The 109332-nt window shown below is 37.3% G+C and overlaps 8 protein-coding genes across 24 annotated transcripts; 5 read left to right on the plus strand and 3 right to left on the minus strand.

Annotated features, from left to right (window-relative positions):
• The first annotated feature begins 723 nt into the window (after positions 1-723).
• On the plus strand, positions 724-15179 carry LOC306887699 (voltage-dependent calcium channel gamma-7 subunit-like). The gene is made up of 6 exons (XM_079445659.1): positions 724-832; positions 5889-6084; positions 7789-7875; positions 7966-8106; positions 11683-11828; positions 13788-15179. The coding sequence occupies exons 2-6, from the start codon at positions 5889-5891 to the stop codon at positions 14256-14258; spliced, it is 1041 nt and encodes a 346-aa protein (XP_079301785.1). The 5' UTR covers positions 724-832; the 3' UTR covers positions 14259-15179.
• A 3120-nt stretch (positions 15180-18299) lies between these two features.
• Positions 18300-48817, plus strand: LOC306887319 (voltage-dependent calcium channel gamma-4 subunit-like). Its single transcript, XM_079444961.1, has 6 exons — positions 18300-18669; positions 37436-37704; positions 39782-40006; positions 44979-45062; positions 45720-45860; positions 46455-48817. Exons 3-6 carry the CDS (start codon positions 39784-39786, stop codon positions 47279-47281), a joined length of 1275 nt encoding a protein of 424 aa, XP_079301087.1. The 5' UTR covers positions 18300-18669; positions 37436-37704; positions 39782-39783; the 3' UTR covers positions 47282-48817.
• A 3001-nt stretch (positions 48818-51818) lies between these two features.
• LOC306887795 (voltage-dependent calcium channel gamma-6 subunit-like) lies at positions 51819-60466 on the minus strand (the record flags this gene model as incomplete). Its single annotated transcript, XM_079445808.1, has 4 exons — positions 51819-52042; positions 52610-52747; positions 54128-54202; positions 60109-60466. 4 exons carry the CDS (start codon positions 60464-60466, stop codon positions 51819-51821), a joined length of 795 nt encoding a protein of 264 aa, XP_079301934.1.
• Positions 60467-60660: 194 nt separating this feature from the next.
• Positions 60661-73092, minus strand: LOC306887533 (splicing factor U2AF 65 kDa subunit-like). Of its 4 annotated transcripts, none has more exons than XM_079445326.1 (13): positions 72585-73092; positions 71798-71957; positions 71594-71700; positions 70817-70968; positions 70499-70615; positions 70255-70393; positions 70054-70133; positions 67907-68029; positions 67562-67648; positions 67207-67458; positions 66942-67123; positions 66509-66612; positions 60661-60887 (listed from the first exon to the last, which is right to left on the minus strand). In XM_079445326.1, exons 1-11 carry the CDS (start codon positions 72631-72633, stop codon positions 66989-66991), a joined length of 1401 nt encoding a protein of 466 aa, XP_079301452.1. In that variant the 5' UTR covers positions 72634-73092; the 3' UTR covers positions 60661-60887; positions 66509-66612; positions 66942-66988. The 4 variants fall into 4 exon arrangements, with proteins under 4 accessions (XP_079301452.1, XP_079301451.1, XP_079301450.1 ...); XM_079445325.1 differs by having other exon boundaries at positions 60749-60887; positions 67562-67669; positions 72585-73084; XM_079445324.1 differs by having other exon boundaries at positions 60749-60887; positions 70225-70393; positions 72585-73084.
• A 482-nt stretch (positions 73093-73574) lies between these two features.
• LOC306887537 (isochorismatase domain-containing protein 2) lies at positions 73575-83562 on the plus strand. 2 transcript variants are annotated; one of them, XM_079445359.1, is made up of 7 exons: positions 73575-73984; positions 74788-74912; positions 75251-75463; positions 75567-75637; positions 75990-76107; positions 76809-78084; positions 78402-78492. In XM_079445359.1, coding segments are annotated over exons 1-6 (594 nt in total). In that variant the 5' UTR covers positions 73575-73983; the 3' UTR covers positions 76875-78084; positions 78402-78492. The 2 variants fall into 2 exon arrangements, with proteins under 2 accessions (XP_079301485.1, XP_079301484.1); XM_079445358.1 differs by lacking the exons at positions 73575-73984; positions 74788-74912; positions 75251-75463; positions 75567-75637; positions 75990-76107 and adding exons at positions 81443-81517; positions 81676-81756; positions 81833-81928; positions 82853-83006; positions 83152-83562 and having other exon boundaries at positions 78402-78721.
• On the plus strand, positions 83483-86313 carry LOC306887539 (forkhead box protein J2-like). The gene is made up of 3 exons (XM_079445362.1): positions 83483-83601; positions 84878-85246; positions 85408-86313. Exons 2-3 carry the CDS (start codon positions 84892-84894, stop codon positions 85509-85511), a joined length of 459 nt encoding a protein of 152 aa, XP_079301488.1. The 5' UTR covers positions 83483-83601; positions 84878-84891; the 3' UTR covers positions 85512-86313.
• Positions 86314-86390: 77 nt separating this feature from the next.
• Positions 86391-98248, minus strand: LOC306887534 (epsin-1-like). 13 transcript variants are annotated; one of them, XM_079445337.1, is made up of 14 exons: positions 97871-98239; positions 95924-96073; positions 95798-95872; positions 95454-95554; positions 94401-94559; positions 94186-94314; positions 93615-93735; positions 93251-93393; positions 91984-92055; positions 91373-91456; positions 90732-90984; positions 90454-90618; positions 88161-88415; positions 86391-88077 (listed from the first exon to the last, which is right to left on the minus strand). In XM_079445337.1, the coding sequence occupies exons 4-14, from the start codon at positions 95520-95522 to the stop codon at positions 87590-87592; spliced, it is 1938 nt and encodes a 645-aa protein (XP_079301463.1). In that variant the 5' UTR covers positions 95523-95554; positions 95798-95872; positions 95924-96073; positions 97871-98239; the 3' UTR covers positions 86391-87589. The 13 variants fall into 13 exon arrangements, with proteins under 13 accessions (XP_079301463.1, XP_079301465.1, XP_079301461.1 ...); XM_079445339.1 differs by having other exon boundaries at positions 93251-93363; positions 95782-95854; positions 97871-98209; XM_079445335.1 differs by having other exon boundaries at positions 95782-95854; positions 97871-98206.
• A 4401-nt stretch (positions 98249-102649) lies between these two features.
• LOC306887140 (serine/threonine-protein kinase SBK2-like) lies at positions 102650-107993 on the plus strand. Its single transcript, XM_079444682.1, has 4 exons — positions 102650-102886; positions 105228-105372; positions 105503-105705; positions 107076-107993. The coding sequence occupies exons 1-4, from the start codon at positions 102881-102883 to the stop codon at positions 107775-107777; spliced, it is 1056 nt and encodes a 351-aa protein (XP_079300808.1). The 5' UTR covers positions 102650-102880; the 3' UTR covers positions 107778-107993.
• The last annotated feature ends 1339 nt before the right edge of the window (positions 107994-109332 follow it).

The following is a 109332-nucleotide window of genomic DNA, read 5'->3' on the forward strand; positions in this document are numbered from 1 at the left end:
GTCTCTTTTACATGAGGGTGATTGTTAGAATTTGATAGGTCTACACTTTTAAAGACACAACTAAATATTTCACACACACATACAGCCATATAGGCATTACAATATAATGCACAGTATGAAAAAATGGTATTTGCTCAGAGATTTTCTAAAAATGAAATTTAGCGCTGTAAAAAATATTTGAAGTTGTAAATTAAAAAAATTATTCTATTACCAAATACAAATTCAGACTAATTTAAATTTCAAATTCAATGTTACATGCCGTTTCTGTGCATATATTTGTGAAACAATGTCTGAATAAACCAACTTTTTTTTCATTGCATTGTTATTCAATGAAAAAAATATGACTGCAAAGGTAATCTAAATGCAAAAACATGAAAATTAAAATCAACATGGATAGCCTATACTGGCTGTTATATTATCAAACTGATATTTGTAAGCCATAAATGTTTTGAAATATCAACCGTCTTTTCCCTGTCAAAAGCAGACACCAGACGTAAGCTTCATGCAATCTTTCCATCCATCCATCCAAAATTCAAAAGTACGTTTTCCATTGCGCACTACTAACCCAAGCCCTACAACATATTCATACGCACAACGTCTGCGTTGCTTTTTGCTCTCTTTCGGTTTGCTGGGATAAAAAGAATGACTGTAAGCATGAAGATGTGAGGGAGGAGAAGATAACGGTATCAGTGGGAAATACGCACGTAAGAGAGAGAAAGAAAGAGGGAGGGAGAGACGAGAGGGAGAGAGAGACAGAGCGCGGATATTTGCCAGGCACCCCTGGTGTGAGGCTTGTGCCTGCATACTTGTCAGCTCCACGCGCACGGGCAGGGTGAGTACACGCTTCTTCAGTCTGCTTTCATTGTTCTTTACTGTTCTCAACTAACGCGTGACTGAGCCAAAACACATTTCAACTTTTGTCAGCTGTTATAGACAGAAGTTAAAGAAAACGAACGGATATGCGTTTATGGCTGCATGTCGACCTATTACAGACGCGTTTCCATAATCCCAGCAGGAGTCGCATGTTGTGTAGATACGTGAGGGGAAGATTTATCGTTGTTTGTGGTCCATTGTGAATTGTAAACGTCCATGGTCATTCAGGAGACTGGCATGCGGTGATTCTACTAACATTTGCAGCTGTTGAGCATTTTTGTGTTGGGCAGAAGTGAGTGAATGGTAGCTGAGGTAGTTGAGACTGTAACTGGCTCAGTCAAGTGCCCCAGGAGGCGCGCGCTGGCATGTAGGTGGGAACTCCATCATTACTGGGCCAAGGTCTTTCCGTACATTAGCCTACATCTGCCTTGGCACTCTTTCTCTTCTCTCTGTCACAGTGAGATTCCTCACTGTACTGTATGTCTTTTGTTGACAATGTATTTATTGTAACACATTCAGATAGCTACTAAATGCCGTAGTGTTCCTTTAAACAAAAATATGCAAACATATTTAAAGAGATAGTTCACACAAAAATCAACATTCTATTTAATACTCACCCTTACGTCGTTTCAAATCTGGAGACTACTTGCTTCTGTTATGGAACAAACTGTATTTGTCCATACAATGAATGTCAGTGGGGTCCAAAAAACACTGGATCTCAGTGATTTAGATTTTATGGTTAAAAAAACATTTTTCAAGATATTTTCTTAACTGTTAACTGTTCCTTTAATATTTTGGATCAAGCGTACTTAGTGTAAGCCACACTGACATCATACTGCGTTTGAATAGTGCACACTTTAAAGGGATAGTTCACCCCAAAATGAAAATTCTGTCATAAAATACTATGGAAGTCATTGGCTACCAGCAACTGTTTGGTCACCAACATTCTTCAGAATCTTCTTTTGTGTTCAACAGAAGAAAGAAATCCATACAGGTTTGGAACAGCATGAGGGTGAGTAAATAAAAAAATAAATAATAATAATAATTTTTGGATGAACTATCCCTTTAAGTACACACTTTGTGTGGCACCAAGCTCAAGGGAGTTACCTCAAGTTGTACCAGTGCACAAAGATTTCCTTCAGCAAAGGTCAAGATCAGACCAAATCGGGTGTGCAGACCCCACAAAAATGTAAATCTGTGGGTGAATATGCAAGTTTGAGGTGGACTGATTTTGTCATGGAGAAGTAACCTCTCTTCTACATCAGCACACGCAGCCTTAAGGAGGCAGACGAGCTGCGGGCGAAAGTGAAAAAAAAACTCAGTGTAGACTGTCAAGCTGGAGTTTGACATTGTTGGTCTCTGCCTCTGTTGTGTTTGCTTCAGAGCACTCAGCACCAGCACTTTTCCTCCACAGTGTTCACGCTGTGCCTTTTTTGCTGCATTGCAAAATCTGTCCGTCATTTGCTGAGGTTCATCTTCTGTTGACTGCTGGTGTTAGGGCTTGTGTCATTCTTTGCGGCAGGATGAAAGGCAAAAGGTCGAACTCTCCGATATTCACACAGACGCAATAAAAAGTCTCGTCTAGACTTCTGAGATTAATTTTGGAAGCCAAGAGTCTCCGTCTCTTTTTTCTTTTTCTTACGCTTTCTTTTTCTCCCTCTCTTGTTGCTCAGGGTGCTGCTCTGAATCACCAGCTCAGAGAGACACACAGGAAATGACAGCATGGAAAAGCACACACACACACACACACACCACATTCTCTCACATATACTCTATACAACCTCTTCAAAAATATCCATCATAAAAGTCGCCATAGAGGCAGGAGCTGAGTGACTGCGGAGACAGGAAACTGAGTCTTTCAACCTCACACATGTAACCGAATGACAGCATTCATTTCATTAATCACATGTCAAATCGTAATCTTTAAGTATGTAGAATGACAGGATGAAAGCATTCCTGTATCAGCTCAGCACAGATGCAGAGACAATGACAGAGAGCAATATGCATATTTCGCTTTGAAAAGACCTTTCAAGTTGTCATCAGCGCTGTCATCCATTCACAACCGAGATAAAAAGCATCCCTCATTAATTAAGAATCGATCAGAGCTCTGCCCTGGAAGAATCAGAGAGGTGCACAGGGTCAGAAAGAGGATGTAATCTTAGTTTTACAACACATTTCACATAGAGAACACTAGTTCATAGTGTACACTCTGACATTTACATATTGCCATAGTTAGTTGCCCCATATGTGGCCTCTCCTCATTCCAGTGTCTTTTCTTGCCCTGACTCTGTTCTTTTACAGTCCGTTCCTTTCCTTCTCAGTTTTAAAGAAGTGTTATGTTAACTAAAACTACTAAAAATAATTTAAATGAAAGTCAAATAAATATATGTATTATATTCCATACATTCTAAAAAAATGCAGGGTTAAATACAACCCAGTGTTTGGTGAAATATGGACAAACCCAGCGTTGCTTTGACCCAACAGTTGGGTTAAATGTTTAACCCAGCCTTCTGGGTAGTTTTATTTAACTCTGCTAGCCTATTGTTTAAAATTACTATATGGCTGGCTTATAATGAACCTAAAATAAGTAAATTAAATTAATATCAGACAAATTAGCTACTAGAGGCATCAGCAATAATCAAAAGGTGAACATTTATTAATAAGCAATTAAATTTTTTTTACTTTAATTATTATTTATTCAACTTTTATTGATAAAAATATTAATAAATGTTCATTTAATTCCAACGTATTTTGGGTTCATTTAAAGCTGGAAATATAGTAATTTTATAAGCAATAGTTGAGTCAAATAAAACTACCAGAAGGTCAGGTTAAACATTTAAACCAACCGCTGGGTAAAAACAACTGAGTCGCTGGGTTTGTCCATATTTCACCCAGCATTTTTTAGATTTGATTAAAAATTACCTTTAGAAATGTTTTCTTGGCAACTAACTGGCATAAAATAAGTTTGTTATTTACTAAAATTAAAAACACTAAAATGACTAAAACTAAAATGATCAATTAATGAAAGCTAAATGGAAACATTATAAGACTAATAAAAATGAGAAAAGCACAAAACAAAATTACTAAAACTTCAACTAAAATGAAAACTAAAGCTAGTTAGCAAAATATTAATAAATACTCAAGAATAAAAAAAATACTAAAATAATACAGTTGTAAAGCATTTAATGAACTGTTAATTCAAATTCGCTTATTCACCTTCATTCCAAACTTGTGTGACAGTCTGTCTTCTACCTTTTTTTTGGTCCATGCAGCTACAGTTAATTGAAGACTCAAGCTTTCGGACTTCAAAAAGGATGCAAAAGCATCATAAACATGGTCTCATCGTGATCTATATTTGAAATTATAATTCTGAAAATAATCCGACTTGTGATCGTTTTCTAATGACAATCATTAATTTCACAAAACCAGTCTGAATGATTTGACTCATCTGTTTATTGAGTTCAACTCACTTTATTCAGTCCCTAACGGTTCACTGGACGGGAAGATTATCATTAAATAATGACTTAAATTTCTGTCACTTCTTCACAAATTCTGTTGTACGGCTCCAGAACACTCAGTCATATTTATCATTAGTATAATATTTTTATGGTGCCTCAGTCCATTTAATTGTAGAAAAGAATGATTTGTACACTGATAAAAATAATTTTGTGGCGAAGTAAATAATACAGAAAAACAAAAGTAATTTCTACATGAAATAATTTAGTTCAGGCAAGAATAGAAAAAAAGAGTAAATTCAATATTAGTACTCAATTTAAGTTTGAACTTATAAGTAAATTTTACTTGGAATTGTTTGTTATTTTTTACAAAGATTGTTTATGTAAATATCAAAGTTATGATCCCGTTGTTCCCATCATGCACTTGGGCATGAATAATTAATAAGGTTAATTTATTTGCTGTTTTTGAGATGTGTTTATACCGTTTTATGGTTACTTTTGTTGTTAGGTTAAGTAACTTGCTGTTTTGTGACTTTTTTTTACTCCAAATGACCCGTTCACACTCAAACACTATTCACTGATTGTCATTGTGTATCATGTGCCAAGTATTGAGGTCTCTGAGTTCACTTGGATAGTAACTACATTGAGTCAACATATTACCTTAAAAAGAATAAGGAGCAGTCTACCTGCTTGCAATAGCTTTTTTCAGTGCTATGTTATTTGAGTAAAGTTTACAAACCGTAGCTGAGTGAATTGAGTATTGCAGGGTAAACTAAAAGTAATTAAGTAGAAATTACTCATCAAACTCTAACTGGACATGTTAAATTTACTTATTTCCTTTGCTAATTTTACTTAACTTAGTTAAGTAAATTTTATGCTTAAATTTTACTAAAAAATATGCGTGCAAAAACTTGCAAAATAAAAATTAAGTAAATGTTATTTGTTTTTTACAATCCTTTAATTTCTTCCTTTGTCTTCAGCAGAAGAATGAAAGTCATAAAGGTTTGGAACGAGTAATTAATGAAAGAATTGTCATTTTTGGATGAACCAATCCAATAGCAGCTTTTATCAGATTCTGTTCTCCCACAGTGCATCACTCTGCAGGGCATGCCGATGTGAATTAGTGAGTAAGACCGGTGTGTGTTTACTCATGTCTACATCTGTTTCTTTCTCGGTACGGATGAGGTCTGTCTCACAGTAAAGCTATGACTCATGACTCTGTAGGCGCTTGTGTGTAATGTGTGTGTTGTGCCATCTGAATCACTGCCAATAATCTTTCACGTTCTGCTTCAGTGAATGCCACCCGTTAAGCCTGGTGAACTTTGACCTTTCGTGTGATTGGCTGATTACCGCCACAGTGGGACAGTAACTGTCTCTCGTGATCTTTTACACTCCTCTTATCTATTTTAGCTAGGCATTTGTACTGGTGAACTGAAGAGTAACAGCGACTGTGTAGAAGTGTCTAGATTTGTTAGTTTTTCTGCTGTGATTTGGAGTGCTGACGGTTGATGTGTGTGTGTGTGTGTGTGTGTGTGTGTGTGTGTGTGTGTGTGCGTGCAGATGAGCTCTTGCAGCAGCAGGGCTCTGACTCTGCTCTCCACAGTGTTTGGGGCGTGCGGACTGCTGTTGGTGGGGGTTGCCGTGGCGACGGATTATTGGCTGCTGATGGAGGAGGGAATCGTACTGCAGCAGAACCAAACTGTCGATGTCAAGATGGCATTACATTCAGGCCTCTGGAGAGTGTGTTTCATAGCAGGTGCGGACACACACATATTATACACTAAGGTCTTAAATAGTACTTTATGATACAACCGTTGGATGTCAAGGATGCCCAGACATGCTGATCTGCCTGCAAGGGACGCTCTATACACACACACACAAATATACACTATATTGCCAAAAGTATTGGGTGACCCCCTTCTAATGAACATGTTTGACTACTTTAGTAATTTCCATGAGTACAAATCTTAATGTTAAAGCATATAATGATATTCTACGGATTGTGTGCTTCTAGTTTTATAGCAACAGTTTGGACAGGACCCTTTTCTATTCTAACATGACAGTGCCTCTGTGTATAAGGCAAGGTTCAAAAAGACATGATTGATTCAGTCAGTGTGGAAGAACTTGACTGGTCTGCAGAAAGCCAAGTCCTAATCCCTGCTGAACACCTCTGGTGTGACTTTATATGCAGACCTTGAGCCAAAAACTCATCACCAAACACCAATGACTTGAATAGACACTATAAGGACAAAAGTGTTGGGACACCCCCTTCTTTAGAACAGAAAAAGACATTACCAAAACTGTGGCAACAAAGATGGAAACATAATTCATGTATTTAAAAACTGTATTTCCATCTCTGTTGCAACAGTTTTGGACGTGTCTAAATGACAGTACCCTTATGTACAAGTCATTGGTGTTTGGTGATGATTTTTTGCCTCATGGTCTGCATATAAAGTCACACCAGAGGTGTTCAGCTGGGATTAGGACTTGGCTTTCTGCAGACCACTTTTTAAAAAAAATTTAAACATATAATTTATTATTATTATTACATTCCTATATTACATTGGTCAAAATCAAGAGTAAAGGCATTTATAATGTTACAAAAAAAATTATATTTCAAATGAATCCTGTTCTTTTGAGCTTTCTATTCATTAATGAATCCTGAAAAAAAGTATCACATAAATGTTTTCAACTCTGATAATAATAAACATGTTTCTTTAGAAGCACATCAGAATATGAGGTTGATTTCTGAAGGATCATGTGACACTGAAGTCTGGAGTAATGGCTGCCGAAAATTCCATCAAAGTACCACCAAAGCAATTAATTACATTTATAATTAAAATAGAATAGAAAACAGTTATTTCAATTTGTAATAATATTTCACAGTATTACTGTTTTTACTATATTTTTGATGAGCATAGCACTTCTTTCAAAAACATGATATAAATTTTACCCACCCCATCTTGCCCAGCCCAAACTTTTGAATGGTAGTGTAAATATTAAAAATATATTGTATGTTTTCATGTATAAAGACCTATTCATAAGTTCTGGGAAAAGTGGAGTGAAAAAGACAATGTGTTGTGCAAAATTAAATAATTTTATAATTTAATAATTTATCATTCTACTGATGTCAAATTAAATAAAGTATTATTTTATTAATTATATATATATATATATTTACTTTGTATTAGAGTACAAGTGCACCTACCTACTTAGAATTATTACTTTTATTTTGTTATTTGTTTAATACTATTAAAATACTGCCTGTCGAATAAAATAATCATGAATATTTCCATGATTTCTGAACATTCCTTTAAACAAAAAATACATAAAACTGGCAATGATAATAATAATAATATAATATAATAATATTGAATGTGTGTTCATATATATTTGTGTAGTTCCTGTATTTTTTTATTTATATAAATATCTTTCATTATATCCTCTCTCACTGTTTTAGGTTCAGAGAAGGGTAGATGTGTGGCCTCTGAGTATTTCACAGAGCCAGAGATTGAAATCACCACAGAAAACACTGCAAATATCCTCAGTGAGTAAACATACTTCAAAATCAAAGTAACATTGTCCACATTTACACGCACGCATAGCTCTCACACACATGTATTTACTGTTCTGGCAGAGATGGTGCGGACAGCTACGCCCTTCCCTATGGTGTCCCTGCTCTTCGTTTTCATGGCCTTCATCATCAGTAACGTGGGCCACATCCGTCCGCAGCGCACCATCCTAGCCTTCGTTTCTGGAATCTTCTTCATCCTCTCAGGTAGTGGGAAACCTTTCCTTCTGTAAGGTGGAAACACCTGGTGCAATGTTTTGTGACCCTTTATGAGTTATATCTAACATTTTCTCTTTCTTAGACATTTTATATTTATATATAATACATTATATAACACTTTTAGGATAGATGTTGTGCCATCTATAATTATGTCATCACAAATGGGCCTGGAGGAACATTCTTTTGAATTAAGTCTCATTCTAAAATTCTCTCACCGTTAAAAATAGTTCATAACATATTTCATACAGATCCCTTTTTTTCAGGAAGATTAAATGTGTGAAGATTTTGTTCTGTACTCACCAGAATGCAGCAGTACCATCTGTATTACATTAATGATGTCTCCTCCAATCATAAACCTGTGTCTGAGCATGAAATCGCTCCATCTGTTTGTTATTTAGCAGTTTTTGGAACCAGTGATAAAGTTTCTTTGAAGGAAGTGCTGTATTTTTATTGCATTAGTTATTCTGTAAAATAACACATCTATCATACAAGTAGGATATCTTAACCCTCTGTCACATTATAGCTCTCATTACACGATTGCATATCTTTTGCACTTATTATTTTCTCATATAATGTTCTAACACAGAGCAAAAACACATTAATTTATTCATGTAGGCACAACTGCTTGATGTGTCCTATATCATGTAAATGTGAAGATTAAACTCATCAGTCAATGGTGCCAGATTTATTTTCCAATAGATACCTCAAATATCTGAGCATGCAGTTCAGTGCTGCACCAGCAGAGGTCAGCAAGATTATAAAATATAAAACATGTTCGATTAGACGGAATCAGACAGAGACCCTAGTAGCCATTGCAGCACAAATTTGTCTAAATATAAAGAGCGCATATGAAATGACATTTAATGATTGAATTATTATTGTTTATAAGCTTAAACTAACCATATAGTTACACCTTTCAAGAGTAGGATGTCTTATCTAATTTTTTTTAAATCCAGAAACCTAAAAATTTACGTAAAGATTTCGAATTTCCACAATAAAAATGTAGGATTTAGCTATATTTTAGGTATATTTTAAATATTTAATATTTAAAAATATGTTCATTTCTAGGTCCCTAAAAGCAGCACATTTGTGACATTGACGCACAAGATGGTCTTTGAATCATTGTCAAATCATGCTGGAGAAAATTATCTACTTGTGGACAAATTCGTGGGGTTCATGCACCTTAAGTGCTGCTGTCATTACATATAAAAAATATTATTAAAATGAGAGAATTTTAATAACATTATTAGAATTATAGAATGACATTTAAAAAGCACTAAATAAATGCATTTTCCCTCATGAACTGCGTTTGAACTCCTCTGTAAACATGCATGAAATTGCACTATAATATATATCAGTCTGCAGTGAGAGCCTAACCCTAACCTGAATGTAGAACTTATTTGTATGCAGATGCCACTGTTGTTTACTGCATCGCTGCCTCAACCTTGCACACGGCCAGAAAAGACCTTCGACTTTATCGAAAACACCTCTCTCCTCTTGCAGCACAAACTTCCTGACAGACCGCCCTTGAAAAACACCTTTTTACTTGTTCTTTTCTCTCTGTGTTCTCTATCGGCCTGCTGGTGAATATGTAATGGGCATTTCAGACTGCTCGGGTCTGATAAAAGTGCTTCAGTTGAAAGTAGCCATTAAAAAGTAAAGATAAAGTGCGCTGATAGTGCCGTTAGATGGAGCGGCTGTGAAATGTAGCTGATGTTTGCAGGAATGATGTGTTTTTGTTTTGTGCATGTGGGTGAGAGAATCGGACATTCGGCTGTTGCGATAAATATTACAGGCATTTCTCGGTTTGTGCATTTTGTGTGAGTTTTTCTCACCTTGTTCCTTTTACAGTTTTACTATCATCCTCTGTCCAAACTCGCACACATACTCACATTCCTCTGCTACGCACAATCTGCTTGCCTCTGCTTGTTAAAGGCATAGTTCACCTAAAAATTAAATTTGATGAAAATTTACTCTCTCTCAGGCCAGTTTGTTTCTTCATCTGAACAAGATGAGAAATTTAGCATTAAATCACTTGCTCAGTATGGATCCCCTGCAGTGAATGGGTGCCGTCAGAATGATAAAAACAGCTGATAAAACATCACAATAATCCACAAATAATACTCAAAACAAATCTATCAACTTCATATAAGTCCTCTATCCATAATATTTATTTTTCTAATGGAAAAAGTCATCTCGTCTGAATCAGAAGAGAAATATGCACAAATCAAGCACAAGTGAAAACAGTCCAATATAGTTCTTAACAAATATGTCAGTGGATTTTGATGTGAGATGACAACAGGGGAAGAAACATTATTATGGATTATGGACTCGTATTTTGGCTAGAAGCGATGGCTTAAAGTTAAAACACATTAATGAGGGTTTTGTTTATTATAAACATGCAGCTTTTGCCTTCATAAGGCATTAATTGCTGGACTGGAGTAGTGTTGATTACTTGTGGATTATTGTGATGTTTTTATCAGCTGTTTGGACTCTCATTCTGACGGCACCCATTCACTGCAGAGGATCCAGTGGTGAGCAAGTGATGCAATGCGGAATTTCTCCAAATACGTTCCAATGAAAAAAACAACTCTTTTACATCTCGGATGGCCTAAGGCTGATTAATTTTAAAGCAAGTTTTAATTTTTGGCTAAACTATTCTTTAAACTTGCAATGTAAGGTATAATGAAAACTGGTCCAAACCTCTACTCAATTCAGTTCAGTTCATACTATTTCAACAGCCGGTTATGAGCACTATTTATTACAAATATAAGCTAAGCAATTAAAAACTCTCTGTGTACAGTCTCTGGGCTTGCAGCGTCCTGGACACCAATATTTTAACGATTCATTAAAGTCTGAACATCAGTAATTTCAATATGGATATAAAAGTTAGGATCACACAGTAGGTGTACAGTATGTTTACATTTTACATTTACATTTATTCATTTAGCTGACGCTTTTATCCAAAGCGACTTACAATTGCTATACATGTCAGAGGTCGCACGCCTCTGGAGCAACTAGGGGTTAAGTGTCTTGCTCAGGGACACATTGGTGTCTCACAGTGGATTCGAACCCGGGTCTCTCACACCAAAGGCATGTGTCTTATCCACTGCGCCATCACCCCACCGTGTTAGCATCGTTGTATGCTTTTGGCATCTAAAAGAGCGTTTGGACTTGGTAACGGTCACGCGTGACGTCAAACTTACCAAGCAGATTTATCTCCTCTGTCCTCCATGCATCTCTGCTAGCCTACTGTGCCTGCAGTGGGGAGAGTTTGGGGTTGTGATAAATGGATCTGATATCCACTCATCAGTGGCCGGCCAGAGCCCTGGAGTGTGTACAGTACTTGTGTGTGTCTGTTGAGTTGGCTGAGGGTGAGCAGTAAGTCCTCAGGGGCCTGACAGGAAGCGCATCACAGTGCAGTTATTTAACTACATTGTTTAGTTCTGTTGTTTTAGTTTTTGTGCAGCTGCATTTAATATTTGTTATTCAGCAGGTGGCATCTTAGTGGTCTGTTGATTTTTCTTCACTTATTTGTTCTCTCTCGCTCTTTCTCTCTCTCAGGGTTGAGTCTGGTGGTGGGGTTGGTGCTGTATATCTCCAGTATCAATGATGAAGTAATGAACAGGCCGCGGGAGCCAGAGCAGTTCTTCAACTACCGCTACGGCTGGTCCTTTGCATTTGCTGCCAGCTCCTTCCTGCTCAAAGAGGTCAGAGGATGAAATTTATGTCCAAAATATCAGTGCCTTTTTTGGTTGTCATTTTTTGCTCAGAGTAAATTCAAGCCCCTTGGCCTTGAATAGCCAAGATGTAGTGATATTTCTTGTGAAAGCTTCAATGATTGAACGTATCCATTCTTCTAGGCCCGAGGGGCTTAATAAATGATGGTACTGTAATTATGTCACTTGATGCTGCTGAAGCAGATGCTTTTAACATGACCCTGCCCTGACATATACTTCAGTCGAAGGTAGGCGCTTCAAATGTGCTCTTTATGTATTATGAATGTGGAGCTTCAGATGTGCTCCATTTTATTTGCTACTCAGCGTCTGAATACTGTATTTAGAGCACTTAATCATATTGTTTCAAATTGACTGCAATAGGAAAACTTTAAGTAACCTGAGCTTAAGGAGGTCAGTTTAAGAGATTTTCAACATGTATTTATTTCTGTTTCTTCACATGATAACCACATAAGATTGGGATTTTAGGTTTTAAGATATTTCTAATTCATGTGTAGATGATATTGAGGTGATTATAAAAGTCAGAAGAAGATGAAGTGGATGATGGAGCAGTCAGAGCTTCTCTGTCAGTCGTTTCTTGTGTTTGTCCATAAAGTGAGGATTAAGCATAATTGAAGTTCAAGCTCTAACTCTTTTTTTCTGCTTGATACAGCAGGATCCTTTTACTATTATGGTCGCCAAAGGAAAAAAATAGTTTGTCAGTGAGAATATTAGAGCAAAGAGCAAAGAGGAATTTCTGTAAAATCACCTTGTATATTCACCTCAGGTTTTTCTTTGTTTAATGAAGAGTGTAGTCACATAATCACAAAACAGTATTTCTTATGCATGCTGCTTTTATTTCCAACCTGTCATAAATGCTTTATTGATTTGCCATATTTAGCCAAAGTAAATAAATATTTAAACACATTCATAATTAAACACACAAATCTGTCATTTCTTTTGTGCATAATTTAAAACTATATATAATAAATAAACATTTAAAAAGATGAGATTACTAATAAATGCAATTAAGAAATTATTAATCATTATAAATAATCCCACAGGTCTGCAGTATTATTCTAATAGGCTCACTTCTGATTTTATTAGGATAACCAAATCATCTTCCCATAACTTAACTGTTAATACTCTACAGTTTAAAAGTTGGTATTAGTATAACCTTTTTATTTTATGTAATAACTCTTATTATTCAACGTTGATTTAAATTGATCAAAAGTGAGGACATTTACACTGTTACAAAAAAAAAAAAATTACAAAAAATATATATAAATGCTGTTCCACATTTTCCGGACAAATATTAAGCAGCACAACTGTTTACAACATTGATAATAATAAAAAATGTTTCTCGAGCACCAAATCAGCATATTGGAGTGATTTATGAGGATCGTGTGACACTGAAGACTGGAGTAATGATGCTGAAAATATATTCAAATAGAAAACATGTATTTTAAAATATAATATTATCTCACAATATTACTGTTTACTGTATTTTTTTTACTTGGTGAGCTTAAGAGACTTCCTTTAGAAACATTAAAAAATCGTACCAATCTAATGTATTGTTGAGAAACACAAAGATGTTGGCCAGACAAATTAAAAGAAACTGTGGTAACACTTTAGTATAGGGACCAATTCTCACTATTAAGTAGTTGCATGCCTATTATTATTATTAACTACTATTACTATTATATATTGGCTGTTTATTAGTACTTATAAAGCACATATTCTGCGTGACAATATTCTACATCCCTAATCCTATCCAATACCTAAACTTACCAACTACCTTACTATTAATAAGCAGCAAATTAGCAATGTATTGAGGCAAAAGTCATAGTTAATGGTTAGTTAGTGGCAAGAATTGAACCCTCACAATAAAGTAAACATTTGGAATGTGTCAGTTATAACATCACATCTCTTCTCTCTCTCTCTCTCTCTCAGGGTGCTGGTGTGATGTCAGTGTATCTCTTTATGAAGCGTTATGCTGAAGAGGAGATGTATCGGCCTCACCCGGCTCTCTATCGCCCCCGCCTTTCTGAGGGCAGCGACTACAGCGGCCAGTACCTGCACCCAGAGACCTGGCCTCCCCCCCAGCGTGCTCGGAGTGCCTCCGAGATCTCCAGTGACATCTCCATCCAGCTCATGCAGAAACCCCAGCCCCCGCTAAAGATCAGCGGCCAACAAAGCACATCATCTCCAGGAATCACTGCTGCATCCAGCCCCACCTCTGGAGCTAGATACCAGCGACAATCACCAGGTTCCGCAGCTCCATTCTCCCACAACCATCCTCTCCACCCTGGGGCGCACGGGGCAGCTGCAGCATCCCAGACCCTGCCTCTGTCTGCGGCGCCCGCTGCAGTGCCGCCCCCGCACTATCACACACATATGCGCATGAGCGCCTCACCATGCTAAACGCAGACAGAAGAGAAAGTTTATAGAGTGTTTGTTTTTACTGAGATAATGCATAAACTATGAGAAATAGAAATATGATGTAAGGCAAGATGTAGTTTTTTATATGAGAAAAGGAAGTTTTTCTGTTTGTAACAAAAGGCCTCTTTTTAAGACTGAATGTTGTGAAATTGTAGCATCTTAAACTGCAATGGATGGAATGAGGGTTCATGCAGAACACTTGACAATCACACACAACAGAACTGACAATTCATGTATTTAGACACACATTAGAGCACATAAGAGAACTATTGCCTTCTATAGGTGATAGAAAAAATATATATATTACTGAATTTAAGTTATTTCTCATCATGGAATCTGTGAATTGTTAGTTTTAGTGTTAATATTATCAATAAATGCTAAAGTGGGAATTACTTGTTACTGAACAAAATTTAAATGATTAACATTGTTTGTTTGTTTTTGAGAAATATTGAATATTTCTTGTATAAATACTGTGTACTGTTGTGTTTTGGCTGTGATTTGGTTCACTGCCTTTCTGCAGAATGTTGACAAATTTAGTGGGAAAAACTAAAGTAAAATCATTTAAATGTTCTTAATTTGTAAGACTCTTTTGTAAATATCATATGTAGGTCCAAAGAATAAGCACTTGCCTGACAGCATATTTTAATTTGTCAGCGCTCACAGCGCCCTCTAGTGGTTAAGAGACTGCATTGAGCAGCTATAAGCGCTGTCCGTGGTGCTGAAATTGTTCAAGTCAACGCAGAGCATGCGGCAAAAAAAAATGTTTGTGTAAAAAAAGCAACAGTAACCATACAACATTATTGTGAATGAGTATAACAAATCACAGCTACAAATAGATGTTGACCAGATTAAAATTGTTAGACTATGAAACGACAATGCCTATTACACCAGAGATTAACTCTTAACCATGAAGTGTTCTTGTTTTTTTTGTTGTTTGTATCTGTCTCTTTGACTAGGGGTGTGAGATGAGGTGTAAATTTAAGCACTACCGTATGTATTGATCTATTGAAAGGGATAGATTTAAGGGTTAGACTTACAAAAACACATCGATTCGCTACAGGAGGCCTTTATTCACCCCCAGAGCCGTGTGAGGCACGTTTTATTATGGATGGATAAACTTTATTTGACTACTTTTGGACTGTTGGAAAAAAAACACCCACCTACTGCCATTCAAACGCTTGGAAGAGCAAGGAAAATTGTTAACATAACTCCGATTGGATTCGTCTGAAAGAAGAAAGTCATATACACCTAGGATGCTTTGAGGGTGAGTGAATCATGGGCTAATTTCCATTTTTGGGTGAACTAACCCTTTAAGTGCATAATGTCTATGCCACTAGCGGCAACAAACGGAATTGCAGGAATATTGACCGGTTTCCTGAACACACCCCTTATCTTCCATTGGTCGAACACACACATAGCCCCGCCCCAAACTGAGGCCTTTGGTTGATCTGAGTCGGGTCGTTTGACAATGTTTTATCCCACCACCAAGACAAAGAGTTAACATTTTCTGAAAATAACGGATGAATTGCTTCCTCATAGTTGTTCCTGCACTACACTTGATTACTAAATGTATTTCGACATCAAAAAGCACATACTTGAGGATTAAACGACAGGGCAATGTGAATGTGTTTATATTTGCGTGTGTATTTTCTGCACTGGGACTGTTAAGTGCTTCTCTGCGGTTCATCGTTCCATTGCCTCAGGGATGCATGCAGTCCAATTGATCAAAACTCTCTCTCTATTTCTATCTCTGCGTGTTTGTGTTTGAGTAGGATGTCATAACAGTCGCATTTCAGTAATTCCTCTCTCCAAGGAGTTGCACTTGCGTGTGCACCAATCCTGCTAATATAGTATCTCAAACAGCTAATATAGTGTGTGTGTGTGTGTACTTATATGAGGGGGTGGGGGAGTCTGCCCGTGTGTGTCAGTCAAGAGTTGGATATAGCTCTCTTTTCTCCAACATTACTGCATGAAAGAGCTGTCACCCAGCATTAGCCATTCCCTGCTCCGTGTGTGTGAGTGAGAGAGGAAATTAATATGAATATCGGTCGAGAAAACCTTTGAAGGTCGTAGTTCACTGTACTATGTGCAGATGTCCGAGTTTGGTCATTTGACAGTCTGCTTAATGAGGAGCATATCTTGGCAACGCCACACGCTTACACGAGCCCAGACCAATGACAGACCAAAAAAAAAAAGCCTCACTTGGTCCAAAACTGGGACTAGTCTTTTCACATGATTACCCATCATGCTTTCACGTTTTACTCGACCTCAGATTATTTTACCCACGCACTGGAGTCACACACACACTGAGTGTTTATTGATCTTTAAAACGTCTGAAAGCATAAGAAATAGACTCTCACCCGCTCTAAGCCAATTTTGAGGCATCTGTCGCATTCAACCTGCCATTTTTCACTTCCCTCCCTCCATACACCCCCCTCCCCCTTTCCGTCTCTCTCTCCCTCTGCGGAACTCAGGCTGGATAACATTGCATTTCATTAGCAGTGCGGTACTAACATAATCTCCTAGATGCCTGTTTCTCTCGTCTGCAAAAACCAGTGAGGACAATATGTAAAGCATATTGCTTTATGTTTCTATTTTGGTGGGGACTTTAAATTCTACACGCTAATGATATTTTCTATCCCATAAACCTAGACCTCAGACAAACCTTGCTGCATTTTAACGTTTTACATTTACAGGATGCTATTTGGTATGTTTATTAAACATTTTTGTACACACATTGTGAATAATATCAGCATCTAGGTCATATTATGATTATGTAAATGTCATTTAAATGCATTAACTCTTTTCACATAAACGGAAAACTAGAAATCTGAATAAACAGATGGCGTTTGCCTGAATAAATCAGAATATTTTGGTAATTATTGGTGATATTAGTGAAGTGACATGTGGCCAAGTATGGTGACCCATACTCGGAATTTGTGCTCTGCATTTAACCCATTCAGGTGCACACACACAGTAGTGTGCACACACAGTAGTGAGCACACACACACCATGGCATGAACGCACACCTGGGGTAGTGGGCAGCCATATTGCTGCGGTGCCCAGGGAGCAGTTGGGGGTTCGGTGCCTTGCTCAAGGGTCTCACCTCAGTCGTGGTATTGAAGGTGGAAGAGAGCGCTGGTTATTCACTCCCTCCATCCACAATCCCCGCCGGACCTGAGACTCGAACCCATGACCTTCAGGTTACAAATCCAAGTCGTGGGGGCACGACAGACACACAATAAAAGTTATATTTCTAAGCTGTAAATAAAACAAATATTGTTGAAGAACATTTTAGAAGAAAATGCTATTTCAGTCTTTCTACTAAAAAGTGCAGTGTTACTTGGTGTTTCTTTGTAATTTACTAGCAATTGCTAAGTGGAATTTTTTTCAAAGTAAATCCTACACCAGTTTTTTTTTTTTTTTAAGGGAGGAAGCTATTGAAGAAACATTTTAGGAGGAAACACACAGGGTATGTATGTATTAATTAACTAATTAATTCATTAATTTGAAGTATTACAAGAAGTGAGTATGAAATGAACATACAGACACATTAAAGTACCTCATCCCTTAAATTTTGCAGGTCATTGTATTCTTGTTTGCTGCAGTCAGACAATATATTGATTAAATCATTGTGCAAAATACGAATAATGGAATTAATTAATTAAAGCACCTGGCAAGACTTCCACAAGTTTTATGCTGTAAAGTTTGTAAAAATGTCCATGCAAACGTAGTCAGCATATTTCATATTGTGCTGTCATTGTGGGAACATTTGGTCCCCAAAATGCAGGCAAAACCTGACCCTCTCACATCGGCTCCAGCGTCCCTGGAGATGGAGTTTGTGTGTGAAGGGTGGTCTGGGAAAAAGCTTGATTTCAAAAGCACAATGGCGCGAATATTTCGTCTGGTCTGTCAGGATTTGGTATGCGACAAGTTGCTCTCTCTCTCTCTCTCTCTCTCTCTCTCTCTCTCTCTCTCTCTCTCTCTCTCTCTCTCTCTCACACACACACACACACACAAACACACGCTCAGGAAGTAAGGAAAGGGACGGATAGCGCGAGCGGAGCGAAGCGTTGCGGCGCGGGCGGGGGAGACGCAGTCGCACACACGCATTGGCTACACGCGCTCTAGACAATCCGTGCTCGAGTGAAGTGGGGACGTGTGCACGTTGAATATCTCCTATATACTATATCTGTCTTGGGAGAGATTCACATTTGTAACTTGTTTTTATTAGAATCTGACGACATTTTAAACGCTTTCTGAGATGCGCAGTCCCCTCCGTTCTTTTCTTTTCTAACTCGTTTCCAGTCCATTTCTCTTGATATGCAATTATCTCTCCTCGTCATCCTCTTTGAGAGTGCGACGATCTTCAAACACGAGACAAACTAATCTGGTAAGCAATAATCTCAGATTTTCTGTGGTCTGCGTGTGTGCTCGCGATTTTTGGGGGCTGTTTGGATGTTTCCGTTTGCATGTGTGTGTGTGTGTCCATGTGGAATGTAAAGAGCGGAATCAGTCGATGCCAAATTGAAAGCTTGCAAGCTCAGCTGTCGATTTTCTCAAAGCTCTTCGCCTGCGTTTAGTTTTTTCTGCAAATGTTTGTTAAGCGGGTGGAAATAGGATGAATGAAATCGTCTTCATTGTGCATCTGCAAGCGCATCTTCGCATTCATTATGTATGTGCAGCATAAACTCTCCTTATCTGGAGCCCGATGAAACAAACACCGCTGATATACTTCTAGAGCAAGTCTGTTGCGGTTCTTTGGATGCATCCTGTCCCTTCAGCTTTTTGAAGCGAGAATGGAGGGCTTTTTTTTCAGAGAAAGGCGTCCATTTTCGGTGTCGGTGGAGGGCTCCTCTAATGAATGCACTGCGGCTCGCATCAGCGCCCAGCCTCCCCCTGTCAACTCCCACACTTCACCCAGACCATTTATCTGATCTCACTGATCACGAGCGTGGACCTTTTCACAGCCTTGCTCGTGCATGTTTGATCCATGCTTTTCAGTCACATCATGTGACCTTAGGATCATGGCTTTTGCTGTCAAGAGGCCTCTATTTCAGCATTAGGCAATTTTCAAAGGAGAAGATGCACCTGTCACACTGATACGATGAAGGCCTGCATTGTAAAAAGGTTTTATAATCTAGGCTAATCATTAAAAAATATGTTTACTGTGATTTTAGCAGAAGGAATTATGTAAAAATGCAGTAAAATCCTATCAACTGGTTAATTGTAAGTTATCTTGCTATCCATTCAGTAGAAAAATGGTAAAACTTTAATATAAGGGACGAATTCTCACTATTAACTAGTTGCTTATTAGCATGCCTGTTATTAAGGTATTGGCTGTTTATCAGTGCTTACATAAACATATTCTGCATAATTCTACATCCTTTATCCTATACCTAATACCGAAACTTACCAACTACCTTACTAACTATTAATAAGCAGCAAATTAGGAGTTTACTGAGGCAAAAGTCATAGTTAATGGTTTGTTAATAGCGAGAATTGGACCTTAAAATGATTGAAAAAAATAATATATTATTATATATATATATATTTTAGAAAAAGCTTCTTGTTTTAATTATCAGTTAGAAACACCAGGGTGATGTGTTGCAAAAAATGAAATTATTAAGAGCTTAAACAGGTTGGCACATTAGCATATAATTTAATGATTTAACACAGTAGCAGAACTTCACTTAATTACAGAAGTGTAAAATATACTGTCACAAAAATGGCAACCTATAATGCCTGTAACATTGTCAATGTATGTTTACATCAACATTCTGGAAACTACAGGTGCCTCTGTTTACTGTAAATAAAATATCATATTTATGCATTTAGCAAAATTTTTTATCCAAAACGACTTTAAAATATTTTTCCAATATATAAAGCTAGATTTATTAGACAACTAATTATATTAGGAAGATATGAAGAGAAATGCAAAAAAGGAAATAGAAGCGTTTCTTTTTTTTTTTTTACAAAAAAAAAAGTGTAAATAAAATAAAACCCTGCACCAGATTTCTTGGTTACACCTTTCAAATCACTTTATGAACCTGCTGCAGTATTGTTTATCTGAACATTTATTTAACTTACTCAGTTGACAAGTAACAATATGTCTTATTATTCAAAAACAAAAAAATGAATGAGAGTTTAAAAATCACACTGTGCAAGCTAGTGATGGCAGTGTCTGGCTTTGGCACAGAGGTCAAGTCAAGTCACCTTTATTTATATAGCGCTTTTAACAATGTAAATTATGTCAAAGCAACTGCACAATATCAAAAAAGGAAAATAGTGTTTCAATAATGTAAAATGAAAAGATTAAAACAAGATTTTCAGTTAAAGGCATTTCATTATTGAATTTAGTGATGTCATCCTCCAGCTCAGTTCAGTTTAAATATTGTCTTTGCAATCAGGTCGACGATATCGCTGGAAATGAAGTGTCCCCAACTAAGCAAGCCAGAGGCGACAGCGGCAAGGAACCAAAACTCCATCGGTGACAGAATGGAAAAAAAAACCTTGGGAGAAACCAGGCTTAGTCGGGGGGCCAGTTCTCCTCTGGCCAAACGAACCAGCAGTTCAATTCCAACTGCAGCAAAGTCAGATTGTAAGGGCTCAACTGGTTCCAGTGGTCTTTTCCCGGTGGCTGTCTAAGTGGTGATGTCCTCACTGGGGATCTGTCTCTGGCGCTCATCTAGGTGTCCTGGTCTCCGCTGACGTTTAGGGCTGTAGAGGTTGTCTCTGGGTGCTGCTCCACCATCTGATCTGGATACGGATTGGATCTGGTGACTGCAGTGACCATCTGGGCTGGATACGGACCGGATCGGGTGGCTACAGTGACTGGGGATATGTCCCCGGAGCTCATCCAGGTGTCCGGCCTCCGCCGACGATCAGGGCCACATACATCATCTCCCGGCGCCGATCCACTATCTGATCCAGACACGGACTGAGGAACAGAATAGAAACAGAGAAATATTAGCCTAGATGCCATTCTTCTTATGATGTAATGAGTACATCATGTGTTATGGGGAGTGTTCCCGGTTCCGGTTGATCTAATTAATGCAGCCTAATAATCCTTTAACGGATTTGAATAATAGAAGTGTATTAGTGTGTTATGTGTAAGCCAGGTTAAAGAAATGTGTCTTTAATCTAGATTTAAACTGACAGAGTGTGTCTGCCTCCCGAACAGTATTAGGTAGATTGTTCAAGAGTTTGGGTGCTAAATAGGAAAAGGATCTGCCGCTCGCAGTCGATTTTGATATTCTAGGTATTATCAAATGGACAGAGTTTTGAGAACACAGCAGACGTGGAGGACTATAATGTGATAAGAGCTCGCTCAAGTACTGAGGAGCTAAGCCATTCAGGGCTTTATAAGTAATTAACAAGATTTTAAAATCTATACGATGTTTGATAGGGAGCCAATGCAGTGTTGACAGAACCGGGCTAATATGGTCATACTTCCTGGTTCTAGTAAGGACTCTAGCTGCTGCATTTTGGACCAACTGTAATTTGTTGATCAAGCGTGCAGAACAACCACCCAATAAAGCATTACAATAGTCTAACCTTGAGGTCATAAACGCATGAATTAGTATTTCTGCATTTGACTTTGAGAGCATAGGTCGCAATTTAGATGTTTTTGAGATGGGAAAACACAGTTTTACAGATACTAGAAACATGGCTTTCAAATGAAAAATTGCTATCAAACAACACACCTAGATTCCTAACTGATGAAGAAGAATTGACAGAGCAGCCGTCAAGTGTTAGATAGTGTTCTAGGTTATTACATGTGGGGTTTTTAGGTCTGATAATTAACACCTCTGTTTTTTTCAGAATTTAGCAGTAAGAAGTTACTCATCATCCAATTTTTTATATCGACTATGCATTCCGTTAGTTTCTCAATTTGGTGTGTTTCACTGGGCCGCGAAGAAATATAGAGCTGAGTATCATCAGCATAACAGTGAAAGCTAACACCATGTATCCTGATAATATCTCCCAAGGGTAACATGTAAAGCGTGAAAAGTAACGGCCCTAGTACTGAGCCTTGAGGTACTCCGTACTGCACTTGTGATCGATATGATACCTCTTCATTCACTGCTACGAACTGATGGCGTTCAGATAAGTACGATTTGAACCATGCTAATGCACTTCCACTAATGCCAACAAAGTGTTCTAGTCTATTTAAAAGAATGTTGTGGTCGATGGTGTTGAACTCAGTGCTAAGATCCAGTAGATAAAGAGATACAACCACGATCAGATGATAGAAGCAGGTCATTTGTAACTCTAATGAGAGCAGTCTCAGTACTATGATACGGTCTAAATCCTGACTGGAATTCCTCACAAATACAATTTTTTCTCAAAGAAGGAATATAATTGCGAGGATACTACCTTTTCTAGTATCTTTGACAGAAAAGGGAGATTTGAGATCGGTCTGTAATTAACTAGATCTTTGGGGTCAAGTTGTGTTTTTTTAATGAGAGGATTAATAACAGCCAATTTGAAGGTTTTGAGGACATATCCTAATGACAGTGATGAATTAATAATAGCCAAAAGAGGATCTATGACTTCTGGAAGCAGCTCTTTTAGTAGTTTAGATGGAATAGGTTCTAACATACATATTGTTGGTTTAGATAATTTAACAAATTTATACAATTCTTCCTCTCCTATAGTAGAGAATGAGTGGAATTGTTCCTCAGGGGATCTATACTGCACTATCTGATGCGATATTGTAGCTGACGGCTGCATGGTTACAATATTTTATACTTGGAAGTAAAGTAGTTCATAAAGTCCTTACTGCTGTGCTTTTGGGAAATGCTAACACCTGCTGATTGATTTATTTTTCGTTAATTTAGTGACTGTTGAATAAATACCGGGGTTATGTTTGTTTTCTTCTAGAAGAGATGAAAAGTAATCAGATCTAGCAGTTTTTAATGCTTTTCTGTAGGATAGGGTATTTTCCCGCCAGGCTATACGAAATACCTCTAGTTTTGTTTTCCTCCATCTGCGGTCCATTTTCCGGGCTGCTCTCTATAAGGTGCTCATTATACCACGGAGTCGGACTGTTTTCTTTGATCTTCCTTAAGCGTAAAGGAGCAACTGTATCTAAAGTGTTAGAAAAGAGAGAGTCCATAGTTTCTGTTACATCATAAAGTTTTTCTGCGCTGTAGGATATGCTGAGGAATTGAGATAAATCAGGAAGATTACTTACAAAGCAGTCTTTTGTGGTAGAGGTGATGGTTCTACCATACTTGTAATAAGGAGTAGGATTTACAGTTTTAGCTATATGGAGTTTACACAAGACTAGATAATGATCTGAGATATCATCGCTTTGCTGCAGAATTTCAACACCACTAACATCAATTCCATGTGACAGTATTAAATCTAGAGTATGATTTCGACAATGAGTAGGTCCGGAAGCGTGTTGTCTAACCCCAATAGAGTTCAGAATGTCTATGAATGCTGATCCTAATGCATATTTTTCATTATCGACATGGATATTAATATCGCCAACAATTAAGACTTTATCTGCAGCCAGTACTAACTCAGATAGAAAATCAGCAAATTCTTTAATAAAGTCTGTGTGGTGCCCTGGTGGCCTGTATACAGTAGCCAGTACAAACATCACAGGGGATTTATCACTAACGTGTGTTTCTCTAGATAATGTTATACGCAGCACCATAACTTCAAACGAGTTATACTTAAAGCCTGCCCTCTGAGAAATACTGAGAATATTGCTATAAATTGTAGCAACACCTCCCCCTTTACCTTTTGGACATGGCTCATTTTTATAGCAGTAATCTTGGGGGGTGGACTCATTTAAAGTAATGTATTCATCTGGTTTTAGCCATGTTTCTGTCAAACAGAGCAAATGTAGATTATTATCATTGATCAAATCATTTACAAAAAGTGCTTTTGTAGAAAGGGACCTGATATTCAGTAAGCCAAGCTTTATCAATTGTTTCTCTGTATTGTAAACATTTTTTATTTGTTGAACATCAATTAAATTGTTACTCTTACTTTGGTTTGGATGTTTTCTGTATTTTCTAGTTCGGGGAACAGACACTGTCTCTATAGTGTGATATACACTCACCTAAAGGATTATTAGGAACACCTGTTCAATTTCTCATTAATGCAATTATCTAATCAACCAATCACATGGCAGTTGCTTCAATGCATTTAGGGGTGTGGTCCTGGTCAAGACAATCTCCTGAACTCCAAACTGAATGTCAGAATGGGAAAGAAAGGTGATTTCAGCAATTTTGAGCGTGGCATGGTTGTTGGTGCCAGACGGGCCGGTTTGAGTATTTCACAATCTGCTCAGTTACTGGGATTTTCACGCACAACCATTTCTAGGGTTTACAAAGAATGGTGTGAAAAGGGAAAAACATCCAGTATGCGGCAGTCCTGTGGGCGAAAATGCATTGTTGATGCTAGAGGTCAGAGGAGAATGGGCCGACTGATTCAAGCTGATAGAAGAGCAACTTTGACTGAAATAACCACTCGTTACAACCGAGGTATGCAGCAAAGCATTTGTGAAGCCACAACACGCACAACCTTGAGGCGGATGGGCTACAACAGCAGAAGACCCCACCGGGTACCACTCATCTCCACTACAAATAGGAAAAAGAGGCTACAATTTGCACGAGCTCACCAAAATTGGACGGTTGAAGACTGGAAAAATGTTGCCTAGTCTGAGTCTCGATTTCTGTTGAGACATTCAGATGGTAGAGTCAGAATTTGGCGTAAACAGAATGAGAACATGGATCCATCATGCCTTGTTACCACTGTGCAGGCTGGTGGTGGTGGTGTAATGGTGTGGGGGATGTTTTCTTGGCACACTTTAGGCCCCTTAGTGCCAATTGGGCATCGTTTAAATGCCACGGCCTACCTGAGCATTGTTTCTGACCATGTCCATCCCTTTATGACCACCATGTACCCATCCTCTGATGGCTACTTCCAGCAGGATAATGCACCATGTCACAAAGCTCGAATCATTTCAAATTGGTTTCTTGAACATGACAATGAGTTCACTGTACAAAAATGGCCCCCACAGTCACCAGATCTCAACCCAATAGAGCATCTTTGGGATGTGGTGGAACGGGAGCTTCGTGCCCTGGATGTGCATCCCACAAATCTCCATCAACTGCAAGATGCTATCCTATCAATATGGGCCAACATTTCTAAAGAATGCTTTCAGCACCTTGTTGAATCAATGCCACGTAGAATTAAGGCAGTTCTGAAGGCGAAAGGGGGTCAAACACAGTATTAGTATGGTGTTCCTAATAATCCTTTAGGTGAGTGTAGGTGAAGGAGTCTCTATGTGCTGAGAATTAACTGACTTCTGTGACATGAGGCGGCTAGCAGACGGTCGGTTTAGCCAGTCTGTCTGCTTCCTGACCTGGGCCCCAGTTAGTCAAGTACGAACTCTAAGACTATGTGCCATATTTCTAGAGAGAAGAGTGGCACCACCCCAGGAGGGATGAACACCATCTCTTTTCAACAGGTCAGGTCTGCACCAAAAACTCGTCCAATTGTCTATAAAGTCTATGTTATTCTGCGGGCACCACTTAGACATCCAGCCATTGAGTGACGACAGTCTGCTATGAATCTCATCGCCATGGTAAGCCGGGAGCAGACCAGAGCATATTACAGTGTCTGACATCGTACTTGCAAGTTCCCACTCCTCTTTAACATTATTTTTAGTGATCTCAGACTGGCGAAGTCAAACATCATTAGCGCCGACGTGGATAACAATCTTACTGAATTTACGTTTAGCATTAGCCAGCACTTTTAAATTTGCCAAGATGTCAGGCGCTCTGGCTCCCAGTAAACATTGGACTATGGTGGCTGGTGTCTCTATTTTCACGTTCCGTACAATAGAATCACCAATTACTAGAGCACTTTCATCAGGTTTCTCAGTGGGTGTGTTACTGAGTGGAGAGAACCTGTTTGATGTTTTGATTGGAACGGAAGTGACTAGGCAGCCTCACAGTCACCCAGCTGCCCTGCTGCACGGGCTCAACCGGAACCGAACAATGTACAGGACTCCCTGAGCTAGTCGCATCCAAAGCAGTATCTACAGCCCTCACATTCTTACTGTCCTCAACTAAAGTTTGGATGCGTGTCTCTAATTCTGAAACCTTCTCTGTCAGCCTAACTATTTCCCTGCATTTATCACATGTGAATCCCTCATCACCGACAGAGACAGATAAACTATACATGTGACATGAAGTGCAAACAACAATAGCAGGAGAAGAAGCCATTACTCACCATGACTGTTGAATGATACCAACTTAACTTACCACTTACCACTGTTGTTTGATGAACTCGTGAAAAACTGAGCGAGAGGGAAATGAAAACGGAGCGAGAAAAAAGAAAACAATAATAGGCACGAATATAAACGCGAATGGAACCGCGAGTAACAAGCTAACCAGCTGATGCGCTGCTCTCATGGTTTTAAAAAGTGAACGATCAAATTAGATTAGTTTGATAGATAATACCAGAAATATGTTGGGAATTAAGTTATATATTATCGCTTTAAACAACAGAGAGTGAAAGTAAGGTAAAGATTCAATAAAAAAGCGGAGCTACAAATGCAAACCTCTCAGCAGCACAACAGACAGGGAAACCTTAATCAGCATGCTTGTGTGCTCGCAGAAAGCCTAAGATGCGCCTCCATCGTTTACATGGTCTATGACCACAGAAATGTTTTAATGAGACAAAGCACCTGGTCCGGACTCAGGTTGTATCGCTCTCCTTTAGAGGATTCTGTTTAAGCAGATTGTGTCTCCTGGGATCATAATTATGTAATACTCTGAAGAATCCTGTGTCAGCATTGCTGTACCAACACCATTTTCCCACGATCTATACAGGAACCGAGAGCGTTTCAGACTACAACAAAGGAAGAGAAACCCCAGCGGATGGCTTTTTTGCAATTATTAAAGAGCGGACCCCTGACTGAGATTATCTGCTTTATTCCATGTATAATTTAGAGGAGTGAACTGTAAAAAAAAAAAAAGGAACCCTGTATGCGGCTATAATGCTTCAGATGTAAATGACAAATTTTATCTTTGCTAGAAGAAGCCTCTGCATTATTTTGAAATTGATAAATATAATCGAGACATTGATTGTTTTTGCAATTGGCTTCTGCACGTTGTGTTAGTCGTGACACTTTTCCAAGCACACTTGTTCTTTCCCACTAGACCAATACAGCTTTTAAAACAGTCATACTGCAGCAGACAAACAGAGTGGAGTGAAGTGACCCCTCATACCCCCGATCAATGCTATCTATGGCAAAGCTGCATCCTAACGACGCCAGTAAAAGAGTTTTTGTACCTACATTAGTGATGGATGTTTACCCCATTAAAACAGAATTAGGAGTTGGTTTGTGTTTTGTTGATATGTAGATTGTTTATGGTCGGTGCGGTTAATGTCCTGTTCGTGGTTACATTGGCTTTTTAACAGACAGTGACATCAAATGAGTCAGGCAACATCTGTTTGTAGTGTGTTTACTTTCACCCTAGTGCAATGATGCAATAGTACTCATTTTAAACCATTTTGGCACAGATGACTGATGTCTTTTTGAAGCCATAGTGATACTTAATAAAGAAACAACAATTTTGGAGCAATTTACATTTAAATCCTACATAGAAATCTACCATCAACATGCAGTTAGATCTAGCACAGAAAGTAATCCAACTATTATAATATATAAGCTCTAAAGTTAAATAAAAAGATTAACACTTTTATTTATAGCTATACAAATGCTTTTTGAGTGTCAAATTAGCAAATTAGAATGATTTCTAACAGCTGTAGAAAATTCAGCTTTGCTATCATAGGAATAACTATATTAAAATAGAAAGCTAAAACATTTCACAATATTACTATATTTATTTTTGATCAAATAAATGCAGCCTTGGTGAGCATAAGAGACTTCTTTCAAAAACATTGTTAGATTCCATATTAATGTGGAATCAAACTGAACAACTTACACAGGCTTTTGGATTGTCCTTAGAGCTGTAATAATTAACTCTCCCTTTTATCGGTCCCATCTGGGACCGAAACTTTCATAGAAGGAGAATCCTCTACCTTAAATACAGACGAGAAATAGTGCAATAGACAGACTGTGATCATTTGTTCCCTTCATGCATAGTCATCAAACAGAACCTATAGCAAGCTGTAAGCAAGAGAAAATGATTCATTCAGTCAGTTTGTACATTTGTTGTCTGAATCTCAAAAGGAATTAAGAAACAAGGTAATGGCGCTTGTTTAGAGACTGTTAATTGCTTGTGGGAGGAGACATGGACATCCAGGTTAAGCAAATGAAATGAATATCCTCACTTGCTCTCTTCCTCCGAGCTTCCTACATGGGATACAGCAGCATAACTGCAACTATATTATTGTTCATCGTTTATTGAGCAACTGCCTCACGGCAAATGATCTTTATGTCTGAAGTTCATCTGAAAAGAACTTTACTAAAAATAAAAGAGCCATGGATTTATTATTGTATTATAAGGAATATCCTTGAGCATAAATGCTCATTCTTTCATACACTGCTACTGTATCATTTATTCAAAATCAGATGTTTGAGGATGTGAGTGCAGGAGTGATATATTTTTTGGTGGGGAATTAAGCCTAGCTGTGCTGAATGTGAGGAGACGTGATAAATTCAAGCATGTTTTGAAACACACTTTTGACCGAGTCCCACAGCGTCGGACCGAGTCCCAAAGCACTCTTGTAGCCAATCAGCAGTAAGGGGCCGTGTCTTGTAATGACAGGGAGAGAAGAGAGTGCTCAATTTGAGTGCACGGGATATTAGCAGATCGACTATAGATAGAGAAAGATGGCAGATAAAAACAGAGGAAAAAGATACAATACATTAAAAAGAAGGGTTACGATCATGCAGTAAGGTAGGACCTGCGTAAATATCGGAGCAGCTTTCCAGCGGTGGAAAGAACAAAGCGCGGGAAGACCAAGGTTGCGTTGTTTATTCTTGATAGGTGACTAATGTTGATTTTGTTTTGTTTCACACAACTTATCCATGTTGGCTTTTATTTGAATATGCTTGTGTGTCATCTTCACTTGTTTCCGTGATCGTCATTGCCATGGTTGTGTACGTTCATGTGGGCGAGGTCCTGTTGGGGTATGGGCATGTTTGTTTTGGTGCTTTCAAATCTTAAAAGTGTGAAAAAAGTGACGTGACATACGGCCAAGTATGGTGACCCATACTTACAATTCGTGCTCTGCATTTAACCCATCCAACGTGCACACACACAGCAGTGAACACACACACACCGTGAACACACACCCGGAGCAGTGGGCAGCCATTTATGCTGCGGCGCCCGGGGAGCAGTTGGGGGTTCGGTGCCTTGCTCAAGGGCACCTCAGTCGTGGTATTGAGGGTGGAGAGAGCGCTGGACATTCACTCCCCCCACCTACAATCCCTGCCGGCCCGAGACTCGAACCCACAACCTTTGGATTACGAGTCCGACTCTCTAACCATTAGGCCACATTTAACATTGTTTGGCAAAAATCGCTTAGTGCACCTTTAATGAGAACAAATTTTTCTTTTTTGGTGAAATTCACGTGGTGAATGTGCATTTATTTGATCAAAAATGCAGTAAAAACTATAATATTGTGAAACATGATTCAAATTTAAAGTAATTGTTTTCTGTATTTTAAAATCTGGTTTATATCTTTGATGGTAAAGCTGAATTTTCAGCATCATTACTCCAGTCTTCAGTGTCACATGATCCTTCAGAAATCATTCTAATATTTGTTGCTCAAGAAACATTTTTTTAAACATTTATTTCAATCATGACAACTGTCTAAATGAATTTTACCAGCATTTGTGACCCTGGACCTCAAAACCAGTCTTAAGACAACTGAATAATTTTTTGTAGTCTGATTATTAGTAGAACTAGGCATGAATTGGCTGTTAAATGTGTTCTAATGGGGCTTAAATGGATGTTATATTATTAAGTGATCCTGTGCTTTTCTGACTGTTGAATTTGAATCTTTAAGGTGACCTCCTCCTGAAAGCCTTAAATGTCTATGCATATTGATATTATGTAAATTGCCTCTCCTCTGACAGAGTATAAATGTAGTGCCTGCTGGTTCATCACTGCACTTCTAACAGAATTACACATTCTTTCCTTCATGATATTGGTCATGTCAGCTGATAATGTGTAGTGTAGAGCTTGGCCGGTAAGAGAAAGATTATGGAAGGGGTGATCTATGAACTATCACCACTATCACTTTTGTGCTCTTGAGCAAGCCACTTGACTCGAGGTTGCTCAAGGGGACGGTCCATGTAACAGAAACATCTACTGGAAGTTATTTATGAAATGTGTCAGCTAAATGGTTAATTAGTTATGATGAACACATTGACTTGAAGCACAATATAGGCAAGATTGCATTTACGTCTTTTAGGGGGAAACATGATCTGAACTAAACACAGCATTTCATTTTCAGACTCATTTCCTCGTTCTGGCAAGCTGTAATCTGATTGGCTGACTTTATGCTACTTCAACGAGTAAGGGCTATATTTCTTCAGTCATGAAACAAGGGCATGTTTACGTTCAAGGATGAAATATTCATTGGATTTGCAAATACTTTAAAAGATATTCAAGTGTTTTGAAGTTAAGTAGATATCCTGAAGTGAAACTGTATATTATGCTTTGTTTTCCGAGTTATGTCTGTAATAATAGTGTGTACTTTTCGCTTTTGAAGGGACAGAAAATATGATCACGAAGGCAGTCTATACACATTTTCCACAATTTTTCCAGTTTTTTCTTTTTGTTTGTTGCAGCAGCCATGCAATAATTTTTCTTACTCTTTTGTGTTATTGTTGTATAATCACCCTAGTGAAAAATAAATTTACTGAAATGTATTTGAAATACATTTATTTAATGCTAAATATACTGAAAATACATATACAGTACATATTTATGTGCTTAATAAAAATACCCTGCAATCATACTTTAAGTATGCAAAACTGGAACATCTAATTTTGTTCTTAATGCACTTAAGTAGTGCTGAAGTCCAACTAAACATATACTGAAGTATATTCGATTGTGCTAAAGTGGAACTATTGCAAATACAGTATAGGCCGCCTACTTTAGGTACACTTTAAATATCTTGCATTTAAAGACCGATATTATTCAAAAATCATGCAATCCTCATTAATAGTGACATTAAAACACATTTTAGGCTTAATATTGCTAATGTGTAGTACTCCAAGTAGTACTCCAAATAAAGTTTAATTCAAATTTTTATATCAGTAAGTCTGGAGGGATATGTCAGTAAATATGTTAATAGATTTGAACTATACTTATTATGAAATAAATGTAATTTAAATGTTACTTTTTTCCTAGGGCAGGTAAATATTTCAGGTAAACCTGCAAACTGGTTGGTTTCAATCTAAAGTCGTCTTTCAACTATCTTTGACTTAAAATGCAATTTTCACATTGCATGCAACTTTCAAAATTTTCATGTGATCTGCTTTTTTACCATGGTAAAATAAATAAATGTATGAATATATCCACACAAAACAAATGACCGCCAGCACATCTGAAAGAAAGGAATATTGCTTGTTAAGAAGACTGTAATAGTTAACTACACTTCATTGTAAATGAATGACTTCTTGTTTGTGCTGTTTAGTCAAAGGTCAGGGTATACGGGACTAGCTTAACCTTAGTTACCCCTTACTAATCAAACAAAATAATTTTCATGCTTAACTAAATACTATTACAATTTCAGAATGCCAAAGCAATCAATCATTCACAATTGGTAGTTGGTTTTATCCAAAGTGACGTTTGATACATTTAAGATACATTTTTTTCATTTTATGCATTCCCAGGGAATTGAACCCATGACCTTGTGCTATGCTCTACCGTTCAAACTACAGGAACATGATGTGTCAAAATGCAATCAGTAGACGTGTATTCATGAGGTATGTGAAAAGGCAACACATTTTGTGTGCATGACATTCAAAGTGTGAGTGGGACAGGCTCTATGTCAACAGCTTGGGCACATGGCAGATATGACTACAGTCAATGAGAGCAGTGGGAATGTGAGCGGTGCAATAAGGGGTATGTGGGAACAAGAGCTCAGGTGTTATACTCTAATCTTTCATTAGCAATGTCATCTCTGAGCTCAGTGCGGTCTCACACCCTCAGCATGACGATGATGCTGCAGCAGCAGCATCGAAACATTCATCCAAACAGAATGGTGAAGGTAGTCTTTCATTGCTTCATTTGATGTATAATGCTATTCACTTTTCAAAGTGAATCACTCAAGTGTTTCATTTCACAAAGGTATCCAACTTCAGTGCGCTTGCTTTTCTTTGATTTAATTCGGACTTTCCATTATTATATTGCGTCTGCTCTGTCCATTCTCTCTCCATCTGCTTGTGGCTCACATTCATTCTCCCTTTCTTCCGAACGGTGCAAAAGAGGTCATAATTGATGCTCTTTGTCATGATTGCAGCAGGGACTTATGTGCTAATTATTTTGATTCACGAGTCATAATAATTGGACGCGTTTCCCATAATTATGGCTTTGCCTTTCAAAGTAATGACATGATTTGTCTGAATGGTGAATTAATTGTCTGTTTTTTGATCGGTTACTTGACGTACACATATTGACGTGTCGTATGTATGGAGAGTAAGTAATGATCTGGGGGAAATTAGTTACTTTGTGTCTCCCCCCCCCCCAAGCCTTCAATCAATTCTCACACTGCAGCAATAACTAAAATTATGAATGGAAGCCACATTGTGGCTGATTACACGACAGTCTCATGAGAACACGATCTCAGCTGTTTTTTCTTGTGCCTGTGTGATTATAAATAGATGTAAATAAATATGTGATTATTGTGGTTTGCCAAGCCATGTGTTTGTATGTATTTATCGTAAATCGACGTGGCAGACTGTGGAAACGCAGAGGCGATCTGCTTCATATCATGTGTTGTGTATGTGGTTCTTGGTTTGCCTTTTTTTTTCTTTTTTTTTTGTCGACTTCAGTTTTAATTATGGCAGAGGCATCACATAGAAACAGACACTAAAAGCTGCCGATTGTGTTGTGAGAGACTCTCAGGCTGATTAGTTTGACATATAGAAGAACAGTGTATTTCATACTGCCTCAGTTAATGTTTCTGGGGCCTGCAGAGGTGGAGCTAAACCCCCCAGGGCTGTTCAGTTCTCGCTGGCTTTCTGTGGGCAGTCATGTGAACTGCAAAAAATGACGGCCTGTTATTAATCAGTAACACTTTTGGCAATGTTTTTGGGGGAGGAATATGATAATTCTTTGTTTAAGAAGAAGTAATGATGTTTTGTTCCCTCCAGGACCCAGATTTACCCAAAATGTCACTAAAACAAAGCATTTCAATTATATTATTATGAACTGCATATGAATATGCAGCATTAGTTAGTTTTTTCTTTCTAGATGTTTCATACTATGGGCAGCCAATAAATATTTGCACAAAACACAATGTAATTGGTAGAACACATTGTACAGTATATTAAATCATGTAGAGATTGACTAGATGCATGCAAGGTGATAAGTATGTATTTTTGCTACACTCTGCATAATTACATATACATTTATATTGCTAGGTGTAGCACTCAACGATTCTTGTTTTTATTTTTAACGAAAAAATACTTTTATTCAGCAAGAATGGATTAAACTGTTCAAAAATAACTTTTCAAATAAATGCTGTTCTTTAAACTTTCTATTCATCAAAGAATCCTTACAAATGTATCATGGTTTCCACAAAATAGTTAAGCAGCACAACTATTTTCAACATTTGATAATGTTTCTTGCACCAAATCAGCATATTAATATGATTTCTGAAGGGTCACGTGACTCTGAGGACTGGAGTAATGATGCTGAATATCCAGCTTTACCATTACAGACATAAATTACATTTTACAATATGTTCAAATAGAATTTTGATCAAATAAATGCAGCAGCAGCTGCCTTAATGAGCACAAGAGATTTCTTTCAAAAACAGAGCATCTTTCTGACACACAGCCTTTTATACTACATTTGCAGTGCTCTGTAGTGCATAATAGTGCATGCTACAAATGTACTGTACATTCGATACACATACTACATATTACATACAAAAAGCTGAAGTATAATATGTGTATTTATACCACACACTCTCAAAAAAAAAAAAGGACAAAAGCTTGGTACCTAAAGTGTGCATATTAGTACCTAAACGGTACATTTTAGTACCTTTTGAAAGAGTACCAACTCAGTGATACAGTTTAACTTAAAAGAGCTAACTGCTTATTTCTGCACATTTCTCAGGGCACAGGTTACTTGCTGCAACATTGAGAGGAATGAAATTTACAGAGCATTGAACATGGTAGTTAGTGTATTTTACTGTGTGGTAGTATCGTAGTAGTTTCTAGTTATTGCATACTAGATTTGTAATGCAATAGTAAATTTATCGTGCATATTAGGTTTATAGTACACCCGTAGTGTATACAGTACTAGATGTAGAGAATATTAACTATTATTGCAATTATTGTAAGTGTTCTCATGCAAGTTATTAGTACTAGTATAAGTTAGTAGTGCAGTAGTTAGTAGCATACAATATTGTTACAATGCAGTTAGCTACTTGGCAACCTACATTAATGAAATTTTAAAGCTTCCTTAATACTGCCAATGTGATAAAGCCCCATTAATCAGTGATTACATGGCTAGAAAAGAGGCGCTTGTGATCTGTGAATATGACTTTGTGACAAGGGCTGCTGGCAGAGACGGGAGCTGTAGTAATGAAGTCTTGGACCCAGTTTACACAGGTTAATGTCACATGATGCTTTATTCCCTGCTGAGACTCGACTGAGAGTGCGGAAACAGACTGTTGCCTCTCTGCCTCCATTTTTCAGTTTCAGTCCCAGATTATTGTATTGATCAAAATAAACTTCATTACTTCACTGTGTGAGAAGAGATTAAATGAGAGATTTTCATCTTCTCCATCTGCTTTTATAAAGTTATTATGGTTTTCTGATTAATACCTTTACCTGTGGCCATAGACATTTGACTAGTTTCCTTTTTGAAAGAAGATATGTGCTTCTTTTAATTGTATTAAATTTGCAATTATAGTGCACTTCAGATCTTAAATGTATATTTAAAAAATAATTACTTTCTGATAATATATTAATAAAATAAAGGCCGTGTTCTTAAAGAGAGAACACTTTCATAACTTGTTTCTTAATGCATTTTAATACACTTTGTGATGTCAAATGAAAATGTTTTAGTTTAAAGTACATTTTGAATCATGCTTTAATTATCATTTGTCGTGTATTAAAGCAGTGCACTTATTTTGATGTGTAGACTAACATACTGAAGTACAGGTACTTGATTTTAACTTTAACTGTGTGGTATTCATTAATAAATTTAAAGTTCATATATAAATGTACTAATTTGCAGCTTCTTTACTACGAATGTCTAATTACAAAATATTTATTATATCAAATAACGTTAAACATAATGTATAAGTTTCAATAGAAATGCATATTTTAGTTTACAGTAAGTCCTTGTCGGTCTATTTGGAAGGGTATAAAACCATCTTGCCTACCAATATTCAAGAAAATGCCACCAGATTCATTGGGAAGTGGCTCAAAAAATCATTGAATTGCATTTAATACATTTTACATTATTTGCAATTAAATTAAATTAAGTTTCTAAAAACATTACATTATTTGCACTTCACTTTATTATTAGTAGTATATTATAGCTGTGATAAGTACAAATGTATTCGTATACTGTATGAGTATTCAAAAATATAAATATACAAAGATTACCATCCCAAATAATTCTCATTAATGGCTGCTTGAAACTCATATTGTTATTTTTGTTAGTGGTTGTTAAATTGGTTTTATACAGGTTATATTTGATTTGTTTGTGCTATTTTTGTATTTACAGTCAATCAGCTTACCCCTGATAAACGTCTTTAGTTAGAATTGGTTGGATTGCCACAAAATTCCACATCTGCAATGTGTAAATGTGTAAAAAAAAATTAGTTCACTGTAACACATTAGAAAATGGTTGAGATTTTCCTTCCATGCTTTACTCGAAAGGGATTTTTCTATGAGGGCTACAAATCTGTACTGCAGAGGCTCACCATGCGAAAAGGGTTTAACCCATTTTGATGGCTGTGCCATATTGCATTATAAATTATTAACAGCCAAGGCAGCTCTGCATTATGTCTGCTAAATTATGTTTGTTAAATTATGCGTACTGCACGATTGTCCTCTGGTTTTATAGGTTTTTGCTGTGTGTGTGCGTTCATGAGCATCTTTGCCTCATGTAGGTGTGGTTAACATAAAGCATCCAGCGCTGTGAGGTAACGCTTCTCCTCCAGCTTGGTCAGGGAGTCTCTACAGGCTCATTGCAATGATCCAATTCATGTAATGTTGCTGAATTGCATGTTTGTCAGTTATTCCCTTATCTCATCCCGAGGGATGAAAGCACTGCCCCCCTCCCATCTCTCCATGCTTTTGCGATTCAGCGTTACTATGGTAACTGTGGAGACCTGCCTTTCCTCCTCTCTCCCCAAGTTCTTTAGAATCATTCCTTTGCCAAAGTTCCCTTAAAGGAACACTCCACTTTTTTTGGAAATAGGCTCATTTTACAACTCCCCTAGAGTTATGCAGCGCCTGAAAGTAGTCCCCAGCTAGGTAACTATGATATAGCTGTGGACTGCTTTCAGGTGCTGTGTAATATCATTGCGCCTGCTGCACCCATGGTACAGCAGCAAAGTTCCTTGATTATTACGCCAGAATGAGATTATAGTTCCTAGCCATATTGGTCTAGAAAATCGCAACTTTTTATTTTCGGTCGGCCTTAGTAGATGATGTAACTACAGGAAAGTCAACCTTTAAATAGGAAAATTATCGAAACTCTTTGGTCATTTTTGATGACCAAATGCTAATGGTCTAATCCGATTCAATGATCTATGCTAAGCTACGCTAAAAGTGCTACTGCCAGACCCGGAGATCGGCTGAATCAATTCAAAACCGGTAAAACACAACTGTTTAACTCTAGGGGAGTTGTAAAATGAGCCTATTTCCAAAAAAGTGGAGTTTTCCTTTAAACAGTTTTTTGTGGCAAAGAAGTTACGGCAGAATTAAATCTTTCTTTCTTCTCTATCTCCAGGTTTTTTTTTTTTTTTTTTTTATCAGCAATGACCAGAACTGACACAAAGTAAGACTATACACACACGAAAGCATCAACACAAGCTTCTCCATTGTGGTCGACCTGTGAGAGCAGCAGAAAAACGGGGAGTAAACGAGTGCAGGAAGGAGAAAAGGAGTTTGTGAGGACAGTCGATGGATGCTGCCCGGATTGAAGGGACAGCACATTCTCATCTGACGAGGAAAAGAAAGATTTCAAAATTGAGTCGAAGGACAGAAACTCGCCGTCAGGTAAGATCGTCCAATCAGGTAACAGTGTTAAAGGGATAGTTCACCCAAAAATTTAAATTCTGCCATTAATTACTCGCCCTCATGCCATTATAAACCCTTAAGACCTTCTTTCATCTTCAGAATACAAAATAAGATATTGTTGATGAAATCCAAGAGCTTTCTGACCCTCCATAAACAGCAATGTAACAGCAATGCAAGACTGTCCTGGTATGGGAGAGAAGAAATCGTTGAATAAAGTCTTCACAAAAAGTGTTCTGTAACCACTGATGTCACATGGACTATTTTAACAATGTCCTTACTACCTTTCTGGGCCTTGAACATGGTAGTTGTGTTGCTGTCTGGGTCAGAAAGCTCTTGGATTTCATCAAAATGATCTTTTTTGATACTCTTAAAAAAAAAAATTGTGTGTTCCGAAGATGAACAAAGGCCTTAAGCCGAGAACACACTACACAATTGTGAGGCCGATTATGAATGGAATCTATTACTTGGCAGCTGATCGTGCCCAGTCGGACCGGGTCTGTTCCAGTTGGGCTCAGTCGCTGTTTGCAGTCGGCAGAAAAATCACATAGTGTGTGGTGTCTAAAGATTATACTCTTAGAATTCAGGAACCAGTCGTTGCCAGTCATTTTCACAAAGATTTTTTTTAAACGTTTAATATTTGCGACTGATACCCGCGATTGTATGTGGTTATGCAGTGGAGATGTGTTCACTGTGATTACAAGAAAAAAATTTGATTGTTTCTTGTCTTTCTTTTAATTCATAAGTTAACACTGCAAATTAAATGGTTTCTTTGTTTGTTTGTTTTTTGCAGTCGATGAAAGTAGGCTAGCCTAGCCTAAATTATGTCAGTGATTTCTCACATTTTAAAGAATATCAAGAATTCTTTTATTTCGATCTGAAGTCCAATAAAAGTTTTTTTTTTTCTTAACTTTGAACTTCTTAAATTTTGTTATGAAGATTTAAAAAAAAAAAAAAAAAAAAAAAAAGAATATAAATATATATAAATCAACTTAATAACAAATATGCTAGGCTAATGAATTTTCTTCATAACCAATATAGGAACAACGAATAGCCTATTTCTTCTATTCTTTAAAACAAAGTTTTCATTAAAAAAAATCATTAAAAATTCATATGACGAAATTAAATTATTATATAGGCTATTAATTGTATATAATAGTTTTGTGTCAAATGGATGAGGAAATTACATGAATTTATTAGCCTAAGTAGCCTAATGTTTTATTTCATCCTAACCTCTGGAAAAGTAGCCTACTGTTTTTACTTGGAACCAATTCATTTTTAATCCCTGATTTTAGACATACTTTAAATAATTAACATGTTGTTGCTTGACTAAACATTTAAAAATAGCACTAGAGATGTTATAATTAAGGGAACTGAAAAGACAAATGCGTCTACTCAAGCAATAATTCCAAAAAGAAAGAGGCATCGGACTTATAATGCAAAACATATTCAAGACACATTACTATGGCGTTTATTTGGAAAACAACACAGCAGGAAAGCTAATGTTTTCTGTTATATTAAGCACAAACTTAGAAAAGTCAAACAAACCTTAACGTCTCAATAGGGAAAAGCACCGGTGTTTTCCGCAGTGTTGTCTGTGGCGGGCGGGGCGGGAAAGCGGGTAGATGCTGCTTTTTGTGAGTGCATTTTTTTGGTTCAGCAGAATTTGTCCAATTGTGCCCTGCAGTCGTTAAGTGTGTTGTGTAGCAGACTGACTCAGTCATTAGGTTTGTGCTCCTCTCTGACTGTCAAAGACTAGAATCTGCTCTGGTCGATGGTAACGGTCTTTAAGTGTTTTGAGGTCAGTCTTAGAATGTTTCCGCTAGTTGTGTAGTGTGTCCCCAGCTTTACAGGTTTGGAACGACACGAGGGTGAGTAATTAAAGAATTTTCATTTTTGAGTGAACTATCCCTTTAAATGATCTTCAGGCTGATGCCAAAAAAGCAAAGGAAGTCAGCCATTTCTCATACCTCTATACTATCAATATAAAAGAAATCAAATGGGAGGAAAGGTAGATGGGCAGGCAGTGATGTTTAACATCTCTCGTTCTCTCCCATAGGCATGGTGTGTGAGAAGGGCATTCAGATCCTTCTCACCATCGTGGGTGCTTTCGCATCCTTCGGCCTGATGACGGTGGCTATCGGCACTGATTATTGGCTGTACTCGCGGGCGCTCATCTGCAACAGCACTGCCAATAACACACAAGAGGATCCCCATAATAAGGAGAAGAAGGACCCCGGGGCCTTGACGCACTCTGGCCTGTGGAGGATCTGTTGTCTGGAGGGTCAGCCACTGTCTTGGCTCTTGGTTACATTGTGGGGGTGGCGTCTGTGTGCAGTTATTTGAAAAAAAAGGAGAGTTAAGATTTAATAACATTTGTCTTTGTCAGGGCAGCCCTATGATGAGACAGTGTTTATACAAAAAAAAAAAAAATACTAGGCCAAAGTTTGGAAAACTGAAAATAGTACATCAAAGATAATATCATATACTGTATGTATATGTATATATTTACATATACAGTATATGTGTGTGTGTGTGTGTTTCAATTATTTTAATGATTAATGCTTTTTAAAACATTTACAGAATTTGTTGATATTTCTGTAACATTTTTAATTCTACAGGCTCTATGGAAATGAGATTCATTATTTTATTCTATTGGCAGCCCTAGTTTTTAAGTAAGGAATGAAAAACATTTTTGTCTGTTCTCTCTTCAATAATATATACAATACTATTCAAAAGTTTGGGGTTGGTAAGATTTATTGATGTTTTTGAAAGAAATCTCTTCAGTACTCACCAAAGCTGTATTTATTTAATCAAAAATATAGTAAAAACAGCAATATTGTGAAAAAATATTTTAATATGTGTCATTTATTCCTGTGATGGCAAAGTGATCATTACTCCAGTCTTCAGTCACATTATGAAAATTCAGTCGCACAGAAATCATTCTAATATGCTGATTTGGTGCTCAAGAAACATTTCTTATTATCAGTGTTGAACATAATGTTGTACTTAATCTTTTTTAAAAACCTGTTGTAATTTTTTTTCAAATCAAATGCTGAATAAAATAACTTATTTAAAAAATAACAATAATGATGTTACTAACCCCAAACATTTGAATGGTGTGTGTGTATATATATATATATAGGGCATATTCTTATTTTAAGAGGATAAAAGTCTTAGATTATTTTACAGGCTGGTGATGATTCCAATTATAAAAATACTCTAATCATAAGATTTTTAATGTTTACTTTAATTATTCATCAAATTAATAGGATCTCTCAAGCTTTACATGATGCATATTATTCAAGTATTTTCATAATCAAGTAAATTATTCTGAAAATCATTTAAATTATTCTGAAAATGGCTAATATACCTGTATAAAGGATGAAACCATTTCAAAAGTGTTCAATTCTTTATTTAAATAGTATTTAAGTATAATTAACAGACACAGTATCATAAAACATATACACGTCCTGAACCCTGATATTGCCATTTACTGCTAAAGAGTTTTGAGTGTAGGAGCGAAGCCCAAAAAAGTCTGTAAAGGCCTAATTAAAAGGCTGAGCTGATTGCATTGAGAGGTCAACACAGAGGGACAGCAGTCGCAGTCTTAGGGGCTGTTGTAGCACCTCGTGCTCTTACTCATCCCCGTGTAATGCGCTCTCCGCTCCGCCTGCAGCCAGTCATTGTGCTCTGCTAATTTAGCCTTATGGCTAAGCTCGCTGATAACAAAGCATTCAATTAAAGATAAGCCTGGATTCTCAATCATCACAGCGGCGCGGCTTCTCTCTCAGTCGTCTTTCTTTGTTTCTTTCTCGATCTCATTAAAGCCTCGCTTTCCCCTCTTTCTTCGCTGTAGTGTTACAGGACTCTTGGCATAGTTTAGAGGTCAAGACATCCTTGCTTCCCCCAGGGATTAGAGCCAAGATGGAAGCTTAGTAGAAACACAATTAAGAGCAGGTGAAGTGGAAGGCGGACATTTTGGATCTGCATAATGAATGTCACAGCTAGACCGGCCCAAACAGCAAATACTGTTGGCTGTGTGATGATAGGTGCACTGATTGTCACATCACCCCGACTCGATTCTAGACACGCACGCACACACATGCTGGGCCTCTTCCTTGCCTTCATCTATGCTCCCCTGCTGCTGGAGCAATCGATAGCAGAAGCTAATGCTATTCTTAAAGCTAATGAGCTGCTTTCATGTTTTTGTAGCTTAGATCAGAGAAAGCAAGGTCATGGTAAGTAGGTAAATACCTGCTGGCCATACCTGTTGAAAAGTCCAGTTTAGACCAGCATGAGCATACATACTGGCTTGGTGCTGGTCTTAACCATAGAAATATAAACATAGATGCCTCATTAGCCTGTTTCTATGGGCTCCTATACATCTGCCATCCGCCATATTAGAACAGGCAAGGCTTGTCTGTGAACACTCGAGCAGTAGCCTTCAGCAGATGGTTTTGCTAAACTAACACAATACAACAAGACAAAAGCTTTAGATAACACAACATCAAAAATTACCATGGTTTAAAAACCTGTAATATTGGTTAATTCATATAAAGACACATTCTCACCTGAGAAAAAGGTTATGCCATTTCTTCAGAAATTTAAATCTAGGCAATGCAATCTTGAAAAGTGATTGATTTTTACTGAGTGATGACATGTTGACCGTTCCAAGATGGTGGGCACATTGATGGGAGCAGATGAATGCGGCATCTGCATACACCAAAAATGATATTTATTCAAGATGATTATAAAAGATGGTCTTTTCAGTTGGGGTAGATGATCAGTGCTTTGGACTGGATTTCTGTGGGTAATGCAGACCTGCGGCATAGCAGGTTCACAATTTGACCTCAAATTATGACTCTAAACTATACAAAAAGCTTGTGACACCTCTGTATTTAATTGTGCACATGCACTACTCAAATCAAGCAAGAGGCAGCAGCAAAAGAAGAATTGTTCCGACCAATCAGTTAATTCCCTCAAATATTAAGCAGGGATGAATGACAAAGACGTTAGGATGAAATGAGAACCATTGAACCATTGAAAGCAAAACAAAGTGAGGCATTACGTTCTTTAACACGTGAGCAGCGAATATGCAAACTTGAATTGAGAATCTTTTATAAATATTGTAAACAAAAGAGAAGTTTTATGATCTCCTGCAGTTTTCCACCAAAATAAAGGCTATGGTTTAACATTTGAAATGTGTAGAAATTAAACCTTTATATTACAATTTTACTGTAAAATTATTTTCACAATTGTATTAATACAATACATAAAATATTTTAATATTATTGTCATATTGAATGGCAACAGTGTGGATGTATCTAAAGTGAGTTTTACCTATATCCTCATGATAAAAGCCATATATTTATATGTGATTTTAATATATGCTGATATTAAAAATATATTTTCTTCATAGCCGATTTATATGTTGAATAACTAAATATGGCAGTGAGTGGGGAAATTACCTTGTTCAAAGCAAAGTAGTACAAAAGCACATGAATGGAAATTTGGACAATGTTCGTTCTCAAAATATTTCCAAAAGATGGAAAGTCTGGTGTTGTGCACTTGATAGCAGTAACTACTGTTTAGACAAGGCCATTGCTGAAAGATGCAGTATCTCTAACAAAGAACTCAAATGCTGATGCCAGATTCTCCTTAATGACACCTTTCCCCTTTCTGCCCTCATCTCTTTCTTACAGATTAATGTTCATCAGAGGAGGAATATAAAAAAGACATAAAAAGCTGTGAAAAGACCCCCCCCCCCCCCCCCCCACACACACACACCTGTCCACCTGTATCTCCCTGTGTCTGTCTCATCAATCCATCACATTCCCACTCCATCAATCAACACCAGTCATGATGTCATCATAGAGCGTCAGTCTGTCTGTCTGCACTGGAGCGGGTAGCTATTCACTTCCTGACTGACTCCAGGCATATCTGCATGTGTGTGTTTCCTGTTCCACATCTTAACAAATGAACATAACGAATTAAGAGAATTAGATCTCTATCAGGCACTACAATCCGAAAATTACTTCCCTATCTAATTTAAAGAGATTGGATTGCTGATTAAGCCATTAATTGGTATTTCAGAACTCTTGCAGTATTCCTAAATGAGATTACAGAAGGGTCTATCTATCTACCTACCTGTCTGTCTGTCTGTCTGTATATGTATGTCTGTCTGTCTGTCTATCTATCTATCTATCTGTCTGTCTATCTATCTATCTCTCTATCTGTCTATCTCTGTGTCTGTCTATCTCTCATCTATCTGTCTGTATGACTATGTCTATCTATCTATCCATCCATCCGTCTGTCTGTCTGTCTATCTGTGTGTCTGTCTCTGTCCATCTGTCTATCCGTATATCTATGTCTATCTGTCTCACATTAATGCCTGTTTTATTATGAGAATACTTTTTTTGTATCTCTATTTCTAAGTTATAATGTTCCTGTAATAGCAAAAACTATTTAAAAAACAAAACAAAAAGTGACTCGTATCATTTTAGTAGGAGAAAATTTATATTCATGCAGTTTTCCATATAAGACACTTGTTTTGTGTTTTGATTTTTTGTTTTTGTTAAGAAATTATTTTTATTCAGCAAGGACATTAATTCGGTCAAAAAAAATGACAGAAGACATTTATATTGTAACAAATCATTTGTTTCAAATGAATGCTGTTATTTCAAACTTTCGTTCATCAAACACTAAATGTATAACGGTTTCCACAGAAATATTAAATAGCACAACTGTTCAACATTGTTGATAATTCAACATTCATGATAATTTCTGAAGGGTCATGTGACACTGAAGACCAAAGTAATGATGCTGAAAATGTAGCTTTACATCACAGGAATAAATTGCATTTTAAAATATATTAGAATAGAAAATGGTTGTTTTGAAATCGTAATATATTTCACAGTATTACTGTTTTTACTTGGTTGAGCATAAGAGACTTCCTTCAAAAACACTTAATTTTGAACAGAAGTGTAATGAAACAGCAATGTCACTTAATTATGATCTAGATAAGTATTAAATATTAAAAGAATCCAACAACAATCTCTGCCAGAAAGTGCAGCGAGTGTTTGTACATCAGGGTGTGATCATATAGACACATTTGTGGGAAAGGGTGAGGGGTTTTGATAGAGGTACAGTGCAGCAGTTCATTCTCAGTTAAGCTCAGAAGTAACACATGCGCAGTATGTGAGGCTTGATGCAAGGATGTCTTACCTCTGATGTTCCTGTCTGTTTGCTTGTAGGGGTGAAGCGTGGTGTGTGCTCCCAGATCAACCACTTCCCAGAGGACGCTGACTTTGATCATGATGGAGCAGAATACGTCCTGCGTAAGCGGCCCTTTATTACAACTGACTATCATGAGAAAGCATTTCTGCAGCATGAATGAAATGCAGGCAGCTACAGCAAATGTCTTTGCCTTGTTAAAGAAACAGTTCACCCAAAAATAAAGCATTTCCACTATTTACTCATTCTTGTTTAGTTTTATATCCTTATGCTTTCTTCCCTGTATTTTTAAGTAACATATTGCAGATTCACAATAATTCTCCAAATCCAATCCTATGCTTCATATCCCCTGAAATGCTCCAAGAAATTTCTGTGCTACAGTTTCCTGTGTGCACGTGTGCATGTCACACGCATAAATGCATGCATGTACACAGGTTGGCATTTTGGTTGGTATTTAGATGGCATTTCCTTGCACTGTCCCAGCTTGACTGGTCCCAGATGGGATGCCGAACTGCCAGGGGAACATTTTTCCTCTGGGACTTTTTCATACACAGTGCACAACAGCATAATTTAATTACCCAGGTGACTCATTTTAGCTTAATATTTAGATCTAAAAGTGTGCCATGGAGATAAGAATGCACAGTGTTAAAGACCTGAACAGAATTGACTCGCCTGCACTCATGTCTCACGCTTCTAATGACCTCCGTCTCTCACCCTCTCCCATCTGTCTCCCTACTCTGCTATTCTCTCTTTCCCTGCAGGAGTGGTCCGGGCCTCCAACATCTTTCCCATTCTTAGTGCCATCCTGCTGCTAATGGGAGGAGTCTGTATCGCAGCCAGCCGTTTCTACAAGAGCAAAAGGAACATCGTGCTGGGGGCTGGCATTCTGTTTGTAGCGGCAGGTAAAGTGTGTGCATTTTGTGTGTGTACAGGCATTGGTCCAGTAGTAAATGTCAAATTACATCTAATATTTACCTGTACTAGAAAAATGTGTCATACACTGTGGTGTCCTAAAGTCTGAGAGTCTTAAATCTGGGATTTAAAAACAAAAAAAAAAACAAACAAAAAAACATGAATAAATCTATAAAAAAAATTGCAGTTTATATATATATATATATATATATATTTTTTTTTTTTTTTCATCTACAATTAATTTTTTTTTGTAACATTTTCAGTAAATTCCAATGATACAGTGATATATAAATGCATATTTTTATCCCCCCCAAAAAATGTGAAAAAATGATAAATAGAAGCTTTTGCGCTAATGGTCTAAGACATTTGGACCCCACTGTATGTCCAGTATATACTGACAATAGAAAACACCACAAAATGCCAAATACAATATTACAAAAAGTCTTTAATTGTTTGTCCGTACAGAATATTACTGAAATGTAAAACATTTTAACTGATAAACCTAATTGCCAGATTGGACTGTGAATGCTTGGGAAAAATGAGAGTTTTGATCAGTTGGCATGTTTTTGATCATTGATCTTTAGGCCTGAGTAACATCATTGGTGTGATAGTGTACATTTCTGCTGCTCTGGGCGATATTTCCCCAAAGAAGGACGAGGATAAGAAATGGCAGTACTCCTACGGCTGGTCCTTCTACTTTGGCGGGCTGTCCTTCATCCTGGCTGAGATGGTGGGCGTGTTGGCGGTAAACATCTACATTGAGAAGAACAAGGAGCTCCGCTGTCGCTCTCGCACCGATATCTTTAAGAGCACCACTCACGCCATGCTACGGCTCCCAAGCTACCGCTTCCGCCGCCGATCACGTTCCAGCTCTCGGTCCACAGACCCCTCGCGTTCACGAGACCCCTCTCCTGTGGGCGGCCCACCGGGGGGGAAGAACTTCGGAATGCCCCCGTCTGCTTTACTCTCCCAGGGACCCATCTCTGTGTCCACTCTACCCAACCCTCATTCCCGCTCCGCTCTGCCAGGGGGTGATATTTCCCTTTACACCCTCTCCCGAGACCCCAAACTGGGTGGTTTGGGAGGGCTGGGTGCCCCTCCGCTCTACGGCACAGTGGACCGTGCCACGCTGTACCAGCTGCACAACTGCTTCCCAAAAGAGAGCGGAGGGGGCGGAGGAGGCATGATGATGAGTGGGACGCTACCCTCACTCAAATCCCACAATCCCTCAGCCGTCCAGAATTCTTCCAACTCCAACACGCCACTCAGCAACTCCGTCCCATCCTCCCAGCCTCCACCTTTCTCCTCTACGGTGGAGCGGGAACGAGGGATGGGAACGCTGGATAGGCTAGGAAAAGGTGACAGAGAGAGTAACTCCAACACGCTAAATAGGAAGACTACACCAGTGTAGACCGATTGAGGGTTGGCGTAGTTGATAAAGTGCAAAAGCGAGAGATAACGTACATGGAAAGACTGGAAAACAACTAAAAAGGGGTCTCTCAGCATTGACAAATGTTTCACTTTATGAAAAAAATAAAGAGTAAAAGAATGACAAACATCTCATAATAACAACACCACCATGTTTTTTGTTTTTTTTCCTCTTCAGTACTGTTTTATAACATGTTTAATCTAAATGAATCAATTATCATGGGATACTGTGATATTATTTTGCTTGATTTTAGACGTGGAGTTTCAAGACGGAGAAGTGTTGTTGTTATTATGACTACGTTTGAACTGCTAGCTCTTAACATGTTGAATGACTCTAGTTTTTAAACTAGAAAGACTATTTTGCTTTTCAAAGATTTTTGACTGTGATTCCAAAACGTGATACTGAGCACTGCAGAAACATGAGTGTATTCAATGTGTGAGAAGATAATTACTACGACTAACTTTGTGAGAAGCATTTTATTTATTTTAAAGAAAGTTTTATTTTCTACCCTTTGATAACATGCAATTTAGTGTAATATCTGTATATCTGTCTTCCAGCTCAGTAAAGAGATCGGCACCATAATTGATGGACTGAAATGACAGAGTTAAAATGAAAAAGATTTTTATATAAACCTACCATCATATTATTTTTGTTAAAATCGCTATTAGCAGTAGAAGTAGCACTTGTTGAATTGAAAACCTTTGTTTTGGGGCATTAAAACATTCCCTCACTTGGTCAAAGAGGGACAGATGATATATTTGTATAGAGAAAATGAGGAATGATGACATTCAGAACTTCTATCCAAAACTGTGCTTTTCAAATCGGAGGGAGGGAGGATGAAAAAAAAAATACATTTTAAAATGCAAATGTATATTACACAACTGTATTTGAAAAAAAGGGATACTTTAAAAATCTAGAGTACAGATGTGAAGGTGGGGGGGTCTTTATGTATAGAAAAGGGCAGAATGGGTCGGGCTTTTTTGAATATGTATGAGGACACTGTCTTCCTTGAGCTCTGATTGGGCTACACTCGTATGTGGGGCATGCCCTGTGTCATTTGTGTTTTCCCTCCATTGTGTCATGTGATCATGACAGCATCCCAAAGGCGAACTCCCATCCAAAAAAAACTAAAATGTTCACTGTGCTGCACCTGACTCCCTTTGATCCGTCTGCTTCTCTAAATGAGAGATTATATATGTGGACATTCTGCTAACCTTTAACCTTTATTCCATGATCCCAGCCAACAAGAGGTCAACACAGGACATTACATAAAAGAGTGCAAATGGTCATTAAATCACAATCTCCTGCAGTCGGGGGTCTTTTTTAATTCATACAAAAAAAAATTTAAAAAAAATGAAAAACTACACACAGACAGCATTTATGTGGTCAGTTATAAATATTACGTAGTGGAGAATAGATATATCTAGAGAAAATATGGTTTATCTTAATGTGTGATAAACTAACACTGTATTGCACGAATTTTATATATATATATATAAAAGAAACAACAGACAATCTACGAGTGTTGTCATTTGTGTGTTTTTAACATCTTTATCCATAAAAGATAACTAAGATGATCTTTCATGGAAGGACGTTTCCATCTCACAGTAAAAAAATACAGATAGGTAACTGTGAGAAAGTTTAAAATACAAAAAAAGTGAAAGTTACAAAGTCAAAATTCAGTGAAAAAGCCACCATTGTGTTTTTGTTTTTTTACTCTGAGGACAAAACGGGCTTCCATAAACATCAAATTCAGTGGTTCTCAACCAGGGGCCGGGGCCCGCTAGGGGCCTCAGCTAATTTTCAAGGAGGCCTTAAGATGCCTTAAACAAATTTTTAAATAAGGCAAAATTAGTACTAAAATAAGCCAAAATCAAGATATTTCTTATTTTAATTCACCCAAGACTCTTAAGACTCTTTATAAGGTAAATGTCACATAAAATGAATAAAATCTTAAAACTCCATGAATGTTTTCAATACCAATGAATATAATTTTTTTCTAGTTACGTCAAACACTAAAATACTTCAAAATAGTCATGTAAACAACAGGGGGCCTTTGAGTCAAAAAGGTTAAGAACCACTGTTCTAATAACCAGCTTTAAAAAAAAACTATTACAAAACAAAATAAAAATAATAAAAAAAAGCAGATATAATCTGGATATTTTGCAGAATCGTATTTAAAATTTTCCATTTTCTGTGTATACTTTGGGTAAATTAATATTGACCTATTTTTTTTTCCTGATTTCCAGATGGGCAGGCCATCACTTTCTCACTATTGGAGGACTGTCTAGAGGGTTTTATTGTACCAACCCACAAACATGCACTCATTTCGGTCCCAACCAACAATCAATAAACCTGCACGAGCAGATCCTGTTTTATAACCCCCCCACCCCACCCCATGCACTCGTACACATAAAAAGTGAAAGAACAGCCCGCTAGTCTGACAGGCACTATTAAAAGGCTATATATACAAGCAGACCTCTGGCTTGAGTGTCAACCTACAGCTCCAATTTCCCTACTCCTGCACCCACCATACTCCCCCCATCTGATCAGCCCACATGTTCTTATGGTACAGATTCACCAAATTAAATGGGCCAGTAATAAGATCCCTGTAGGACATGTTGAGACGGTTGCTCCAGGAACATGGTCGCCACCTGTCATTTCTGCGGTTTGAGGAGATCCAGATTGTTACGCACAGGATGGAGGCTTTAGTTAGACTGGACGAAAGACACACAGATTACTGAGGCTCAGACCTTTCCTCACTTTCCAAATGTTCTGGCACTGCATTCACAAACACTCGGGTGGGAGGGGAGGAACGGGATGGCAGACACAGCTCCACCCAAACCCTCGGAGACACCCAAGAGCCATCAACATCGTCAACAACGTCGAGGGGGGGCATAGTTGACATTCTAGGATAATATTTCTCATCCACTTCTACATGATGTGCTTAGATGAGCAATGCGCTAATTTTAGACTGAGCGAATGGCAAAAGGAGTGAGATTAAGAAACAAGCGAGGGAAGAAGTACAGGAGACTGTCTTAGGTGAAAGAGATTTAATCCTCAAGCAAAACTAGTGAAGGAGAAAGAGCGTGACGAATACAGAGTGACACAAACAACAAAGTCTTCAGTATAGAGATAAGGGATGAGTCTAAAGAAAAGCTGGAGTACAATATAAACACACAGTATTTACATAGAAATGTGGCTCAACAGTGGGTCCATATCATGCAAATCAATCAATTTCGTACATAATTGTTATACACTCAATAGAAACACATATGTTTCATATGTATAGTATTAAGCATCGTTTTACATATACATAAATAAATAATAAACCATCCCATTAAATCTATGCACTGAAATCTATGATATCCAGTCTGATGATGACTTTGTTCACTGAAAACCAAGCGCAAAAGACCAATATAAAGTGATCCCAATTATAGCTAATTAACAAACCAAGTAGCATTTACTTTAAAGAAAGATGGTAGAAAGACTTTCCAAGTATATATAAAAAAAAAAAAACTTTCCTATTTTTAAATGTGTCCAAAAATGTTACTTTTTGGGATCACTGTAGCTGGTCACCAGCATTATGTTGTGATGCTAGTATGCTGATGTTTCCATTTGGGTTTACAACTAGCTAGACTAGCTAAGCTGGTCAACCAGCTTCACAATCAACAAAATTCTGGTCAATGAAGCTTACCTGCCAAGTTTAAGCCATCACTTGCTTGTATAAAACAACACTGAAAGCTGGTTTTCAGTTGAAATAATAATTCTAAAAACCTGTTTGCATCAAGGATGATAACTATAATGGTAACTACAACTGTAAAGTTTTAATAATAATTTTAATTATATGAGAAATGAGAAGTCCACACTACAGCTATAATGAAAATGACAGAGGAACAATATTGCTGGAATCATTTTCAGAATTATTTTTTTCTAGCTGATGAATGCTGAAAGCACCAATGGCCAATCAGAATCCATTCAACTTTAAAGACCACTAGCATTTAGGCAAAAATGGCAGGCAAAAAAAAAAATGCAATGTGCTCTTATAATAAACAGAATGTTATCTGACACTAATATAGTTATCTTTCTTGGTGTGAACAGGCCTTTAGCATTGATAGGATGGCCTATTAAAAAAAAAAAAAAAAAACATTTTCAACCCACAGATACCTGATAAATCAGTATTATACGCCTAGTAATCAAATAAGTTTTCTTATACAAATGCAGACAAAGGGACAACACATAATAGCACAGCATGTTGTGTAAATGAAGCCTTTCAAGACAGTAAACAGATCTGTTGGTCACTGATTTTATGTACATAACCATCATAGAAATATTTGTTCAAATTTCAGAGTCGGTGTATGAGCATTAAGGTCTATAATCTTATTGATGAGCAAAATAATGCAAGTTATTGCAAAACATTAGCTTTTGAGAGTCCTTTATAACATCAGTTAATCTACCCAAGCAGGATAAGAGTATAAAAGATCTTGTGCTACTTAACTCGCCGGCAGTCCTCCGACAGCTAGGCATCACTACTGCTCTGCTGATGAAAACATTTCTCCAGGGGGTTGTAGGGGAGGGAAAGCAACAGGAACATAAGCCCTCCAAAAATGAGAATGGCCCCAGCCGAGCCAAGACACGCCACTGACCAGGACAACTCGTGATGGAGAGGTATACTGTGATCGCTTGCCAATAACGCCAGCACAGACTGGTGGAAAACTATGATGGACAAGAGGACCAGGATACCTGGGGAAAGTGGAGATGAAAGGTCATTTTATTTAAAGGAACGGTTTGCCTATTTGAATTGAATGTGAAACACTCACTAGCAGAATTACATTTGTAGTTGGTAAATTACAAAATTGCTCAAAGATTTTTTCAGAAGAGCTTCACAGTATATAGCTTCCTACTTTGGCTTGTAACTGCAGTCACAATATGCTGAGACCCTGAGAGTTTAAGTTATATAGATACATTTAATGTAAATTAGTTCCAATTTGATACTGTATATATATAGATTAAATATGAGTGGTTACACATGATTAGTGAAGTGACCTGAAATACATTCATCTGTATTTTGTATTTGTATTTTTTGAGATGCCTGACATTGAGATGGTTGAGGTTTAGGCTCAGAATGTCAGCAATGGGACACAGTGCGCTTGGCCATTGCCAATCCCCCATTAAGCCCAGAACATTGACTCGTATGACGTGTCAATAAATTTGAGCCTCCTTCATAACTACTTCAGATTTAGTGCAGCTGAATGGTGCTGGTGTGTTTTTAAAGTCACCGAATGCAGGTATGAGGTGTTTAAGAGGTACCTGAGAAGACGAAGCAGATGGTAGCAGGCTTGAGGAAGAAGGGCACACTCTTACTGAGAGACATAGTGATACACACAGAGCCCATGATCATCAGAAACAAACTCAACAAAGCCAACATTGCACCTGCTATATGCAAACCTAAGAGAGAAACAAAGCAAGCAACAAGTCATATTTTTTCTAATACATAATTCTCCATTGTTAAACAATATAGGCAAACATATGTGGGCAACTAAACCCTGCTGTGTTGTGTATTTAATTATAAAACCATTGCCATTAATGGCACTCTTCTGGGAAGGCTTTCCACTTGATGCTGGAACATGGCTGAAGGGATTTGCTCCCATTCAGACCGGAGAGCATTACTGAGGTCAGGGACCAATTTTGTCCAATGGGATCTGGCACACATTCAGCATTCCAGTTTATCCCAAAGGTGTTCAATGAGGTTCAATCTGGATTTTAAGCAGTAAATCATTTTTATGTGCCTAGCATTATATTTTACCAGCGGAGATACAGGAACACTTTGTATCATAAAATGTGAGCTATATTCCAAGACATGAGCTTCATGTGAGCAACAGACTGAAAAGAGTCATTATTCACTAAAAATCTTGACATGTCTTGTAGGTCTCCGGCATGCTTGAAGAGAAGTAGCGATACCTGATTCATCAACCAATTGATCATTTGAGTCAGATCTTTTCAGCGAATCTGTTGAGCCAGTTCACAATACCAGTGTGAATTATGTAGTCAAGAATCTAAATGATCTGGATCTGTTTTATACAGAGATAATGTCGAGATTTTTAGAGAATATTAACTTATATTTCAGTCTGTTTCTTACACAAAGCTATGAATTCAGAGGACCAAAAAAAATTACCAGTACCTTCTTCACAATGTCTTCTTTTGGTTCCACAGGAGAAAAAGTCATACAGATTTGGAAAATGGTGAGTAAATGACGACAAGATTTTTTGTTTCAGCGCACACTCTTAAAAATAAAGGTTCTTTATTGGCATTGATGGTTCCATGAAGAAACTTGAACATTCATGGAACCTTTCCAAAAGGTTCTTTATAGTGGAAAAAGCATCTTTAGATTATTAAAATGTTTTTTAGACTAAGAAAAATGGTTCTTTTTAGAGCTGATCACCGAAAGGTTCTTTGGGAAAGCGAAAATAGTTCTTTTATGGCATCCCTGCGAAAACCTGCTTTTGGAACCTTTATTTTTAAGAGTGAATACCTTTGAACCTCTGACCGTCCAGTTACTTTTGGGCATATATTTTGTTGGGGTATTCAATAATCATGCCAATGCACTTAAATAAGTGAAACAAGAAAGAGAGCTCAATTACGATGCATCCTTGTGCATGTACACAGTATGAGATGTAGAGAGATGGAGAGACATGGAGCGGGGGAGGAGACAGAAACACATGACTGATTTTCCATGAGAGAAACAGCGTGGAAGAGAGACAATGAATAGACGAGAGAGCACGCAGACGGCAGAGAGAAAAGAGGGCAGAGTATACAGGAAGAACTTACTTTTTTCTGTCGTTTTCTTAAATATGACAGCATTCTCTCCAGAAGTGTAAAACTTAAAGTATGTGCAGTTTGATTCTGAGGGTGAAAAATGAGACAGTGTGAGAGAAGAATGAGACAGTGAAGGTGAAGAATAAAGATCACAGTCAGTAAAACAGAAAAAGGCACTTGAGCTTTCTGCTGTAAGCCCTGCGAGGGTCATTGTGTATTAATGTGACTAGGACACAGAGCAGCCCTCTCACATATGGCACTGAAAGAACAAGAAAGACAGAGAGAGCGAGGCAGATGGAGAGGGAGGGAACGAGAGTGAGGCAGATGGAAAGAGAGGATGAAGGGCAGAACAAGGAAGAGAGAACAGACTGCGGTTAATATATACAACATCAAATCCACATTCACTCTCTCTTGTCCTCTGCAGCTTGTCTGTTGTCTTCTTATATTTCCAGATTTTTCATGTCCTCTATATTTAGACTTGAAACCGGGTAGAAGTCAGATTGCAGTTTATCCATGCGCAATATGACTGACCTTTCTGCTTTAACTGTGACCCACGACACACACGTCTTTTTTTCCAGAACTTTCCCCTAATTAAAAACAATGTGTCCACTACAAATTTGTGTAGTCATATTACAGCTCCTAATTGATCAATAGATAAATACATTTAAAAATCTAATCATACAAATGTTCTTTTTTATTTTGGAGATATATGCTTTTATAATCTTTAATATTTTTTAAATCGATTATATTCTGATTGCTCAATTGATCTGGTCACAAATAATTTCATACACAAATATAAGCTTATATAAGCTTATTGTTGTAAGCTTTAACTAGACATACATAAAGTGTCTTTAGAAGTCAATATATTGTTTGTTTTATTTTCACATCAGTGAACATAAACCAATTACTGGCCTACAGTCCACAGTAATCCATATTTGATCAATTCTTTCAAAGTTGATTCAGGGTCACACAGAACACATTCTTGCATTGCCCAACTATGCTGATTTTTAAAAGTACACATGAATCACGGTCATGTTTTTAACCATTTTGTGTTTTTTCTAGTATATCTCCCTATGAAAGTCACATTTTAAAACACTTTATAAACAGTTAAAAGAAGTTAAAAGGCACCTTACAATATGGTATGAAAAATCATATATTATATATATTAGTGCTGTCAAACAATTAATTGGATCCAAAATAAAAGTTTTTGTTTACGTAATATGAGTGTGTACTGTGTATATTTATTATGTATATATAAATACAAACACATGCATTTAAGAAAAAAAATATTTTTATATATTAAATATATTTTTATATAATATGAAATATAATAATATAAATGTATATACAGGTAAATATTTTCAAACTATATACTGAATGTGTGTGTATTTATATATACATAAAAAATAAACAGTACACATACATATATTAGGTAAACACAAACTTATTTTGGATGCGATTAATCGTTTGACAGCACTAATATATTACACACACATACATACATGCGTACGTATTTCTTTTTTTATTTATTTTATAATTAGACAAATCAAATATAATAATAATGTGTTTGTATATTTACATTGATTTAAAAATACAAATGTATAAATAATAAATATAATAATAATTGTACTAAATTATTTTGACAGCCTACATACGTATGTATTCGCACATACACCCACAGTCAAATAAGGTCACTGCTGTGAGCTGCACTAGATATGATTAGCATAGAGCTGGTAATGTAATATTGAAAAGATCCCTTAAAAATGCAGGAAGTCATAGCTGAGAATGAAATCAAGGCATCTCTATATAAATGACAGGGTTCCAGCATCAAACTATTAAGAAATTTTAGTTATCATTATCAGCACGTAATATATCGATCGATGCAGAAACTAAAGTAATTGCATTTTCTCTGGATTGGGTAAATCTTGCCCACTTTGCCAGGAAAAAATTGGCCCAAAAGTAGCTGCTCTACAGTCTCAGCTAAAGGGGCGTCATGTAATGATCTGTTATGACAGGTTCAAGTAAAGAGGGGAACTGTTCCATAACAGAGCTGGCAGTCAGACCAGTGGCACTGTTACAAGAGACATCATCACAGTCCTCTGGGCCTTACAAACGAAACTCCCTGGCTCTCTGTTCATGCGTGTTGTTATATGAGAGGTAAGATGAATATCCCAAACCAGAACTCGGTAAACTAAGCAGCTATTGCTGCGTCTCAAAAAGTCAAGTCATTATTAACATCACGGTTTGACTGTATGTGAACTGAATGCTGCTTTGTGTCTTTAAAACAATTATGCATGATCTGCTCCTCCTGCTAACTCAGATACATACATATACGTATGCTCGGCAATATGCTATGCTGTATAATGTGCTCAGATTTCCAACAATACATGATAAACAAATAATAAATTAAATGGCTAAAGCCTAAAAACTCTTAATTTATTTTGTGGTAATTAATTTAGTAAATCTTATAATTTCTTTATTGTTCCTTATTACAGGCATGCGATTGGCTAAGGACAAAAAAGCAGGAAAATATACTAAGACAACCCCCCCCCCCCCCACGCCGATCAAACTGGTGGCGGATCTATATGGATAGTAAAGTAGGACCCATAACAACTTCTTTGAACAAAAAAATACATTTTAATTTATTTAACATGCAACTTTTTTTGTACAGTATGACATAACTTATTTGGTGGATGTGTAACAGTGGGAATCAAAAGCAAGTGTCTTGTCCACTGCTCCATCACCACCTCTCTCTATAACAACAACCATGAGGCACACACACGCGGTCTCTTGCTTTCTCTCACCTCTGTCATTCACGCGCTACGCGGTTTGGAGAACAGTCTCTGTCTCGCGGGCGCACACACTCCCTCGCTCTAGGGGGGAGTGAATGTCCAGCGCTCTCTCCACCCTCAATACCACGACTGAGGTGCCCTTGAGCAAGGCACCGAACCCCCAACTGCTCCCCGGGCGCCGCAGCATAAATGGCTGCCCACTGCTCCAGGTGTGTGTGTGTGTGTTCACTGCTGTGTGTGTGCATGTTGGATGGGTTAAATGCAGAGCACAAATTCCGAGTATGGGTCACCATACTTGGCAGTATGTCACTTCACTTCTCTATACTTCTAATTCTTAAAAAACAAAAACAAAACTAGCTTTTCTAATCTTTTTGCATTTCATCTGTTTTCTTTTTATTCATTATAAAATTAACAAAGGCAAAAAAGGCCTCTAACACTAGCTTGCTCTATTCTTTTTCTAAAAAAAAAACAAAAAAACAAAAAAAACCTTGCTACATGTACTGCGTTAAGCTAACTGAGACTTCTCATAGCACTTGCATATCATTGCTCTTTTGTTGATTTTGATTGCTTCCATTGTCCTCATTTGTAAGTCACTTTGGATAAATGACTAAATGTAAATCTATCAAAGCAAAATAAAAGAGCTATACAAACTGTTAATACGTTGTAGTGCTGGGTGGTAGGATGACCCCCACAAAGCCCCCACCCCCTGTATATTCTTCTTTACTTGACAGGGCTTAATATTATAAACATAAAATATAACCATTGCATAAAAACAAATGTACTATTTATAAAAATTTACTGATGAAACATTAACAATTTTCTTTTCATTGGCAATGTGGTGCACAACAGATGCTTAGGCTGGTTAAATTTTAAACATGGATGCAAAAATTGAGAAATTGTTTGATATTCCTTATTAATATTACTTTGAGAAGTTCATTCTACCACACAATATAGCAATATATTTCTGTCATAATTTCTGTCAAAGTTAAAACGAACTTTTATTTTGGCGGATTGTAGTGAAGAGCTTTGAGTTTGCGTGTGTATCTGACGATAGTTTTCTCAGTGAAATGGAGATATCTTGGTGCAGTGACTCGGAGATGAAGTTCATGTCCACATATAGTGAGACGGCCGAGCGTCATGCGTACTTGAGTATGTGTAGTAGTTGACACTGCGGCGCTCATTCACAGAGACGTGCAGAACACGCAGATGTCAGGATAAAGGTTTTTTTCGCTTTACAGACAGACAATCGTGACTTTATCGTGACTTGATACTTTGTTGGCCTTTGATTTTTTTTTTTTTCTCCATCTCTGCACCGCTATGTCACGGCATTTGAAAAATACACCACCCAGCACTAATACGTTCTCATTTAGGGTGTATTAAGATAAAACAGTTTTCCTAACTTTGCAACACAATAAGTAAATATTACTTTAAATAAAACTTAGCAACAGAACTTTGCTTTCGATTCTTGTGGCGAGCGGATTTGAGATGTTCCAGTGCCGTCTGTCGCCTCAAGTAATCGACGGAGTGCTGACAGGATTTACAGAACATCATTTATGAAACATCAATCCTCATAAAAGTCATTACCAAATTATTTTGCTCTGTCCCGTGCCGTAATTTTTGCAGACAGGTGATGTTTTTTTCAACTCTTACGCGGTTAGTTTTATTTTGGACATTTTATATGTGATATTGTTCATACGCTGCACTCTCACATACGTCACGTCAAACAGCGCAACTTCAAACGCGCACACGCGCATTTGTGTATACTTGACGGTTACCATGGTGACGGCTGTGAGATGCCCCCCCCCCCCCCCTTTTTTTTTTTTTTTTTTTACAGATCTGCATGATTCACATAGGTCACATTTTCAGGTCGGAAAATCCGGAATTCCGGATTAATCCGGAAAAATCACATCCCTGTTATTATTTTGTATTTTTATCTCATGATTTCAGCCTCCAGTTTCCCTGGGAACCAAACAAATGACACGCTGTAATATGGTGACTACGTTCAGAATAGAAAACTATCACACTGCCTACTGAATACTACACTGTGCGACTTTTTAAAAAATAGTAGGTGAAAATGCATTATGCAACAAGAAATGATTTAAACAGAATTATTCTACATTATTGTCTATGATCTCATTATGCTGCATGTTTAATTTAAAAAAAAAAATTTAAGTTATATTTTTAGGCTTTTTATGCCTTTACTAGATAGGACAGTAGTAGAGTGCAGACAGGAAAGCATTGGGTGGAGAGAGAGGGCGGGATCAGCAAAGGACCTCGAGACGGGAATTGAACTCGGGTCGCCGTGAGCAAAGTTGCGCTATATGTCGGCGCACTAACCACAAGGCTTTTGGCGCTGACGCTGCAAGTTTAATTTATCAAGTAGCGTACAATTATTATATCTTGGAAATAAAACGTTTTTGCATTTTAAAATCACATTTTTATATTAATAATTAATAATTAATAATAATTATATATTATATAAAAAAGACATTCATAAATCCAAAAAATATATCAAAAAAGATTCCTGTTTACTGGTAGCATGTATTACTTGTCAAAAATTCTAAATAAATAAACAAACAAACAAACATTTAAAATATTTAAAATAAATTTATTGTCGGTGCCAATAGCCTCGTGGTTAGTGCGTCGACATACAACGCAACCACGCTCAAGGCGGCCTGAGTTCGATTCCTGTTTCAAGGTCCTTTGCCGATCCTGCTCCCCTCTCTCCACCCAATGCTTTCCTGTCGCAACTCTACTGTCCTATCAAAAACAAAAAAGGCGTAAAAGCCCCCCCCAAAAAAACAATTTCTCAAGCTATTAATAAAAAAACAGTAACATTTTATAAATTATTATTAAAATAAAAAATTACTGTCGGCACCAATAGCCTTATGGTTAGTGCGACACAGCACAACTGCGCTTACGGCGACCCGAGTTCAATTCCCGTCTCGAGGTCCTTTGCCGATTTGATTAGCAAAAGAGACAACTATATATTTGAATACTGAGTCAAGTCAAGAAAGAGATGTTAAAATTCACAGCACAAAGTACAAAGAGCACAATGCATTGTGGGATACAGTAAGCAGCAGGGGTTCCAGATGTTGTGTGTACAGAAAATCTGCATAGTAAATACTACAGAAACAGTGAGAAGTATGGTAGTATTCTGTTGTGAATATAGACAGTGGGTGTGTGAGTGTGTACTCTCACCTCCAGGCAGTTCTGCAGGTCCACAGCTCTCTCTCTCTGGGTCAATATCTGACACCCATAACGTGCGAACGCATGATTTCCATAGACCGTAATGTGCCATCTCACACGTCTGGTTGTTCCTGAAGTGTTTTGGCTGGGATAGCTCCACCCAGAACTCTGTGCCCATGCCAAGTACCATCAGAGTCACGCCTATGAGAGCGACGAAAAATGCCAGCTTGATCTTGCCTTCCTGGCTGTCACTCATTCGAGGGGGCCTCAGCCGTTTACCTGAACGCCCGCTCTTGCTGCCAACTCCCCCCAAAGCTGCCGTACCCACTCTCCCGTCCTCATCCTGCTGCAAAAACAAGTTGGACCACATGGCACCCAAAATGCTTGGAGATGAGGGGGAAAACTCTCAGAGAAGTCAAGAAAGGGGACAAACAAATAACTAAAGCAAAAAAACAGGAGACTAGAGAGATTAGTCTGGAGTTAGGCGGACGGATGGATAATGAGAACGCAGAGAAGTGTATTAATAGAAAGCTCAAAAAAGAACAGGAAATGATAGTGAATTACAATGTTCTGTGATTTAAAAGGAACCCAGCGTGCAAGAAATTCAAGTGACAGGGGGTCGTTTCTGAAGAGCGCAGAGTGGGAATTAACTGACGGCTACAAACAAGAGAAGGTTTGATAAGAAACTAGACAGGAATAATGGGTAGATGAAAAGAACGACTTGATGAGAGATACTGGATTGAGGCCTTTTAGAGCCGTGAAAAGATGACGCATCCCTCTTTTTGATGAACCTGCAGAAAAAAAGAGAGAAAAAAAAAAAAAGAGTTCAAAACACAAAGTAGCAGAAAGACTGAAGTATAACAGTAATGGTAGAAGGTAATAGTAGAAATCTACAATTGATATTTTCCTTTAGTCACTAAATATAAAAAAAACAAAAAAAACAATTTGCCAATGGGGTAGGAAAAACTATTTAATGCTTGCGGCTACTAATTAATTGTAATTTAAATTCAATTCTAATACTACAATAAGGATCAATTTGTTAGCATTAGGCAATAAATTAGTTTTCATGAATTAACAAAAACAGCCACTTTAACAGCCATTATTCATTTTCAATGTAAATTCAAAAATATTATTTTGTTTATTGTAATTTCATGTTTATTCAAGACACAAGCCCAATTCAGAAGTACAATTAGAATTTAAATATTTTTTAAAAGGTCTAATTAAACTACAATTAAATTTTTATTATTTATTATTTATATATCTTGTTTGTAGAGGATATATATATCTTGAAATCTGTTTTTTTAATAACTGATATTTTTACTAGAACACAAGACGGTTTCAATACATTTTATTTTATTTCATTTGTCTTTAAAAGGAACACTCCACATTTTTTTGAAAATAGGCTCATTTTCCAACTCCCCAATAGTTAAACAATTGAAAGTAGCCTGAAAGTAGTCCCCAGCTAGGTAACTATGATATAGCTGTGGACTGCTTTCAGGTGCTGTGTAATATCATTGCGCCTGCTGCACCCATGGTACGGCAGCAAAGTTCCTTGATTATTACGCCAGAATGAGAGTATAGTTCCTAGCCATATCGGCCTAGAAAATCGCAACTTTTCATTTTCCGTCAGTCTTAGTACACGATGTAACTCAAGTAGTCAAGTTTTAAATAGGAAAAATATCGAAACTCTTTGGTCATTTTTGAGCGAGATGCTAATGGTCTAATCCGATTCAATGATCTATGCTAAGATACGCTAAAAGTGCTACTGCCAGACCCAGAGATCGGCTGAATCAATTCAAAAACAGTAAAACTCAACTGTTTAACTCTTGGGGAGTTGGAAAATGAGCCTATTTTCAACAAAAGTGGAGTTTTCCTTTAAAGGTTATAACTAATCCAGTTATTAGTGGGACAGAGAACAGGCTTAAAGGGATAGTCCACCCAAAAATGAAAAAAGTTGTCATTTATTCACCCTAAAGTTGTTTCAAGCAACGTTATCAGTTTATCTTATCAGAGATCTACAATCAGTTGACGGTGCCCATTGACTTCCATAGTATGAAAAAATACTATGGAAATCAATGGGGACCAGCAACTGTTTGGTTACCAACATTATTCAAAATATCTTTTTCAGAAGAAGAAAGAATTCATACAGGTTTGAAAAAGCTTGAGGAGTAAATAATGACATCTTTATAATTTTTTGGTGAATTACCCCTTTAATACTTTAAAAACAATATTATATCTTTGTCCTCTATTGAGTAAACAAACAGGCAGTAAGCTTACAGAGAAGGTTAATACGGGTCACGATTAGGTCACATTGTCTTAGAATTAGCTACGCCAGAAGCGACTCCAAGATATCAACACATACCCGCATAACTCGGCCCACTTTAGCCCAGCCTGTTTGATCTGTGCCATTTTAAGGTCTCATAAATAGCCAAGCATTACGTGTACAGAGAACTATTAGATCTGTGGACAGAGTTTCAAGGTGTGCGGCGTTCTGCTACTCTAAAAAAAGATGCGAGAGCAGGAAGAGTTTAGCGTGGACTGAACAGACTGAGAGATGAAACACAAGGTTGTTGAGAATGGAGGTGAAAAGAGCCAGGTGGAGCAGTAGGTGTTAATTCATGTGTGACAGGCAAACCGACAGAGGGTCTAAAGTCATTATCAATGTACCCATACAGGGAGGGAGTACTACAAGACAAGGCTCATTGAGGCCAATCACCCACACAGGAGCAATAAGAACACAAGCCTAGAAACAAGCATGTGGCCCATCGCTAAAATATCTATATATTTTTAGTAAAATATAGTACTAAGTATTATTGTTATTAAATACATTTGAATATTAAATAAAAATGTAATTACATTTTATTTTTGCCTTGAATATTCAAGGCACTATTTTATATATTTTGAAGTTTATTTTTGAATTAAGTTTGCCCCATTGGCAATTCAGAAGTTTGAGGTCAGTAAGTTTTTTGTTCTTTTTTTACTCAGGAAAGATGCATTAAATAGATCAAAAGTAACACTAAATACTTTTACATTGTCACAAAAATGTATGTCAGATAAATACAATTTTTAACTTTCAATTCAAAGAAAAAGTTTTTTTTGCATTAATAATAATAGGAAATAATTTTTAAGCACCAAATCTGGATACATTAAAAAATATAATAGATACAGAAAAGTTATTTAAAAGTGTATAAATTCACAATATTACTTTTTTTACAGATAAAATATATATATAATAAAATATAAAATATATCAAGCATCAAAGAGTACAAGCCGCCTTAGAAAGTTTTTAAAAATATCTTATTCTTAAAAAACATACATGAAATAAAATAAGGCAGGCTTTATGCTTAAAACTAAAATATTGTAAGAAAAATCATCTTAATTCAACTTTGTCAATGCACAAGTAAAAACAGATATGCAGTGTGACTAAACTGTTCTGCAGATATAAAACTAGATATCCACTAAAGGTTTTGGGGCCATATTATGTTGCGTAAGATATAACACACTATATCAAAACACTAAACGCGACCTGGAAATGTAACACACAGCCTATAATTAACCCAGCAAGATCATTTCCATCACAGCTCTTTATATTACCACAACTCTGTTAAACTTTCTTCAAAACCATTTCTTTCTTTCTTTCTTCAAAACCATTACGCTTCTATAATAACTACTATAATTTGCAAGTTGTTGCCTCAAAAGGAAAACATCTGCACCCATAGCGAAGTGGCTCACATCTCAGTCAAGAGAAAGGTTTGGCAGTCAGAATGGAAGAAACCAATTATCATTTTAAAGCAACTGGGCTTCAGCCCCACACTCGCACATTAGGTCTACTATAGGATCCAGAAACAATGTATAAACATTTCTCAGCAAAATAAATGACATGCACATAACTAAATGTTTGTAGAGTATCAAACAGCAAGGAAAAAGCAAACAAAGTCTGACACAAAGTCGTATGTTTAACTGGTATCTGCTGCAATAAAAACTGAATTATGATTTTTTTTTTTTTAAATTGGGTTAATCTTCAAAATCAATTACAAACACAGCAGTCTGTAGATAATACGGTTATACTTCTATCAATACATCCATGCACCCATATTTTAATAAGCTGCACAACATAATCTATTAAATAAAATTTAAGGCTTGTGTCACAGATTTTTATTAAACTATGACAGTATGCATGTGTGCAGCAAGTGTATTGAAAAGCCATCAAGCTTTAGCAACAGGGAGAGCAATCAAATCCTGACCTGTTCTGTGTGGGTGCAGATCTGATGACTAGATACATGAAACTCAGCTGAGAGAGGACGAGAAGGAGGGACGTAAAAAGAGCGAGAGGAAAAAAAAAAAAGAGACAGAAAAAAGGAGGGTGGAGAAAACTGGGACTAATGAAATCAAGTTGTAGAGACTATGTATGAGAGTATGAAATGAATGTATGACAGCTTAATCACCAAGTAGAAGGTTCAGGCAAGAGTATTTATCTGCACATGGACAGATTTGACATTTTCCAGTGTATGTCATTGTGAGTTTTGCATGTCTGTGGGAAAGTAAATCAAGTGTATGTCAGCTGATCCACGGATGTTTGTGTGTGTGTGTGTGTGTATATATGGGCAAGGCTTCTATTTTGGACAAGCACCCATTAATGACATTAAGAGCGTGGGAGTTACAGTTGCAAAGACAGAAAAGAGAGAGCGGACTGTTTATAAGGCGAGAGAAAGCAACTGATAAAGCGGCTTAGAAAGTTATAGATGGCATTGAATCAAAGAGGGGTGTGCAAGAAAGAAAAAGGGTGGAAAAAAGAGAGCTGGCTGTAAAATATAATATGGGGCATTATCGGTGGGTGAACAATAATGAGGCCAGAAAGATGCTCACTAATTAACCAACAGAACACGTGTCCCCATCCATTAGTAGAGGTTCATTTACAGTCGTTCCATAAATCAATAGAAAACATTTGTTGTCATTATGATTACCATTAACAACACATTCTACATTGTTGCAAACTGCTGATTCGTCACCATGATAATGTTACCCAGCTGGCTAATATAGACGAGGTGGTGTCAAATTTGCAAAAACGGAGAACTAGTCAGTATGTTTTGCACAATGCATCTTTACTTTCCAGCAAAAGTGTTTAATTTTTTTGGCTTACATTGTAGCGGATTAATTTCCAGATGAAAATGTTGGAAACAATTTAATAAAATAGTTGCATTAGGAAAACTTATATCTAATATAGTGCTAAAGATTAAAACTGATCATTCTTTGCAGCAGGGCACATAAAAATCTGAATTACTAGTCCGATTGGACCAGAAATTGGAAAAACCTTACTGTTGAGCTCTGCTTGTCAACAAATTTTCCTGGCACAAATATTGGTCAGTTTGGAATTCATTTTCAGACATTTTTTGCATAACATGCATCAGTTAATCTGTAGTTGTCTGTAGACTCTGAGACTATTTTTTTATCTAACCAGTCAGATCATTTGTTTTCTTCATAATAAAAATACATTTATATCTATGGACTCGTGCTAAACCGCTAGATGCAATTTTATTATATTCTATTAAAATTAACCACCCGATAAATGACTCTGTTCCCAGTCTTTGCAGAGGACTTTATTCAGTTTAATCTACTGGTTTTAAGCACATTAAACTCCTAGAAATCTCTATTTCTCAGCATTTCAAAATTTCCAGTCAACATAAACACATGAATTTCATCAATCAACATATTTCTGATATTTTTGTCCCGTTTCTTTTCTTTGACCGAAAAAAAACCCCCACCCTACCCCCCATCCCCCCCAGTCTAAAAACAGATGGACTACTGGCTGACCCATTGCTCATAATACTCAGACACGTATTGGAACTACACTACTTGAAGTGAGCAGTGCCTGTTAGCACTATCTGCTGGCAGAATACAGATGCAGTGTGTAGCAAGTCAATTCAAACGCATTGAGTTTATTTCACCAGAAGTTTCTCTGGTCTTCATACATAAACGCATTGTATTAAATCAACTCGGCTTATTACAGTTTAAAAAAACAGCAGTGGACAGTTAGATACAGAATGTATAAAAAGAAAAAAAAGAAAAAAACAAAAGAGACAAGTATCTTTTTCACTGTGTATAAATTTGGTTAGATCGGGCCAGGAAAATAGGGTTCACGAAATACAGTACAACGATTATAAAAGGAGGGAGAGATAGCAGGAAAAAGACAGGAGGAGGGGGAAAATAGAGGACAGTATAGATGTAATTGGTAATATTCATCCTCTACAAGAAAGATGCCTGTAGCGGCTTTACCTCATACATGTATGGTGTCAAAAGATGACCTGGAAACTCCTCTGGCTTTTTAACCTCTACACAGGAAACCTCATTCACAGCCTAAATAAAAACCATATCCAAATAACAAAGACTTCTCTCCTGAAATACCCCCTCTCACCTTCTTGTTTGAGTGTAACATTCATTTTTGTAGTTGTCATCATTTCTCTTTCCTCACTTGCTCCTTTACATCGTCCTCTGACTCCTATCTGACCAGTGTGTGAGCTGTACAGATGATAGAGCAGGAATTTAACATTGAGAAAAAGTGACATGTAAAATCACTATAGGCCAAAATAAAGCTGGAAGTTTAGTGGCATGTCTAACTGAATCCTTTTCTGTAGATAATGACACGGTACGGTCCATTTTCCCATCTTAAAGCTTTGCACATACTTCAGTGTTGTCATCAAAAAAAAAAAACATGACAAATGATTGGTTCGCTACAATCTGACCAATCACAAGTCATGCTTTTAGTCTGCCAGATTTTAAAAAGCTCACACTCTCCCAGACCTCATAAATCTACAAAATAAGGGGCTTCCGAGAGATTGAAATCACACCATCTGCATCTCTCAGAGTCTCTCTCGATCTGGATTCTGTCCTGTCTCTACCAGAAGTCGCGGCGGTGGTAGGCATCAGGGTCGCAGTATTTAGTCACCACCACTCTGTTGGCGAATTTCCTTCCTGTCAAGCCTTGCATTGCCTTCTGGGAGTCAAACACTGACATGAACTCCACGAAGATCTAAGGAAAAGAAAAAAAAGACCATAAATAACTGTTTCAAAAGGTCAAGTTGAAGTGTGAAAAGTTACAAGCAGTTATCAAACCTTTCCAGTGCCAGGAACTTCCACGCCATCGACGGGACGTGGGATCTCGATGCTCTTGACCTGGCCGTATTTGGAGCACTCCTCTCTGACGTCTTCCACGATCTCCTCATACTCATCATCATCCAGAAGCTCCTCTGGAGCCACCATGTTCATCAGACACAATACTTCTGTGGGAATGCCGCCCATCTGAGTCACCGAGCTGTTCACGAGACCTGGAACTTGAAGGGTAACTGGTGTTTGGTTTATACCCGTCTTCAGAGGAAAGAAAGAGGGGAAGAGGGTGAGAAACAGGAGATAAGGTCTACATGGCGTACATCCAGTAAATCAACTATACACTATTCACACTTTCCCTCACCAGTGTGGTGTTCTTAGAGCCGACGCTTGCTCTCTGGACCAGGAGTTTCTTGTCACCCAGCTGCATCCCGTTTAGCCCCGCGATGGCCTGTGATAGTAAAGAGTGTGCCTTGGAGAGGTTAGCATGGGTGTCAACCAACAGCTCTGACATTGCCTCTAGCTCATTTCATGATCAATTCTGGCTAAATATTTGTTTCTCATAGATTTACAGATAAAGCCAATATTAAACAGTATATGTAATAAATATAAAACAATGAAGCCAACAGTACATGCAGAGGACAAATGTGTTAATTGCTGAGTGTTCATAGGCTGATTATGTAGGTGCAATGCTTTGTGTTGTCATCACCTGGTCACTTATATTGATGTCAACATATTCACAGAAGGCATAGCCCTTAGAGAGGCCTGTTGCGCTGTCTTTCACCAAATTAAAGGCCTTCAGAGGGCCAAACGATGTCAGCAATTCCTTGACCTGTGGAACAGAGAAAAATCGCAATGTAAAACTTTACAAATATATAAACACACGCACCATTCAAAAAGGCATGCATTAAATTGATCCAAGGTCACAGTAAAGACTTAGAAAAAATATTTCAAACAACTTTTGAATGTTCTATTTATCAAACAGTTCTGAAGACCAATTTCTGAAAGATCATGTAATATTCAAGACTAAAAAATAGCTGCTGAAAATTCAGCTTCACTGTCACAGGAATAAATTACATTTTAAAATGATAGAACACAGTTCTTTTAAACTAATAATATTTCACAATATTACCGTTTTTACTGTATTTTGGTCAAATAAATATACATTTGTGATCATTTGTGAACAAGTGACTTGTTTTTTAATCATAAATACATACAGTGGTGCTTGAAAATTTGTGAACTCTTTAGAATTACCTATATTTCTGCATAAACATGACCCAAAAGATCATCAGATTTTCACGCAAAATTGACAAAAAGAACCCAATCAAACAATTGAGAAGAAAATGGATTTATTTTTTCCTGAAAATGATCCAATATAACATGTGAGAGGCAAAAATATGTGAATCTCTAGAATTAGCAGTTAATTTGAAGGCAGAATTAGAGTCCATCTGTTCAGAGGTGTTTTAATAGGATGACTGTCAGGTGTCAGTACTTGCCCTGTTTTACTTAAAGAACAGGGATCTATCAAAGTCTGATCATGTTTGTGGAAGTGAATCATGGCAGGAACAAAGGAGATCTCTGAGGACCTCAGAAAAAAAAAAAAGAAAAAAAAGTGTTGTTGCTCATCAGGCTGGAAAACCATCAAGATCATGTGGACAAACCAGAGGAGTATTGGAGAAAGGTTTAATGGACGGATGAGACAAAAATAGAAATATTGGGTTAAATGAGAAACATTGTTTGGTGAAAAGAAAAAGCTGCCTTCCAGCATTAGAAACTTGTTTCATCTGAGAAACACGGTGGAGGTAGTATCATGGTTTGGGCCTGTTTAGCTGTCTCTGGAAGACGACGGCTTGCCAACATTAATGGAACAATGAATTCTGAATTATACCAGCAAATTCTAAACGAAAATGTCAGGACATCTGTCTGACAACAGCGTCTCAAGAGAAAGTGGGCCATGCAGCAATACAACGACCCCAAGCACACAAGTCCTTCTACCAAAAAATGGTTAAAGAAGAGCAAAGTTAACGCTTTGGAAAGGCTGAGTCAAAGTCCGGACCCTAATCCAATTGAAATGTTGTGGAAGTTAATTTAATTTGAATTATTTTAGTACATCAACATACTACATGGAAATTAAATAATATATAAATGGGTGTTTGACTTGGTGTTATGTTAAAATAATTATTATACGCATACCCTTTATTGTTTTAACATTTTGAATTGTTTTTAGCTTTATTTTTTGTTTTCATCTAAATGTTTACCTTTGAAATGTTGTGTATGCATTTGTCATTTTTATTTAATTTCTTTATTTTTTTAAATGTGTATATATAGTATTCATAGAGTTGTAACAGTTGTAGGTACTTTTTCTTTTTTGTAAGTCGCTTTGGATAAAAGTGTCTGCTAAATGACTAAAAGTAAAAGTAAAGTAAAGGAAGTGTCTGAACCAAGCAGTTCACAGGACATTACAGAATTGAAGTTGCTCTGTACTGAGGAATGGCCTAAAACTCCATGCCATTGTGAAGGACTGATCAGCAATTACAAGAATTTGTCTGCTTGGATTATCTTGGTCTTCTTTCAGAATCTGAGGATTTTTTGGGTCATATTTATATAGAAATATAGAAAATCACAAACTTTCAAGCACCACTGTATATGCATTTTTCATATTGACAAGGGAGCTTAAAAGCTTCAAATTTCAAAATCATCAAAGCAACTGTTCTGTGGGGCATGAAAAGTTTATGTCATTTTGTAAAGCATAAAATGTAAAAAGATTAGCAGATCTGATTCTGAAAGCTCTGACCAATCAGGGGATAACTCAGCAACCCTTCAATGAATGGAACACAATGCCATTTTAACACAAACCTGGTCATCGTTGAGGTAATTTGGCAGACCGCCAATGAAAAGTTTATGGGCCGAATCAGGCACCACCGTGGAGACAACGCCTACAGAGAAAGAACCAGAGTGTGACCAACAATGATCCAAATTAAATCAATAACTACTAAACTTTTGAAAAGAACAAAACATTGCGCGTACAAGAATTGGGGGAGCAAAAGAGAGACGTGCCTGGGACATAGACACTGGGATTCTCACTCATGCCTGGCAGAGGCTGGTAATCGTGTGGTCGGCGAATCTTTAAACTCTGTCCCTGGAAAATTATGCCATCAAATGCCATGGCCTGTGTCGTTTCATCCACCGAACGAAACTGTATTGCCAAACAAAAAATAAAATTATTAAGCTCCCAGAATTTCCTGAAGCATTTATGTGAGGATCTATAAAATTAGCGCTTCCACTCTGAATGAAGACTGACCTCCAAAAAGGCAAAATTCTTGTCCTGGTTGATCTGAACAGCAAGGACTGGGTTGCCTGGGGCCTGAGTCAGGCCACCCAAACGCATCTGAGCATTGAAGAAGTCCATCATAGACTCCTATAAAAAGCAATGCTATTCATCAAATTTAGGCAAGAAAAAAAAAAGCAAAGCATTAAACAAAAAATTAATCAGTCGTACTCCAGTTTATGCATGACAGTCCAAATTATACTGAATTCATGATAACGTTAAAGGAAATATCATCACACCTTCTACAACACCAAAATACTACTGAGTGTCAAGGATAAAAATGAATCTTACCTCTGTGATGCCAAATGGGATGTTGCCGACATAAAGCCGCCGGGCCTGTCGAGTCATCTGACTGCCCACGACAGGAACAGGTGTTGGGGTCACAGCAAGACCCTCAGGGGTCATTGTGGGTAGCAGAGCAGTGGCCGGGATCTGACCAGCAGCTGTAGTCAATGAAAGATTCATGAGTATGTCAGACATATGGTGAGCATATGAACACAACCGTGTTCATAAGGAAACCACATTATGATGTATTTTTACAAATTTTAAAATTAAATTTTTCGTGATAAGGCAAAAATGACTTTTCAGCATCATTACTCTAGTCTTCAGTGTCACATGATACTTTAGTAATCATTCTAATGTGCAGATTTGGTGCTCAAGAAACATTCCTTATTCTCATCAAAAACAGTTGCTGCTTAATTTTTCTGGAAAATATGATATATTTTTTCAGGATTTTTGATGAATAGTAAAGTAAGGAAATCCCGTTTATATGTACTAGAATTCTTTTATAAAATTATAGATCTATTCACGGTCACTTTTTATCAATTTAATGCATTTCTTTTTTAAACAAGTAATAATTAAAAAAATAGGCTAAAACAGTTATTTCATATTGAGGTAGCACAACAAGAAATGTTTAAAACCTTTATTTTAGCCCAGTGATTAGTTGACAGGAGAGCAGGTGGCTGTCCATTGTTGTCTAGGGGGCATCAAGATGGATCACTAGAGATGTAGCTCAAGAGCAGATGTAAACAGGGTCAAAACAGGAATGAAAGGAAAACAGACTCTTACCCTGCATGGCTTTGTACTGCATTGGTGTGATGTGTTCAAATCCGGGAGGGGGAACATCCCAATATTTTTTTACTTTAATCTTTTTCTTCTCACGGTGTGGCGAGCGACTGCCAATGGAGACCGAGAGATTAACAATGACAGTCTTTGAAAATATACACGCTTTCAGTGAATGTCCCAAAGGATTAGAATTTTTCCAATTTTTACCTGCGTCTGTGTCTGCGGTCCTTGCTGTCTCCATGACGATCTCGGCTGCCTCCTCTCCTTTCTCTGTCTTGGTCCCGACTCCTCCTTTTCCTGTCCCGGTCTCTGCTGCGACTTCTCGAGCCACTGCGCCGGTGGTGCTTGTTTTCCTTGTCTCTGTCCGCTGCACCGCACAAAACATTCAACATGTTCATTCAAACTGCCATCTGCTTACTGATGCTCATATAGAGACCAGTGCCATAAATAAAACTTTTTTGAAAAACTAGCTGAACAACATTCTTCAAAATATCTATAATTGTGTTCTGCAGAATAAAGTTAGTCGTACAGGTATGGAAGAATATTAGGGTAAATTAATGATGACAGGATTTTCATTTGGGTGAACTGTCACTTTAAATAAACCTAGACCTGATTATGATGAATTTATCAAATACTTAATTACAGATAGGTAAACATGAATAGAGAGCATTTTATTCATCACATGCAAGTTTTAACACTGAACCCAGACAATATTTGTGCATGCATGCATGATATAAACATTATTTTTAAGCTGCGTGTCTTTGCAGAACCCCAAACACACATTGTGTAAATTAGATTTTCGATGCATTTAAGACATAACATCACTGCATTTGTCTGGTGTGCATCTGTGCAATGTGATGCAGACCCTCCTTCAGGCTGCAGAGGCACGTCCAGCTCCACCAGGAGAAGAGATTTACTTACTGACCACTACCACATCAGTTCTAACACTTGACCATGCTCTCTTTCTCATCACACTTACACGTTTATTCCTCACCTTGCTTGTTTTCGGTCAGCTGTCTCTCAAACTCGTCAAAATCTGACATTTTCCAGCAGCTCCAATACGCCGACTGAGAGTGAAGCGGGCTAGCTAGCAGCTAGCAATTCAGTGGCTGCTATTATCTCGCAAACAAAAAAAAAGTTCACACCAAGCGTGAAGCAATTAAGAAACTACAGTTTGTGTAAGGCAAAAAACGCGACCCTGCGGAAGCAAAGCGCAGTTTAATGAAAGCAGCTGGAGTCGAGCATGCAAGCGCTCAGCTCAGTGCATACAAAGACTAGCATGAGGAAAACGTGTTTTCAAAGACACCGAGAGTAAACACACATGCACCGGATGATGTACAGGAATAAACGACTGCTCTGCTCGTGGAAGAGCTCATGTATTCCTCAAAACTACCGAAATACGTAAAGCACAGCCTATATTTTCCACAAAATCTCTGTGAAACGCCAAGGCCGCGAGAGTGCGCCCACTAAGGTCAGTGGCCACTCCCAAACACTTCCGGGTCAACTTTACAATTTTAATTTATTAAAATATATAAGATTATAAAGGGTATATATTACTGCTGCTGATTTCAGGAATGTGTATATGCATTTAAAATCATAACATGTAAACACACATGTTCTTTACAAACAAAAACTGAATAAAATAGGCTATTGTTTTGTATCGGACTGCGCCCCCTAATGGCAGAGGATTTTGATTTCGAGTCTAGAGACTCGAATCTTTTGAATCCATTCATGAAAATGTTTTGGTCCTCTCTGTGGGGTTGCATTTTGTGGGTGAACTAGTGAATCATTTACTCAACCGATGCATCGTTCATTCGGTTCGTTCACAAACGAGATGACTCAGAACACTGACTCGTTCAGTAAAGGGGGCGTGTTCGATGAGCAGGTCCAACCAATGAAATGTTCCTTTGCATCCCGTACTCGAATACTATTGGCTCTTGCTATAATCAGTCTTTGAATGCAGCGAGTGAGAATGATTTGTTCATTTAAAAGATTCATTCAAAATCATGACCGAAACGCCACTAGTGGCCTCTTATCTGGAGGTTTGTGCGATGTTACAGGGAGAGAATTGCGCTGCCTTGTTGTAATAATCAAGGATATATATATTTCAAGAGCACACGTAGATATTAAGATATACATTTGTGCTGTAACGAGTCGTCTTTTCTGCATTTTATGTGCTGCTGTCACTCATGATTCTGTTGGAGTTATACTCCGCTTACTCTCTCTCCATACTCATTACCATATAAACTTCACTAGAGTTTAACAACAGTTCTACCAATAAGAGCAGTGGGTGGACACTTTAAAGCGCACACACACGGGTAACGCTGTCGCTGACCTGGTTAGTCTTCACTTGATCTTTGCGGTCTGCGACTCCCCCATATTGCTCTGCAAACAGTAAGTACTGCTCGTTGGCCTCTGAATACCATTGAACTCTTTTATCAACGCGGTATGATTGTTGCAATCTAGGTGTAAGTGGGAAAGATTCAACGCATTATTAATATTCAGGGCATTAGAGCACTGCCTACGTACTTTCACTATTGTTTTTACAGGACAGTGACTCAAAACCCAATGACAGCGTTTTTAGACATGATTGTAATACTTTCATTAAACATTTTCTTTTAATTTCATTTAGGTGGCACAATCAGACACTCATTACAGTTTAGTTACGAAATATGTGACCCTGGACCACAAAACTTAATGTATAAACTGAAATTTATGCATAATCTGAAAGCTGAATAAATAGGCTTTCCATTGATGTATGGGGTTGTTAGAATAGAACAATATTTGGTTTTTGGCATAAAAGAAAAATCAATAGTTTTGACCCATACAATGTATTGTTGGCTATTGCTACAAATATACCTTTGATACTTATGACTGGTTTTGTGGTCCAGGGTCACATATGTATTACTGCACAGTAGCTCTCAATCTTTTTTGCTTTCAGTGCTAATATGTACTGCTGGTACTTGTGTTGTGATAAAACAAAAATATGTTGTACATCTTTATTTTCAGTGTTTTATTATTTCATTTTAGATTGTCAATATAACTAAACTGAAATCATTTTAAAACTTTTTTGGGCCCCTATGGAAGATTTCCGAGGCCCTCTAATGGGCCCCGGCCCCGTGATAGAGAACCACTGCATTACAGTCTATGCACAAAGACACAGTGATTCACAAATGACATAATATTTGTTTCTGCAGTGGCAAGAATTGGCAGGCTGTCCACCAAAGGCTCAGTCCTGCTACTGTGTGACATACAGGAGAAGTTCAGACCCACTATTTTCCAGTTTACAAACGTCGTGAGCAATGCCGCAAGATTGCTACAGGTAAAATCAACACCTTCAAACTGCCATAGGAAATTAATAAGGCGTAAAAAAAATACAGAGCAATTTTTGGGGAACAATCTACCAATCTTCCCCAAATGCAAACTGTAATACAGTAAGTATTTATATACCGAGAAAATATTGTTGAAACAACACTGGACATTCGTTCAAGTAAAACAATTTTATTCTTATTGTCTTGAGTCTGTTTTGACCAATGGGGATCACACATGTTAAATGAGGAATATCAGAAGAATATTAATTTAAGTCTTGTTAATATGGCATTAATATAATATTATTATACTATTAATATGAACATAATATTAATTATTTTTCACTTCCAGGCATGTCGAATTTTAAGCATCCCTCAGATTTTAACCGAGCAGTACCCTAAAGGTTTGGGCCCCACTGTTCCTGAGCTGGGGGCCGAGGGCTTGACGCCTCATACAAAGACCAGTTTCTCCATGCTGACGGAGAGTGTAGAGAGCTCACTCAAAAGCCTTGGAGACCCTCAGCAGGTCATATTATGTGGCATCGAGGCTCAAGCATGCATTGCGGTAACGTCAAATGTTTGTTTAAACTGGTGCCATGGCACTTTTTCACTATCAGCCACTCCTTTATCTCCTGATCGTGATCTTTAAGGTTCTTGTTCTGCTGTAGTGCACAACCTATGATCTCCTGGACCGAGGTATAGAGGTTCATATCATAGCAGATGCCGTCTCTTCTCGAAGGTATAATAATAATTTGGTTTAAAATATACAAAATGGAAAACTGTTGTGATATTTTATAGTGATGTATCTTGGCGTTATGTGATGATAGTATGAAAAATTGTGTTTTAAATCATTGCAAATCCAAGACTTCTACATACCTTATTTTGACTCACACCCACATCTTTTCAAACACAAACTCAAGTCAGTTGATGGATGGCATCTATAAGCTTTTTTTCTAAAGGTCTATATTTACTGTTCCAATACTTATGGAGGGCACTGTATGTTTATTTGTTGATGTGGTTGTGTAGAATCTGCTGTGTCCTATGAGCAAGTGATTCTCAGGGTTTTCTACATATTTGTCTGTCATTTTCAGTCAGACAGATCGTCTTTTTGCACTGTCACGACTGAAGCAGAGTGGGGCGTTTCTCACCACTACAGAGGGAGTTTTATTACAACTAGTGCAGGATGCCAAGCACCCCAACTTTAAAGAGGTACCTGCTGATCTGTGTCAGACATTTTTGAATTATTTTAAACCTTAAAGGCATTCTGACATTATCTCATATTCACTCTAAAGCCATCAGATTTTTTTTTCTTGTTTGTACATTAAGATATACAATGCATGCATAATTATTAGGCACTTTGATACTCTGATCATAGTTTTTTTCCAAGCAAATTTTACCTATTCCAAACCACATCAATCTTAATAACTACTATTAATTTTGTATTTAATCATTTATAAGTGATATATAATTTTCCATGAAGGCTCGAATTGAAAAACTCATATTCAGGTGTGCATAATTATTAAGCAGGTTTTCTTTTACAGATAAAATTAGCCAAAAAATATGTATTTAACTCGGACTGAAAGTAAAAAAATTATTAAATGCCCATGAGAAGAATGCAATACTTATGCAATACTTGAATTTGCAAAGTTAAGGCATGACCTTTGGACAGCAAAATGCTCATTGGGTCAGCGGGGTCAGAAAAAACAGGTGGAGAAGAAAAGACATTGCTTATTATAAGACCTTGAGGAAATCATATGATGCAGCAAGTGTTTTCTTAGCCCTGGCTGAAGGGTTGTTTGTGTCTGTATGAGGAGCTGCTGAGCTGGTTGGGATTTTATAGTGGTTAAGTCTGCATTCGGCTATTGTTGTGTTCATGTTCTGACCTGTCCTCCTTAATTTTTTGCACACAGATCCAGAAGCTCTTGGCTCACCCCTCCCCTGATACAGGCCTGCTGGCTTTCTTCAGCCCTCTGTAGGGCCAGTCACACCACACCCTGCAGACATAATTGCATGAATTAAAAGAAATCGGCACAAACCTCTTTCTGAACCTGTTAGAGTCATGTGAGCTCTGAGCACTTGCATATTCAAATGAAATTACATCCAAAGAAACACAGATATTTGAAATTTCGAAAATGGTTCTACAATTCTGAGTTTATGGTTACGCTTCTGGTTCTGCATGGTAACATTAGTTAATGCATTATGAGCAATACATTTGTCACAGTATTTATTCTTCTTTCTTAATGTTAATTAATACAAAAACAACTTTCCTTTGCTAGTAATTGTTAGCTTAGGTCCATTACATAATGTTAACAGATACAACTTCAGATTTTTATATGTAAATGTAAAGATAAAATTAACATTAACTATGATTAATAAATGCTTTAGAAGTATTTTTCATTGTTAGTTCTTGTTAACTAATGAAAACTCACTTTAAAATGTTATCACATTTATTAATCAAGCTTATTTTATGTTTGATCATAAAGAGTTAACAATGTATATTTTAACATACAACTTTAATGTGTGTAAAATGAAAAATGTAAATGTGTCCTTTATTGTTAACTTACAAGTAAAGTGATATTAATGCATAAAACCTTACTGTAAAGCATTACATTCATCATTATGAAATAAGAATAAAACTTAAGCCTCTTGATTATGCATATGGTGTCGATATGTGTGTTCACCTACATAAAGTTTGTTTATTTCCTCACTGCGTTATTACTTGTGTACCAAGTGTGAAATCCACCAGGATGCAAATGTCACTGTGTCATAGGACCAAGAAAATCTGAATGGAAATTATTACGTCGGGTGCTCCACTCCTCTCCTATTTCAGCAGAGAAACAGGAACTTACTCACCAGTGAAACAGTACAAGTGCAGCCATGAGAGGAGGAGAAACACACCGACTTCTCAAATGCCAAACTTAGAGGAGGGTGGAGTGTGTGACGTTCAACACGGGCAGAACGGGAGGGGAAAGAGAAAGAAAGGGAAGAACTTTTTCCGACAGTTTTTTCTTCTTCTACCAAATAGAAATCTCATACAAAACGTGTTAACTTTTGCGCTTCAGGTAGCGAATGAATGCGGCGATAAACACAAGCGTTTGCGGAGATCCCTCAGATGCCTCGGTGCAACAGATGACAGCATTAAAAATTAACACCGCGTGAAGCCTGTGGCCTTTTGACAGAACAGAGGTATGACTTCACTCATCCTTTATACTTAAACACACATATTAATCTCTTATAGTTGGCTATTTTCGAAATAACAGACGTAAAATGTATCCAACATTTGATCCATACTGTGTGCAGTAACTCTAATGCTTTAAGTACATGTTTGTTTGTTTGTCAAAACATTACTTGATGACTTTTAAATTAAGATTGGGAGTACAACGTACTTTTAAATCATATTGTATCGCAACACCATATGGCATTGTTGATTTGGTTTCACAGCTTTGCTGGCCTGCATGGATTAACACAGTATTGCATAATGTTTTGTTTTCTCTGCACCTCAGATCTCCCCCTCAGCATGACTTCTGAACTGGACTCTAGTTTGACCAGTATTGACTGGCTTCCTCAGCTGGGAATCAGCACTTTGCGATCAGGGAAAGAAAGAGTGGAGCGAAAAAAAGAACGAGGAAGAGAGAAGGACATCCCTCCCATTCCTACACCTTCCCCTGGATCTAATTCCAAAGTTAAACCCCCTCACAGCTATGCCACTCTGATAGCCATGGCGATAAGTTCTGCTCCTGAAATGAAGCTGAGTTTGAATGATATTTACACATGGATCAGCAATACATTTCCTTATTACAGCAGAGCAGGAAGAGGATGGAAGGTAAAGGCCAGACCACTACATGACCACTTCCTTGTGCTAAATAGTGCATTGAGGCAGAGTTGTGTGTGCAGTTGTGCTCGAACTGGGCCTTTGGTTTGGATTTACACCTTTATTGAGTTAATAAATAAGTCTAGAAAGAAACTGTTGTGAAATATAAATGTAGCTGAAAGCAGTTCTTTTGTGTATTAGGGTCAATCACAGTTAAACATGTCAGGTTGATACAACCTTCCTGATGTCATAATACAGAGGGAGGAAAAAGCCTCATTAAAGGAAAGAAACGCTTGAAAAGAAAACGTTATGTCATAATATTTTCTTAAATTATTTCCTAGAAAAAAATGTATTTAAATTTTTAAAATTTTAAAATATTAAATAATTTGACCATCTTGTCTTTTTGGCAACTTTAGTTCAGGTTGTAAAATGTCATGTGGTGCGACCCCTCAAAAACGTCATGAATATTTTTGACTCCTCCAAAAATAATAATAATATTTATTAAATAATAATTTAATAAATCACAATATAGAAATGCTACACTAAAAACATTAAAATAATGATTAAGATGTATATTGAAGGTATGAGGAAAATGTGTTATTGAGTCATTTAGAGAACTGATAATTTTTATGTCATTGATGGATGCAATGTAGATTTTAGGCATTTGCATTTAACCGTTTAACTTTTTATAATTTTTCAGCATACAATGTTGTGTTATGTTTTAATGTTTTTGGGATCTTGGCCTTTTTGAAGGACTATTGACTTCAGAGCCGTGAATGAATCTCATCGAGCCCATGGAGAAAGTAAACATGCCTTTTCTTCTGTCCAGTGGCTCAATTTCTCTTTTGATAGATATAACACTGACTTGGATTTCTGGAGAGCTGGTTTTGCATCATATCCTACCGTCAAAAGGTGTCAAAGTGAACAGACTGCTTTTTATTATTGCGTACTTAACATTTTTTATATGATTCATCACAGATTTCTAACAGATTTTCTGTCAATGTGAAATGACAGTTTGTAGGTGTGTAGTCGTATTTTACAGGAAATGTGATGCAATCTCTTCTACTTCACGATTAAAGCTAAATGATATGTGATGCTCTTTAACTGGAAGTGGTGCTTATTATCTGAGGAATCTGAACATTTGTTTAAAAACAAATTTTAAGAAATGATTCATAAAATGTTATTTATTCTTGTGATGGCAAAGCTGAATTTTCAGCAGTCATTACTCCAGTCTTCAGTGTTCTTCAGAAATGATTCTAAAATGCTGATTTGCTGCTCAAGACACTTTCTTATTGTTACTAGTGTTGAAAACAGTTGTGCTGCTTAATATTTTTGTGGAAACCATAATGCATTTTTCAAGATTCTGACAAATAGCAAGTTCAAAACTACTTTACCTAAGTAAAGTACTAAGTACGTTACCTAAAGCCTTCATGTATAATGCATTATAAAAGTTGTTTTAATGCATTAATTATGTTCTGTAATGCACCTTACAATGCATTGTACAGTCTCGTGAATAATTGTAACCACAGTTAACACGTTATAACACTTATCAATTCATGGTTACACTGTGCATTTTAAATTTGGTTATAATTATTCACAACAATATATAATGCATTACAGTGCACATAATGAATAATTAGAATGCTTTATACCCATTAATAACCCTTTATGATGCATTATACATAAAGGCTTTAAGCAAAGTGTTACCAAAAATCTTACTGACCCTAAACTAGGGATGCACGATATTGGATTTTTGCCAATATCCGATATGCCGATATTTTTTTAATTAATTTTGACCGATACCGATATATTTCCTTTTGTTTGGTAACAACACCAAGTCTCTCCTGTGCAGAAATTATAAGCAAAATATTTTGAATTTTGGTTAGTTTTTAACAAGAACTTATTTGTTAGAATTAAACAATAATGAAGGTTTTTTGACAGTACATTGAAGCTTTGAAAATAACTATAAATAAACTATATATCAATCGCTGCCCCCCCCCCCCCCCCAGAAAGATGCAGTGTTAACATTTAATTTTATGATTTAACATTTGTAGATGGTCTAAAGCAAAAGAGTTGTAAAAATTCTGAAAATCTTTAAGAGCTTATGATTTGTTTCAAAAATAAAACATATTACACATTAATTAATAAATCAGTATATAAAAAATTATTTTATTAAGTGTTATGTTTGTGATTATTTTTTTAATGTAAGCTATAGCTTCTGACCTTTAAATCAAAACATACTCATTATTTTGTGACATCAATTACTGCTTATTTAATCAGAAACACTGTCTAAATGTTATTTGTGTTGTCTATTTTATTTTTAATTTTATTAGAAGTAGGCCACATGCTATTACTCCTGCTATTACCGTTTGCTCTATCACACACCGAACGCATCATTCTGTAGGTGCTTTCATAGATTAAATGCAGCAATCCAAAAGAGTGAGTTTACTCATCATTCAGACAAAACTTTGGTTCAAGAATGAGCCACACTGCTGACATGATCTAATCACTAGCATACCCTGAGCACGTGTGAGTTAATGTATTTCTCTTATCGGCAAGACATATTTGTGTAATTTTTCATATCGGGCAATGCCGATATTTGCATTAAAAGCCATTATCGGCCGATTCCGATATCTGTCCGATAATATTGTGCATCCCTACCCTAAACCTTTGTATAGTAATGCATGACAAATGCATATGCATGTATAGACACATTTCTGTTTTATCTCCTAGAACTCAATTCGACACAATTTGTCCCTCAATAAATGTTTCCGGAAAGTTCCTCGACCGCAAAGTGATCCTGGGAAGGTGATGTAGCCAAATTTGTTTTAATATATATCTAAGTTTTTTTCATTTTAAACAGGAAAGCTGATTTCTGTCATGCTACTAACTATTTAAACTGTAAACACTCTCAAATCCACTCTGTAGCTTACTAATACTGAAGCTAAAATAATCACCTGTTTTAGGGCTCATACTGGACGATGGATGTACCGCCTGATTCAACTCAACCTAGGGGAGTCAAACGTCCTTATCCTAAAGAGGAAGAGGTAAGAATATGTCACATGAAGTATATTCATCACATCTGTGAGATCAGTATTTCACTCACAGACATCTCTCTTTCAGGCTCCATTCTCAGAGGCCCAAGTGCCTGTCAGTCAAGCAGAGCCCCTCCCACCTCAGCCAGACACCAAAAGCATGTTCTCTCCCCCTCCTTGCAAGGTTCAAAGTCATTTCTTCTGCTTTTCTATTTCTATTAAGGATTAAGATCCTCTTATAGCAGAGCTATAATGAATGAGGAAATGAGAGTGTGTGGTAAACTAAAGAAAGCTAGTGACTGGTAGACTTCAGAATTACTTTCATTTATAGTGAATTTAAATGCATGCATCCCCTCAAAGGAATAGTTCAAATTAAAATTCTGTTATCATTTTCTCACCCTCATGTCATTCCAAACCTGTATGGTATTATTTTTATCTATGGTATTTAAGATCTATGCTATGCATTTACAAAATAGGTGCCAACTTTAAAGTTGTATGAACTTCAAAAATGGGGCTTTGATGCCATTAATGTCATTGTTTCTATATAACTTAACCAACACTGACATCAAATAGAGGTGCCATATTCTAAAGGTGTCAACTTACCAGTTTACTAATAGCTTGTGCAAGCTCAAACCCGCTTTTGAGATAAAAAAATATTACTGTCAAGATTTACTAAAGATGCACAGAAAAAAATGAGCAAACACAGACAGCTGACCTTATGCATTTGTAGGAATTTCCCTTTCAGATGCCACACAAAAATATCTCTTGACATGGCTGTGATAATTCCCTTTTTGATAGATTGTGTTTGTCATAATGGACATTAACTGGCTGCCTCTGTGTTCTTTTATTTGCGCATTGTCTTTTGTGTTCAACAGAAGAAAGAAACCTACACAGGTTTGAAATAACATGATGGTGAGAAAATAATGACAAAATTTTCATTTTTGGGTGAACTATCCCTTTGAATTCGAATTGAAAATTTGAATTGTGCTTCATGAAAGAAAATTAGTTAAATAATGTCAGAATTAAAATTTTTGGCTGAGCTATCCGTATATAACATTGTTTATTCAAATAACTCTCAAATGAATCTCTGCAAATTAAATTTCCACAGCAACGTCCAAGCATCCCAGTACCTACATCTCTTCCTTCGAACCCTCATGCTGATCCCCCTCTTCGATTCTCCTTTGCTGATTTGAATTTACCAGATCTGTACAATTCCTTCCAGTCCCTCTGTCGCTCTGTGAGAGGGAGAGTCACCTCACAATGTAAGTAAATCTATTATGCCACTCTTTTCCTTTTGGCTTATCATTTATTTAGATTCAGAATCAAGTCGGTGTAAGATGTGTGAGTTTAGTTGTGTTTAATGATTCACATTCTCTCTCACTCTCTCTCTCTCACTCTCTCTTATAGCGGACATTACCAGTTTACTTGGCCTAACCCATGACAGTACACCGCTCCACACGCCAACCCTGCCTCCTCTCTCCCCCTGGCCCTGTCCAAACCCTAATATGAACCAGTACACCAACCCCAACCCTACTCTTAACCCAAACCTCAATACCAACGGCAACTTCAACCCAAATACACCCAATACTAACTCTAGTTTTATCCACAACCTAAACCCAAACCAGAACTCTAACATTCATCCAAACTCCAACACTGAGCCTGACAAGCTGCTGCACAGTAATGGTGAGTATAACTGCTAGTGGCGTGTTGATGGGATACGAGTGTCCTGATCCTCTCTTTCTTTCTCTCTTTTAGCCGTTCCTGCAGCTTGGTTCAGTAACGCTGACTCTTTGAGAGAGAGTTTCAGAATTGCTAGTAGTCTGGACTGGGCTAACATTGATCTCACCAGTCACCCTGGTCAGTACTACATTTCTCTAGTCTACATGCTTTCACTTTCTGCTCTGGAGTTACTTTTTTAGTTTTTTTTTGTTACCATTTTGGAATTTGTGCATCCAGAAGCAGTATTTTCCACTTTTGGGAAGCTATTTTGAAACTGCAACTTGGCAAGTTGCAATCTTCTTATACTTCAAACTAAAAACAGTCAAGCTACCATTTGGTAGAAAATTGCTACACTACATGCAACAAACAAAACGCTAACTTCTGAAACCATTTCTTTTTAAACACATAATTATAAGGATGCATGATTCATTAAAGCTGCAGTCTGTAACTTTTTTTGTGTTCAAAATTTACAGAATGTATATAATAAGCGAGTACACCATGAATCCATTTTCCAAACCTTGTTTTTGTCTTGTCCTGAATCACTATGGCACACCTATAATAAGTGTTTATATTTGGACTATTTTAGATTAGTTTTGGTAGGTACCACTGTGGAGTACCCCGGTACCTGTGTGATTCACCATAGACATAAACAGAGATAAGTAGCTCCGGCTACAATGTTCTTCTGCAAGACGCACACAGTTCTGTTTATTGCTAGAGCACCAAAAGTTACAGACTGCAGCTTTAACTTATAATATTAATACTCATGCATTTACACTAAACACTGAACTGTTAAAACCACACTTTAATTAATCTACAGGCTTTGCACTGTCCTGGAAAACCTATTTTACATTATATATAAATTAAAATGTAATAAGCAAACAACAAACATTAAGCAGGACAACTGTCATAATAATAAATATTTCTTGAGCACTAAATCAGCATACTAGAATGACATTGAAGACTTGAGTAATGATGCTGAAAATTCAGCTTTGTCATCACTGGAATAAATTATATTCAAATACAAAACTGTTATTTTAATTTGAAATAACATGTCACAATATTACATTTTTGATTAAATAAATGTAGCCTTAGTGAATATAAGAGACTGTTGTCACAAACAACTTAAAAAAAGGCCTTGAAAATCTTGGAAATTCATTGGTCATAATGTGTGGGAATCCTGTTACTGCATTGAAAAAAAATTATCTATTTATTTTGCTGAAAAAAAGGATAATTAATGGTTGCATTTTTGAACCAGCTTATTAAAATCTAAATGAATAGACTTGCAAAAATTCGGTGCATAATCTGTGTGTAATGTTGCTTGAAGGTTTGTTAATTTTTTAATGCATTCAAAATACTACAAAACTACTGTACATCACTGTAATTAACTGTTTCTATCTATGTTGCTCTCATGCAGACCTGGTAGAGAGCATGCGGCAGGCCGAGCTCTGTGACTGGGCGTTGGATTCGACACTCTTCACCTCGCTCTGTGATTCACTCAACCGTTTCTTCACTCAGAAGGGTCTCATTAGTTCATCCTCTGGTGGCCCCTCCTCTTTCGGTCAAATGGCCCCACCTACCATGAATATGCCACCCACTAACCCTCCCAGCCTGGCTAGTTTAACTCAACCCTCTCCACTCATCTACTCCTCTCAGCTCCCTCCTGGCTCTGGCGAATCTCCCCTCCAGAGTTCCAGGAGAACCCTGACCCCTCACACCCAGAACCACACGGCACAGAGATCCCCGGGGCTGCAGCCAACCACGAGCCAGCCTCTGACTCCTAACGGTACATCCCAAAATAAAAAGTCTGACAAACCCAAAAATGTAAATTCTGTCACTTGATTAGTCACCCTCATGTAGTTTCAATCCATTCCATGACTTCTGTAGAACATAAAGATATTGTTTTGGAGAATGTTTTAACTGTTTTTACCCATTGTCCTATTACAGCACTTCAAACTCAACCACTGACCCCAACAGGACGTCCACACTTGAAGAAAGTCAACAGTGAGGAAATCCAGGATGATTTTGATTGGGATTCTTTGATTGAATAATTTTGTTTGCCGATAAATACACCGTAAAGAAAACATGAGCCAATTATTGAGAAAAGGCATGAGAATCTGTCAAAAAGGAGGTGAGGCTAACTCATTCATCTGGTTTCATTTATATGTGGAACAAAACCAGCACCATCGTAACAATGATCATCATTCAGCTGTTTGTTTCCTTTGATATGGCACAATGTTGCTGCTATAGTCAACTGACTTGCTGAACTGCATGTTGTCTGCTAGTCACTTGACTTGACTTGCATGTTGAAGAGCTGGAGAGTAATAATAGACAGCACCAAATTGTGAGGCTAACCAAAACTTGCAATGCAAAATATTTATCATGTTTGTTCCTGAACTGCTCCAGACCTTGAAGGTTGGGGTGGATCGATCCACGCCAGGCTGCCTTTTTTACGTCAGCGTGTTACAATGTAAATAACATTAGCACTTCCAAAGCCTTAGCCAACTGACAATAGCTCAGTTCTTGCTGAATGTTGATATAGGCTTTCCTGACAACTTTAGTCAATAGCTATTGAAAGAACTTTTTGACCAAAGAAAAAAATCTTACATTTTCAACAAATTGCATGTACACTAACAATTTGTGGGAGAATAAATGCCGTTTAACAGTACACTGAGGTATATTAGGGCAATACATATGGGTGTATTTTGACTGAAATCAATTATGACATTTATTGCTTTATATTAATACATTTCGTCACATAGCAAATCCGCTTGGGGAGCTAATGTTTTGTCTTCAATTAAAAACAAAATAAAAGGAAATGTCTAATGTGTCATTTTAAAAGCAAACCAATGCAAAAGAAAAAAAAAAAAAGCTTAGACAATTTTTTTGTGGATTTTATTTTATTTCTTTGATTTTTTTTTTTTCCCCCCTCCATTTTATTTTTAAATGTGAATGTTCACAGTCAACACCACACGATTTTTGACCATAGCCAATATTAGAGAAATATCTCTAAAATTTTCATATATATAAAAATCATTGAAAGTAAATAAAGAATAACAGCATGGATCATGTCATTCAGTCCCCAATTTTATGATTTCACATAATCATTGAACGAATTGTCTTTTTCAGTTTCAGAAGCGTTGACACTTTCCCACTTTCTGTGTAAATGTTCAAGGAAAAAATGTGCTGAAGTGAAATGCAAAGACAAGCTGATTCTCACGTGAACAGGTGTCGAATTAATGCTTTGATTCTTACAACTGCAAAAATAAATGTGTGAAAGGAAGGAAATTTATAACAAGTTAAGAGTGCTGAAAGTGAGAATATGCTGATAAAACCCCATCAGAAGCACAGTAGAGGACCGAGTGAAAACAATGGACACATCGTACAAGTTCTCTCTCTCTCACGCACACAGCATCTCTTCATGTGTACCACTTAACGTGGACTGAAATTTTGCAGGTGCTCGAAGGAGACCAAGCAGGCATTTGTTTCAATGGCAATTTCCAGTGCGATTTTCCTTGGTTTAATCAATCCCAGGAGTCAGAGACATACGATTAAAATAAATTACACAAGATTACACATTCAATTAAATTAAAAGTAATACATCTATCGAATGATTCTCTTTTTTTTTTTTTCTTTTTTTACTAGAGTTGTGAATAAAACCGCTGAATTCTTCTCAGTCTGTTCAGGGCGAGTCTGTCACAGTCATCCTTCATGCACTCTTTCATCAGAGGGTCACCGGCTCAATGAAAGGGGGAGAAAGGGGTGTATGATTGAGTTCATTAGTGGCTTGTTTTCCTCCTCCCTTATCTTCATGTTTCTTAACAATAACAATCATCCTAATAATATAACAATATTAACAGCCTGCATTCATTGAATGAACCCACCAATCATCCATGTCTGTCAAAGTAAAAAATTTAACTAATAGGGAAATAAATACTTCAAATACTGTCAAATAAAAAGAAAAAAAAATTAAATGCTGTTTTGTGAAAGAAAAGAACACATTTGTTTCATTAAATATAGAGATGTACAACACATTTCTTTTTCTTCAAACACAAACTGTTTGTGTTGGTAGGGCAGGTTTGGATTGGTTGGATTTAGTGGACAGGGCACGTGGGATTGGTGAAATCTCTCAAAGGAGGAAAGGATTGGTGCTTGTGCCTGTTGTTCCACCTCCCATAGATCCTCCTGTTCCCATCACTTCTCCCACCCCTGACGGCCCACCCAAAATCAGTGCAGGCTGCGCGGGTCCTCCAGGGCCCATCAGCAAAGGATTTCCTGCGGGACCCATGGGGGATATTCCACCAAAAGGCATGCCCATTGGGCTGGACTGTACCATTCCCATGCCCATACCAGGGGCCGCCATAGGGACCCCCATTCCTGGCATGCCCATCCCCGGCTGAACCATTCCCACTGCTGGTGGAGGCATGTGACCGAGCATAGGATTCTGGGGAATGGGGCTTGTACGGAGCTGGCTCAGACCGAGCGAAGAAGGTTGAGGGGAGATGGATGCCATCGGGGTCGCGCCAAAAGGATTAGAAGCAGAAGGTGGGGTCGGAGACACCCCTCTACTGGAAATGGTACTGCCTGGGGTAACTCCCATACCTGTCGAGGAGGGACCTAAAGTTAAAGGAGAAAACTAATGTTATAGGGATAAACAAAACATGATTTGTCTCTAAACGTGGGCTGTTTTAAATACACACCCTGTGTCTGTAGGAAGGGGTTGTGAGATGTGGAAGAGATGCTTGGCGGTGGTGGTTGTTTAGGTTTGGGTTTTGATGATAGTAGTGAGTCCAAATCCACGAGTGCAGCATTGGGACCCAAGAATGACTCTGGCGTTTTTCGAACAGGCAAGGAGGAACTGAGCGATGAAAGGTCAAAGGGCACTGGCGAGCCTGTGCTGCCTCCACCTCCAGCATCACCTCCTGTCACTGAAGAGCCTCTTCTTTCTGGATCTGCTGTGTGTGGAAAAGAATGAGGCAAAAAAAAAAATTACATGTAAATGGTTAATATGATTTTGTGAATAACTAACAAGGAAAAAAGACTGCTGTCCAACTGATCCTTTGCTAAGCCCCGCATTAAACACGTTACTGACCAATACTACAAATACCAAATTATTAGACAAGCATTTATTTATTCATTTTAGTTAAGGATGCACCTTACAGGCTAACAACCAATATCTGCAATCTGCTCTCCATTGGAAATGAATGACTTTTGGTCTGTTGTTTCTCATAGATAGTGAAAATGTACAGTTAATTAAATGTTTTTTTCCCCAAGGAAAAAACAGCAGATACATCATAGTTCCTTTCAGCCCACATAACGATAATATCCATTTTATTTCTGAAAATCTCCAGATCGCCCTGTGAAGCCTTCCGTAACACTTATCAAACAGAAACAAGAGTATCCAAGAGGGCGGGGCTTAGCAAAGAGTAAATAAACCAGTGCCAAGTACAAAACCTCTTCAGATGCAGAGTGGGCAGTGTAGAATAAAAATGTGTGAGAATTACCAGCAAACACACTGTTGTGTCTAATACAGTGTAGCTCTAGCCTTCACTTAAGCCGCTTTCCCACGGCAGGATCTTTCCCCAGGAACTAGGGACTTTGGGCCGGTACTCATTTCCACCGCAGGAACGGAGCGTGCTGATTGGTTGAGCTCATGCAGCATTGTATTTCAACCACCATTTATTCACATAATTTTTAAAAACAATATTACTGTTATGATGTCATGAAATGTAGTTCTACAAGTATTTCAGGCAAAAATGTAGTTGTTTAAAACTCAAATCTGCAGTTTATTTATAAATACAGGGCCTATTTGAAAATGTACTTCGCTGATTTCAGAGACGTGAGGTCCACGCGATCACCGGACGCGTGGATGTTTCCCGATGAGAGCAGCCTTACTGCAGCTAGTCCTTCTGACATTTGCCGCTGGCTCTGATGTCTCTGTAGTGGTTAAATATGAGATATAATTTGTTTTGAGTAAATCTAACAGGTAATCTTTGGTATTTATTATATATCTATTAATATGTTAAAATGAAAATAAAAAGAGGCAATGCTGTTTGATATAATATTTTGTTTCATTGTAACGCATGTACGTTCCCTGAACTACATTTCTGCGGCTATTAATATGATTAAATGAAAACGAAAAGAGGCAGTGGTGTTTGATTTTATTGTAGCTACAGTGAGGAAAATCGCATCATCCAAGGCGAGCTGACTGATGTTATCAAGATACACTGCTGTTCCATTTGCAGAATTACCGGACTTGCGTCGTCCCGTCCCCGGGAGTTCACAGTTCACACTCCCGAGTCGAACTTGCGAAGTCCAAACTACAGAGGACGCAAGTCCGAAATTTGCTTACTTGGTATTGAGAAACGCACGCAGACCTACATTACCAGACCATTCGCCTAATCTTCACGGAAGACCGCAATGGAATCACAGACAGCAATGGGTCTGCGGGGAAAAAAGTTTCTGGAACAAATTGTTCCAGGTAATTTTGGTGGAAAAGTGGGTTCAGAGAGATAGTTCACCCAAAAATGAAAACTACCCTACATGATTTACTCGCCCTCAAGCCAGACGAATACAATTATAATGAGAAAAGACAGAATTTTCATTTTTGGGTGAACTATCCCTTTAACCCCCTGGAGCTGTGTGGAGTACTTTTTATGATGGTTGGATGCTTTTTGGGCTTCAAAATCTCAACCACAGGACATTTTATAATATAACTCTGTATTAGTATGAAAGAGGAAAGTCATATACACCCAGGATGGCTCGAGGGTGAGTAAATCATGAGGTACATTTCATTTTTGAGAAATATCCCTTTAAACACACATTAATCTACAGATTAATCGAAGTCTTCAGGATTACCAGAAACTTCCAGGCATGTATGTCCAGACTAGTTGTGCAAAGTTGAGCAAAGTGATGCAGAACATTGCCCCTGCCGGACCAGGACTGGACAACCCTATGCTAAGTGCATCTATGCATTTACATGTGCAAGTATACCTGTGCCGTTAGTTTGTTTAACTGAGCCACTCCAGGGGTCAGAGGTCAGACCGTCAGTGACAGGAGCAGCTCCTTCCGCTGCCCAGGGATCGGTTGACCCTGAGAGCGGGGTAGGGGCCGGAGCCACTGAGGTAGCCCAAGGGTCGGCACTTGGAGGGGTCACAGCTGGAGGGGATATACAAGGAGAGGTCAAGTATCAAAGGACACCACGAACAAAGAGGAAAAGCCAGGGTAAAGACACAGAGGACACAGGGAGGACACATCCTTGACACTCTCACCTGTGGATGCCCAGGGGTCAGAGTTCACTCTAGAGGACGAGTCCCCCCATGGGTCTGGGGCTACTGTTGCTGGTGCTCCTCCCCAGGGGTTGGCACTCGGGGGAGAGGCGGGGGAGGCAGCTCCCCATGGGTCGGCCGGGCCCCATGGCCCAGCTGTAGACGCAGGAGCCAAAGCAGGAGGCGGAGAGGGTCCGGTGGAGCCCGTTGCAGGGCCCCCCCATGGATCTACAGCACTCAACTCCATCAGAGACGACTGAGAGAGAGACATGTCAGTAAGAACGTCCTCATTTTGAAAGGAGTGCGCGAGAAAGCAAAAGAGAGCTTGTTTGTACAGAGAAGACAGACACTTACACTTGCAAGTGGTTCAATAATAGCTAGTGTGGCGAAATGGCAAGAGGGAAGAAACTCTAAAGGAAGTGAAACAAGCTCACACACATCGCTGTGCTAAAGCGCGTACGCAGGGTGAGAGACACAGACAGAGCAGGTAACTCTTGGAGAGTGAGAGGCAGGTACACAAACACGCAACCCTCGGTAACACAACACACTACACTACCATGTGTACACCTCACGCTCTCATCCTAGAACAACAACAACTCGTCAAGCATGAACTCTTGCTGACACAATCGTACACAATCACACACCTCCTCGGGCTTGGCTTTCTCCCTCTTACTCTCCTCGATGGCCATCTGCAGCCTCAGGTCGTCTCCCCTGCGCAGACGCTCCTCCTGCCAATCACACACCACCGTCACATCATCACAGTGAACCAAGTTCTGTGGGCTGATGGGAAATGGAGTCTACTGAACTGAGGCAACCTGACTCCCATGTCTCACCAGCTTCAGAGTTGTGCTTCATGGCTTCAGTTAGGCACAAATCAACATTTGAAAGTAGTGGGCGGTTCATCTACTCTGACATTTCATTGATAAGGTCTGATGGAATTACAAAGAATGAACAATTACTGAGAATTATAGGTACTTTCGGAATTACTCATTGATTTCATCATGCAAAAGTGAACAATTTGTTCAGAAGAATTCAAACAACAGAAGTTATTAACAAGAGGTAAACTCAACACACAAAAGAACGGAAATTTTTAACCTTTCTAAAAGCACTTACTAGGTATTTCGTAGACATTTCAATTGTTCCATGATCATTCTAAAGTATATATTATTTTAGGCTGATCTGTGATTTGCAAGGGAAGAGGACAGCAAAGGAAGAGTTCATCCACTGTGACCTGGATTAATTTTTGCTCCCTGACCTTTTGGTGAGTCTCCTGGCTGACTGTGAGTGCGTAGCGGAGCTCTGCATCTTCCAGAGGGTCATTGCTAGTCTGAAGGAGGGGGGCAGGGTGAGGACAGATATGAGTGAAGGAGTGAGGGGGGGAAATGTGCAGAAACTGTGCAGAGGACGAGCCAAATGTTTAATGTGTGTTATTCTACTTTATTAGAGAAACAGCCCATATTTCTATTCTATGACGGCAGTTAGGGAAGAAGGCATATTTAGGGAGCTTTAAAGATGGTTATTATTAGAAGAGCTCAACAGTAAGAATGGCCCGGGGCCAGTGTGAGAGTTGAGCCAGTTGACAGAACTGTCACTTGACCTATTGGGGCACATATCTTACATTTTTTGTACATGTATTTTTTATACTTTGCTAACTTAAAAATTTTTTACTCTGAGTACTTCTTGTATTATTATTATTATTATTATTATAACTACTATCATTTACTGTAAAAAAAAATAAATAAAAGAGATATATAAAAATAAAAATGGAAAAATTATGAGTGTAAATATAAAAATATACATTTAAATTCCGATAAGAAAATGATAAAGTATGACTGCTATAAAACAATTTTTTAACAAATCTGTAATGGTGTTGTGTGCCAGTTAAATATTGCCAGAGCCACCTGAAATACTGGTCAGACTTCGCAAGCAGTAAAAAAAAAAAAAAAAACCTTACTGTTGAGCTCTTATTGGGATGCCACAGTTAAAGTACAACTTATAATTCACTGGCATGTTCTAAAATTCACAAGTCACAGTCCCTGTTAGAGCAATTTATTACAGGACTATCTAAAATACTTGGTTCGAATAGATTACATTTTGCTGTCAAATATGTTTATATAATTGGCCACTAAAGTATATAATTGACCACTGTCTCAGGCAAACAATTTCCTGCACTACCTTGCAGCATGGTTTCATCTTTCTTTACATAAAAAAACTCAATTTAATGTCAATTTGTTTATTTATTTCCATGTAATAAGCACGATAAATGTACAGTCAGTAGTTCATTTTCACAAAATAAAGATCTGATCACCATGTCAGGATTTATTCTGCATATGAACAGCTGACTCCACATTATCCCTTATGTATAGTTCTGCTAAAATCCAATTTCACATTAAGTATGCCTACAAAGCTCTTTCCATTTCTGGTAGAACAACTATTCATCTTCCTCAGTCTCTGAACCATCTCAGCAGTACATTTTACCTGCAGCCTGAAAACCTGATCGCTGATTGGCTGAGAGACTTTACCTGCTCCGCCTCTTCCTTGCTCATGGCCAGTGCCAGCTGGAGCTGCAGGTCCTCCTCTCCAGAGCTCTGGGGCCACGCCTGCTCTGCCTCTGTTCCCGAGTGCAGTCCACCCCCTAAAGCAGGATCAGAAGGGGCCGAAGATGCTAAGGGAGGAGTCAAATGACAGTCATTATGATGCATCAATAGATGAAGGAGTATCGGTCCCTAAAAGTGCTTCCAGAGCAAAATGCGTGCCAGCCTCCATACTTGGCCAAAGCTGTGAAGTGCACTCAAAGTGTTTTTATAAGGGTGCTGACATTCATTTGAATGTCCGCCCTGACCCCTTCATAAGCCCCTCCTACTGAAAAGCGCTTCTAATTCTTACCACTGCTAGTCTGTGCCATCTTCTCTTTGGTCTTGAGTGCATGGATCCTCTCCTCTCGTAGCCTCTCTTCGTCTTTTAGCAAAGTCACCAGCTGCTTGGCCTTTTCCCGTACATTCACACCCTGAAACATTAACATAATATGTAACGTTACATATGAACTTACTGTGTTTTGCACAAAGCATGTGTGCAATTCTAGTATATTTAATTGTCCAACATCAGAATGAATAATGTAAAAATCTGAACTACATGTTGTTGAGTTTGAGGTAGTGCTTGTGACCAACGTGTTATTAGGGTGACTAAAATAAAATAAAACCTATTGGGCTGAACTTTTTGTGGTTTAAATGTGAGTGGGAGAAAGACCTTGGATGAAAGTCATGGTGTTTGAATTGACTGCACATAGAGACCTTGAGTGAGAGATTGCTGTAGTGTGTGTGAATCACATATGAAAATCGTTACTGACATGTTGAAGGACACTTCAAAACTAACACTCCATTTATTTCCTTATTGAAAGGGAGATAACAAGTTTCATTTGCACTTGTGTGTATAAATATAACTTCTTGTTTATGTGTACCTGGTCCTTGCCATCTCTGTCAATGTACTGGAAATCTTTGAGAGTCTGAACGGCGTAGATGTTTTCCCTGCATTGCTGTGCCACTCTCTCTGAACCTGTCTTTATCAGATACTCCATCAGAGTCATAGCCTGAGAAAGAGCAGGAGTAAACATAAAATTAGATTGTGTTTATAGCCTCATATACCACATCTGCCACTAGTGAGGGTCAAACTTACTTTATATACATGTCTCCAGTTCTTCCCATGGTCGTTGAGTCTTTTCCAGACCATGCTCATAATCTCAGAGAAGGCCACTACATTGTATGTCAGGTCAGCAATCTCTGACATCAGAGAGCTAGAGGGACCCCATGGGTCATTAGAGGTTGCTTCCCTAACCTTGAGGATAAAAAAAAAAGAATAAACGTCACAAAGTGTCTCTTCATGATTACAGAATACTGTATGTGAACGTATGTTAAACTATATACTGTATGCAACTAACAACAGTTTAAACAGAAGTATGCTACATAACATTTCATGTTTATTCAGTTAGTGTTTCAAGTAAAAAAAATAAATAAACAAAAATGTTAATAATAAATAAATAACTAAATAAATCAACAACATGTTATGAACTGCCATTGCACCGTATATACCACTAAAGTGCCCAGTTCTACAGGAAAAATTGTAGTTGTTATTGCTTCCGGTTCATTTATAGCACTAGAAATTGAAGGTCAGTGCATTGCATTTTGGTATGCCATATACACGCAGTATTATCTGTTATCTACTGCACGTTTTAGAGACTATAGTAGGTTATCCGTTTAATCTAAGCACATAAAAAGTTAGCAGACTGTGCAAATTAAAGCATATTATTATACTACAAAGACTATGGACTAGAGTAGTACAGTAGCATGATACTCTAAACATAGCTTTACTTTGCTGACTAACGTTGTGACACACTTTTATTCTTTAGGCAGGAAATTTATGCAAAACAATCGTATGTGATGAGATTTCTTAATGAGATTCATTTAAGATTATGCATTAGCATTTTTGGTCACCAGTTTTTCAGCCTAAACTAAAATAACTGATAAAAACGAATGAATTCTTGCTCTGATAACAGTTGACTGCTAACAGTTTCATTCAATCGAGAAAAAAAAAATTAAAAGCAGAAGTACAAAACATTTATCAGGAACTAAAAGACTTGAATAAGAAGACTGTTTCAAGGCCAAGATGAAGAATAATGGGAAAAGAAGAACCGAGAAAATGAAAGCTGGGTTACAAAGGTAAAAGTCTAACCTTTATCTCTGCCTCTGAGTAGTTGTGAACGATGTTCTTCACTTGTCGCCGCAGCGATGATGTCGACATGGCAACAGACTGGCTATCAGGTTCTGCAAAATCTGGGACATTGTAAAGCTATGTCAATAAAACACTAATAAGGACAGGTACAAAGGCAAACAAAGGCTACAGATTTTTTCAAAAGGGAGTGTATCAGCTCTGAGACTGAAATATCTAAGAATGACAAGGAGGTACTAGCAGGACGTTTATCAGAAATCAAAAAGGAAATGCTTTGGCTGCTATTCAAAGCCATCCATCTCTCCATCGATAAAAAACCCCCCAATCTTACATAATATCCCCAGTACCGTGCACCCTCTGTAACCATGAGCGCGCAGCACCAGGAATTCCCCAACCTGAAAGTCCTGTAAACACAAGAGCATCTGATGACGTGTGAGTCTGGCTCCAGGAAACGTGTGTGAAGTGTACTATACCTGGGAGTGTCTGTCTCTCTCCCCCCCTCTCGATCTGTGTGTGTGTGTGTGCTCAGGTCGGTGTCTCTCAGTGTTTAGCCTGTCCACCGTTCCAAACCTCCGCACGGCGGCCACATGAGGGCCCAGAAGCACAGATGTGGGGTGAAATAACTACAAGAAGAACAGAGATTTAGACGGGAGGTACAACATACAGGGATGAAAGCTGGTGCAGCACTGTGGAGGCTTAAAAACACAAAAGACATTAAATTCTGCTCTTTGACAATAGAGAAAATGCAGTAATAGCGGACCATGCCTGAAGGCACTGTACATTGCTCATCTGTAACATCAGCTAGGTGTAGGCCTAGAGAAACTACAAAAGCTGAAGCTCAACACCTGCTGCGATGCACAAAACATAACATCTATCACTTCACTATCAATCATAAATCATAATTTATCATACGTGATGCATAGATTTATAAAATCGCTAAATTATCAATATGATAAAAGCTGTTGAACAAAAATGACTACATGCCTTCTGCCCTCTGAATGATAATTCATATTTTTAGTAAGAAAAAAGCCTTTCAGTATAGTAGTAAAAACGTCATGGAACTTGTGTCATTTGAATTCTTTAATGATTTTTATAAAGTAAACGTAATAACTTTTATATTGTTATTAATATTTCAAGATGAACATTTACTGGATGGAAGCCATTTAGGCGTATTTGATTATCCATACATCAATTATGTATCAAATATAAAACAATAGGATTTTAAGGATAATTTTTCTCTCAATAATCATAGCATTGCATTGAATATTATGTAATTAAAACTACAGAGCTCTGATCATAAAACTAAGCATTTAAATATCTTACTAAGACATAATATTAGAAGATATAGAGTGACAAATGATATGCATATGTATTTTAGATTAGTGTTACTGTTACTGTTAATAGTGTTATAAAAATCTCATTGATTTATTTTACAAGCTATAAGAATTTAATCTTTTTTTCCATATAACAACATCTGAACCAAATTGAATATTTTTGTTCAGTTTGGACCTCTAATTAAAATAAACATGTTTTTACCTCCTTGAATGTCAGTTCCATATTCTCACTATATCATACATGAGCCATAAAACTGGTGTATCAAAAAATATAACACACACCCAAACTTTGTCATATATATATATTCTGTCTAAAAGTTCAATAAACTGCTCCATTTCAAAAAGTTTAATTTTTCTGTCCATTATTTAATTTGTCAGTGTTAAACACACTGTATAACACAGAATAAGGGAGTTACTAACATGACCCGATCATTTTAATAAACTAACACACTAGATTAGCACCCTTGACTCCATTAAAGGCAAATATACTTTAAAAAAAAAAGTTCTTGAGTCGGTTAACCCAGGAAGAACAGGCGATAAGTAGTAGTTGATAGGGTGTATTAATATGCAGCACTGTTGTATAAGGCTTTGACCTGGTAACAGTCCCACAGCCGCCTTCAGGATTCAGGAGCAAAGTACAAAAGTCTGAATGAACTGTTGTCAATGACACCAGAGACCTTTAACTTCAAGCTCCATTCAAAACAGTAAAATCAGGGACAACAGGTGGTTTTCAAAAGCAAGTTGATGAGGTGGAAAACAACATTCAATGAACTTATCTACAACTTTTGCTTGGAAATAAATGTGCGTGAAATCTGACAGTTGGCGAATCGGATCTGCATCAGATCTCTTAAAGCGGCGTGTTGTTTATCTTTGTCTGAGCAGAAGACAGTGAGGGCTATCAGGCAACAGCACAGCCGCTCTACACCTCCACCCAGCTAACAAGTGAAACAGCATTCATTCCCAGCCGCTAGACAACTCTTCTAAAGTAACTTCAGCACCGAACAAGCCTTCTGCGGTCAAAACTTAAAGAAAGAGACCACTGCCAAGTCCACTAACGTTAGAGATCAGCTAACTGAGGCTACTTACCGCGGAGCTCCTGTTCTTCCCCTCAAACACGACCAGACATCCAGCCGAGCAGCAGAAAGCGAGTTATTATCAGTGAAGACGGGGGTAAAGGGACGCGCTGTTGCCTCTGTCACGGCGCTAAATTAAAAACACTCATTTAGAGACGGGAGCGCCGCGTTATGCTAACTCAACTCATAAAGAGGCGCGCGACACCGCGGTTTTCCTTCACGACTATCACCCTTCGAGCCGTGCTCGTCATTTAAATATATAACGTGTCATACAGTCGCCTATAATAACATAACAGCGCTACTTTCGCAAATAACGTCTGTACTGACCCTGCTGTTGCTCGGATAGTACGGGGAGATGGCGGCACTTCCGCTTCCGTTTTCCGGACGGACCGCGCCCCCTTGCGCGCCCAGAGATTTGAATATTGATGAGCCATGGGAAATACTATGATTTTTATGTGATTTTGAATAGTAGCCGTACAATAAAAGCATCGAACTGTATGAATCCAGATTGTGACGTGAAAATCTGCATATTATATATGCGCAAACAAATTTAAAGTTATCGTTTTGGTGACGTTGTTAAACACCCTTAAGATTTCTGTGAGTAATTTTGACAGCGACGGCTGCTATGTGCTATTAACATTTGTGGCACTCGTTAACCTATACAAGCGTTTGAGTTATGAAGAGATGACAAGTATCCTCTGATATTTTCTTTCCTAACTTTACAGCCATGCTGTAGCACGCAGTGCCCACCTAGCGGCGATGCTCTCAATCAAATCAAATCAGCTGAATTTCTCTGAAGAAAAAATACAACACACTAACTTACACCTTCAACCTTTTTGTCTTGAAGGCCCCCCAGAGTTCAACACAATATTCAAAGGCCCCTTACATAAACTAGACTATTTCTTCCAGTATGTTCTGCTATAATTGTGACCCTGGACCACAAAACCAGTCTTAAATGTCAATTTTTCGAAATTGAGATTTATACATTATCTGAAAGCTGAATAAATAAGCTTTCCATTGATGTATGTTTGTTGGGATATGACAATATTTGGCTAAGATACAACTATTTGAAAATCTGGAATCTGAGGGTGCAAAAATATTGAGAAAATCGCTTTTAAAGTTGTCCAAATTAAGTTCTTAGCAATGCATATTACTAATCAAAAATTAAGTTTTGATATATTTACGGTAGGAAATTTACCAAATATCTTAATTGATCTTTATTTAATATCCTAATGATTTTTGGCATAAAAGAAAAATGGATAATTTTGACCCATACAATGTATTTTTGGCTATTGCTACAAACCCCAGCGACTTAAGACTGGTTTTGTGGTCCAGGTTCACAATTGTTTTTTATTAACAGAAACCTCACACGTCAATTCTTTTAAAATTATCAAATTATTTTTTGTTTTAATGTTTAAAGTATTCTGTTCTTTAATGACAAAAAAAATTTAGTTTTTATATTTTATTCATTTATATTCTATTTATTGTTATTATTTGAAATTGAATTAAGTAAGATTATTTCGTCTAAATCATCCTGAAGAGCCCTTAGATGTTTGCTGAGGCACAATAGTGGGCCTCGGCCCTTGGTTGAGAACCACTTATTTTTGTGAATATACTATAAAATATTAATACAAATACTCTCAAGTCTCATAACTGGTTCCGTTATTGCTCTTTATTGTGCAGAATATTACTTAAAAATGCAATGATGGCACTAAAGGGAAATATATTACCATAGTGCATACCTAAGCAATAATCAATCTCACTTTCACATTTTTCATGTGTCAGCTGAACTCAAAGTTTCACATTTACCTCCAAAGAACATTTTAGGGCAGTTTTTCACTTAAAAATTATGATGTGTGGTGTATTACATTTAAATTATTTAGCAGTTTGTAAAAAAAATTTACAGTCTTCATGAAAGTAGCATGTAACAGATTACTTTGAGCTGGGTGGTCTTCTCACAGCATTTAGATAAAAATGGCGAGTTGATGAGAGCAGAGATTTTATACCAAGTCCCTCAAACTGAATATCTGCAGAAACCATTCAAAGGTTTTAAGAAAACAGACACTGAGCCTTAAAATATAATACTTGAAAATAAAAATACACATATTCATTCACAAATACACACACCCACACACATTCATGCAGAAGAACTGAAGGCCACCACGGCTATGAATGTGAAGAAGAGTTTCACACTTCTGCAAAAGATTTAATACATTTGAAATACTTCTTAATCTGATGTTAGTTTAAATAACTAAATCCATTAATTGCAATACAAACACATATGATTCATTGCTACCTATCTGCATATTTTGGGTATTGGGTAACATGTTAAACTAATTCTATGCTGTCTCATGTGACATTCTCGAACAGCAGGGGAGTGACAGAAGCGTAGTTCAGATTATGAATGGAAATGAGACCAGAGGCCTGATGAAGCCTCATTGAAGTCAACAGCAGACTGTATTAGCAACAGCTTCATGCATGTAGAGCAGCTGGAGAAATAGAAACGGCCACGGTTGTGATAACAGGGATTGTTTGCCTTACATAATATACAGTAGCCATGTTGTACTCGAGATATCAAGGAGAATCTTTCTGAGATGTAAATGTAGAAACAAATTAATTGTGAAGTGCAGAGAGAGAGCAGAGGTCCAGGGTAAATTGAGAGTGAGATATAGAAAGAGAGAATGTGAACTGGCAGCGCTGAGCAGAAGCTTGACATGGAGAGGATGGTTGTATTAGGTTCTGCGAGTTTTCAGCTGTTAGTTTTGTCACTCAAACAGATTTCAAAATGTTAAATACCATTGATAAAATACCATTTTAATTGAATGACTCTGTTCTCTTTATTCATAATTCTTCTGATCCAACAGTGTTTTGAAAGTGCTGATATTTATACCAGGATATTTTCCTGTTTGCATTACTTTTTTTGTGTTTTCTGCATTCCAGCTTGCCTTTATTTGGAACAATTTGTCTTGGCAGAGAACAAATACATGCCAGTTTTGTCTGAAATGCAAGTTATCCAAAATGAATTGCTTATTTATGGAACTGTTGCACAAATCAATATCAGAGATTCTTTTATGAAAGGAGATGGCAACCTTCAAATCTGTATCACTGAAGGAAGTATAAAGGTCAATCTGAATCACATGCATCTAAGCCAATAATATAATGCTGCTTGTGTGATTGTATCCACGTTTTACAACAGTCACACACAATGTGCATTCATTTCACTTTTAAATGAATGTATAGTTTCATTTAAGCAGCCACTGATTAGGAAATAGATTAGAAAATAGCAGTCAATTTCTTACGTGACATTACATAACGTGATCTGTTTTTTTCAGTGTACGATTCTCCTGTTAAGAAGTATTATGCATTGTTATCCCTGTCAACCCTGGGATCCTCTGTACCAAAAAACTATTTTTTGCTGTAACAAAAGCATTGTCTAACATAATAAACCCATTAACAGAATGTTAGTTAGTCATTCATTTAGTAATTTTATATAAAAAGTCATTTATTAATAAGTTACACACTGAACACTAGGTTAAAAAAAAGAAATGGTGCTTTAAATCAATCCCTAATGATGGTAAAGTTTTGTCATCAGTGAAAAAACATATTTTAAATTATATTAAAATAGAAAACATATTTTAAATTGTAATAATATTTCACAATATTACTGTTTTTATATTTTTGATTAAATAATGCAGCCTTAATGAGCATAAGATACTTCTTTCAAAAACATAAAAAAAATGTACCCACCCCAAACTTTTAGTTAAAAACTAAAGAAATTGTATTTATTTTTATCTTAAGTGGTGCCCATTTTAATAAATAAAAATGAAAAATAAAATAAAAATAAAAAATTGTTCATTTATTTATTTATGTACGTATGTATTTTTATATCTTCACAGAGTAAATTAAACTATATTAAATCTAAATCAATCATTTAAACCATGGGCATCTTGTTAAATAATAATAACTAAGTCTCTTAGTGCTGTGATTAATATATAATGATATATACAGTATATATATATATATATATATATATATATATATATATATAGCTCATCCATATTTAAAGTTAAAACATATACTCAAGACTACATTTTATATATTATTTTTTGTACATAGATTTATATAAAAAAAAGATTTTATCCAAAATACTTTAAACTGTTTACATGAATAAAACAATATGTGTGACTGGTAATGTCACAGTCCCAAACCAAGTAAAATGATTACACGATTATTTTTATTCTTTCAAAAAATTTCTGCCACATTGGACTGTGTATTTTTAAATACTTCCTAAAATGGACATTATGTTATATCACAATGATAATGCTTTGGTCAAGAGCCTAGGAGTAATTAGATTTCAAAACTGTAAATGTCTTGTTATCTACTTCAATCTCACTTTATCCAGCAGAGCTGCTGTTCTGCACAGTAGGAGGAATTTACTAAGTATGAAAGTGATAGTACTAGTAGGAAGAGGGAGATCAAGAGAGAGAGGGGGAGGATTAGGAAAGAGACTGCAGGGAACAGCAGGACCTCAATAAAGTGTTGCAGATAGACTGACTGACAGGTGGAACACATTGGGAGGCTTTACTGACGTACAAGAGGAAAGAGAGCGAGTGAGACGTCTGGGAAGGGGCAGCATACCTCACTGTTGTAGTACATGGCTATCTGGGATGGAAACATGCAGAGGAATTTTGTAGGGAAAAGGGGAGAGTGAGGGAGAGAGAGACAGAGAGAGAGAGAGCGAGAGAGAGAGGGAGAGCAGAGGAAGGTGGTATGAGTGAGGGCCGTCAGACTCATTGAGGATCAAGAGAGAGAGAGAGAGCACAGATATAAAAATACTCAGTAGCAACTGACATTCACACTCGCAAGGTGACATCTGATTAACTGCTTGTCGATCTCAGTTGTATGTTGATAACGAGCAACAGACAGTTTGACTCAGATCTCAGTCCTGTACAGATGGGAAAGAGACAGTGAGAGAGAAACTGACCGTTTCCAAGACATCCTGAAAGACCTGCAGCGTTGGACAATGACTGTGAGTCAAATACTGCTCTTTTGGAAAATTCACCATTTCATAACAACACACATTAACAAGTACCTAATTGTTACCAGAAATGAATAAATAATATAAAAAATATGTAAGACTAACACATCCTCTTAAATGTAGGATTTAAGAGGATAAAACCTGAAATGCATCTAAAGCCTCCATTCACAAAACACCACATGTACTTGTTAAAATATAACAAATGAAAACATTCATTGCTGATTTCACTAATGGTGTGTGAATGGCTTTACAGAAGTAAATCATGACTGAAAAACATTTCAAGTTTTATCCTGCTAGATCCTTTAAAGCTGTGTTATACACCTGTGGTTAATATAAAGCGTTCCAGCCGTTCTCCGCAGCACATACTGCACATATCCTACATTTTGAAATACAAAACTGAAAATGGTCTCACTGCAATTCAATGGGAAAGGATGGTTGAGTTTCACACTGTGTATGTACAATACTGATCAAATGTTTCTGATAAAGATTTTTAATGTTTTACTCAAAAAGGATGCATTTATTTGATCAAAAATACAAAAACAGTAATATTGTGAATTATTATTACAACTTTAAAAAAAGTTGTTTTGCATTTAATATACATATATATATATATATACTCCTTTGATGGCAAAGGTTAATTTTCTGCAGTCATTACTCCAGTCTTCAGTGTCATGATGTTTTGGAAATGACTATAAATGCTGATTTAGTGCTGAAGAAACATTTCTTTTATTATCAATGTTGCAGATAGTTTTTGCTGCTTAGTATTTTTGTGAAAACCATGATACACATTCAAAATGTGGGTTAAGTAAGATTGTTTTTAAAAAGTAATTAAATAAGGACACATTAAACCGATTAAAAGTGACAGTAAAGACTTTAAGAATGTTATTTAAGATTTTTATTTTAAATAAATTCTGTTCTTTTGCCATTTCTATTTATCAAAGAATCCTAAGAAAATAATAATAATAAAAAATAATAAGAAACATTATTATTAATTGACCATCAGTCAGAACTGATAATAACTGAGCACCAAATCTGCTTATAACAACAATTTCTAAAGGATTATGTGAAATTGAAGACTGAAGAAATGGCTGCTAGAAATTCAGCTTTGAATCACAGGAATAAAATTAATTTTAAAAATTCAAATAGAAAACAGTTATTTTATTTAAAATTGTAATCATATTTTTCTCAGTGAGCTTAAGAGACTAAAATCATATAGATAGATCTTGATAAAAAACGTTTGTAATGCCTAACAACAAAACACAGAGGATATTTTTAAAATTCAGTTTTAAAACAACATTATTCTTACTGTACATTGCAGACGTGAAGGTTACATGGAAAATGTAACAAGCTAGAGCCTGCACGTCCACTAGTCCTGGCACCTTATCAAAGGCCACAGCCAGAGACGTCTATCAGTAAGATAAAGGCTGCTCTCAGTGCCTAGCAACGCACTCATACAACCGCTCCACCAGGCCTACATCACAGACTTATAAAGTTGCAACTGAATACCACAATTACATGTTCTTTGATGGTTCTGGAAGCGCATGGTGTTAGTGAAGGTTACAGACTGACATAATAAAAACACAAACACAGACGCACATAGGCCTGGTGTGACGCAAACTTCTAGGAACTTTAATCAACAAATGTCCCTTATAAACGTATAGGGTGTAATGTAAACATGAGCTGCTCGCTTTTTGTTATGTAAAACACACTTGTAATATACACCCAAGCTATTTCAGGGCCGTCGAGGTGTTAATGGGCTTATGGTATTGTTTGACCATTCTCTGTCTGACATAAAGGTGAAGGTTGGTGAAAGAACTGACAGATGGGAAGTCCAGCTATTATTATTACACGGCTCTCTGGAATACATGGAATGCATAATTTTTTTGTTGTTGTTGTTGTTCTGGTTTATTGGGACGAGACTGAAAGTTACATTCATTCTTGTAAATAAAACTGTTATATTTTATATACAAAATTTATAATAAATGTAATTTATAAATAAAATGTGTGTATATATACTGTATATGAATAATATGAATAAATTAATATCCATTTTTTATACTGTTTGCTATAAAGTTGAGATATACATACACACAGACATATTTAAACATATATATATATATATGTATGTATATATATCAATACACACACACACACACACACACACACATATATATATATATAATAACATGAAAATATATATCAGCTTATTTTTAATAATTGTCAACTTTAATTTTTACAAAGATTACATAAAACAAAAGTGGAGGCTTCACACAGCCTACTGATTGAAAATGATCATAGCATGATTAAAATTTTGCTGTTGTTTTGTTGTCAGAGCGCACCTAAAGAACTGGACGAGCTGTGCTACCTCACGGCTCAGTCCATGACATCACTGGTGACATCACAGCACTTCAAGCTCATCAAAAAGCTGGGAGAGGGCTCGTATGGCAAGGTGATGCTGGCGGTGCATCAGAAGAGAGGTCAGTTGATTTGTGCTCGCCTGTTTGGTTCATGTTGAGCTCTAGACTAATAGCACTGTGACAAACAAGACAGGGTGTATATTTGGTGAAAGCGAAGCACTTCTTACTTTAGCAATCTCTGAACTTCCAGGAACCCCAATGGCTCTGAAGTTCTTCCCCCGCCGCTCCACCACTCTCCAAGCTTTCCTGCGGGAATACAATCTCTCCGTCTCCTATTGCACACACCCTTCTCTAACGCGGGCTCTAGGCATCTTCTACTCCACTCCTTCTCACTATGTCTTTGCCCAGGAGGCTGGTCTCTATGGCGACCTGTATGATGTCATCGTGTCAGAGGTCAGTAAAACAGTAGACTTGACTGATTTCAATTTCACAAAAATGTACATTCTGTCATCATTTACCCACCCTAAAGTTGTTCAGAAGAGATTTAGATGACCATTAGACAACCTTATAGTGGCTCCTCCTCTACAGGGCCTGGTACAATGGTTGTGGTTGTCCCTCTGGGCTGTAACCAAAATTATGATGATGCTTGCATGCATGACGAATGGAGTTTTTTTTCGTAGTGACGTCTTTCCAGGGAACAATGTATCTTTGATTATTCAGGCACGTACTTGTTGTCTGATATCCTCACTCCCTGTTCTCAGTCTCCTGCCAAAAACAACAGCTCCTATCATCCGCCTTGATACATTAATGCTGTTTAATGGGAGTACTTAGTGCACCGCTGAAGAGCAGATTAAATACAGAACACACAGATCTTCCATCATCTCATCACTCTTTCCATTTTTTCAGGGCTGTATAAGAATAAATAATATTTCCAAAGCATCAATACATACAACAAATAAACTGAAAGGAAAATGCATGCATACATACATAAATGAAAATAAGGAAAATAAAATGAAAATAACAACAACAACAATTGAACAAATAGCAATAACAATAATGAAAAAAAGAGTAAATAAGATTAAATAAATTAATAAATAAACAAACAAACAAACATAAGAATTGCAATAAAAAGATTCATTTTAAAATGGGAAAATAATATTAATATATAATAAATTACATTACTATATAGGCTCATTATTCTACATAATAATAATAAAAATATACAAATAATGAAAATATACAAATAGTAATAATATTGAACAAGGGTAAATAAGGTGGAATGAATGAATAAATAAATGAATAAATAAATAACAATATTACTGATAAGGAGAAAAAAAGAAGTGAAGAAAGAAAGAAAGAAATAAAGAAAGAAAGAAAGAAAAAAGAAAGAAAGAAAGAAAGAAAGAAAGAAAGAAAGAAAGAAAGAAAGAAAGAAAGAAAGAAAGAAAGAAAGAAAGAAAGAAAGAAAGAAAGAAAGAAAGAAAGAAAGAAAGAAATTCAATAACAGCAATAATAATAATAATAAAATATAAAACAGCAATGGAAATATTATTGGAAAAAAGGAAATGGCCAGAAATGGAAACAAACAAATATTCAATATAATAATAATAAGAATAAGAATAATGTTAATAATAATAATTATTATTATAATAAAATAACATTTTATGTATAATGTTACAACAATATTATGTAAAATGTTAATAATAATAATAACAATAATAATACATTAATAATAATAATGATAACAATAATACATTAATAATTATAAAATAATAATTATGTAATCAATATATATAAAAAGCAATCTCTTTCTTTTTCTGTAGGAGGGGGTGAGTGAGGAGTCTGCACAGCGTGTGATGTCTCAGTTGAGCGGTGCTGTCTCTCATCTCCATTCTCTTGGCTTTGTGCACCGTGACATCAAACCAGAGAACATCTTCTTGTGTGACCGTGCTTGTCGCTGGGTCAAACTAGGCGACTTTGGCCTGGCACGAGCACAGGGGACCGAGGTCCGTGCTGTGTGGTACAACTCCCCTTTCTGTGTGCCCGAAGTGGAGGGCGCCAAGACAGTCAGCGATGCAGAGGAAGCGGAGGACATCTGGGTGTCCGTGGAGCCCAGTTTGGATACTTGGGCTTTGGGGATCCTTATATACTGCCTGCTGACGAGCTGCTTCCCCTGGGAGGAGAGCACCTCTGATGACCCTTCCTACTGCAAGTACAGAGACTGGTTCAACCAAATCCAACAGAGAGAGGACACACAAGACACTGAGGCTGAAATTGATGTGCCCCTGCAGTTTGACTCTTTAAGCTCATTCGTTCTCATCTTGCTGAGAAAGCTGCTGAACCCACTGCCCCAGCTTCGCCCCGGGCCTGATGAGATCCTGTCTTACCTCGGGGGACCTTGGTTACTCAAGACAGAGAAAGAGGAGATGAGGAGAGAGCAGGAGGCACAAGTGGAGGCCAAGAAGATGCATGAGAGAGGAGGGGTGGAAGGAGAAAAAGAGATATTGGGACGGAGGGAGAGATAAAGTTCATGCACGACAACAATACTATTAACAGATGTACTTTATTTTCAAGATTTTATATAACGTTTATATTTTGGAATATTAGTTTTTTTATATCAATAAAATAATTTTATTATAAAACTGGAGAAACTTGGACACTTGGGACAGTGGATCCAAAAAGTGTTTGGGCAATTGTACAAGTATTCATGTAATTGTATTAAACAAATGACATATAATTATATTATAATTATTCTAAATGATAGATTTTAGATTTTCTTAATTTTAATTTGGTCACATATAATATATTTTATATATTAAATTATATATTTTAAAATATATTTAGAATTATATAAATACACTACCATTCAAAATTTTGGGGTTGATTTTTAAAGTTTCTTATGCTCATCAAGGCTGCATTTATTTGATCAAAAACAGCAATATTGTTACAGGAAACATTATTACAATTTAAAATAACTGTTTTCTATTTTGATACATGAGTTCCTATTTTAAAACATAAAAGCTGAATATTCAGTGTCACATGATCCTTCAGAAATCATGCTAATATGCTGATTTGGTGCTCAAATATTTATTATTTTATTATCAATGTTGAAATCAGTTGCTGCTTGTGGAAACACGGTTAAGTAGACCATTTTTCATATAAGAATGCTTTAGTGTTCAGATACTTTGGCCACAATAATTCAGTGTTTCTAATATTGAGCTGGTAATACTAAAACCAACAATACTGCAATTACCAACAGACTTCTCAGGTGCAATGTATAAGTATTCACTCAACATGTAGAGAGGAAATTAGGTAGGTGTAGATTAATAATGCTCATCAGATGTGGGTGGAATACATGAACACTGTTTCTACCTCAAACCAGTTGTTTTGATGAACATGGCAATACATGTTTATACATGTTTGAATAAACTTGTTTTGGTGACTCATTTACTCTCTTCAGTCTGTTATATAATATGCATTTCTCAAGCTGCACTTATAAGTTGATATCCACATATGCGTACGTCAGTATTTGTTGATAAACTATACCGACCTCACCATGCATTATAACACTTCAGATGATTCGACCAGAGCAGAAACATTGACAGGCTGGCTCAAATACAGCTCTGCTCCACTCTCAATAGGACAAGAGAAGTCTGAAATGTGAAACAAACACAGGTACAATGGGACGGGTGTCAGGTTAGTGCTGATCTGGGATTGACTGGATCACTTCAGATATGTGTAGCCGACTCCAACTTTCCAGCTGTCCACACTATTGCACCATCAAGACTACCCTGTCTTTTCTGTACCCAGTGCTTACTTACAAACCGTAGTATATCACAAAATACATGTAGTTAGTAATGTAATGATTTTATATATAATCTGATTAGTGTTGGTTACTTCTAGATTACGTTTGACCTAGTTTATATAACATTGATTTGAATTGTATATCTTTTATTGATATGATATTGATATGCAAACAGAAAGACACAGTATTCCGTTCTTTGTTATTAACAAGTGCATTAAAACTTTCATTATGTCAGGGCTTCTCACACTGGGGTTTGTGAAGGAACTGCAGGAGGT

The sequence above is a fragment of the Barbus barbus genome (genome assembly GCF_936440315.1).
Source record: "Barbus barbus genome assembly, chromosome: 21".
Classification (NCBI taxonomy): Eukaryota; Metazoa; Chordata; class Actinopteri; order Cypriniformes; family Cyprinidae; genus Barbus; species Barbus barbus.

Coding starts and splice junctions, on each gene's coding strand:
- LOC306887699 (XM_079445659.1), top strand. CDS start 5,889: ATGAGCTCTTGCAGCAGCAGGGCTCTGACTCTGCTCTCCACAGTGTTT. Junction 7,876..7,965: donor AAACACTGCAAATATCCTCA/GTGAGTAAACAT, acceptor CTGTTCTGGCAG/AGATGGTGCGGACAGCTACG. Junction 8,107..11,682: donor AATCTTCTTCATCCTCTCAG/GTAGTGGGAAAC, acceptor TCTCTCTCTCAG/GGTTGAGTCTGGTGGTGGGG.
- LOC306887319 (XM_079444961.1), top strand. CDS start 39,784: ATGGTGTGTGAGAAGGGCATTCAGATCCTTCTCACCATCGTGGGTGCT. Junction 40,007..44,978: donor GAGGATCTGTTGTCTGGAGG/GTCAGCCACTGT, acceptor GTTTGCTTGTAG/GGGTGAAGCGTGGTGTGTGC. Junction 45,861..46,454: donor CATTCTGTTTGTAGCGGCAG/GTAAAGTGTGTG, acceptor ATTGATCTTTAG/GCCTGAGTAACATCATTGGT.
- LOC306887533 (XM_079445323.1), bottom strand. CDS start 72,633: ATGTCAGATTTTGACGAGTTTGAGAGACAGCTGACCGAAAACAAGCAA. Junction 70,616..70,816: donor TCCCATTTGGCATCACAGAG/GTAAGATTCATT, acceptor TGCTTTTTATAG/GAGTCTATGATGGACTTCTT. Junction 67,459..67,561: donor GCTCTAAGAACACCACACTG/GTGAGGGAAAGT, acceptor TTTCCTCTGAAG/ACGGGTATAAACCAAACACC.
- LOC306887537 (XM_079445358.1), top strand. CDS start 78,416: ATGACTTCTGAACTGGACTCTAGTTTGACCAGTATTGACTGGCTTCCT. Junction 81,757..81,832: donor CTTATCCTAAAGAGGAAGAG/GTAAGAATATGT, acceptor TCTCTCTTTCAG/GCTCCATTCTCAGAGGCCCA. Junction 83,007..83,151: donor AGGGAGAGTCACCTCACAAT/GTAAGTAAATCT, acceptor TCTCTCTTATAG/CGGACATTACCAGTTTACTT.
- LOC306887539 (XM_079445362.1), top strand. CDS start 84,892: ATGCGGCAGGCCGAGCTCTGTGACTGGGCGTTGGATTCGACACTCTTC. Junction 85,247..85,407: donor CCAGCCTCTGACTCCTAACG/GTACATCCCAAA, acceptor GTCCTATTACAG/CACTTCAAACTCAACCACTG.
- LOC306887534 (XM_079445331.1), bottom strand. CDS start 95,872: ATGCTCTTGTGTTTACAGGACTTTCAGGTTGGGGAATTCCTGGTGCTG. Junction 93,736..94,185: donor ACAGAGATGGCAAGGACCAG/GTACACATAAAC, acceptor TTAATGTTTCAG/GGTGTGAATGTACGGGAAAA. Junction 91,457..91,983: donor GCCAGGAGACTCACCAAAAG/GTCAGGGAGCAA, acceptor TGTGATTGGCAG/GAGGAGCGTCTGCGCAGGGG.
- LOC306887140 (XM_079444682.1), top strand. Junction 105,373..105,502: donor GGCGGTGCATCAGAAGAGAG/GTCAGTTGATTT, acceptor CTGAACTTCCAG/GAACCCCAATGGCTCTGAAG. Junction 105,706..107,075: donor ATGATGTCATCGTGTCAGAG/GTCAGTAAAACA, acceptor CTTTTTCTGTAG/GAGGGGGTGAGTGAGGAGTC.